Source organism: Coregonus clupeaformis, chromosome 31 (genome assembly GCF_020615455.1).
Source record: "Coregonus clupeaformis isolate EN_2021a chromosome 31, ASM2061545v1, whole genome shotgun sequence".
In the NCBI taxonomy this organism is placed as follows: Eukaryota; Metazoa; Chordata; class Actinopteri; order Salmoniformes; family Salmonidae; genus Coregonus; species Coregonus clupeaformis.
The window spans coordinates 3,948,537-4,092,715 of NC_059222.1; the positions used below are offsets into that span (position 1 = coordinate 3,948,537).

At 43.4% G+C, this 144,179-nt stretch overlaps 1 protein-coding gene across 2 annotated transcripts; it reads right to left on the bottom strand.

Moving 5' to 3' along the window:
• Positions 1–70,594: 70,594 nt before the first annotated feature.
• On the bottom strand, positions 70,595–103,994 carry LOC121547159 (zinc finger protein 518A). Of its 2 annotated transcripts, XM_041858283.2 has the most exons (3): positions 103,569–103,994; positions 82,448–82,526; positions 70,595–76,011 (listed from the first exon to the last, which is right to left on the bottom strand). In XM_041858283.2, the coding sequence occupies exon 3, from the start codon at positions 75,991–75,993 to the stop codon at positions 71,587–71,589; it is 4,407 nt and encodes a 1,468-aa protein (XP_041714217.1). In that variant the 5' UTR covers positions 75,994–76,011; positions 82,448–82,526; positions 103,569–103,994; the 3' UTR covers positions 70,595–71,586. The 2 variants fall into 2 exon arrangements, with proteins under 2 accessions (XP_041714217.1, XP_041714218.1); XM_041858284.2 differs by lacking the exon at positions 82,448–82,526.
• Positions 103,995–144,179: the final 40,185 nt, after the last annotated feature.

The window sequence follows — 144,179 nt, forward strand, 5'->3', positions numbered from 1 at the left end:
TTCTTTCCAACAGACACTGGGAGATGAATTCACCTTTCAGCAGGACAATATCCTAAAACACAAGGCTAAATATACACTGGAGTTGGTTACCAAGACGACATTGAAAGTTCCAGAGTGGCCTAGTTACAGTTTTGACTTATTTTTCCTCCACTTTGACCTTACAGTACCTAGTCCCCTTAATGGAATGGCATTCAGGCCGATATAATTTCAGTGCATTTCCATCTATACATTTTTTAATAAGTGTCACTCGTGGACGATTATAGTGTCACATATCCACAGTCCGCAAGAACGCAGAGACAGCGCAAGGGAAGAGAGTGAGAGTGTCACACCCTGACGTATGGGACTCTAGTATGTTGAGTCAGGGTGTGGAGTTCTATGTTGTATTTTCTATGTTCTCAGTTTAGGTGTTGTGTTTCTATGTTTGGCCGGGTGTGATTCCCAGTCAGAGACAGCTGTCGCTCGTTGTCTCTGATTGGGGATCATACTTAGGCAGCCTGTTTGCATTCATTAGTTGTGGGATCTTGTTCCGTGTGGAGGCTTGTATTGTGTTTAGCCTTAGGACGTCACGTGTCGTTTGGTTTGTTGTTTTGTTCTTGTGTTTATCGGTGAAATAAACATGTATGCCTTTCACGCTGCGCCTTGGTCTGACCCGTTCTTCAATGACCGTGACAGAGAGAGATAAATAAGTATGTAGTGTTGTGTAGGCCTAATTGGGAATTACTGGCTCAGCATTGCAGGGTTACTGACAACCAGGTTGTTATCTTGGAGTCCCTGAAGAGCTGGTTGTTAATGGAGAGCCTGTCCAACTCCAGGCACACTTTCTGGCCCTGTGGTGTTTAAGAATAGGGTACAGACAGTGGTTTAAAGTACTTAAGTAAAAATACTTTAAAGTACAATTTAAGTAGTTTATTGGGTATCTGTACTTTACTTTACTATTTATATTTTTGACAACTTTTACTTTTACACCACTATATTCCTAAAGAAAACAATGTTATTTTTACTCCATACATTTTCCCTGACACCCAAATGTACCCATTACATTTTGAATGCTTAGCAGGACAGGAAAATTGGGAAAATATCAACTTTGGAGGGGGAGCAAAGTCCCTCAAAATATTGCTCTATTAATTTCTGCAATGGCGGGTTTGTTACACAGATTCTATTTCGCCCTACACTAACAATCGTGGTCTGTCGGAATGTATGTCTACGTGATTCCCACAGGGTCCATACCGTTCTGAGCATTCACTGATCAATTTGGGACCTTCTATAATGTATAGCTAGCCTAACTTTATAGTCTGTAATTTCAACCTCAGGGTTTGTCCCTGCTATAATACACCTTGTGCACCTACACCTCACTATGGTCAACCATGGCATCACCCCATTTCTATTAAACTCTTACTGATCTATTAGGGCTATCTGTTGGCTGTGGACCTCAATTCTACAAAAATATTTTATTATTTCTAAAACGGGGTTTGGTTTAAAACAATCACAGGTGCACCTTACTATTTTATACCATATCATTGTAATGCATTCTCTACATTTCTATAGCACTCTTCTCGGTCCACACAGGGCTGTAGCCCACACAGGGCTTTTTGCTTTAAAGTCTTAACTAGTTCACAAAGATACTAGTTCACACACTTACAGATAATAATGAGGCTGGTCGAGAGCTCTGACATACAGAGATAAACAGACGTCTTATATAGTGGACCTAAACATGCTTAGTCATGGCTGGTTCCACTCCTCCACGTCAGCTCGGAAGAAAACAAGCTACCTTGTTTTCTTCTTGTGGCTGTGTGTATCAGTTCATAGTGCACAAACAAGTGATAACGCCAGTTCCATTACTCCTCTCTGTTCAAGCCATCCTCTGTTCACCTCATATCTCCACACAGCTGTGCCATTGAAAGATATGAGAAGAAACAGGATGGCCTGAGACACTGTGGTCACTTCTCAGAGGCTCTTTGTCTTATGACGTGTGACCAAGTTACTCAGAAGCAAAGATGATACAAAACAATAACAGGTTGTTCTGTCCCTCAAGTTTGATCTTTATCCCGAGGCGCAAGTTCTCTCTGAGTCGCCCCATGTCCTTGACGATACACACAGACCAGCTGCAGGGAGCAGAGAGTGGAACCATCCCTTCTCAGAAGCACAGTATTGCAAGTTATCAAAATCTCTTTACCAATGTTAAGCATTACATTGTTAACTATTAATTTAAAACAAAGCAGGTAATTTTTACTCTCACCCTTTTTATAGTTTATAGCCTGGCTGATGCACAGATCTGTGATACACATACAGTGGGGAAAAAAAGTATTTAGTCAGCCACCAATTGTGCAAGTTCTCCCACTTAAAAAGATGAGAGAGGCCTGTAATTTTCATCATAGGTACACGTCAACTATGAGAGACAAATTGAGGAAAAAAAATCCAGAAAATCACATTGTAGGATTTTTTATGAATTTATTTGCAAATTATGGTGGAAAATAAGTATTTGGTCACCTACAAACAAGCAAGATTTCTGGCTCTCACAGACCTGTAACTTCTTCTTTAAGAGGCTCCTCTGTCCTCCACTTGTTACCTGTATTAATGGCACCTGTTTGAACTTGTTATCAGTATAAAAGACACCTGTCCACAACCTCAAACAGTCACACTCCAAACTCCACTATGGCCAAGACCAAAGAGCTGTCAAAGGACACCAGAAACAAAATTGTAGACCTGCACCAGGCTGGGAAGACTGAATCTGCAATAGGTAAGCAGCTTGGTTTGAAGAAATCAACTGTGGGAGCAATTATTAGGAAATGGAAGACATACAAGACCACTGATAATCTCTCTCGATCTGGGGCTCCATGCAAGATCTCACACCGTGGGGTCAAAATGATCACAAGAACGGTGAGCAAAAATCCTAGAACCACACGGGGGGACCTAGTGAATGACCTGCAGAGAGCTGGGACCAAAGTAACAAAGCCTACCATCAGTAACACACTACGCCGCCAGGGACTCAAATCCTGCAGTGCGAGACCTGTCCCCCTGCTTAAGCCAGTACATGTCCAGGCCCGTCTGAAGTTTGCTAGAGTGCATTTGGATGATCCAGAAGAGGATTGGGGAGAATGTCATATGTCATATGGTCAGATGAAACCAAAATAGAACTTGTCGTGTTTGGAGGACAAAGAATGCTGAGTTGCATCCAAAGAACACCATACCTACTGTGAAGCATGGGGGTGGAAACATCATGCTTTGGGGCTGTTTTTCTGCAAAGGGACCAGGACGACTGATCCGTGTAAAGGAAAGAATGAATGGGGCCATGTATCATGTGATTTTGAGTGAAAACCTCCTGCCATCAGCAAGGGCATTGAAGATGAAACGTGGCTGGGTCTTTCAGCATGACAATGATCCCAAACACACCGCCCGGGCAACGAAGGAGTGGCTTCTTAAGAAGCATTTCAAGGTCCTGGAGTGGCCTAGCCAGTCTCCAGATCTCAACCCCATAGAAAATCTTTGGAGGGAGTTGAAAGTCCGTGTTGCCCAGCGACAGCCCCAAAACACCACTGCTCTAGAGGAGATCTGCATGGAGGAATGGGCCAAAATACCAGCAACAGTGTGTGAAAACCTTGTGAAGACTTACAGAAAATGTTTGACCTGTGTCATTGCCAACAAAGGGAATATAACAAAGTATTGGGAAACTTTTGTTATTGACCAAATACTTATTTTCCACCATAATTTGCAAATAAATTCATAAAAAATCCTACATTGTGATTTTCTGGATTTTTTTTCCTCATTTTGTCTGTCATAGTTGACGTGTACCTATGATGAAAATTACAGGCCTCTCTCATCTTTTTAAGTGGGAGAAGTTGCACAATTGGTGGCTGACTAAATACTTTTTTTCCCCACTGTAAACAGGTCTGATAACCATTCTTTCCTTCGCAATATTCAAAATACAAACAATCAAGATCGATTTTCCATGAACGGCCCTGCATGCTTATTACCTGTGTCGTAGGTTTAGTATGAATGGGTCTGACACGGGTTAAACCGACTTCAAATATACAGGGTAAAACCCTGGTTCTTGGTGTGAAAGGGGTATACGTATTTGCATGGGGCAAGGCTCCACCACGCTTTCTGATAAATTCATTGTTGCCGCACTTCTGAACTGAAACATGAACTGAAGCTTACTTACAAAAGGATCTACCTACAAGCTAGCACTTTGCAGTGTCAATATTACAGACACGTCACATAAACAATATCAAAGAGCCAACAGAGTCTGGTGCTTTGGTCGTGTCAGATATTTAACTTTCTCCCAAAAATTATGATGAATCAAGCAATACTTACCATCTATGGGAGGTATATCATCATCTATAGCAACCACAGTTGGTTCCTGTACCTCTTGCTTAGGGATCTCGACAACTACCACTTTGGTTATGGCATCATCCTCTACCAAAGTACTTTTGAAAAATGTGTCATGCACTCCAAAAGGAATCCATTGTAAACAACTTCAAATGAGCTGGCTAGAGCTATGGGATACAACTAGCTAGCAAGCTAAAGCAGCCAGCTTGTCTAGCTAACAGTAACTACCAGCAAATGGTTTGACTAAGCTAACCTTAGCTAGCACCACACTGACAGTAGACTAGCCTAGTAACATTAACCTTATTTTGCGTATTAACTGAAGTTGCTAGCTAGCTAGCTAACTAGGCTATTGTATAGGCTAGTGACTTTACCTTTGCTTGTGAAGGACATCTAAATTAGATCCAGACTATTTGAGTGAGCTTCTATTCGGCTACACATAGCCAAGCCATAGCCAGGCTACACATGACAAATGGCTATACATGGCCAAGCTATAGCCCGACTTCTAGCTAATGCTATTATAATGTAATTAGCTAGCTACCTACTGTAGTTAGCTAGCCATTAAAAAGTTAGCTGACAGTTGGATAACCAATGTAAGCTGGCTAAACTAACATCCACTGTGAGCAAACTGTTTTATCCTGCTATGGCAACGATTAACATGCCTTTTGCATCTGTAACATTGTTAGCTAGATAATAAACCAAGTGAAGATAATATAATTTGCAAAATATAACTAGCTAACTGCTGTTTGTGTAAACCAGGTAAATTCCAGATGTGTCACTTAGTCTTTAGCTAACCTTAGCTAGCTAGCTAGCTATGTTGATAATGGCAGGCTGGGACCGAGAACGAGATGGTCCCACAAAAGGCACCTCTGCGATGTCACACCGATTATCAGGACACATTCAAATCTAAATTTTAACTACTTACTACTTATTTACCTTGATCAAGATTGACTGTAACTGCGCTTTTGTCCTCATTTTTACATTTTAGTAGATGCTCTTATCCAGAGCAACTTACAGTTAGTGAGTGCATACATTTTTTCACGCTGGTCCCCCGTGGGAAACGAACCCACAACCCTGGCGTTGCAAGCGCCATGCTCTACCAACTGAGCTACACGGGGCCCCATCCTCGATGTCGTTTAACAACATGGAACAAGTGAACGTCTTTTTTTTGCTGAGTAACTTTACTACAATTTCCTGCACGTGGGTATTTCAGGACAATTTCCACAATTTCCAGCTAGATACAAATTTAAACTCTTAAAGTGTGCGCCCAAATCCATTGCTGTTTTTACCTGACCCAAGGATTTTGAATTGAACACGGCTCGTGTGTGATATATTGTCGGCAAAAAACATCAGAAAAACTAAAAAGAAGGTTATCAAATACATCCAGAAGAAAGGCCTGCTCAAGAAATCTGTGCGGTGTCCTATCAGTGGCCACAAACAGAAAATGATCCGGCATGGTATTGATTGGCCTAGAGAACTTTGGGAAAGTTTGAAATGAGGAATACTGTAAGAAATGTTTGAATATGTAAATGTTGTGGTAAACCGTGGGGTGTTGGGTTGAGCACACATTGATGGACACAGAGACAGGGAGGTTCTAGTCAGAAAAAAAGACTTTACTAGGGAACAAAAAATAAATGTAACAACAAAATAACTTAGGTTTGGCTTCTTATATTCAGCTCCGTGCCTCCGGGAACTTCGTTCCCCTCTGTCGGCTCACTCCTTGCCTCTCTCTTTTTCTCCCCCGCGGTGTGCCACGGTGCTCCATTTATGTGGCCTGCACGGCTGGTTGCCACTCTCCTCTAATTACCCCTAATTGGTGCCATCAGGGTCGGGGTGCCCAGCCTGGGTACTCCCAGCAGAGGGAGCCAATGTCGCGGCACATACCTCCCCTCTATCACCAATCCCCGGGGTAGACCTCCCAGGATACCACACCCCCCCCCTCGTAGCCCTGACCGGGAGGGAGGCGTGCTCAAGGCTAGGTTTGTATCCCTCCTGGAGAGGGCGTCCGCATTGCAGTGCCTGGCCCCCGACCAGTGGATGACAGAGAAAGAGAATCACTGTAAGGACAGGAACCAGTGGATGACGTGGTCATTTGTGTCCTTACCTCTTGCCATCCACACAAGGGGGGCATGGTCGGTGATCAGGGTGAACTTCCTCCCGAGGAGGTAATACTTGAGGGTGTCCAGCGCCCACTTCACCGCGAGGCACACCTTCTCGACAATCAAGTACTTCTTCTCCCTTTGGAGGAGTTTACTGCTGACACACATGATGGGGTGCTCCTCGCCTTCCTACTATTCGGACAAGACCAGGAGGTTTTTTGAGAAGTCCGGCCTGGAATGCCGCCTCTGTGTCCTCCATCCATCGGACCGTATGGGGTAGCCATCCCTTTGTCATGTATGTGAGGGGAGAAGCTATTGTGGTAAAGTTAGTTACAAATCGACTGTAGTAGCCTGCTAATCCCAGGAATAACTTCACCTGCCTCTTGGTTCGGGGGACCGACCAATCCCTAATGGCTGCAATTTATTTTATTTTTTTCAAGTTTCCCCGCCCGATTCGATAGCCCAAGTATTCCACCTCGGCATAGCCCCGCTTGCAGTTGTGGGGGTTTGCGGTCAACCCCACATCCCTTAGCGCATCAACCACCGCCTGTAGCCTACAGAGATGGGACTCCCAACTGTCACTGTGCACGATTATATAATCCAAATAAGCAGCAGCCCACGGTCCATGAGTCGCTGGAAGGTCGTTGGGGCCCCGTGGAGCCCGAAAGGAAGAACCCGGTAGTGGTATAGCCCCCCGGGATGAAGAAGCCCATTTTCTTCCCGGGAGGCCGCTGCCAGTGGCACCTGCCAGTACCCCTTCGTCAGGTCCGGGGTGCTGATGTACAGTGGGGGAAAAAAGCATTTAGTCAGCCACCAATTGTGCAAGTTCTCCCACTTAAAAAGATGAGAGAGGCCTGTTATTTTCATCATAGGTACACGTCAACTATGACAGACAAATTGAGAATTATTTTTTTTCTCCAGAAAATCACATTGTAGGATTTTTTATGAATTTATTTGCAAATTATGGTGGAAAATAAGTATTTGGTCACCTACAAACAAGCAAGATTTCTGGCTCTCACAGACCTGTAACTTCTTCTTTAAGAGGCTCCTCCGTCCTCCACTCATTACCTGTATTAATGGAACCTGTTTGAACTTGTTATCAGTATAAAAGACACCTGTCCACACCCTCAAACAGTCACACTCCAAACTCCACTATGGCCAAGACCAAAGAGCTGTCAAAGGACACCAGAAACAAAATTGTAGACCTGCACCAGGCTGGGAAGACTGAATCTGCAATAGGTAAGCAGCTTGGTTTGAAGAAATCAACTGTGGGAGCAATTATTAGGAAATGGAAGACATACAAGACCACTGATAATTTCCCTCGATCTGGGGCTCCACGCAAGATCTCACCCCGTGGGTCAAAATGATCACAAGAACGGTGAGCAAAAATCCCAGAACCACACGGGGGACCTAGTGAATGACCTGCAGAGAGCTGGGACCAAAGTAACAAAGCCTACCATCAGTAACACACTACGCCGCCAGGGACTCAAATCCTGCAGTGCCAGACGTGTCCCCCTGCTTAAGCCAGTACATGTCCAGGCCCGTCTGAAGTTTGCTAGAGTGCATTTGGATGATCCAGAAGAGGATTGGGAGAATGTCATATGGTCAGATGAAACCAAAATAGAACTTTTTGGTAAAAACTCAACTCGTCATGTTTGGAGGACAAAGAATGCTGAGTTGCATCCAAAGAACACCATACCTACTGTGAAGCATGGGGGTGGAAACATCATGCTTTGGGGCTGTTTTTCTGCAAAGGGACCAGGACGACTGATCCGTGTAAAGGAAAGAATGAATGGGGCCATGTATCGTGAGATCTTGAGTGAAAACCTCCTTCCATCAGCAAGGGCATTGAAGATGAAACATGGCTGGGTCTTTCAGCATGACAATGATCCCAAACACACCACCCGGGCAACGAAGGAGTGGCTTCGTAAGAAGCATTTCAAGGTCCTGGAGTGGCCTAGCCAGTCTCCAGATCTCAACCCCATAGAAAATCTTTGGAGGGAGTTGAAAGTCCATGTTGCCCAGCGACAGCCCCAAAACATCACTGCTCTAGAGGAGATCTGCATGGAGAAATGGGCCAAAATACCAGCAACAGTGTGTGAAAACTTTGTGAAGACTTACAGAAAACGTTTGACCTGTGTCATTGCCAACAAAGGGTATATAACAAAGTATTGAGAAACTTTTGTTATTGACCAAATACTTATTTTCCACCATAATTTGCAAATAAATTCATAAAAAATCCTACAATGTGATTTTCTGGAAAAAAAATCTCATTTTGTCTGTCATAGTTGACGTGTACCTATGATGAAAATTACAGGCCTCTTTCATCTTTTTATGTGGGAGAACTTGCACAATTGGTGGCTGACTAAATACTTTTTTCCCCCACTGTATCTCTCCTTCACCAAGCGGTCGATCAGTTCGTCCACCCGGGGCATCGTTGGATCCAAGATGGCGAAGTAGTGCAGTCTTGTTTCTGTCGTGTGTCTGTAAATAGCCTGTAAATACCCAGTTTTTTTGTATTTTTCGTACATATTTCCCTATCAGACTTTTCATCCTTCTACAAAATATACTTTCCTGCAACCTGCCTCACTCAATGTGGAACGGATTCTATTATTGACTTACCTTTTATCCAGAATCTAGAATCTCCAGTTGAAACTAGCTAGCCAGCTAACTAGCTACTTGCTATTAGCCACGGCTAGCGGTGTTTCACCCAGAACATAGGATTTTTTTCCGCAGGATTAATTTTAATCACTGGACATTGATCACCGGATATTCGGCCAGTCTGCACAGCGCGTTATCGACCCAGAACATATCAGTTCTTCCGCCGGATTCACTGATTCACTGGACCTCTAACTCCGGATTCATCGCCACCAGCTGGCTACAACAAAACGGACGCTGTGGTCTGGCTAATCAACCTGAGCTAGGCCCATCTCCCGGCTATCTACCTCTCTATCAACTGGACGGGACCACCTAGGATTGACGCGGAGCCCCGCCGATCCTACACGACTGGTCTGCCGACGAAATCGTCTGATGTGGTTACGACGTAACCACGAAGATTCCATCCATCTGCTAGCCCTGGCCCGTTAGCACACGCTTACTCACTAAACTGAACTAGCTACTGAACTAGCTACTTGCTATTGGCCACAGCTGGCGGTGTTTCACCCAGAACATTTGATTTTTATTTTATTTTTTCCGCGGGATTGGTTTTAATCACTGGACATTGATCGCCGGATATTCGGACAGTCAGCACTGCGCGTTGTCGACCCAGAACATATCAGTTTTTCCGTCGCTACCAGCTGGCTACAACAAAACGGACGTAGCACACGCTAGCCGTGGCCTCTTGCTCACTGGCGCTTCACCACCGGACCTTGTGATAACTCAGCTATACAGCTGATATCTGCTGGACTGTTCCTTTTTACGGTACTACATCCTGTTTATGTTTAGCCTCAGCCCAAACATGGTTAGTTTATTGTTGTTTCGGTTATTTCTAATTGTACTATATCACTGTAGACCCCCAGCCTAGCTGAACCTGCCTTGGTTAGCCCCTTTGTCCCTCCACCCATACACTCACAGACCGACTCAATTTATGCCTCTAGAGATACTATCTCTTTCAGTATTACCCAACGCTTAGGTTTGCCTCCACTTTACTCATGTCCTTCCATATCCTTGTCTGTTCATAATGCCCTGAATCTTTTCTATAACACCCGGAAATCTGCCCCCCTTTATTCTATGTACCCAACGCACTAGAAGACCAGTTCTTAAAGCCTTTAGCCGTATCCTTATTCTAGTCCTCCTCTGTTCCTCTGGTGATGTAGAGGCTAACCCAGGCCCTGTAGCCCCCAGTATCACTCCTACTCCCCAGGAGCTATCATTTGTTGACTTCTGTAATCGCAAAAGTCTTGGTTTCTTGCACATAAATATCAGAAGTCTACTTCCTAAGTTTGAGTTATTCACTGCGTTAGCACACTCTGCCAACCCTGATGTTCTAGCAGTGTCTGAATCCTGGCTCAGGAAGGCCACCAAAAATTCTGAAATTTCCATCCCCAACTATAACATTTTCCGTCTAGATAGAACTGCCAAAGGGGGTGGAGTTGCAATCTACTGTAGAGATAGCCTGCAGAGCTCTATCATACTATCCAGGTCTGTGCCCAAACAGTTTGAGCTTCTACTTCTAAAAATCCACCTTTCCAGAAATAAGTCTCTCACTGTTGCCGCTTGCTACAGACCCCCCTCAGCCCCCAGCTGTGCCCTGGACACCATATGTGAATTGATTGCCCCCATTTATCCTCTGAGTTTGTACTGCTTGGTGACCTAAATTGGGATATGCTTAATACCCCAGCCATCCTACAATCCAAGCTAGATGCCCTCAACCTCACGCAAATTATCAACGAACCTACCAGGTACAACCCTAAATCCTTAAACATGGGTACCCTCATAGATATCATCCTGACTAATATACCCTCTAAATACACCTCAGCTGTCTTCAACCAGGATCTCAGCGATCACTGCCTTATTGCCTGCGTCCGTAACGGGTCCGCGGTCAAACGACCACCCCTCATCACTGTCAAACGCTCCCTAAAACACTTTAGCGAGGAGGCCTTCCTAATTGACCTGGCCCAGGTATCCTGGATGGATATAGATCTCATTCCGTCAGTAGAGGATGCCTGGTTGTTCCTTAAAAGTAATTTCCTCTCAATCTTAAATAAACATGCCCCATTCAAAAAATACAGAACTAAGAACCGATATAGCCCCTGGTTCTCCTCAGACTTGACTGCCCTTGACCAGCACAAAAACATCCTGTGGCGTACAGCATTAGCATCAAATAGCCCCCGCGATATGCAACTTTTCAGGGAAGTTAGGAACCAATATACACAAGCAGTCAGGAAAGCAAAGGCTAACTTTTTCAAACAGAAATTTGCATCCTGTAGCACTAACTCCAAAAAGTTTTGGGACACTGTAAAGTCCATGGAGAATAAGAGCACTTCCTCCCAGCTGCCCACTGCACTGAGGCTAGGAAACACTATCACCACCGATAAATCTACAATAATCGAGAATTTCAACAAGCATTTTGCTACAGCTGGCCATGCTTTCCATCTGGCTACCACTAACCCGGCCACCAACTCTGCACCCTCTGCTGCAACTTGCCCATGCCCCCCGCTTCTCCTTCACACAAATTCAGACAGTTGATGTTTTGAAAGCGCTGCAAAATCTGGACCCCTACAAATCAGCTGGGCTAGACAATCTGGACCCTTTCTTCCTAAAACTAGCCGCCGAAATTGTCGCAACCCCTATTACTAGTCTGTTCAACCTCTCTTTCATAACGTCTGAGATCCCCAGAGATTGGAAAGCTGCCGCGGTCATCCCCCCTCTTCAAAGGGGGTGACACTCTAGATCCAAACTGCTACAGACCTATATCCATCCTGCCCTGCCTTTCGAAAGTATTCGAAAGCCAAGTTAACAAACAGATCATCGACCATTTCGAATACCACCGTACCTTCTCCGCTATGCAATCCGGTTTCCGAGCTGGTCACGGGTGCACTTCAGCCACGCTCAAGGTCCTAAACGATATTATAACCGCGATTGATAATAGACAGTACTGTGCAGCCGTCTTCATCGACCTGGCCAAGGCTTTCGACTCTGTCAACCACCGCATTCTTATTGGCAGACTAAATAGCCTTGGTTTCTCAAATGACTGCCTCGCCTGGTTCACCAACTACTTTTTAGATAGAGTTCAGTGTGTCAAATCGGAGGGCCTGTTGTCTGGACCTATGGCAGTCTCTATGGGGGTGCCACAGGGTTCAATTCTTGGGCCGACACTTTTCTCCGTGTATATCAATGATGTCGCTCTTGCTGCTGGTGACTCTCAGATCCACCTCTACGCAGACGACACCATTTTGTATACATCTGGCCCTTCATTGGACACTGTGTTAACAAACCTCCAAACGAGCTTCAATGCCATACAACAATCCTTCAGTAGCCTTCAACTGCTCTTAAACACTAGTAAAACTAAATGCATGCTTTTCAATCGAACGCTGCTAGCACCCGCCCACCCGACTAGAATCACCACTCTCGACGGGTCTGACCTAGAGTATGTGGACAACTACAAATATCTAGGTGTCTGGTTAGACTGTAAACTCAACTTCCAGACTCACATAAAGAATCTCCAATCCAAAGTTAAATCTAGAATCGGCTTCCTATTTCGCAACAAAGCCTCCTTCACTCATGCTGCCAAACATGCCCTCGTAAAACTGACTATCCTACCGATCCTTGACTTCGGCGATGTCATTTACAAAATAGCCTCCAACACTCTACTCAGCAAATTGGATGTTGTCTATCACAGTGCCATCCGTTTTGTCTCCAAAGCCCCATACACTACCCACCACTGTGACCTGTACGCTCTTGTTGGCTGGTCCTCACTACATGTTCGTCGTCAAACCCACTGGCTCCAGGCCATCTATAAATCACTGCTAGGCAAATCCCCGCCCTATCTTAGCTCATTGGTCACCATAGCAGCACCCACCCATAGTCTGCGCTCCAGCAGGTATATCTCACTGGTCATTCCCAAAGCCAACACCTCCTTTGGCCGCCATTCCTTCCAGTTCTCTGCTGCCAATGACTGGAACGAATTGCAAAAATCTCTGAAGCTGGAGACTCTTATCTCCCCCAATAACTTTAAGCATCAGTTGTCAGAGCACCTTACCGATCACTGCACCTGTACACAGCCCATCTGAAATTAGCCCACCCAACTACCTCATCCCTATATTGTTATTTAATTTGCTCTTTTGCACCCCAGTATCTCTATTTGCACATAATCTCTTGCACATCTAGCATTCCAGTGTTAATACTATTGTAATTATTCTGCACTATAGCCCATTTATTGCCTTACCTCCATAACTTGCTACATTTGCACACACTGTATATATATTTTCTGTTGTATTTTCTGACTTTATGTTTTTTTTCTTTACCCCATATGTAACTCTGTGTTGTTTTTATTGCACTACTTTGCTTTATCTTGGCCAGGTCGCAGTTGTAAATGAGAACCTGTTCTCAACTGGCTTACCTGGTTAAATAAAGGTGAAATAAAAAAATAAAAAAAATGGGGTAGGCATCGAATTTACTGACCTTGTTCATGCCCTGGAAGTCATTGCAGAAGCGAACGGTTCCGTCCGGTTTCGGTACAAGCACTATAGGGCTAGACCACTCAATGTGGGACTCCTCCAGTACACCCATCTCTAGCATTGTACAGTGAGGGAATGTTTGCCCACTGACAAAGAAATGATCAGTCTATAATTTTAATGGTAGGTTTATTTGAACAGTGAGAGACAGAATAACAACAAATAAATACATAAAAACGCATGTCAAAAATGTTAAAAATTGTTTTGCATTTTAATGAGGGAATACCTGCCCCCATTGTAAGAGCTTTCATTGTCTGCTAATGTGCCCCTGTTAATTTAGCCCACTGTTCGGACTCGGTGGACAGGGAGAACAGTGTAAGAACGGCCCATGTTCTGCATTATGTCGCTGTCCATTTCAAAAGTGCTGAACGAATAGGCGGCATATAGGCTACATCCGTCTCAGCTCGCTCAGGTCTTAATTGAAATTACGGCTTGCCTCTTAACCACTTATCATCATTTATGCCATAGTTTGTACATCTGCATTTATATATTGCTTACAGTGAGGGAAAAAAGTATTTGATCCCCTGCTGATTTTGTATGTTTATTTGAACAGTGAGAGACAGAATAACAACAACAAAAATCCAGAAAAACGCATGTCAAAAATGTTATAAATTGATTTGCATTTTAATGAGGGAAATAAGTATTTGACCCCTCTATCAAACATGACTTAGTACTTGGTGGCAAAACCCTTGTTGGCAATCACAGTGGTCAGACGTTTCTTGTAGTTGGCCACCAGGTTTGCACACATCTCAGGAGGGATTTTGTCCCACTCCTCTTTGCAGATCTTCTCCAAGTCATTAAGGTTTTCGAGGCTGACGTTTGGCAACTCGAACCTTCAGCTCCCTCCACAGATTTTCTATGGGATTAAGGTCTGGAGACTGGCTAGGCTACTCCAGGACCTTGATGTGCTTCTTCTTGAGCCACTCCTTTGTTGCCTTGGCCGTGTGTTTTGGGTCATTGTCATGCTGGAATACCCATCCACGACCCATTTTCAATGCCCTGGCTGAGGGAAGGAGGTCCTCACCCAAGATTTGACGGTACATGGCCCTGTCCATCATCCCTTTGATGTGGTGAAGTTGTCCTGTCCCCTTAGCAGAAAAAAAACCCTAAAGCATAATGTTTCCACCTCCATGTTTGACGGTGGGGATGGTGTTCTTGGGGTCATAGGCAGCATTCCTCCTCCTCCAAATACGACGAGTTGAGTTGATGCCAAAGAGCTCCATTTTGGTCTCATCTGACCACAACACTTTCACCCAGTTCACCTCTGAATCATTCAGATGTTCATTGGCAAACTTCAGACGGGCATGTATATGTGCTTTCTTGAGCAGGGGGACCTTGCGGGCGCTGCAGGATTTCAGTCCTTCACGGCGTAGTGTGTTACCAATTGTTTTCTTGGTGACTATGGTCCCAGCTGCCTTGAGATCATTGACAAGATCCTCCCGTGTAGTTCTAGGCTGATTCCTGATTCCTTGAGATCTTGCATGGAGCCCCAGGCCGAGGGAAATTGACTGTTATTTTGTGTTTCTTCCATTTGCGAATAATCACACCAACTTGTTGTCACCTTCTCACCAAGCTGCTTGGCGATGGTCTTGTAGCCCATTCCAGCCTTGTGTAGGTCTACAATCTTGTCCCTGACATCCTTGGAGAGCTCTTTGGTCTTGGCCATGGTGGAGAGTTTGGAATCTGATTGATTGATTGCTTCTGTGGACAGGTGTCTTTTATACAGGTAACAAACTGAGATTAGGAGCACTCCCTTTAAGAGTGTGCTCCTAATCTCAGCTCGTTACCTGTATAAAAGAGACCTGGGAGCCAGAAATCTTTCTGATTGAGAGGGGGTCAAATACTTATTTCCCTCATTAAAATGCAAATCAATTTATAACATTTTTGACATGCGTTTTTCTGGATTTTTTTGTTGTTATTCTGTCTCTCACTGTTCAAATAAACCTACCATTAAAATTATAGACTGATCATTTCTTTGTCAGTGGGCAAACGTACAAAATCAGCAGGGGATCAAATACTTTTTTCCCTCACTGTAATCACTTCCCGCTTAGGCCTCTACTTCCATATATATATATATATATATATATTTGCGAGAAAAAAACAACATATGGGGGATTGGAAGTGATGCAGACAATTACATTGATGTAAGTTACAATCTATCTGCAATATTAAAGCTGATCTACCCCCCCCCATTTTTTTCGTTGTTGAAATTAATAATAATGACATTTTGAGAAAGTGGTTCACAATCAGGGGCTAACACTTTTTTTGTTTTGTTTTTACACTGGGATGGCATGCTCCATTGATGATTAAATAGTTGGGCTAGTGGTAGACCTGCCAAGGTCAGAAAATACATAATTTGGACCACTTTGTTTGTTAATAGCGGTCACCCACAGAAAGTCCATGCTCTTTCAGCCCCCAATAAAATTATGCATAACAACCATACACAAGATACTGGTGAGTGTGGGTCTTTCTGCTAAGTAATTACATATTAGTTAGTGTTCCGTGGCATAGGTTAGTACAGAAGTGGAACAAGGTAGGGCGAGCAGGTCTCTCCAGGCTGAAGAGAATGTGGTTTAAGGGCAAGTTAAGGTTGTGTTACCAAAAGCTGGGTCTCAGTGGGTTGAGTCTGGGGCCTATTGTGGGTTTAATTTATGAAAAAAATATTTGGGTTTCTATTGTCATATACAATTGATCTGATTTGCTAATTTCTTTGTTGCAATATTGCAGATTTGCACAGGGGGTACACTTGAGGCAAGTTGATATTATAGAGGATGGCATTGCACGGAGCTCAAGGACCCTGACAAGAATGCCGAAAAGCCTGAGAAAGGTGAGAGGTGCATTGTGATTGTTACAGTTGTCGATCAACACAGAATTATGAGCAAATTTGACTTTGAAAAAGCCATCAACTTTCTTTACCTATATTCACTCTGAGGAAACTTTTAGCTCACAAAGTGTATGTAAAAGGGTGTTTTTAATAATCTGGCTTTTGGGATATTTCATGCATTATTTACTGGACAGCTAAAAGAGTCTCTCCAAGATTTTCAACATTTAGCCTGCTTTGCCACCCATCCTGACCAGTGTTTCCCACAGGTATTTAGGTTACTTGTCATGGTGGCAGGCCGGGAAGGGCAGCATGGCACGACTGGGGAAGCTTGCACCACTGCTGCTGCCCTAATTTATTATTCTTGTGAGCTATTCAGGCAATCAATCATCAATCAAATTGATGTCACAAAGTGCTATACAGAAACCCAGCCGAAAACCCCAAACAGCAAGCAATGCAGATGTAGAAGCACGGTGGCTAGGAAAAACTCCCTAGAAAAGCAGAAACCTAGGAAGAAACCTAGAGAGGAACCAAGCTCTGAGGGGTGGCCAGTCCCCTTATAGCTGTGCCGGGTGGAGATTATAACAGTACATGGCCATTAAGGCCAGATATTTCTCAAAGATGTTCAACCGTTCATAGATGACCAGCAGGGTCAAATAATAATCACAGTGGTTGTAGAGGTTGCAACCTGTCAGTACATTGGGAGTAAATGTAATTTGGCTTTTCATAGCCGGGAATTGATTAGTCTTTTTCAGTGAACTATGAGATAAACAAAGTTAATCACAAACATGACGAACACGGAGCCAGGGTTAAACATGGGTACATCTTTGTTGATAGGCAAGAATTGAATTGGTTCCTCTCACTGGTTTTGTGTGTGTGAAATGGGGATCAGACCTCGGGTCGAATTCCTCGCACTTACCTAATCCACGGCTGTCCTACCTTATCAGAGACTGAAACCAGACTGTTGCCTTTTGCCTCTGTCAGACAAAGTCCTGAAAATGGAGCCAGAGTTGAACAGAGTTCAGGCTGGACCCTTTGTCTTTCCTTGGGCATCTTCATGATTAATTACAGCATGACGGGAGGGGAGAGAGGGGTTGGGCTTGGGTATGTTTGAGAGATTGAGTGTGGACCTGCCATGTCCAACAATCGATCTCCAGGAAACTGAAGACAGTGGTGTGGGAATCCAAGAGGGAGGGGTTTTAAGCTAAAATGTATGCAAATATGACTATATCAACTGAGAGCTGAGAGGTAGAAGGGAGATGCTTTGCAAACCACCTCGGCTTTGCCTATTGTAATAAAGCATATCTTAATTCTATTAAAACTTAAAACTACTTTTGGTTCTTTGATCAGTATAAGGACAAATTTGCTACAACAGCATTTAGAGGTTGAAATAGCAGGTTAGGTAGAGAGAGAGAGAGTTGAAAACAGCAGGTCTGGGACAAGGAAGCACGTCCGGTGAATAGGTCAGGGTTCCATAGCCGCAGACAGAAGAGTTTAAACTGGAGCAGCAGCATGACCAGGTGGACTGGGGACAGCAAGGAGTCATCAGGCCAGGTAGTCCTGAGGCATAGTCCTAGGGCTCAGGTCCTCCGGGAGGGGAGGGAGAGAGGGAGAGAAAGAGAATTAGAGGGAGCATACTTAAATTCACACAGGACACCGGATATGACAGGAGAATAACACCAGATTTAACAGACTGACCCTAGCCCCCCTGCACATAGACTATTGCAGCAAAGATACTGGAGGCTGAGACAGGGGCGATCGGGAGACACTGTGGCCCCGTCCGACGATACCCCAGGGCCAACCAGGCAGGATATAACCCCACCCTTTGCCAAAGCACAGCCCCCACATCACCAGGAGGATATCAACAGACCACCAACCTACTACCCTGAGACAAGGCTGAGTATAGCCCATGAAGATCTCCTCCACTGCACGAGCCCAAGGGGGCGACAAACCGGACAGGAAGATCACGTCAGTGACTCAACCTACTCAAGTGACGCACCCCTCCTAGGGATGGCATGGAAAGTACCAGTAAGCCAGTGACTCAGCCCCCGTTATAGGGTCAGAGGCAGAGAATCCCAATGGAGAGACGGGAACCGGCCAGGCAGAGACAGCAAGGGCGGTTTGTCGCTCCAGTGCCTTTCCGTTCACCTTCGCAACCCTGGGCCAGACAACAATCAATCATAGGACCTACTGAAGAGATGAGTCTTCTGTAAAGACTTAAAGGTTGAGGCCGAGTCCGCGTCTCTCACATGGATAGGCATACCATTCCAAAAAAATGGAGCTCTATAGGAGAAAGCCCTGCCTCCAGCTGTTTGCTTAGAAATTCTAGGGGCAATAAGGAGGCCTGCGTCTTGTGACCGTAGCGTACGTGTAGGTATGTACGGCAGGACCAAATCGGAGAGATAGGTAGGAGCAAGCCCATGTAATGCTTTGTAGGTCAGCAGTAAAACCTTGAAATCAGCCCTAGCCTTAACATTTACATTTTAGTCATTTAGCAGAAGCTCTTATCCAGAGCGACTTACAGTTAGTGAGTGCATACGTTATTTTTAATTTTTTCATACTGGCCCCCCATGGGAAACGAACCCACAACCCTGGCGTTGCAAACGCCATGCTCCATCAACTGAGCTACATCCCTGCCGGCCGTTCCCTCATCTACCCTGGACGACGCTGGGCCAATTGTGCGCCGCCCCATGGGTCTCCCGGTCGCGGCCGGCTACGACAGAGCCTGGATGAACCCAGAGTAGAGAGGCTAGCACTGGAGTAATATTATATATATTTTTGGTTCTAGTCAAGATTCTAGCAGTTTATTTAGTGCTTTATCCGGGTAGCCGGAGAGTAGAGCATTGCAGTAGTCTAATCTAGAAGTGACAAAAGCATGGATTAGCTTTTCTGCATCATGTTTGTAAAAACAAAATCTGATTTTTGTAATGTTACGAAGATGGAAAACAGCTGTCCTTGAAATATTCTTGATATGCCCATCAAAAGAGAGATCTGGGTCCAGTTTTCAACCAGCGACTGTACAACCATCAACATTTATTGTCAGATCCAACAGAAGATCTCTTTGTTTCTTGGGACCTAGCATCTCTGTTTTTTCCGAGTTTAAAAGTAAACAATTTGCCATCATCCACTTCCTTATGTCTGAAACACAGGCTTCCAGGGTAGGCATTTTTGGGGCTTCACCATGTTTCTTCTAAATGTACAGCTGTGTGTCATCCGCATAGCAATGAAAGTTAACATTGTGTTTCCGAATGACATCACCATGAGGTAAAATATATAGTGAACACAATAATGGTCCTAAAACGGAACCTTGAGGAACACCGAAACGTACAATTGATTTATCAGAGGACAAACCATCCACAGAGACAAACTGATATCTTTCCAACAGATAAGACCTAAACCAGGCAAGAACTTGTCCGTGTAGACCAATTAAAGTTTCCAATCTCTCCAAAAGAATGTGGTGATTGATGGTGTCAAAAGCAGCACTAAGGTCTAGGAGCACGAGAACAGATGCAGAGGGCTCCCGAGTGGCGCAGCGGTCTAATGCACTGCATCTCAGTGCTTGAGGTGTCACTACAGACTCCCTGGTTCAAATCCAGGCTGTATCACAACCCGCTGTGATTGGAAGTCCCATAGGGCGGCGCACAATTGGCCCGGGTTTGGCTGGTGTAGGACGTCATTGTAAATAAGAATTTGTTACTAACTAACAGCCATGTTCTAATGTCATTTCCTACCTTTATGAGTGCAGTCTCAGTGCTATAATGGGGTCTAAATCCAGACTGAAGAGTTTTGTATAGATTATTTGTCCTCAGGAAGGCAGTGAATTGCTGCACAACAGCTTTTTCTAAAAAATCTGAGAGGAATGGGAGATTCGATATAGGCCAATAGTGTTTTACATTTTCTGGGTCAAGGTTTGGCTTTTTCAAGAGAGGCTTTATGACTGCCACTTTTAGTGAGTTTGGTACACATCCAGTGGATAGGGAGCCATTTATTATGTTCAACATAGGAGGGCCAAGCACAGGAAGTAGCTCTTTTAGTAGTTTAGTTGGAATAGGGTCCAGTATGGCCTCTAAGCTTGAAGGTTTAGAGGCCATGACTATTTTCATGAATGTGTCAAGAGATATAGGATTAAAAAACTTGAGTGTCTCCATTGATCCTGGTCCTGGCGGTTTTGTGCAGACTCAGGACAGCTGAGCTTTGGAGAAATACGCAGATTCAAAGAGGAGTCCGTAATTTGATTTCTAATGATCATGATCTTTTCGTCGAAGAAGCTCAAGAATTCATCACTGCTGAAGTGAAAGGCATCCTCTCTTGGGGAATGTTGCTTTTTAGTTAGCTTTGCGACAGTATCAAATATGTATTTTGGATTGTTCTTATTCTCCTCAATTAGGTTGGAAAAATAGGATAATCGAGCAGCAGTGAGGGCTCTTCGATATTGCACTGTACTTTCTTTCCAAGCTAGTAGGAAGACTTCCAGTTTGGTGGACTGCCATTTCTGTTCCAATTTTCTGGAAGCTTGCTTCAGGGCTCTGGTATTTTCTGTAAACCAGGGAGCTAGTTTCTTGTGACAAATGTTTTTTGTTTTTAGGGGTGCGACTGCATCTAGGGTATTATGCCAGGTTAAATGTAGATCCTCAGTTAGGTCGTTAACTGTTTTTTGTACTCCGACGTCCTTGAGTAGGTGGAGGGAGTCTGGAAGGGCCTCTAGGAATATTTGGGTTGTCCAAGAATTTATAGCACAGCTTTTGATGGGCCTTGGTTAGGGTCTGAGCAGATTATTTGTTGCGATTGGAAACGTAATAAGATGGTCGTCCGATAGTCTGGGGTTATGAGGAAAAACATTTAGATCCACAATATTTATTCCACGGGACAAAATTAGATCCAGGGTATGACTGTGGCAATGAGTAGGTCCGGAGGCATGTTGGACAAAACCCACTGAGTCGATGATGGCTCCGAAAGCCTTTTGGAGTGGGTCTGTGGACTTTTCCATGTGAATATTAAAGTCACCAAATATTAGAATATAATCTGCCATGACTACAAGGTCCGATAGGAATTCAGGGAACTCATTGAGGAACTCTGTATACGGCCCAGGAGGCCTGTAAACAGTAGCTATAAAAAGTGATTGAGTAGGCTGCATAGATTTCATGACTAGAAGCTCAAAAGACGAAAACGCAGTCATTTTTGTGGGGGGTAAATTGAAATTTGCTATCGTAAATGTTAGCAACACCTCAACCTTTTGCGGGATGTGCGGGGGATATGGCCACTAGTGTAACCAGTAGGAGAGGCCTCATTTAACACAGTAAATTCGTCAGGCTTAAGCCATGTTTCAGTCAGGCCAATCACATCAAGATTATGATCAGTGATTAGTTAATTGACCATAAATGCCTTTGGAAATTAGGGATCTAACATTAAGTAGCCCTATTTTGAGATGTGAGATATCACAATCTCTTTCAATAAAGACAGGAATGGAGGAGGTCTTTATTCCAGTGAGATTGTTAAGGTGAACACCGCCATGTTTAGTTTTGCTCAACCTAGATCGAGGCACAAACACGGTCTCAATTGGGATAGCTGAGCTGACTATACTGACTGTGCTAGTGGCAGACTCCACTAAGCTAGCAGGCTGGCTAACAGCCTGCTGTCTGGCCTGCACCCTATCTCATTGTGGAGCTAGAGGAGTTAGAGCCCTGTCTATGTTGGTAGATTAGATGAGAGCACCCCTCCAGCTAGGATGGAGTTCGTCACTCCTCAGCAGGCCAGGCTTGGTCCTGTTTGTGGGTGAGTCCCAGAAAGAGGGCCAATTATCTACACATTTTTGGTAGGGGCAGAAAACAGTTTTCAACCAGCGATTGAGTTGTGAGACTCTGCTGTAGAGCTCATCACTCGCCCTAACTGGGACGGGGCCAGGGACAATTACTCGATGCCGACACATCTTTCTAGCTAATTTACATGCTGAAGCTATGTTGCTCTTGGTGACCTCTGACTGTTTCATCCTACCATCGTTGGTGCCGACGTGGATAACAATATCCCTATACTCTCTACACTCACCATTTTTTGCCTTAGCCAGCACCATCATTCGGATTAGCCTTTACGTCGGTAGCCCTGCCCCCTGGTAAACAGTGTATGATCACTGGATGATTATTTTGATGTATAATATTGTGGGTAATGGAGTCGCCAATGACTAGGGTTTTCCATTTGTCAGAGCTAATGGTGGGAGGCTTCGGTGGATCAGACCCCGTAATGGGTGGAGGAGAGACCTGAGAAGGCTCGGCCTCTGACTCCGACTCGTTGCTTAATGGGGAGAACCGGTTGAAAAGGTATGTCGGCTGAATGAGCGACACCGGTTGAGCATGCCGACAGCATTTATTTCCAGAAGCCTTGAGAAAATTGTCCGGCTGCGGGGACTGTGCAAGGGGATTTATACTACTATCTGTACTTACTACCCACATGTACATATTTCTTCAATTACCTCGACTAACCGGTGCCCCCACAAATTGACTCTGTACCGGTACCCCCTGTATATAGCCTCCCTACTGTTATTTTATTTTACTGCTGCTCTTTAATTATTTTGCTATTTTTATTTTTTACTTTTCTATTCTTTACTTAGTGTAATGAATACTCGGACAGAGTGGTAAGATCCAATCGCAGAATTGCGATGCTTTATTCGAGTACAGACAAGGGAATAGCTTAATCGTGGTCTGGCGAGCTGTGGTCAAAACCGAGCAAGGCAGAGACAGGCAGAGGTACCAAGGGAGCGGGCGTAGTCGTAGTCGAGGGCACGGGCACAGGTTCAGAATACGGTAATCACTGAGATAGACAAGCAGAAGATTAAGCAATTCGGGGAGTCAAACAATGACGCACAGGTCTGGTACACTGGTAATCAAAAACAAACTCTCTCTCTCTCTCTCTCTCTCTCTCTGAACAAAACGCTTAGCAAGTCACAAAGGAACAATACCTCGCACCGACTGAACTTCTGAGCACACCTTAAATCCTACTCTAATTACTGACAGGTGTGCTCAGAACTCAGGTGAAACAGATCGAGTCTGATGACTCCCCCTCTCAGTAGATCGGGGAAGTGTCAGACTCTGTCTAGATCCAGCCAAACCCCGATCCCTTATAGTATCCCCTCCCCAGGGCCGGCTCCTGACGGCCTTCTACCTCTACCGGGTGGTCTTCCTCTGGGTCGGGGTCCTGGATGATCTGGGTGTTCAGCGTGGAAAGTGGCCTTGAGAGCGGGATCCAGTATGTCCTTCGCAGGGATCCAGGACCGTTCCTCAGGTCCATATCCCTCCCAGTCCACGAGATATTCGATGCCCCCTCATCTCCGTCTTGACTCCAGTATCTCGTGGACTGTATAGGTGGTGTCCTGTTCATCCTCCAGAGGTGGTGTAGTAGGTTGTTGAGCGATTGGGGGGTACATCGGGCTATAGTGGACAGATTCAACAGCGAGACGTGGAACGTAGGGGTTATCCTGTAGTGTCGAGGAAGTAACAGACGGTAGGTGACAGGGTTAATACGTCTCAGTATCTTGAAAGGCCCGATGTACCTGGGTTGGAGCTTCTTACAGCTCCGTCGGAACCGCAGGTCCCGGGTAGACAGCCACACTCGTTGCCCGGGTTGATAAGTGGGAGTAGGTCTCCGGCGTCGGTCGGCGTAGGTCTTTTGCTGTTGTGAGGCCTGACTGAGATGTTGATGGGCCGTCTCCCAGACCTGCGCACTCCGACGGAACCACTCGTCGACAGCCGGTACCATCCCTGGTGCAGTATCCCATGGGAACAGAGGTGGTTGATACCCTAGAACACACTGGAAGGGCGTTAGACGTAGGGAGGTGTGAATGAGAGAGTTCTGAGCATACTCTACCCAAGGAAGAAATCGGCTCCACTCCTGCGGCTGCCGCGAACATTGTTGCCGTAGATATTTCCCAATTTCTTGATTGAGCCGTTCTGTCTGCCCATTGGCCTGGGGATGATATCCGGAGGTTAGGCTCACCGAGATGCCCAAGCGTTCGCAGAAGGCCTTCCATACCCGGGAAACAAACTGGGGTCCCCGGTCGGACACAATATCCTCCGGAACACCAAACTGCCGGAACACCTGGTTAAACATAGTCTCAGCCATCTGAGTGGCGTTAGGCAAACGGGTCATGGGTACTAACCGGCACATCTTGGAGAATCGATCGATGACCACGAGAATTACAGTATGGCCCTCTGATTCTGGAAGATCTGTAACAAAGTCCATAGCAATATGCGACCAGGGTCGTTGAGGAGTTGGCAATGGCATCAGCTTACCCTCCGGTAGTGCACGAGGCGCCTTGGATTGCGCGCATACTGGGCAGGATAAGACATAGTCTCGGACGTCATCTGTAAGGGAATCCCACCAGTATTTTCGGCTGATGAGTCGTGTAGTACGAGTAATTCCGGGATGACCAGATCCCAGCGACGTGTGGCACCATTCCAACAGTTGCGGTCGAAGCGGAGCTGGTACAAACACCTTAGACACCGGGGTTTCTGGAGGGGCTGGTTCCGCTTGTAGGCTCTCCTGAATGGTGTCATCAATAGCCCACCTCACAGGACCAGCACGGCAACTCATGGGGAGGATAGGTTCTGGTTCCACGGGTCTTTCCGCGCGCTCGAACTGTCGGGAAAGCGCGTCCGCCTTTCCATTCTTGGACCCGGGGATATAAGAGACAGTGAATCGAAAACGGTTGAAGAATAAAGACCACCTAGCCTGTCGGGAGTTCAGTCATTTAGCACTGTGAAGATACTCCAGGTTGCGGTGGTCCGTGAGCACTTGGAACGGATGCTCTGCTCCCTCCAGCCAATGTCTCCACTCCTCCAGTGCTAACTTCACCGCCAGTAATTCACGATTACCCACGTCGTAGTTCTGCTCGGCCGAATTCAGTTTCCTTGAAAAGAAAGCACAGGGTCGTGATTTAGGCGGCTCACCTTGGCGCTGGGATAACACGGCTCCAACTCCAACCTCCGAGGCGTCCACCTCCACGATAAACGGCAAGGTAGGGTCCGGCTGACATAAAATAGGAGCGGTGGTAAAGCGTTGTTTCAACGTCTCAAAGGCCCGCATTGCCTCCTCTGTCCAGTTCAGACTGCGACCCTTGTAGCTGGTCATCGCCGAAAGGGGAGCTGCGGTTGTGCTGAAATTACGCACGAACCGTCTATAGTAATTGGCAAACCCTAAGAATCTCTGGAGCTCTTTCACCGTCTGGGGTTGAGGCCAGTCTCGTACCGCTTGCACCTTGGATTCATCCAGTTTAACCCCGTCGGGAGTGAGTATGGCCCCAAGGAAGGAAATCGTAGTGACATGGAATTCACTCTTTTCTGCCTTCACGAACAGGGAATGTTGTCGGAGTCGGTCCAGAACCTGTCGTACATGGGACACATGTTCACTCAGAGAGTTTGAATAGATTAGGATGTCATCAATGTACACTATAACAAAGCGATCAATCAAGTCCCTGAAAATGTCATTCATGAACGCCTGGAATACTGAGGGCGCGTTGGTAAGTCCATAGGGCATGACACAATATTCATAGTGTCCTCGATGTGTGATGAAGGCGGTCTTCCATTCATCCCCTTCTCTAATGCGCACCAGATTGTACGCACTCCTGAGGTCCAGTTTACTGTAGATTGAGGCCTGCCCCACCTGCTCGAGGGCTGCTGGAATCAAAGGCAGGGGGTAACGATTTTTGATGGTAATATCGTTCAAACCTCGATAGTCTATACAAGGGACGCAGTCCGCCATCCCTTTTCTTAACGAAGAAAAAACTGGATGCGGCGGGAGACATAGATGGGCGAATGGCCCCTTGCTGTAGCGCCTCATCAATATACTTGCTCATCGATTCTCGTTCCGGCTGTGACAAAGGGTAGATTCTTCCACGAGGAGGTGTAGCCCCGGATAGCAGATCAATCGCGCAGTCCCAGGCCCGATGAGGTGGTAACACGGTAGCCCTCTCCTTGGAGAACACCTGCGCGTAATCCTGGTATTCTGTTGGAACAACAGTAGACACCGCACCCTGCGCATCCTCCACAGTAGACGTTTTGCACGGTAAATTGAGGCACTCTGCCCTACATACCTCACTCCAAGCAGTGATATCGCCAGATTTCCAGGAGATGACCGGATCATGGGTGACGAGCCAGGGGTGGCCGAGAACTAGCGCCTCCCGTGGAGCGGAGATGACGAACAGAATGATGTTCTCATGGTGTATGGAGCCCACTTGTAACTTTATTACCTCTGTACGGTGCGTAATGAACCCAGTGCCCATGGGCTCACCGTCTAGCGCGTTGACTCGCAGGGGAGGTTGAATTGGGATAAGTTGAACTCCCAATTCCTCAGCGAGACCCATATCCATAAAACTGGCAGCCGCTCCGGAATCAATAAGACCTTCCAACCTGCGCACTTTCTCTCTGACAGATAAGGTAACTGGCACATACATTTGTTTAGATGTAATGTTGAAAACTTGAGTCTCACTCACTGGTTTGGCAGTTCCGAGGCGATATTCTGGGGTACGGTTTGGTCGTACCGGACATTGACGAATGAAATGACCCGACTGACCACAATACAGGCATAGTCCGTCTTGCCGACGTTGTTGTCTCACCGAACTTTGTAAGGGCGACCGTCCCAGTTGCATGGGTTCCTCCTCAGATTCTCTCCTCCGCTCTGTCGATTGCTTTGGACCTGTGACCGAGGGCTCCCGGACTGCGGATACCCTGTGTTGCACTATCAAATTATCAATAGAGATGGCTATGTTGATAAATTCATGTAGCGCAGTGATATCTCCCCGACAGGCCAACTCAGTCTGTACTTCTTTGCGCAGCCCTCTTCGGAAAACGTGAGCAGTCTCGCTCCAGCCGCTACCAGCTGCTATAGTCCGAAACTCTAAGGCGTAATCGGCTACTGTGCGACGGCCCTGCTGAAGTTCGCATAGTTGGTCTCCCACGCTACGCCCAGATATTGGGTGGTCGAACACCTCTCGGAACAGTCTCTTAAACTCAACTTCCACATTCAACTCGGGGACCTCAGCTGCCCATAGCGCAGTAGCCCAATCCAGTGCTCTTCCCGTTAGCAGAGAAATCATGAAATCCACCCTGCTACGGTCATCGGAAAACATAGTACGATTGTAGGACATATACAGGGACGTCTGAAGTAGAAACCCCTGATATTTGCCAGGTTCCCCATCGTACTTAGTCGGTAGAGAAATCGGAGGTGCATGACGAGGACTGACCGTGCTCGGGTTGGTGCCTTCAGCCGCACCAGCGTTGAGTAGTTGCAGGAGTTCATCCATCCGTTTCTCCTGTATCTCCCATCGCCTCTGTAATTCCGCTGGATCCATGGTTGAGGCGAGGTATTCTGTAATGAATACTCGGACAGAGAGGTAAGATCCAATCGCAGAATTGCGATGCTTTATTAGAGTACAGACAAGGGAATAGCTTAATCGTGGTCTGGCGAGCTGTGGTCAAAACCGGGCAAGGCAGAGACAGGCAGAGGTACCAAGGGAGCGGGCGTAGTCGTAGTCGAGGGCACGGGCACAGGTTCAGAATACGGTAATCACTGGGATAGACAAGCAGAAGATTAAGCAATTCGGGGAGTCAAACAACGAAGCACAGGTCTGGTACACTGGTAATCAAAAACAAACTCTCTCTCTCTCTCTCTCTGAACAAAACACTTAGCAAGTCACAAAGGAACAATACCTCGCACCGACTGAACTTCTGAGCACACCTTAAATCCTACTCTAATTACTGACAGGTGTGCTCAGAACTCAGGTGAAACAGATCGAGTCTGATGACTCCCCCTCTCAGTAGATCGGGGAAGTGTCAGACTCTGTCTAGATCCAGCCAAACCCCGATCCCTTATACTTAGCACTTTATTTGTTATTTTCTTAAAACTGTATTGTTGGTTAAGGGCTTGTAAGTAAGCATTTCACTGTAAGGTCTACACCTGTTGTATTCGGCGCATGTGGCAAATACAATTTGATTTGATTTGATTTGGTGGCACAGACGCTGTTTCGTCCTTTCCTACACTTAAATTGCCCTTGCCTAACAATAGCATCTGAAGCTGGGCTTGCAGCACGGCTATCCTCACCATAAGGCGACAGTTTTCCTGTATATTATGAGTACAGCGACTGCAATTAGATGGCATAGTGTTAATGTTACTACTTACCTTCTGCTGGTGGAGGTCCTGTAGGACCATGTCCATATAAAGCGTCCGGGGTGAAAAAGTTGAATGAAAAAAGTAGTGAGAAAAAAATACAATAAAAAAATAACTAAGACGTTGGTAAATTGTGTTAAATGAAGATTGATTAAACCGTTTTTAAAAAGTAAAAACCGTCAAGTTTGGCAGATAGCCAAGCAACAAACAGCACAGCACAGCAGCACAGAGACAAGTGACGCGCTCAAAACGGACGCAACGATGGTTTTATCAGTATTACATATGTCACCAGTAGGCCTTGTAAATGAAGTAAAAGCTGTTACAAATGTGTTTCAGTACTGTTTTTAGAGCTGCAACTAACAACTATTTTGATAATCAATCTGTCAGTCATTACTTTGATTACTCATTTTGTTTCAATTTTAAAAAGCCTGTTTTGCTGACTGAATATAGGTTGAAGGTTTTATCAAATATTAAAATGTTTATAGTGCATTACAGTGCAAATAGCAACAACAGACAAACTCAAACTCAGTTATTTTGTGACAAACAAAAGTACTTTAGGGACATATAAAATATTTTATATTATCCATTTTGCTTAATTTTTACATGGTAGAAATTACATTAGTGTATTTAGGAGCAGTGTCAGCTCAAGATGATCTGAGAACCTAAGTGAGTGTTATGTGGGCAGCTTGTCTCTCCCTTTTCTGTTTCCCTTCCTCCTTGTTTTGTCCCCTCTTTGTATGTTGTATCTGTATGTGTGTTGTCCCCATTATATGGGTGTGTCTGGAGTGGATCGGGGGGCGTGCTCAGGATCTGCCTCTCCTGTGCAGCTGCGGGTTGTTTCCAGTGATTCCTGCCTACGCAGCTGCATCCTATTCTCTCATCAACCTGCACTACTAATTCCTGGGCATGGCTCTCCACCGGCGCCAGATCGTTGTTCTTACCAGAGCGGTAACTTGGCTCACCAGTAGAGTTAAATTGTCTTTGTCTTCAGCCTGGCTCTTTACTCTCCTTAACCTGTCGTTTGTTTTGTCTTCAGTTCAGACATACCTCCCAACCTGCCTGCCTGCCTTCCTGCCTGCCTGCCTGCCTGCCTGCCTGCCTCAGCCTATCCTTCCTCCGGAGCCGACTAGCCCACTCTGTTCCTTTTCTTCAGTTGTATTTGGACTAAGACAAATTGAACTTTTATTAAAATAATTTTTGTTTCTTCCACTCCCTTAGTCGTGTTTGTTTCTCTGAGTGCTGGGTTGAACCATAGCCTAACAGAACGATCTGGCCATGGACCCAACAGAGAAACAGCACGGGGCAAACGAAGACAGCTTCCAACAAGCTATCCAGGCTCAAGGAACGTTGCTAGGACCGCATGACCAATTGATTCGGACTCTTATGGAAGATAATCATCAACTGCTGAACCAGGTGACTCAGTTAACTACACAAGTCTCTAAATTGTCTGTTATCAGTTCTCCATCTCTCTCTGACCCCCAGTTTGATGCACCCCAAGTTGTTTCCTCTGACATTATGCAGGCTTCGTTCCATCGGGAACCCCCTGTCACGTCGCCTGAACCGTTCAATGGAGAATTGGACAAGTGCCGGGGATTTTTGCTTCAGTGTGACTTGATTTTTCGGCAGAGACCACTGTCGTTTTCTACTGATTCCTCTAAGGTACATTATGTTCTGGGGCTGTTAAGAGGGAGAGCTCTGGTTTGGGCTGAGGCTGTGTGCTCAAATCAAACTTTGACTGGATTGACTTTTGCTGATTTTTCTGCTAAATTGAAGACTGTTTTTGACCATCCTGACCATGTGGGTAATTCCTCCAAGATACTTTTTAATTTGAGGCAGGGTTCTAACAGTGTGGCTGAGTACTCTATTGAGTTCTGGACTTTGGCAGCGGACTCCAAGTGGAACAATGTGGCACTTCAAGGAGCATTTCTAAACGGTTTGAATGAAGCCATTAAGGATGAACTGGCTGCTCGTGACGAGCCACATGATTTACATTCTCTCGTTTCCCTGTCCATTAAGCTAGACAACCGGTTGCGGGAGAGAGGCGGTCGGCCACATCTAGGAGGACGAGTTCCCCAGCCTTCAACCACTCGAGTCTCGCCTCCCCGGAGCCGGCAGCTTCTTGTTCCTGATCCCATCCCGAACACAGAGGAGGAACCAATGCAAGTGGGTCGAGCTCGACTACCTCCAGCAGAGCGGCAACGGCGCCTCCAGGCGGGTGAGTACCTGTACTGTGGAGACGCCACACACATTCTCGCTACATGCCCTAAGCGACCAAAAGACAAGGCTCGCTCGTAACGGTGGGTCTACTTGCGAGCCCAGAGTTAGATCCTGAACCCATCATTCCCCGATTACAAGTACCTGTAACCTTACGTTTCCAGAGTCATTCCCTGCCACTCTCAGCTCTCATAGACTCAGGTGCAGAAGACAACTTTATTAGCCACCAGTTCGTTACACAAGCTCGTATCCCCATGGAGCCACTACCTACCCCCATTCGGGTCACAGCCCTTGATGGGCGCCTCCTCGCGGAGATAACTCATCAAACCACCCCCGTTTCCCTAGTGATTTCTGGCAATCATTGTGAAAGCATTCAGTTAAGAGTTATGTCTGGCTCAGCTACCTCCCTAATCCTTGGCTTCCCCTGGTTGGCTCTTCACAACCCACAAATTGATTGGACACGTCACACCATTCTCAGTTGGAGCACTAACTGCCATTCAGAGTGCCTTAGGTCAGCGGTTCCCCCCACTAAGTGTGACCCAACTCATCCCTCAGCTCCTCTCGATCTGTCATCTGTCCCCAAAGAATACCATGACTTAGCGGAGGTTTTCAGTAAGGACAAGGCTCTGTCTCTACCACCACATAGGCATTATGATTGCCCTATTGAACTGCTTCCTGGTGCTCCCTTGCCCTCTAGTCGCTTATACAATCTGTCCCGACCGGAAAGAGAGGCAATGGAGCAGTATATTGGTGATTCTCTGGCCTTGGGCATAATCCGTCCCTCGTCGTCTCCTTTGGGTGCAGGTTTATTTTTCGTTGAAAAGAAAGACAAGTCGTTACGCCCCTGTATCGATTTCAGGGGTTTAAACAACATAACTGTTAAAAAGAAGTATCCCCTTCCACTCATCAACTCAGCTTTTGAACCTCTGCATGGCGCCACAGCTTTCTCCAAGCTCGACCTCAGGAACGCTTATCACCTTGTCAGAATCCGAAAGGGAGATGAGTGGAAAACCGCTTTCAACACTCCACTGGGGCATTTTGAGTATTTGGTCATGCCCTTTGGGCTCTCAAACGCCCCTGCTGTATTCCAAGCCATGGTGAACGATGTTCTTAGGGATTTTTTGAACCGTTTTGTCTTTGTATACCTGGATGATATTCTTGTTTTTTCCAAGTCACCCGAGGAGCATGAGTCACACGTCCGTCAAGTCCTTCAACGGCTCTTGGAGAATAAGCTGTACGTCAAAGCAGAAAAGTGTGAGTTCCACAAACAGTCTACATTGTTCCTTGGTTTCATCATTGAGAGCGGGCAGGTGAAGGCGGACCCCGAGAAGATCCGGGCAGTGACGGAATGGCCCACACCCACCACCCGTAAGCAACTTCAACGATTTTTGGGCTTTGCTAACTTCTACCGTAGATTCATTAAGGGTTTTAGTAAAGTGGTGGCACCCCTTACTAGCCTCACATCCCCAAAAGTCCCTTTTATGTGGTCCCCTGAGGCGGAGCAGGCGGTAGGGGTTTTGAAGGAACTGTTTTCCACCTCCCCCGTGTTGATACACCCCAATACCTCTCTGCAGTTTATTGTGGAGGTGGACGCGTCTGACTCAGGTGTGGGAGCAGTCCTCTCCCAGCGCTCCCCCACTGACCAAAAGCTTCACCCCTGTGCTTTTTTCTCCAAGAAATTGTCACCCACAGAACGGAATTACGACGTTGGAAACCGGGAACTGCTGGCGGTCAAGCTAGCACTGGAAGAATGGCGGCACTGGCTGGATGGAGCTGAACTGCCGTTTGTGGTCTGGACAGACCACAAAAACTTGGCTTACATCCAAGCCACTAAGAGACTCAACTCACGCCAAGCCAGATGGGCCCTGTTTTTTAGTAGGTTTAACTTTATTCTTACATACAGACAGGGGTCAAGAAATGTTAAACCAGATGCTTTGTCCCGCCAGTTTGCTGACCCTTCGGAGACCAGCGAACCTGAGGCAGTCCTACCTTCCTCATGCGTCGTGGCGGCAGTACAGTGGGAGATCGAGTCTCTTGTGAAGACTGCACTTGCCACGGACCCGGGACCGGGTGATGGACCTCCCAACCTACTCTTTCTTCCCGAGACGGTCCGGTCTCAGGTGTTGCAGTGGATTCACACCTCCCGTTTTGCTGGTCACCCTGGGATGAGACGCACGTTGACGCTGCTTAGGAGACATTTTTGGTGGCCTTCAATGGAAACTGACGTTCGGGCTTTTGTGGCAGCCTGTTCAACCTGTGCTCGGGGCAAAGCCTCCCATCAGTCCCCTTCGGGGCTGCTGCTACCCCTCCCAGGTCCCAGCCGTCCCTGGTCCCACATAGCCATGGATTTTGTCACCGGCCTACCCAAGTCTGAAGGTAATGATACTATACTTACCATTGTGGACAGATTCTCTAAATCTGTTCACTATATAGCATTACCAAAATTACCGTCTGCCAGTGAGACAGCGGACCTCCTAGTCCAATATGTATTCCGTCCCCATGGAATACCTGTGGACATCGTATCTGATAGAGGCCCACAGTTTACTTCCCGTGTTTGGAAGGTGTTCTGTTCTGCTTTGGGTGCTTCCGTTAGTCTGTCCTCAGGGTTTCATCCCCAGACCAACGGTCAAACAGAAAGAGGCAATCAAAACCTCGAAGCAACCCTTCGTTGTGTGGCTGCTCAACATCCATCATCCTGGGCCAAACATCTGCCTTGGATAGAGTACGCCCACAACTCCCTCACCACCTCTGCCACCGGCCTTTCACCTTTCGAAGTAACCATGGGTTATCAACCCCCTCTGTTTCCTGCTCAGGAGAAGGAATTGGCTGTTCCTTCGGTTCAGGAGAACCTCCGCCGCTGCCAGAGAGTGTGGAGCGACGCTCGGGAAGCGTTGCTTCGGACCACCGACAGGAACAAGACGACAGCGGATAGGAGCAGGACTCCCGCACCTGTGTTTCATCCTGGTCAAGAAGTTTGGCTGTCATCTAAGAACGTACCTCTTCGTACCAAATCACGCAAGCTGTCTCCTCGGTACCTGGGTCCGTTTGTGGTGGAGTCCATCGTTAACCCCGCTGCGGTTCGTTTGAAGTTGCCTTCAGCCATGAAGATACACCCTACTTTCCACGTCTCCCAACTGAAACCTGTGTCCTCCAGCCTTTTGTGTCCGCCGGCAGATCCACCTCCACCTGTTCGCCTCATTGACGACCATCCGGCCTACACCGTCAGTAGGCTCCTGGACTCTCGGAGGCGGGGTAGGGGTCTCCAATACCTAGTCGATTGGGAAGGTTATGGACCAGAGGAGAGGTCTTGGGTCCCTAAGCGTTTTGTGTTGGATCCTCAGCTGATCACGGACTTCCATCACGACAACCCTGACAGGCCTGGTGGGTCGCCAGGTGGCGACCATTGAGGGGGGGGTACTGTTATGTGGGCAGCTTGTCTCTCCCTTTTCTGTTTCCCTTCCTCCTTGTTTTGTCCCCTCTTTGTATGTTGTATCTGTATGTGTGTTGTCCCCATTATGTGGGTGTGTCTGGAGTGGATTGGGGGGCGTGCTCAGGATCTGCCTCTCCTGTGCAGCTGCGGGTTGTTTCCAGTGATTCCTGCCTACGCAGCTGCATCCTATTCTCTCATCAACCTGCACTACTAATTCCTGGGCATGGCTCTCCACCGGCGCCAGATCGTTGTTCTTACCAGAGCGGTAACTTGGCTCACCAGTAGAGTTAAATTGTCCTTGTCTTCAGCCTGGCTCTTTACTCTCCTTAACCTGTCGTTTGTTTTGTCTTCAGTTCAGACATACCTCCCAACCTGCCTGCCTGCCTTCCTGCCTGCCTGCCTGCCTCAGCCTCTCCTTCCTCCGGAGCCGACTAGCCCACTCTGTTCCTTTTCTTCAGTTGTATTTGGACTAAGACAAATTGAACTTTTATTAAAATAATTTTTGTTTCTTCCACTCCCTTAGTCGTGTTTGTTTCTCTGAGTGCTGGGTTGAACCATAGCCTAACAGTGAGATTTGATTTCGGTGCTCCTCCTATAGAAGTTGATGGTCATGCTTCCCTGGGACACTCAAGTCTTCTCATATCACTAACATTTGTCTTACCTCTCATTATTGAAGGTCAGCAACAAAGCCCTGATGATGTTCAAGAGGAGGAAGGCTATCTAAATTGGGTCTAGTTCTCTATGGAGATTGGTGGTGATAGATTAATCCAAGCTCTCGTACAAGAGAAAGGTATAGCATTATCCATTTTGATGTAGTAAAATTCAGAGGGTGGTGCGGTCTGCCGAACGCATTACCGGGGGCAAACTACCCGCCCTCCAGGACACCTACAGCACCCGATGTCACAGGAAGGCCGAAATGATCATCAAGGACATCAATCACCCGAGCCACTGCCTGTTCACCCCGCTATCATCCAGAAGGCGAGGTCAGTACAGGTGCATCAAAGCTGTGACCGAGAGAATGAAAAACAGCTTCTATCTCAAGGCCATCAGACAGTTAAATAGCAATCACTAGCACATTAGAGGCTGCTACTGCCTATTGAAATCACTGGCCACTTTAAGAAATGGAACACTAGTCACTTTAATAATATTTGCATATCTTGCATAACTCATCTCATATGTATATACTGTATTCTATAATATTCTACTGTATCTTAGTCAATGCCGCTTGTCCATATATGTATATATTCTTAAATTCCATTCCTTACTTAGATTTGTGTATATTGGGTATATGTTGTGAAATTGTTAGATATTACTTGTTAGATATTACTGCACTGTCGGAGCTAGAAACACAAGCATTTCACTACACATCTGCTAAACACGTGTATGTGACAAATACAATTTGATTTGATATATTTCACTTATAGTAATCAGTTGCCTTCTTAAAGTACTCCTCAGTAGATATACTGATATGGATAAAAAATAGAGGGCTTGCACATGTCTGTGCTCTTGAACACATTTACATTACATTTACGTCATTTAGCAGACGCTCTTATCCAGAGCGACTTACAGTTAGTGCAGACATTATTCTTTTTGTTTTTAATAATTTTGTTATTTAAAAAATATATATATTTATATATATATATTTTTTCATACTGGCCCCCCGTGGGAAGCGAACTCACAACCCTGGCGTTGCAAACGCCATGCTCTACCAACTAAGCTACCTCCCATTCCCTCCCCTACCCTGGACGACGCTGGGCCAATTGTGCGCCGCCCCATTGGTCTCCCGGTTGCGGCCGGCACAGCTAGCACTGCGATGCAGTGCCTTAGACCACTGCGCCACTCGGGAGGTTACATCATCAGGGATGTTTCCTAGGATCATGTTTCAGGTCTTTCAACATTATACAACTTCACCCATCAGACCTTAGCTTGTGTCATAAGTGACATTATGCTAGTTCCCATGGATTTACTTATCCCCGCCATTTCAAGGTGTGACTAACCACTGGCCAACTCCCTGTCACAAAATAACGATATGCACTTGTTCCTATCTTTTAGTACAATTGTGGAAGGATGGGGCCAACGTGGAGGAGACAGGGTTGGGTGTTTGGGATGATGGAGGTCAAACACAACAGACGGCGCCCAGTTCTTAAAATGGTGGAAACTGTTCACAGGATCCCTATCATCAGACAACATGTGCGAAGAGGTTCCGCCATTCTGAGTGACTGTTGGAGAGCGTATGTCAGGTCTCTGAATAGGCTGGGTTACAATTACCAGACAGACAACCACACAAACAACTTTGTGGATCCTCACATAGGATGTCACACACAACAGATTGAAAGAGCGTGGCAGACAATATAGGGGCAGGTCTGGAGGCTAAGGGGCAATCGGACCAAAAGAGGTTTAAAGAAGCATCTCCATTTTATTGAGTGGATGTACTGGTTGGGTAAAGAAAATAAGAAAGGAGTACTCTCTCAACTCTTCAAAGACATCCGATTAGTATATCAGCTGTACGATTTTTACTCTTAGCATGCACCCCCTAGAGGAAATGTTTTGTCAAGACCATTCCAAGCTGTAAGATAAGACATTCTTTGTCACATAAGTAGGGTCAATATTATCTTTCAAAAAAGAGCCTACTGTGATGAACTATCTGAGTTATAACTGAGATCTTTCCATTTCCTTTCAATGTGAATAGAATACTTACAGATGAGTTGTTTGTTGCACAGTGTCTCAAGAAGGACATTCAATTTGAAATATGTGGTGATTTTTTATATTTTTTATATTAACATCGCTAATTTCAAGTGTGGTTGCATTTGTGAAAATATGCCAAACACTTGCCAAAAGGAGCCGGGAGTACCCGGTGCCGGGTACTTTCCACATCAATTTAAATAGCGGTCAATACCGGCTCCTTTAAAATGCATGCAACCCCAGCAAGCTCTATTTTGCTGAAAACAACAGAATCTCAACGTTTTATTTATATCAACCAATACGATGTCTTTGGAACTACGATCCTACAGCAAATTAAAATTAATTCTTTTGACAGGGTTATAAGCATGTTTGGTCGCTATCATTGTTTTTTGGGTCACTACACATAAATTGTTTTGATATCACATGAAATAGGAGACTCTGGATTCCATTGCTTCCAAACATATCACTGTCCCGATCAACAGGCTACGCACCAATCCTCAAGAAAGTGTATTAACAAACATGACCTAGTAGTTATCTAAATCTTTCCTCAGTTAGCGCTAGGACTAATGTAGCCTACAATTTCCGGTTTGAATGATTGTGTATGCTGTCGCTACTTCTGTGAATGTCTGAACATTGCATCCAAAAATAAACTGGTCACATTCAGGACATAACTTTGTAAGGACTGTGTTAGTGCAAAATGTTTCTGTGAAAAAACAGTGTGGCTAGCTCAAACGCTGACTATTGCGTCAATCGAAACTGGACGTTCTAAATAAGTGTTCTAATCACACCGGTTTGAGCGTACGCTGCAGGGACATTTTACATTTACATTTTTACATTTACATTTATGTAAAGGCTGTGTCCGCCTCCAAGGAGAGGAGCGGCAGGGACCACTGTAGAATGATCACACCCATTTGTTGGTACGTGTGAAAAGGTTAAGTTGCTTGTTCCTGTGTATAAACATTGTAGTTACAATAATTTTCTTTATAATGATATTGCAATAACTGAAATTGTGATATACCCTGCCAAATGTTTAATACTATTGAAAGTACATAGTAATTATACTTAAATGTGCTGTAACAACATTGTTCCTAGATTGACATAGATTCACATTCAACACAACTACAAGTACTATATTGGGTGTCTGCCATCATTGTAACATAGTAACTACATAGTAATTGTATGAGTAATTCAAAGTACGTTTCACTTTATGTGCTGCCATCCTGTTAGAAGGTAACAGATTATTTTATTATAGTGGTTAAGAGTGACTTTCATTGTGTTCCATTGTGTTTATCGCCCCCTAGTGGAGCTTTCTGGTACTTAGAATAATGTGGAAAACCCGGAAGTAGAGTAGTCATTCTGCACGCAGACAAGCAGCTAGAAACAACGCTACTTTACAGTTCTTTCTGTGCAACTATTTCTTGTTACGCTTCAGCCTCGGAAAATATTTGTTTGTAAGTTCAATTCAAGCATATTGTTAATGATAGAATTGTTTACTTATCAATGTTAGTTGGTTACATTTGCTCACGCAAATTGCATTGACTTTCATGTATGTCGTCAGCTGTATTAGTTTGCTCGTGCGTCATGTAAAGAAGTGTAAAACCTACTATAGTTTGTTACTGTTTCTAGTGTAATATGCTTTGTTATTTTACAGAGGTGTTTGCACATTATTAGAGTAATGAAAAGAGTTGGCTAGTTGTTACTCATAGAGCAATTATCTATTTGGTTTGTCGTCATGTCAGATACATGGTAACTTGGCACTTGCTTTGTATTTATGCAAATTCAACTTAAAATGTATAATGAACAGCTACAGTATGTCAATGTGAATTGAATACTAAAGTATATTATTTTCTGTATTTGCAGTTTCACAACATAAACGTTTTCAATACATTCGTTCAAGAAAAGTTATGCCTTGGAAGTTTTGTTGAAGACTCAGTTGTTAGCTATCTGTCTAGTTTTGCATGGGAACGCAATTCCAGGGCAGAATACTTTACATTAAGTTGCTTGTTCCTGCGTGGAAACATTGTATTTACAATACTTTTCTTCATAACGACATTGTAATATCTGAAATTTGTATGTACCCTGCAAAATATTTTATAATATTGAAAGTACATAGTAATTACACTTTAAGGTGCTATACCAACGTTTTTCCTAGATTGAGATAGATTCCAATTGATCACAACTACAAGTATTGTATTGGTTCTCTGCCATCGTTGTAACATAGTAACTACATAGTAATTACATGAGGAATTCACAATGCGTTTCACTTTACATTAAAGTTGCTTGTTCCTGTGTAGAAACATTGTAGTTACGATAATTTTCTTTATATCAACATTGTAATAACTGACATTTGGATATATCCTGCGAAACATGTAATTGCATTGAAAGTACACTGTAATTACACTTACAGGTACTTTAACAACATTTATTCTACATTGAAGTGTATTTTCCCAATGATTGTAATAAAAAGGTTTACCCTTTCACTTTACTTTACTTGAAATTACATGTCCTTGTTCCACTTGTGTAATAACCTATACCGCTAAACCCTTGTTACAGTGTAATTACATAGTATTTACATAGTAAAAGACAACCATTTCTGCAGCACTCCACCAATCAGGTCTTTATGGTAGAGTGGCCAGAAGGAAGCCACTCCTCAGTAAAAGGCACATGACAGCCCACTTGGAGTTTGCCAAAAGGCACCTAAAGGACTCTCAGACCAAGAGAAACAATATTATCTGGTCTGATGAAACCAAGGTTGAACTCTTTGCCATGAATGCAAAGCGTCACGACTGGAGGAAACCTTGCAAATACCATCCCTACAGTGAACCATGGTGGTAGCAGCATCATATTGTGGGGATGTTTTTCAGCGGTAGGGACTGGGAGACTAGTCAGGATCGAGGGAAAGATGAACAGAGCAAAGAACAGAGAGATCCTTGATGAAAACCTGCTCCAGAGTGCTCAGGACCTCAGACTGGGGCGAAGATGGTTTGGGATGAGTCGGAAAGGAAGGAAAAGCATCCAACAAGTGCTCAACATATGTGGGAACTCCTTCAAGACTGTTGGAAAAGCATTCCAGGTGAAGCTGGTTGAGAGAATGCGAAGAGTGTGAAAAGCTGTCATCAAGGCGAAGCGTGGCTATTTGAAGAATTTCAAATATAAAATATATTTTGATTTGTTTAACACTTTTTGGGTTACTACATGATTCCATGTGTTATTTCATAGTTTTGATGTCTTCACTATTATTGTACAACGTTGAAAATAGTAAAAATAAAGAAAAACCTTGAATGAGTAGGTGTTCTAAAACATTTGACTGGTAGTGTATACAAATCGAATCAAATCAAATTGTATTTGTCACATACACGTTTTTAGCAGATGTTATGGCGGCTGTAGAGAAATGCTTGTACTTCTAGCTCAGTGCAGTAATATCTAACAATTTCACAACATATACCCAATACACACAAAACTATTAAGGAATGGGATTTAAGAATATATACATATATGGACAAGCAATGACAGAGCGGCATGGACTAAGATACAGAAGAATATTATAGAATAGAATGCAGTATATACATATGAGATGAGTAGTGCAAGATATGTAAACATTATTAAAGTGGCCAGTGATTTCAATAGGCAGCAGCAGCCGCTAATGTGCTAGTGATGGCTATTTAACAGTCTGATGGCCTTGAGATAGAAGCAGTTTTTCATTCTCTCGGTCCCAGCTTTGATGTACCTGTACTGACCTCGCCTTCTGGATGATAGCGGGGTGAACAGGCAGTGGCTCGGGTGATTGATGTCCTTGATGATCTTTTTGGCCTTCCTGTGACATCGGGTGCTGTAGGTGTCCTGGAGGGCGGGTAGTTTGCCCCCGGTAATGCGTTCGGCAGACCGCACCACCCTCTGAATTTTACTACATCAAAATGGATAATGCTATACCTTTCTCTTGTACGAGAACTTGGATTAATCTGTCACCATCAATCTCCATAGAGAACTAGACCCAATTTAGATAGCCTTCCTCCTCTTGAACTTCATCAGGGCTTTGTTGCTGACCTTCAATAATGAGAGGTAAGACAAATGTTAGTGATATGAGAAGACTTGCGGTTGCCAGACGTATCCGTAGCATTCGGAAAGTATACAGACCCGTTGACTTTTTCCACATTTTGTTACGTTACAGCCTTATTCTAAAATGAATTAAATTGTTTTTTCCCCTCATCAATCTACAAACAATACTCCATAATGACAAAGCAAAAGCAGGTTGTTTGAAATCTTTTCAAATGTATAATTTTTTAAAACTTAAATGACATTTACATAACTATTCAGATCCTTTACTCAGTACTTTGAAGCACCTTTGGCAGAGACATACCCAAGACTATTCTTGGGTATGACGCTACAAGCTTGGCATACCAGTATTTGGAGAGTTTCTCCCATTCTTCTCTGCAGATCTTCTCAAGCTCTGTCAGGTTGGATCAGGAGCGTCACTGCACAGCTATTTTCAGGTCTCTCCAGAGCTGTTCGATTGGGTTCAAGTCTGGGCTCTGGCTGGGCCACTCAAGGACATGCAGAGACTTGTCCCGAAGCCACTCCTGTGTTGTTGTCTTGGCTGTGTGCTTAGGCTCGTTGTCCTGTTGGAAGGTGAACCTTCGCCCCAGTCTGAGGTCCTGAGCACTCTGGAGCAGGTTTTCATCAAGGATCTCTCTGTACTTTGCTCCGTTCATCTTTCCCGCGATCCTGATTGGTCTCCCAGTCCCTGCAGCTGAAAAACATCCCCACAGTATGATGCTGCCACCACCATGCTTCGCTGTAGGGATGGTACCTGGTTTCCTCAAGACGTGACGCTTGGCATTCAGGCAAAAGAGTTCAATATTTCATCAGACCAGAGAATCTTGTTTCTAATTGTCTGAGAGTCCTTTAGGTGCCTTTTGGCAAACTCCAAGCTGGCTGTCATGTGCCTTTTACTGAGGAGTGGCTTCCGTCTGGCCGCTCTACCATAAAGGCCTGATTGTTTGAGTGCTGCAGAGATGGTTGTCCTTCTAGAAAGTTCTCCCATGTCCACAGTGGAGCTCTGGAGCTCTGTCAGGGCCCTTCTCCCCCGGTTGATCAGTTTGGCCGGGCGGCCAGCTCTAGGAAGAGTCTTGGTGGTTCCAAACGTCTTCCATTTCAGAATGATGGAGGCCTTGGGGACCTTCAATGCTGCAGGAATATTTTGGTACCTTTCCCCAAATCTGTGCTTTGACACAATCATGTCTCGGAGCTCTACGGACAATTCCTTCAACCTAATTGCTTATTTTTTTTTTTACATTTTACTCATTTAGCAGACGCTCTTTTCCAGAGCGACTTACAGGAGCAATTAGGGTTAAGTGCCTTGCTTAAGGGCACATCGCCAGATTTTTCACTCGGCGATTAGAACCAGTGACCTTTCGGTTACTGGCACAACGCTCTTACCCACTAAGCTAAGCAATGGCTTGGTGTTTGTTCTGACATGCACTGTCAACTGTGGGACCTTATATAGACAGGTGTATGCCTTTCATAATCATGTACAATCAATTGAATGTACCACATTCAGCAGGCTGTCATGTTGTAGAAACATCTCAAGGGTTGTAAAAACATCTCAAGGATGATCAATGGAAGCAGGATGAACCTGAGCTCAATTTCGAATCTCATAGCAAAGGGTCTTAATACTTATGTAAATAAGGTATTTCTGTTTTAGGTTTTTATGAATTTGCTAAAATTTCTAAAAACCTGTTTTCACTTTGTCATTATGGGGTATTGTGTGTAGATTGATGAGGATTTTATTTTATTTTATCCATTTTAGAATATGGCTGTAACGTATCAAAATGTGGAAAAAGGGAAGGGGTCTGAATTCTTTCCAAATGTACCAACTACTGAGCACACAACTACTGACCACAACTACTGACCACAACCACACAACCTCTGACCACAACCACACAACTACTGACCACAACCACACAACTGCTGACTACATCTACTGACCACAACCACATGACTTCTGACCACAACCTCACAACTACTGACCACAACCACACAACTGCTGACTATATCTAGTGACCACACAACTACTGACTACAACTGCACAACATCTGACACAACCACATAACTACTAACCACAATCACACAACTACTGACCACATTACAACTACTGACCACAACCACACAACTGCTGACTACATCTACTGACCACAACCACATGACTTCTGACCACAACCACACAACTACTGACCACAACCACACAACTGCTGACTATATCGAGTGACCACACAACTACTGACTACAACTGCACAACATCTGACCACAACCACAGAACTACTAACCACAATCACACAACTACTGACCACATTACAACTACTGACCACAACCACACAACTTCTGACCACAACCACAAAACTATTGATCACATTTGGGGACCACATCCAATCAACTACTGATCACAACCACAACTTCTGACCCCAACCACACAACATCTGACAACACGACTACTGACCACACATCTAAATCACCATAAATATTGACAACCATAGTTACTGACCACAAGCACCTCGTCACAACTACTGACCAGAACTACTGACCACAAAAACACTACTACAGAGCACAACTACTGACCACAAACACACAACTTCAGACAACCACAAAAATACTGACCACATCCACACAACCTTTGACCACATAACTACTGACCAAAATTACTGACCACAACCACACAACTTCTGACCACAACCACACAACTGCTGACTACATCTAGTGATCACAACCACAAAACTACAGTCTACAACCACACAACTTTTGACCACAACCACACAACACAACTACTGTCCACACAACTACTGACTACATCTACTTACCACAACTACACAACTGCTGACCAGATCTAGTGACCACAACCACACAACCACTGACCACAACTGCACAATATCTGACCACAACCACACAACTACTGACCACAACTTCTGACCAAAACTACTGACCACAACCACAACTTCTGACCACAACCACAAAACTACAGTAATGACAACAAGCATACAACTTTTGACCACAACTACTGACCACAACCACACAACTACTTACCACAACCACACAACTACTTACCACAACCATACAACTACTGATCACAACCACAACTTCTGACCACACAACTACTCACCACAACCACACAGATACTGACCACAACTACTGATCAAAACTACTGGCCACAGCCAAACAACTTCTGACCACAACAACAACACTGCTAACCACAAGCATACACCTTTTGACCACACAACTACTGACCACACAACTACTGACCACAACCACAACTTCTGACCACAACCACACATCTGCTGACCATATTTGGCGACCACAACCAAACAACTACTGACCACAACCACACAACTTCTGACCATACCCACTCAACTACTGACACAACCACACAACTGCTGATCACATCTAGTGACCACAACAACCCAACATCTGACCACACAACTACTGACATACATCTTAATCACCATAACTACTGACCAACACAATTACTGACCACAACCACCTGGTCACAACTACTAGTTTTTTTCTACCTGGAAATTGGGACCCAATGTACCATTCCTTCCCAAAACTGAAGGGCAGTATTGAGTGAGTTTTGCAACAGAAGTCCTGCCCCTGTGTGTCCGTTATCCTTCTGGTATGAACACCGAAGCAATGGACGTTCTGCTTCTTGCAAGCTTCCTTTTTTGTGCTTTTATTTTGAAATTTGGTACACACAATTATGTCTCTGTCCAGTTTTGAGGAGCATCTGTGTAACCTGGTGAGACAATACGAGAACCTTTACAACCCTTAGATGCGGTTGTATTTGGACAAGCACGCAAAAGACAGCTGGAGGGAGATATCACAAAATTTGAACACCGATACTGATATCAAAGAAACATGGAGAAAGATTTGTGACCGGTATGTTCTCAATCTGAAAAGCGTGAAGGAGACGAGTAGTGGGGCTGCCGCTGGTGTGTGTGTCCCACCGATTGTCTGACAAATGGATTTGCTTCGTGTTCATGTGAAACATCCTCAGACAGACACCAATATGCCAGATACGGTATGTACTCGTCATGCAGCCAAATTCTTTTGTACAGTGTATGTGTTTGTGATCTTATTTTTAGCAGACCTAGTTAGAACATGTCAAATCAGCTCTTTTCTGGATGGAAGAAATTGTAAGTGGGAAATGTTCAGTGCCTGTGTTCTCCTAATGATTAACAGGGCTAGTTCTAACATCTGAAAACAGACAGTGTCTTGTGTGTGTGCTAATTAGATTGAGATGTTTATGAAATCAGTTCTTATGGGTAAACATTTTAACTCAAAGGAGCCCATGGAGATGTTTTAAGATTGCTTGCATTGTATTCTAATGTATTTGCCATCTGCTTGTAGGTGTTGGATGAGGATGGTGTTTTGGACAGCCCAGAGACTGAGCTGAGCCCGAGGGCCCATCTACAGGTGGTTCATTGCCCCTTGATTTATCATCTCCCCGGCCTGGTTCAACACTTCCCCACCCCCTCTCCCCAACGCCCAGGCCCTTCTCACCAACACCCAACTAAACCGTCTAGGCGCACCCTTGCTTGATGCCCTGCAACTCCATCAACCTCCACCCCGTCTCCCTGACCCAGCGCCAGTGGTCGGAAGAGGAAGACAGCTGAGGATTATGCAGCGGGTGGATGACTTAAAGAAACGGCAGCAGGAGAGTCCAGCAAAGTAAAAACATATCTAAAAGGTCTGCAAATGTATTTGTCTGGTTATTTGTATTTGTGGCAGAAAATATTACTGTTTTGAATCAGTCACTCAGTAAACTTGTATGCTTTTTACATGAGCTACGTAGATGAGGTTAAAGTCTTGGGGGTCTGTCCTTATTATCTACAGCTGGACACTCACCTATGTACCATAGCAGGAAGGTCTCCATTGAAAGGCCACTACACATAACACAAGGTTAGGTAAATGTTTTGAAGGTCTAGCCTCCAAAAAATATATGAAAAACTAAATTAACACAAGGATGAAGTGACTGTCATTATGGTAGTCTTTATTGTGATTTGTAAAGTGAATAAGAAAAACAGCAACATCCAAACAGCAAAACCAAGTGTGTAGCTCACAGCACAGCAACTCTGGTTGCCCTGTCTGCCGACATGTTTCTTGGGTCCAAGAAGCTAGTGTTCCCTTGTACCACATGTCTCCACTCTCCTGGATGCAGGTCCCCATTGCGAGTGGAGTGGTCAACAAACGTGGAGTGGATGTACCATGTTGATAACTCTGTGTTGTCATTGTCGGTAATTGTAGAGGGCCACAATGGTCTCAGCTTTCTCTGGGGCAACCTCAAGGGCTTGTCCTAGGATCCTTCATCTTGCAGCAAGGATGCCAAGCAGTTGCCATACCAAGCCGTGATGCAGCCAGTCAAGATGCTCTCAATGGTGCACCTGTAGAACTTGTTGAGAATATGACGGCCCATGCCAAATCTTTTCAGCCTCCTGAGGGGGGAGAGGCATTGTGGTGACCTCTTCAAAAAAGGGTCAATGTAGGTAGTCAGGGTAGCCATTTGATATACAGGGAGTACCAGTACCGAGTTGATGTGCAGGGGTACAAGGTAATTGAGGTAGCTATGTACATATACAGTTGAAGTCGGAAGATTACATACACTTGGGTTGGAGTCATTAAAACTCGTTTTCAACCACTCCACAAATTTCTTGTTAACAAACTATAGTTTTGGCAAGTCGGTTAGTACATCTACTTTGTGCATGACACAAGTAATTTTTCCAACAATTGTTTAAAGACAGATTATTTCACATATAATTCACTGTATCACAATTCCAGTGGGTCAGAAGTTTACATACACTAAGTTGACTGTGCCTTTAAACAGCTTGGAAAACCTTTAAAAATGATGTCATGGCTTTAGAAGCTTCTGATAGGCTAATTGACATCATTTGAGTCAATTGGAGAAGTCTGATTCAACCTTGGGAGAAATTTCCAAATGCCTGATGGTACCACGCTCATCTATACAAACAATAGTACGCACGTATAAACACCATGGGACCACGCAGCCATCATACCGCTCAGGAAGGAGACGCGTTCTGTCTCCTAGAGATGAATATACTTTGATGCGAAAAGTAAAATTCAATCCCAGAACAACAGCAAAGGACCTTGTAAAGATGCTGGAGGAAACAGGTACAAAAGTATCTATATCCACAGTAAAATGAGTCCTATATCGACATAACCTGAAAGGCTCAGCAAGAAAGAAGCCACTGCTCCAAAACCACCATAAAAAAAAGCCAGACTACGGTTTGCAACTGCACATGGGGACAAAGATCGTACTTTTTGGTCTGATGAAACAAAAATAGAACTGTTTGGCCATAATGACCATCATTATGTTTGGAGGAAAAGGGGGGTAGCTTGCAAGCCAAAGAACACCATCCAAACTGTGAAGCACGGGGGTGTCAGCATCATGCTGTGGGGGTGCGTTGCTACAGGAGGGACTGGTGCACTTCACAAAATAGATTGTGTATCATGAGGAAGGAAAATTATTTTGATATATTGAAGCAACATCTCAAGACATCAATCAGGAAGTTAAAGCTTGGTCGCCAATGGGTCTTCCAAATGGACAATGACCCCAAGCATACTTCCAAAGTTGTGGCTAAATGGCTTAAGGACAACAAAGTCAAGGTATTGGAATGGCCATCACAAAGCCCTGACCTCAATCCTATAGAAAATGTGTGGGCAGAACTGAAAAAGCGTGTGCGAGCAAGGAGGCCTACAAACCTGACTCAGTTACACCAGCTCTGTCAGGAGGAATGGGCCAAAATTCACCCAACTTATTGTGGGAAGCTTGTGGAAGGCTACCCGAAACGTTTGACCCAAGTTAAACAATTTAAAGGCTATACCACGAAATACTAATTGAGTTTATGTAAACTTCTGACCCACTGGGAATGTGATGAAAGAAATAAAAGCTTAAATAAATCATTCTCTCTACTATTATTCGGACATTTCACATTCTTAAAATAAAGTGGTGATCCTAACTCACCTAAGGCAGGGAATTGTTACTCGGATTAAATGTCAGGAATTGTGAAAAACTGAGTTTAAATGTATTTGGCTAATGTGGATGTAAACTTCCGACTTCAACTGTAGATAGGGGTAAAGTGACTAGGCAACATGATAGGTCATAGACAGTAGGAGCAGTGCATGTGGTGAGTGGGAATGTGTGTGTGTGTTGTCAGGATGTAGATGGGTGTGTGTGTGCTATGTGTGTGTGGGTGTATGTAGTGTGTGTGTGTGCGCGCGTATGTGTTGGGATCTCAGTCGAAGTATGTGTGAGTGTGTGGGTAGAGTCCAGTGTGTGTGCGTAGAGTTAGTGCAAAAAAGGGTCAATGAAGGTAGTCTGGGTAGACATTTGATTAGCTATTTAGCAGTCTTGTTTAGTAGTCTTATTTGGTATTTGGTATTTTATTAGGATCCCCATTAGCTGTTGCAAAAGCAGCAGCTACACTTCGTGGGGTCCAAACAAAACATGAAACATGACATAATACAGAACATTAATGGACAAGACAGCTCAAGGACAGAACTACATCAAAAAATGTTTTAAAGGCACACGTAACCTACATATCAATATACACACAAACTATCAAGGTCAAATAGGGGAGAGGCGTTGTGCTGTGAGGTGTTGCATTATCAGTTTTTTGAAACCAGGTTTGCTGTTCATTTAACTAATATGAAATGAAACGGAGTTCCTTGCAATAATGGCTCTATATAATACTGTAAGCTTTCTTGAATTTGTTCTGGATTTGGGGACTGTGAAAACACCACAGGTGGCATGTCTGGTGGTGTAAGTGTGTGTGTCAGAGCTGTGTGTCAGTTTTTAAAAAAGTATTATTATTTTCTTTATATTTAATTCAAAAAAATTAAATAATCTAAGTGACCCCAAACTTTAGAACGGTAGTGTACATACATACATATACAGTACATATCCTTTAAAAAAAATGTATTTCTCTTTATTACTTTCCAACCCCACCACCCCTTCCCTAATTTGAGTAAACTAGTGAACAACAACGCTTAGGCCTCTACTTCCATCTTATAAATACTATATACATTTTATGGACACAGTCAATTATACAATAATCCTATTTTGTTTGTTTTTACTCCTGAACTTCCTCTACCCTCAACCTCTCCAATCATTTTCATGATGTCCATCCGGTTTGCATCTACATGCCATATCTTTCTAACTGTGCTCTTTCACAAAAGCTCTCAACCTATAACCTACAATGGGGGGAAAAGTATTTAGTCAGCCACCAATTGTGCAAGTTCTCCCACTTAAAAAGATGAGAGAGGCCTGTAATTTTCATCATAGGTACACGTCAACTATAACAGACAAAATGAGGGGAAAAAATCCAGAAAATCACATTGTAGGATTTTTAATGAATTTATTTGCAAATTATGGTGGAAAATAAGTATTTGGTCAATAACAAAAGTTTCTCAATACTTTGTTATATACCCTTTGTTGGCAATGACACAGGTCAAACTTTTTCTGTAAGTCTTCACAAGGTTTTCACACACTGTTGCTGGTATTTTGGCCCATTCCTCCATGCAGATCTCCTCTAGAGTTGTGATGTTTTGGGGCTGTCGCTGGGCAACACAGACTTTCAACTCCCTCCAAAGATTTTCTATGGGGTTGAGATCTGGAGACTGGCTAGGCCACTCCAGGACCTTGAAATGCTTCTTACGAAGCCACTCCTTCGTTGCCCGGGCGGTGTGTTTGGGATCATTGTCATGCTGAAAGACCCAGCCACGTTTCATCTTCAATGCCCTTGCTGATGGAAGGAGGTTTTCACTCAAAATCTCATGATACATGGCCCCATTCATTCTTTCCTTTACACGGATCAGTCGTCCTGGTCCCTTTGCAGAAAACAGCCCCAAAGCATGATGTTTCCACCCCCATGCTTCACAGTAGGTATGGTGTTCTTTGGAAGCAACTCAGCATTCTTTGTCCTCCAAACACGACGAGTTGAGTTTTTACCAAAAAGTTATATTTTGGTTTCATCTGACCATATGACATTCTCCCAATCCTCTTCTGGATCATCCAAATGCACTCTAGCAAACTTCAGACGGGCCTGGACATGTACTGGCTTAAGCAGGGGGACACATCTGGCACTGCAGGATTTGAGTCCCTGGCGGCGTAGTGTGTTACTGATGGTAGGCTTTGTTACTTTGGTCCCAGCTCTCTGCAGGTCATTCACTAGGTCCCCCCGTGTGGTTCTGGGATTTTTGCTCACCGTTCTTGTGATCATTTTGACCCCACGGGGTGAGATCTTGAGTGGAGCCCCAGATCGAGGGAGATTATCAGTGATCTTGTATGTCTTCATTTCCTAATAATTGCTCCCACAGTTGATTTCTTCAAACCAAGCTGCTTACCTATTGCAGATTCAGTCTTCCCAGCCTGGTGCAGGTCTACAATTTTGTTTCTGGTGTCCTTTGACAGCTCTTTGGTCTTGGCCATAGTGGAGTTTGGAGTGTGACTGTTTGAGGTTGTGGACAGGTGTCTTTTATACTGATAACAAGTTCAAACAGGTGCCATTAATACAGGTTACGAGTGGAGGACAGAGGTGCCTCTCAAAGAAGAAGTTACAGGTCTGTGAGAGCCAGAAATCTTGCTTGTTTGTAGGTGACCAAATACTTATTTTCCACCATAATTTGCAAATAAATTCATTAAAAATCCTACAATGTGATTTTCTGGATTTTTTTTCTCTATTTGTCTGTCATAGTTGACGTGTACCTATGATGAAAATTACAGGCCTCTCATCTTTTTAAGTGGGAGAACTTGCACAATTGGTCTCTCATCAGCATACATGGATACACATGCTTTGTTTAATGCCAGTGGCAGGTCATTGGTAAAAATAGTAAAAAGTAGAGGGCCTAAAGAGCTGCCCTGAGGTACACTACAGTTTACATTTTTGACGTTAGAGAAGCTTCCATTAAAGAAAACCCTTTGAGTTCTATTAGATAGATAGCTCTGAATCCACAATATGGCAGAAGTTGAAAAGCCATAACACAAGTTTTTTCAACAACAGGTTATGGTCAATAATATAAAATGCTGCACTGAAATCTAACAGTACAGCTCCCACAATCTTTTTATTATAAATTTCTTTCAACCAATCATCAGTCATTTGTGTCAGTGCAGTACATGTTGAGTGCCCTTCTCTACAAGCATGCTGAAAGTCTGTTGTTAATTTGTTTACAGAGAAATAGCATTGTATTTGGTCAAACATAATTGTTTCCAACAGTTTGCTAAGCGCTGGCAGCAAGCTTATACGTCTGCTGTTAGAACAATTAAAGGCCGCTTTACCACTCTTGGTTAGCGGAATTACTTTGGCTTCCCTTCAGGCCTGAGGACAAAATATTTCCTCTCCCACACTCACTTTACGAAATTCAAACTTGCAATGCTTTTCTTTCATTATTTGTTTTTTATGCATGAATACGATGGCTCACTGTTCGTTGTTGGCATTTCCTGCCTAAGTTTGCCCACTTTACCAATGAAGTAATCATTTAAATAATTGGCAACATCAAATGGTTTTGTGACGAATAAGCCATCTGATTTGATGAAAGATGGAGTTGAATATGTCTTTCTTTCCATCATTTCATTTAAAGTACTCCAAAAAAAAATGTAATCATTCTTTATATCATTGATCTTGGCTTCATAATACAGTTTCTTCTTATTTTTATTGAGTTTAGTCACATAATTTCTCAATTTGCAGAAAGTCAGCCAGTCAGATGTGCAACCAGACTTATTAGCCACTCCTTTTGCCCCATCTCTTTCAACCATACATTTTTTCAATTCCTCATCAATCCTTGGAGCCTTAACAGTTCCAACAGTCAGTTTCTTAACAGGTGCATGTTTATCAATAATTGGAAGAAATAATTTCATAAATTCATCAAGTGCAGCGTCTGGATGTTCTTTATTAATCAAATCAGACCAACAAATATTTTTAACATCATCCACATAAGAGTCACAGTAAAATCTTTGTATGATCTCTTATACACTATTTTAGGTCCATCTTTTGGAACTTTGGCTTTCCTGGACATAGCCACTACATTGTGATCACTGCATCCAATGGTTACGGATACAGCTTTAGAAAAAAGTTATACAGTATTAGTAAAAATGTGATCAATACATGTGGATGTTCTTGTTCCTGTAGTGTTTGTAAACACCCTGGTAGGTTGATTAATAACCTGAACCAGATTACAGGCACTGGTTACAGTGAGAAGCTTCCTCTTGAGCAGACAGCTTGATGAAAACCAGTCAATATTCAGGTCCCCAAGAAAGTAGAACTCTCTGTTTACATCACATACAATATCAAGCATTTCACACATATTATTTAGATACTGACTGTTAGCACTTGGCAGCCTATAGCAACAACCCAAAAGAAAAGGCATTCGATGTGCCAAGTGAACCTGCAACCACAACACTTCAATAACACTTGACATAAGATCTTCTTACAGGGATATGGCTCTGAATATCTACAGCAACACTTCACCTATAAGCATTTCTGTCTCTTATATAGATGGTATATCATTGTATTGCTACTGTTGTATCATCAAATGAATTATCTAAGTGAGTCTCAGAAATGGCTAATATATTAACGTTATCTGATGTTAGCAAGTTATTGATTTCTAAGGCTACATATATTAATATTGGCTATTTTCAGCCCTTCCCTGGGTAGCTTATCAGAGATAGACATAATATGGAAAAGAGCAAACAAAGCAAGAGAAAAAAATATACATTCAGCAGTCCTTTAATCAATTAGTGTGTGTGTGTGCTGCAGGGTTGAAGCTACGAACCCATAAGCTTGGCTCTCTCATCCCTTCCAGGCTTCTGGGAGGGAGGATGGACAATGAGCCTGTAATAGCGAATGTAAGCTTTCATGGCTGGGATAAGTTATTTCCTCTTCTGGCGCACAGCTTCAGGATAGTCCTCGTTGAGGAAGATATACAGTGAGGGAAAAAAGTATTTGATCCCCTGCCGATTTTGTACATTTGCCTACTGACAAAGAAATTATCAGTCTATAATTTTAATGGTAGGTTTATTTGAACAGTGAGAGACAGAATAACAACAACAAAAACCCAGAAAAACGCATGTCAAAAATGTTATAAATTGATTTGCATTTTAATGAGGGAAACAAGTATTTGACCCCTCTGCAAAACATGACTTAGTACTTGGTGGCAAAACCCTTGTTGGCAAGGTCAGACATTTCTTGTAGTTGGCCACCAGGTTTGCACACATCTCAGGAGGGATTTTGTCCCACTCCTCTTTGCAGATCTTCTCCAATTCATTAAGGTTTCGAGGCTGACGTTTGGCAACTCGAACCTTTAGCTCCCTCCACAGAATTTCTATGGGATTAAGGTCTGGAGACTGGCTAGGCCACTCCAGGACCTTAATGTGCTTCTTCTTGAGCCACTCCTTTGTTGCCTTGGCCGTGTGTTTTGGGTCATTGTCATGCTGGAATACCCATCCACGACACATTTTCAATGCCCTGGCTGAGGGAAGGAGGTTCTCACCCAAGATTTGACGGTACATCATCCCTTTGATGCGGTGAAGTTGTCCTGTCCCCTTAGCAGAAAAACACCCCCAAAGCATAATGTTTCCACCATGGTGGGGATTGTGTTCTTGGGGTCATAGGCATTCCTCCTCCTCCAATTGATGCCAAAGAGCTCCATTTTGGTCTCATTTGACCACAACACTTTCACCCACTTCTCCTCTGAATCATTCAGATGTTCAATGGCAAACTTCAGACGGGCATGTATATGTGCTTTCTTGAGCAGGGGGACCTTGCGGGCGCTGCAGGATTTCAGTCCTTCACGGCGTAGTGTGTTACCAATTGTTTTCTTGGTGATTATGGTCCCAGCTGCCTTGTGATCATTGACAAGATCCTCCCGTGTAGTTCTGGGCTGATTCCTCACCGTTCTCATGATCATTGCAACTCCACAAGGTGAGATCTTGCATGGAACCCCAGGCCGAGGGAGATTGACAGTTATTTTGTGTTTCTCCCATTTGCGAATAATCACACCAACTGTTGTCACCTTCTCACCAAGCTGCTTGGCGATGGTCTTGTAGCCCATTCCAGCCTTGTGTAGGTCTAAAATTGTGTCCCTGACATCCTTGGAGAGCTCTTTGGTCTTGGCCATGGTGGAGAGATTGGAATCTGATTGATTGATTGCTTCTGTGGACAGGTGTCTTTTATACAGGTAACAAACTGAGATTAGGAGCACTCCCTTTAAGAGTGTGCTCCTAATCTCAGCTCATTACCTGTATAAAAGACACCTGGGAGCCAGAAATCTTTCTGATTGAGAGGGGTCAAATACTTATTTCCCTCATTAAAATGCAAATCAATTTATAACATTTTTGACATGCGTTTTCTGGATTTTTTATTTGTTATTCTGTCTCTCACTGTTCAAATAAACCTACCATTAAAATGATAGACTGATCATTTCTTTGTCAGTGGGCAAACGTACAAAATCAGCAGAGGATGAAATACTTTTTTCCCTCACTGTACATTCCTCTCAAGTTCTTGGCTCTTTCCAGAACAGCTACCTTGTCCTTGAACCTCAGGAACGTGACCACTATCGGCCTGGGCCTGTCACCTGGGCGGTGGTGGGTTTTCCAGTCCTGTGGGCACTCTCCACCTCAATCTTCCTGTGGTCCATCTTCAATTTCTCAGAGATAATTTCCCTCACTTTGTCCTCAGACTCCATCCAGGTCTCATATGGAGAATCTGCAATTCCGTCCACAACCATGTTATTCAGCCTTGATTGTCCCTCGAGATAGTCTGACTTATCCGTCATTGTTATAATGGATTCACACACAGAACTGATATCCTCTCTCAATGACTTACAGATTGCTGTCATCTTGCTATTCTCCTGTTTCAACTCATCGAGCTGACCCTGGGAGCAATGCAAGCTGTTCTTCAGGTCCTGGACCTCTCTGTGTCACACCCTGGCTCTGGGGACTCTATATGTTGAGCCAGGGTGTGTAGTTTCTATGTGTTTATTTTCTGTGTGGTAGTTCTAGTGTTGTATTTCTATGTCGGCCAGAGTGGCTCCCAATCAGAGGCAACGAGTGTCAGCTGTTGCGGGTTGTCTCTGATTGGGAGCCATATTTAAACTGTCTGTTTTCCCTTTGTGTTTGTGGGATCTTGTTTCCGTTTTGGTTTGTTCCTTGTTGGTTATGTTAAACCGTAGGACTGCACGTTTCGTTTTGTTGTTTTGTTGTTCTTATTATCACTGAAGATAATAAAGATTAAATATGTTTGTTCATCACGCTGCGCCTTGGTCTACTCCATATAACGATCGTGACAGAAGATCCCACCACTCCAGGACCAAGCAGCGTGTCCAGGAGCAGGCTGCCTGGACATGGGAGGAAGCGCCAGGAAAGGAGCTGGAGAGGTTGGCGATGGCCCAGGTGGGCAAAGTGTGGTCCTGGGAGGACATGCTCGGGGGAAGAGGGCCATGGGCTAGGATTAAGGCCCTGGCGAGAGAGGAGCAGCAGCGTCAGCAGTGTCATCGTCGGACGGACGAGAGGCAACCCCAAAAAAAATTTAGGGGGGGGCACACGGCATGGGCGACTGGGCAGCAGGAGGCTGCCACAGGGCGATTTGGGAGATTTGGAGAGGAGGCCACCGGGTTTGGGGGGCCAGAAGGCAGGTTGGCGGAGCCTGGATGGAGAGCAGAGCCAACTCCCCGTACTCAGGCATGGCAGCATGGGACTGGGCAGGTTCCGCGGTATGCGGAGCTGCGTACTGTGCCACGAGTGGTCCGGCATAGTCCGGTACGTCCTGTGCGAGCACCCCGCACGTGTCGTGCGAAGGTGGGCATGCAGCCAGGACGGAGTGTGCCGGCTCAGCGCTCGTGGTCTCCAGTGCCTCTCCTCAGTCCCGGATATCCTGCGCCAGTGTCACGTGCTGTTATGCCAGTACGGGTACACAGCCCTGTACGTCCTGTGCGGATGCCTCACACAGAGTGTGTGAAGGTAGGCATTCAGCCAGGACGGGTTGTGGCCGCTCTTCACTCCAGGCCTCCTATCCGTGTCCACAGCCCGGCCCGGCCTGTTCCTGCCCCTCGCACCAAGCCTACGGTGCGTGTCGCCAGCCCGGCCCGGCCTGTTCCTGCTCCACGCACCAAGCCTACGGTGCGCGTCGCCAGCCCGGCCCGGCCTGTTCCTGCCACTCGCACCAAGCCTACGGTGCGCGTCGCCAGCCCGGCCCGGCCTGTTCCTGCCACTCGCACCAAGCCTACGGTGCGCGTCGCCAGCCCGGCCCGGCCTGTTCCTGCCACTCGCACCAAGCCTACGGTGCGCGTCGCCAGCCCGGCCCGGCCTGTTCCTGCCACTCGCACCAAGCCTACGGTGCGCGTCGCCAGCCCGGCCCGGCCTGTTCCTGCCACTCGCACCAAGCCTACGGTGCGCGTTGCCAGCCCGGCCCGGCCTGTTCCTGCCACTCGCACCAAGCCTACGGTGCGCGTCGCCAGCCCGGCCCGGCCTGTTCCTGCCACTCGCACCAAGCCTACGGTGCGCGTCGCCAGCCCGGCCCGGCCTGTTCCTGCTACTCGCACCAAGCCTACGGTGCGCGTCGCCAGCCCAGCCCGGCCTGTTCCTGCCACTCGCACCAAGCCAGGGGTGCGAGTCGTCAGCCTGGTAAGGCCCGTTCCTGCCACTCGCACCAAGCCAGGGGTGCGAGTCGTCAGCCTGGTAAGGCCCGTTCCTGCTCCACGCACCAAGCCAGGGGTGCGTATCGTCAGCCCGGTCCGGCCCGTTGCTGCTCCACGCACCAAGCCAGGGGTGCGCATCGTCAGCCCGGTCCGGTCCGTTCCTGCTCCACGCACCAAGCCAGGGGTGCGTATCGTCAGCCCGGTCCGGCCCGTTGCTGCTCCACGCACCAAGCCAGGGGTGCGCATCGTCAGCCCGGTCCGGTCCGTTCCTTCTCCACGCACCAAGCCAGGGGTGCGCGTCGTCAGTCCGGCACAACCCGTGCCTGGGTCACCGGTGCCTGATCAGGTACCGGTCAGCGGCTCCACAACGGAGCTTAAGCAATCCGCTCCATCGATGTCCAGTCCAGCTCCAGCCAGCGGGGCCAAACCGGACCAGGGGCGCTACGGGGGGTTTATTGAAGGGTGGTGGTCAAGCCCGGAGCCGGAACCGCCTCCGAGGAGGAATGCCCACCCAGCCCTCCCCTGTTTGGGTTTTGTTGAGGCGCGGTCGCAGTCCGCGCCTTTGGGGGGGGGGTACTGTCACACCCTGGCTCTGGGGACTCTATATGTTGAGCCAGGGTGTGTAGTTTCTATGTGTTTATTTTCTGTGTGGTAGTTCTAGTGTTGTATTTCTATGTCGGCCAGAGTGGCTCCCAATCAGAGGCAACGAGTGTCAGCTGTTGCGGGTTGTCTCTGATTGGGAGCCATATTTAAACTGTCTGTTTTCCCTTTGTGTTTGTGGGATCTTGTTTCCGTTTTGGTTTGTTCCTTGTTGGTTATGTTAAACCGTAGGACTGCACGTTTTGTTTTGTTGTTCTTATTATCACTGAAGATAATAAAGATTAAATATGTTTGTTCATCACGCTGCGCCTTGGTCTACTCCATATAACGATCGTGACAGAAGATCCCACCACTCCAGGACCAAGCAGCGTGTCCAGGAGCAGGCTGCCTGGACATGGGAGGAAGCGCCAGGAAAGGAGCTGGAGAGGTTGGCGATGGCCCAGGTGGGCAAAGTGTGGTCCTGGGAGGACATGCTCGGGGGAAGAGGGCCATGGGCTAGGATTAAGGCCCTGGCGAGAGAGGAGCAGCAGCGTCAGCAGTGTCATCGTCGGACGGACGAGAGGCAACCCCAAAAAATTTTTAGGGGGGGGCACACGGCATGGGCGACTGGGCAGCAGGAGGCTGCCACAGGGCGATTTGGGAGATTTGGAGAGGAGGCCACCGGGTTTGGGGGGCCAGAAGGCAGGTTGGCGGAGCCTGGATGGAGAGCAGAGCCAACTCCCCGTACTCAGGCATGGCAGCATGGGACTGGGCAGGTTCCGCGGTATGCGGAGCTGCGTACTGTGCCACGAGTGGTCCGGCATAGTCCGGTACGTCCTGTGCGAGCACCCCGCACGTGTCGTGCGAAGGTGGGCATGCAGCCAGGACGGAGTGTGCCGGCTCAGCGCTCGTGGTCTCCAGTGCCTCTCCTCAGTCCCGGATATCCTGCGCCAGTGTCACGTGCTGTTATGCCAGTACGGGTACACAGCCCTGTACGTCCTGTGCGGATGCCTCACACAGAGTGTGTGAAGGTAGGCATTCAGCCAGGACGGGTTGTGGCCGCTCTTCACTCCAGGCCTCCTATCCGTGTCCACAGCCCGGCCCGGCCTGTTCCTGCCCCTCGCACCAAGCCTACGGTGCGTGTCGCCAGCCCGGCCCGGCCTGTTCCTGCTCCACGCACCAAGCCTACGGTGCGCGTCGCCAGCCCGGCCCGGCCTGTTCCTGCCACTCGCACCAAGCCTACGGTGCGCGTCGCCAGCCCGGCCCGGCCTGTTCCTGCCACTCGCACCAAGCCTACGGTGCGCGTCGCCAGCCCGGCCCGGCCTGTTCCTGCCCCTCGCACCAAGCCTACGGTGCGCGTCGCCAGCCCGGCCCGGCCTGTTCCTGCCACTCGCACCAAGCCTACGGTGCGTGTCGCCAGCCCGGCCCGGCCTGTTCCTGCTCCACGCACCAAGCCTACGGTGCGCGTCGCCAGCCCGGCCCGGCCTGTTCCTGCCACTCGCACCAAGCCTACGGTGCGCGTCGCCAGCCCGGCCCGGCCTGTTCCTGCCACTCGCACCAAGCCTACGGTGCGCGTCGCCAGCCCGGCCCGGCCTGTTCCTGCCACTCGCACCAAGCCTACGGTGCGCGTCGCCAGCCCGGCCCGGCCTGTTCCTGCCACTCGCACCAAGCCTACGGTGCGCGTCGCCAGCCCGGCCCGGCCTGTTCCTGCCACTCGCACCAAGCCTACGGTGCGCGTCGCCAGCCCGGCCCGGCCTGTTCCTGCCACTCGCACCAAGCCTACGGTGCGCGTCGCCAGCCCGGCCCGGCCTGTTCCTGCTACTCGCACCAAGCCTACGGTGCGCGTCGCCAGTCCAGCCCGGCCTGTTCCTGCCACTCGCACCAAGCCAGGGGGTGCGAGTCGTCAGCCTGGTAAGGCCCGTTCCTGCCACTCGCACCAAGCCAGGGGTGCGAGTCGTCAGCCTGGTAAGGCCCGTTCCTGCTCACGCACCAAGCCAGGGGTGCGTATCGTCAGCCCGGTCCGGCCCGTTGCTGCTCCACGCACCAAGCCAGGGGTGCGCATCGTCAGCCCGGTCCGGTCCGTTCCTGCTCCACGCACCAAGCCAGGGGTGCGTATCGTCAGCCCGGTCCGCCCGTTGCTGCTCCACGCGCCAAGCCAGGGGTGCGCATCGTCAGCCCGGTCCGGTCCGTTCCTTCTCCACGCACCAAGCCAGGGGTGCGCGTCGTCAGTCCGGCACAACCCGTGCCTGGGTCACCGGTGCCTGATCAGGTACCGGTCAGCGGCTCCACAACGGAGCTTAAGCAATCCGCTCCATCGATGTCCAGTCCAGCTCCAGCCAGCGGGGCCAAACCGGACCAGGGGCGCTACGGGGGGTTTATTGAAGGGTGGTGGTCAAGCCCGGAGCCGGAACCGCCTCCGAGGAGGAATGCCCACCCAGCCCTCCCCTGTTTGGGTTTTGTTGAGGCGCGGTCGCAGTCCGCGCCTTTGGGGTACTGTCACACCCTGGCTCTGGGGACTCTATATGTTGAGCCAGGGTGTGTAGTTTCTATGTGTTTATTTTCTGTGTGGTAGTTCTAGTGTTGTATTTCTATGTCGGCCAGAGTGGCTCCCAATCAGAGGCAACGAGTGTCAGCTGTTGCGGGTTGTCTCTGATTGGGAGCCATATTTAAACTGTCTGTTTTCCCTTTGTGTTTGTGGGATCTTGTTTCCGTTTTGGTTTGTTCCTTGTTGGTTATGTTAAACCGTAGGACTGCACGTTTTGTTTTGTTGTTCTTATTATCACTGAAGATAATAAAGATTAAATATGTTCGTTCATCACGCTGCGCCTTGGTCTACTCCATATAACGATCGTGACACTCTGGTCAGGTCGTCCTTTCTTTTATTAATTGAATGCACCAGTATTTGGACAAAACACTTGAAGCTATTTTCTTGTTGTTGTAACAACTGCTTGTAGAACTCTTTGCGTTCCTTTAAAATATCCTTCACCTGTGCTTTAGAGACACCACTCCTCAACGGTACTCCCGCCAGCTTTCGTCTTTGTCATGGTAGTTAGCAACATAGGTTACGCTGTTACTCCTTGCAGTTCCAGACAGGGCAGGTCACAGGGAAGATTTAAAAGAACAAACAGCAGGGATCTAGACAGCCACAAACCCGGGACAATCCGCGGTCCCAGCCACAATGGCTAACCGCGTTGCAGGCTGCGTTCAAGCCCTCAAGAAACACAGCTAACTTGATAGGCAGCCAGCTAGCACCTAAGCTAGCTGCTATGCCAAATAGCTCCTCAGACCCGGCCTTGGTCGGCAGGATCATATGGTGGAAGATTAATTAATTAATCATGCTATCCCGTGTTTTACTACTTAGAGAATTGCCTCTGGTTATATGCTAGTGTTTTTTTCTAACCTGATACAAACTTGTCTTTGTGTGACTTAGTCACAAGACTGGGCGTATAGCTAAGATCTGTGTGGGTGCGACCGCAGCATGTGAGACATCCCGTGGTTTTACTATCTGCAGGAAGTCAGCTGAATGGAAACTTGCAGGAAGGTGCACATTATCGTGCTATCAACCTCGGGCTATCTTAATCTGCACAGACAAACCAATCGCCTTTTATACTATGTTCCGCCCGTTTCTACACATCTGCTAACTGCCTCGTTGACAAAAGAGGTTGTACACTTTCTATAAAATCCAACTCTGTTCGTTGGGCTTTCAACTCTGAACCATTTTGAGTGATTGTTGATTGTTGCATTTTTGCAAATCTTATAATAAAGTTGTTGTTGGAAAAATCTACAGTCTCTCTCTTCTTTAGAATTTCCACCACAATCACTGGACAGAGAGTAGCAGTCACAGCATCACATCCCAACTGCGTTGCGGGATCCAAACAAAAAAGTTAGCTAGCTACTAAGAAACTTTCCAATACACTTTTAAAACAACAAACTTTCCAGAACAACAAACTTAGCTCTCCCTCGTTCCACGTTCAACAGGAAGTGACAGGAAGTCACAAGAGTAAATTCTCAGAGGCGACCCGGAACATTTCCTTGTCCGCGTGATCAAAACATTCTTGAAGCATATATTCCAATTGGTCAGGCCAACGTTGAACAGTCCTTACCACAGGACCTTCCTGTTTAAGTTTCTGCCTATAGGTGGGGAGGAGCAGAATGGAGGCATTATCTGATTTGCCAAAGGGAGGGCGAGGAAGGGCCTTGTAGCCATCCCGGAAGGGAGAGTAGCAATGAATATACACGGCAGTGATGATGACCGAAGAAAATTATCTCGGGAGGTAATACGGTCAGCATTTGATGGTGAGATATCCAGATCGGGAGAACAAAAGGATTTGAGTTCCTGTGTGTTACCACAATAACACCATGAGTTGTTAATCATGAAACAAACCCCTCCACCTTCTTGTCTGTGCAATGGACGGAGAACCCCGCTGGCTGAATGGATTGAACAATATATCCAGAGAGAGCCATGATTCTGTAAAACAGAGTATGTTACAGTCCCTGATGTCTCTCTGGAAGGAAATCCTCACCCTGAGCTTTTTTACTTTATTGTCCAGGGACTGAACGTTAGCGTGTAATATACTCAGAAGCAGTGGATCGTATGCACGCCGCCTGAGTCTGACTAGGGCCCACTCCTTCTACCTCTTCTCTGCCATCTGCATTTTGGTGCAGCCCACGGGATGAATAGAGCTGCCTCAGAAAGTACAAACAAAGGATCCAGGTCAGGGAAGTCGAATTTCTGCAAACATTTCTGGTGAGTGACCGCTGATCTAATATCCAAAAGTTATTGTTATTGTGTGCTGTTTTTCTATTTATGTAGTTCTGTCCTTGAGCCATTCTTGTCTATGAACCTTTTCACATGTGAGTTCCAAATATCTCTAACGGTCGTTCCAGAGTTGTTTTAGGCACGTGACTGTTCCAAAATGTGATTGTTACGCAATAAGACAGTTAACACGCGCTGCCTGCTAATTATCTATAGGCTATGTTTCAACTTGTCAATTTCCAAATATTTTCTAATAAGTTGTATTTTGTAACAACAGTCTGAGTTGAGGTGTGTTCCGCCTCCTCATTAATTCACATAGAAGTAGCCCATTTCAGTGTTGCGGACAATTTATGTTTGAGGCTTTACGGAGCCGGACAAACTTCTCTCTTCGAGGAGAGCCCAAGCACGCACTTCACCAATGTTTCCGCATATCAAGTATGCAGACATTTGCGCAGTCCTGCACGAATTGGCACATTTTCTCGCTCGCATTGCCTTCCTTGTTGTTTTCCTTACAAATAATAACTTTGGACATGTGTGCGTTCCTATCAAATTAAGTGCCTTATTTTCTGTATATATGGTGTTGTCGTTTCTACTGTAGCATACAGTATGTATGTATGTATGTATGTATGCATGTATGTATGTATGCGTGTATGTATGGAGCATAATGTATTTACAGTTTTATTAGTACTGGTGACAAATAATGCATTCCGATTATTGCATAGATTGTAATGGACACCTTTGATGTGTGTAAAATACTATTTTGAAAGTTGTACTGATTATGATGAGCTAATGCTAAGCTATTTGTCAGCTATGTGTGGCGCCATGTCTGTTGACATTATACAATGCATTCTGGGTGTCACGTAAACGTCTGTCAGACCAAAGATGTTATAATGAGGTGAAGGGTAAACGTCCTGAGCAAATATTAAAATACATATAACATTTTAAAAACAGGGTGACCGTGTCAGTCGGAGCCATCTTGTTATCTATAAAGATATTTCATATCAATGAAAGTAAGGCACTTTCGGAGCGGTGCAGAGAAAATAAAAAGAAAGAAGATACATTTTTTATAAAATACCTAAGTTATCGCATTTCTTTAGTAAAAAGACAGGTGCCGCTGATAATACTGCGATCGTCATTGAGGCAGAGGACATGACGACGATGAGCCCAGAGACAGGTCCAGGCCTAGCTAGCCTTCAAAAAACACTAGCATTAGACTAGCTAGCACTTCAACCAGTAGCATTACTGCTTCTGCTCCTGTTGGTGGCTCATCATCATCAGTACCAACTAGCACTAGCAGCAGCAGCGCCGCGGTCGCTGATGTCGAACCAGAGCGAGAGCTTGGAAAGGATGATGCCCTCACACTGCCTTTAGCTACTCCACTGACCTGCTGCCTCTGCTCACTAACCTCATTCATCCCACCTCATCCTGTCTTTTAATTGTGGTTTCCCTCCTCCACTACTCCTCTACCCCTCTCTTCTCAATCCTTAGGACCAATACAACTCAAAACTTTAGAGTAAAGTAAACAAATTATGAGGGAAGATAATAAATCACTATGTCCGCCCCTGGGTGTAGTTATAGGGGATAGAGCGAGAGAGAGAAAGAGAGTGATATAGAGAGGGTGTCACGAACGTTGAGGGACGGGTCGGACCAAGGTGCAGCGTGAAAAGCGTACATGTTTATTAACGAAATAAACATACAACAAAACAAGAAACAACGTAACGTGACGTCCTCCGGCTATACACATAAAAGCCTAAACAGAACAAGATCCCACAACTAAGGTAGGCAACCAGGCTACTAAAGTATGATCCCCAATCAGAGACAACGAGCGACAGCTGCCTCTGATTGGGAATCACACCCGGCCAAACATAGAAAGATCAACCTAGATCTGCAACATAGAAATAGACTAACATAGATCTCAAATAGACATTCACACCCTGACTCAATAAACAAGAGTTCCATAGGTCAGGGCGTGACAGAGGGAGAGAGAGATACATACTGTATAGAGAGAGAGAGCAGGATGAATGGATGGAGGAACAGAACTGGATGGAAGGATCTAAGAGGAGGATGTATGGAATGGAAATGAGTCTGAACCCAACCCCAGGAGGAAAAAGAGGACCACACGAATGTACTTTTTTTCTGAAATTATAACATTAATAGTTTTGATTTACTGTAGCTTAGGTGATATGTTTACTGATCCTCCATGTAAAAATGGTGAATGTCAATGCCCTTAGTCATCTTTAGAAATGCCATTGTTAAGGATGCCATGACCTCAATGAGAGGCCAAGAGCCTGTTTAAGATGTTAATTAATAATGGACACACACACACAAGTACACATACAGTGCCTTGCAAAAGTATTCATCCCCCTTGGCATTTTTCCTATTTTGTTGCATTACAACCTGTAATTTAAATTGATTTTATTTGGATTTCATGTAATGGACATACACAAAATAGTCAAAATTGGTGAAGTGAAATGAAAACAATAACTTGTTTCAAAAAAATAAAAAAATAAATAACGGAAAAGTGAGGCATGCATATGTATTCCCCCCTTTGCTATGAAGCCCCTAAATAAGATCTGGTGCAACAAATTACCTTCAGAAGTCACATAATTAGTTAAATAACGTCCACCTCTGTGCAATCTAAGTGTCACATGATCTCAGTATATATACACCTGTTCTGAAAGGCCCCAGAGTCTGCAACACCACTAAGCAAGGGGCACCACCAAGCAAGCGGCACCATGAAGACCAAAGAGCTCTCCAAACAGGTCAGGGACAAAGTTGTGGAGAAGTACCGATTAGGGTTGGGTTATAAAAAAATATCCAAAACTTTGAACATCCCTCGGAGCACAATTAAATCCATTATTAAAAAATGGAAATAATATGGCACCACAACAAACCTGCCATAGAGGGCTGCACACCAAAACTCACGGACCAGGCAAGGAGGGCATTAATCAGAGAGGCAACAAAGAGACCAAAGGTAACCCTGAAGGAGCTGCAAAGCTCCACAGCGGAGATTGGAGTATCTGTCCATAGGACCACTTTAAGCCGTACACTCCACAGAGCAGGGCTTTATTGAAGAGTGGCCAGAAAAAAGCCATTGCTTAAAGAAGAAAATAAGCAAACATGTTTGGTGTTCGCCAAAAGGCATGTGGGAGACTCCCCAAACATATGGAAGAAGGTACTCTGGTCAGATTATATTAAAATTGAGCTTTTTGGCCATCAAGGAAAACGCTATGTCTGGCGCAAACCCAACACCTCTCATCACCCTGAGAACACCATCCCCACAGTGAAGCATGGTGGTGGCAGCATCATGCTGTGGGGATGTTTTTCATTGGCAGGGACTGGGAAACTGGTCAGAATTGAAGGAATGATGGATGGCGCTAAATACAGGGAAATTCTTGAGGGAAACCTGTTTCAGTCTCCCAGAGATTTGAGACTGGGGCGGAGGTTCACCTTCCAGCAGGACAATGACCCTAAGCATACAGCTAAAGCAACACTCGAGTGGTTTAAGGGGAAACATTTAAATGTCTTGGAATGGCCTAGTCAAAGCCCAGACCTCAATCCAATTGAGAATCTGTGGTATGACTTAAAGATTGCTGTACACCAGTGGAACCCATCCAACTTGTAGGAGCTGGAGCAGTTTTGCCTTGAAGAATGGGCAAAAATCCCAGTGGCTAGATGTGCCAAGCTTATAGAGACATACCCAAAGTGACTTGCAGCTGTAATTGCTGCAAAAGGGGGGGGTGGGGGTGTGAATAGTTATGCACGCTCAAGTTTTCTGTTTTATTGGTCTTATTTCTTGTTTGTTTCACCCCCAAAAATATTTTGCATCTTCAAAGTGGTAGGCATCTTGTGTAAATCAAAAAATCCATTTTAATTCCAGGTTATAAGGCAAGGAAATAGGAAAAATGCCAAGGGGGTGAATACTTTCGCAAGCCACTGTATAGCTGAACACACATGGATACACACGTGTACACACACAGCCATACTTGTGCACGCACACACACACACACACACACACACAGGTGTAATCTTACCTTGTTTCCACGTCATTTCAAGAACCAAAAATTCAATGTGATGACGTTGAATCAACATGGAACATTTTTGGATTTGCAAAAAGTCATTAACGTAAAGGAATTTCGGTAATGTTTGTCTTTTATTCACCCAACTTTTAATCTAAATCCAATGACATGGTTCAAATTTTTGCTGTTTAGAACTTAATCAAATCTAGATGTTGAACTGACGTCTGTGCCCAGTGGGAAGAATGTACACATGCACACACACTGCATACACTACATATCTACACTTAAGACCCAGAAAAAAACCTTACAGAGCAATGCTAAAAACAATCCATTGCTAATGCCTTAATAAATGGTATAATGAAGGCAATAATACCTAAAAGGGCAATCTGCAAATCAAACAAAAACAAAGCGGTCACCTGCGGTAACCAGAGGAGATGAGATTAAAAAATTGCAGTTTCTTGAGCATCACCAACAGCAATAGCCACCAGAAGAACTGTAAAGCTGTGCATAGCATTGCCTTGGGACCCAAGAATAAACAGCTCTGGGGTGAAGTTTCTCCTAAATACAGATCTAGGATACACTTCCCCTCCCGTAACTTTAACCATTTGTGAGGAAAATGCAAAACTGACCCAAGATCAACATCTAGGGACAATTTCACCCTACACCGAATAAACAACTTAGTGGTTGTTTGCATGTCTATGTGCAAACAAACCTGACATGTTGGTGTTTCTGTGGTCTATTTCCAATATATCAAGCGTCCACTGTCTAATGCTTATTCTGTGAAAGATAAATAAGCAAGTCTTACACATGCGAACAATCAATTTCCATCACTCTGATAGCTTGGCTGCAGCACTAAAACGTGTAGGCATGCAAATATCAGTGCCACCAATGTCTAACATGTTACATGAGAAAGAATCTGTGCACTCTCGGACAATAATACAATTTTACCTTGACATTTCACAAACCACATGATCACAAAATTATTAAAGTAAGGAGATTGAATATGGCGTTGAGTTGTGTCATCTGCATTCTAATATACAGTGTGTGCCTTAGCAAGGACAGTAGCTAACCACACAGGTAAACTAACTAGACAAGGCCTTAAGATCACAGAGCTAAGAAATCTAAACTCTGAATGCTAGTCTTCCAAATCTAGATTCAACATGCACTTTATTGTAATCATTATCACAATACATTTTTCTAAGAGAAAAATGCCATTTAAACCTTAGTGTTTTATTAAAAGTACATGGCTTCATCAGGTACTCTCGGCCCCTTCTCTTTGCCCTTCCGCTCCTTTTCTTGTCTTCGGATGTTAAAGCTTCATTTGCCATTGGTTAAGGGTACCTCCTCCCCATTCTCTACCGCACCCCCACCCCGGGCTACTTAACGGCCTGAACTACTTCTTGTTACCAGCCTCAGAAATTGCAGCCCAAATGAATGCTTCACAGAGTTCAAGTAACAGACACATCTCAACATCAACTGTTCAGAGGAGACTGTGTGAATCAGGCCTTCATGGTCGAATTGCTGCAAAGAAACCACTACTAAAGGACACCTATAAAAAGAAAATTATTGCTTGGGCCAAGAAACACGAGCAATGGACATTAGACTGGTAGACATTTGTCATTTGGTCTGGAGTCCAAATTGGAGATTTTTAGTTCCAACCGCCGTGGCTTTGTGAGACGCTGTGTGGGAGAACAGATGATCTCCGCATGTGTAGTTTCCCACCGTAAAGCATGGAGGAGGAGGTGTTATGGTGTGGGGGTGCTTTGCTGGTGACACTGTCTGTGATTTATTTAGAATTCAAGGCACACTTACTAGAATAGCTACCACAGCATTCTGCAGTGATACGCCATCCCATCTGGTTTGGGCTTAGTGGGACTATCATTTGTTTTTCAACAGGACAATGACCCGACACACCTCCAGGCTGTGTAAGGTCTATTTTACCAAGAAGGAGAGCGATGGAGCACTGCATCAGATGACCTGGCCTCCACAATCCCCCGACCTCAACCCAATTGAGATGGTTTGGGATGAGTCGGACCACAGAGTGAAGGAAAAGCAGCCAACAAGTGCTCAGTGTATGTGGAAACTGCTTCAAGACTGTTGGAAAAACATTCCAGGTGAAGCTGGTTGAGAGAATGCCAACAGTGTGCAAAGCTGTCATCAAGGCAAAGGGTGGCTATTTGAAGGATCTCAAATATAACATGTATTTTGATTTGTTTAACACTTTTTTGGTTACTACATGATTCCATGTGTTATTTCATTGTTTTGATGTCTTCACTATTATTCTACAATGTAGAAAAAAATAAAGAAAAACCCTGGAATGAGTAGGTGTGTCCAAACTTTTGACTGGTACAGTATATATTAATGGTATGTATGCATTGATTCTTGAAAAATAGAACTTATAAATGCCTCATGAGCTTACTTCACTGTCGAACCCCATCAGAACCCAAAATATAAAAAAGCTTGTTTTACTCCAATATTTGTAAACAAAGTAAATGTAAACAAACACTTTTTATATCATGGATGGTCAGTCCTTGCATCCATAGCTCTGTCTGTCTATATATTTGAGAGTTGTTACATTCCTCCAGCCCCATCCCTTTTAACTGAAACAGTGGCAGGGACATCCCTTGTAATTGTTTCAACCGCTGATTGCCCCTTTAAAGCAAGCTCTTAAAAATCTGATCATTTTCTGGATCTAATGTCCTACCCTGTAAAAGTCCATGACTAAAGATTGTTGTGCATGTATGATTTCTAACCTAATTGCCAGCTAAGAATGCTGTCATATTATGGGATCATTATCTGCTTGCAGAAAGAATGAAAACTGACATTGCAGTAATTTCTAATATAGAGTTGAAGTTTATAGAGAAGTTAACATTGAATTATCTGGCAACAGCTCTGGTGGACATTCCTACAGTCAGCATACCAATTTCGTACTCCCTCAAAACGAAACATCTGTGGCATTGTTTTGTGTGACAAAACTGCACATTGTAGAGTGGCCTTTTATTGTCCCCAGCAACAGGTGCACCTGTGTAATGATCGTGCTGTTTTATCAGCTTCTTGATACGCCATACCTGTCAGGTGGATGGATTATCTTGGCAAAGGAGAAATGTTCACTAACAGGAATGTAAACAAATTTGTGCACACAATGAGAGAAATAAGCTTTTTGTGAGTATGGTACATTTCTGGAATCTTTTATTTCAGCTCATGAAACATGGGACCAACACCTTACATGTTGCGGTTATATTTTTGTTCAGTATACATTGGAAGAAAACTGGTAAATCTCTAAATTCAATGATATACTGCCCTCATGTGGCCATTAATTAATCCTCACTTGCAGCACTTGTGAACGGACCCAATACAAAGATTGGCACACTTAATATATTTGAACATGTCATCTATGCCATTTACAGAATTGTTTGTTACAATCTTTGAATGGTCTAAAATGCAATAGTATGTACTGAATTATCAAGTCGTTTTAATTCTTAAAGCCACATTCTGTAAGATTAACAGTAATTTCAACTAATAAAATATACCCCTAGATATTGAATAAGAAAACATTAGAAAATGAGATTAGTACAACTACAAAAAAAAGTATGGTTTTTGCTTTTGTCATATGAGACTTTGTTAGTAATTATGTTTAGCTTAAAATCAATCATATATCAAGTCCATCCACACCAGCAAAATTTTCAACTTTTTTTTTAAATGACAGCTATTTGTAAAATGTTGTTCAAATCTTATTCTTCTAAATATGTTTATGAATCAAATAGAGTAATCTATTAATCTGTGTTCCTGTGCCCAAAGACTCAACAAAAACTAAATATTAGTAAAACACAAGACATTGGTTCTTTTCCAAAGTACTTACATTTATTTGAGAAGAGATAACCACAAGGAGGTGAATACAGTACAATAGTGTCAACCTGGTGCACAACATTTTAGGCACTTTATTCTCAGGTAAAAAGATCCCGGAAACCTGTCTGACAGGGATATTAAAACTGAAAAAATACCCAGATTCTCCTAAGAAAGGAGAATTCCTTAAAATGTAAGAGAATAACAATTATTTGGTTGTCGAGTTTAGAGGTATTGGAGAGAGAATCATGTTTTGTCAAGGGGGGGCTAGTCTGTAACAAGCGTAATTTGTCAAATGAAAGAGCAAAGAAATCATTAACAGAACTCACTCTACTATTACAAAACAAATGTATTAGACATTGGAAATCACAGGTTTTCAATTAGCATATGATCAGAAACACAAACGTGAATGAAATGTATAAGGAAAGTAGCTAATCTGCTGGTGTGGTTGCTGCTTAAACTGTGGTCTAGTCTTATTTTGTGCAGGCTGTTTCACCAGTCTCATGAAGCCATATGATATTATTTTGTAGGCCTATTAATTTCAACTACTAGTAGAATTTAAATAGTACCGCTTTGATCATGGGGAAACATTTTCTGCCCGCTAAACAGTACTAAATGTGCAAAAATGACATTACTCATTAGGACGTCCAACTTGTACTACTAAAAGACACAATGCAAATTCAATTCAGTCACCCCCCCTCCATTTAAAGTACTCCAAAAACTTTTTTCCATCATTCTTTATTTCATTGATCTTCGCTTCATAATACAGTTTCTTCTTCTTTTTGTTGAGTTTAGTCACATAATTTCTCAATTTGCAGTAAGTCAGTGAGTCAGATGTGCAGCCAGACTGATTAGCCACTCCTTTTGCCCCATCTCTTTCAACCAGTTATTTTTGCATACTGAACACAAATGTGGAAACAAACCAACAATGACAAACAGTTACGAGAGCTAAAACCAACATAACTATGTTATGACTAATGCTAAAATCAAGCACTAACTTAAGATAGACATAAATAGGGTTGTGTTGCCGTAAAAAAAAGCTAAAACATCTGTCACCCCAGAAATAAAAACAGGTAAAATAGTGAGCCAAACCGGGATGCATGTAGGAAATACTGTATGTAACTGCAAAAAAAAAAAAAAAACATTTCCACAAGAAGGACCCACTTGTATACCCGTAAAACAGTTTCTATAGAATTATTTCTGAACATTAAAAAAATGTATATATGGGAATAGAACATGAATAACCAAATGCTTGGATTTATGGTATACAAATGAAGTTTCCTGACCTCATGAATGGAAGAATTAAAGGGAATTAATAAAGGGAATCAAAATACAAATTACCTCACAATGTTCTCTCAAACCTATGAATAGATGATGAATGTCAAAGAATTACTTATGTTACAAAGCAGATTAGTTGAATCAGAGAATATGAAATCACCTGAGGAATTTGGTACATTTCTGAATAGAAAAAAAAAATCTATCAACAGTGCTCCCTCCAATATAATCCATTACAGTGTGCCAAGTTTTCACAGTTCAATTCCATCTGTACATACGGAGTTTAAGTCATACTTATATAATCGTATTAGAATATCTATACATACCAAAAGGTTTCAGCTTGTACCACACATTAACAGCCTCAAAAACTGTGATTCAATCATAGCTATTAGGGCATTTATGGGAATAGAAACTGCTGTAAGAATAAAGTATACTGATAAGTCATTTGAAAAATATACAACTTAACCTCTCCATTTGTGCCACTCTATAGGATGGTATTTTGGCCCATCCAGGGGCTATGTGACAGCTTTAAAACGGCTTATTCCAGTCTCTGGTCGCCTCCATGAGATGCCGCTGGCCGTGGCCTATCCACTCCTCTTGGTTGTTGAAGAGTCGACCACAAAACCAACAGGCGAACATCATTGATGACCTCTCTGCACTTCTAGATAAGGACTTCACTACCTCATACTTTTTCCTGCTAGTCTTTCTAAACTTCAGTTTTAACAGAAATCGCTCTCGGACTCTGCTTTCTGAAGGCCGAAGTCTTGACCCACTGCTTTGTGACGAGGGACATTTCACCTTGGAGCTTTTCCCCAGAAGTCCAGCAGGGCTGAGTTCAGAGAGAGCTTGAACCGTTTTTTGGGACAGTGCCACCTTGGAAACAGCACCTTTGTACTTGTTAGCGGACCTCATGATACTGGCCACTTCAGGAATGTCGGCATCGGGATGGTTGAGAACCACTACCGGCTGATTTCGTCGAGGGCATTTTATCTCCTGTAGTGAACTGAATGGGTACAGTCTCAGTGTCCTCTCTGCATCTTTGGGTACAGGCACCCAGAGCGAGGTAGCCCCTTTCTCAGTCACCGCCTTGTTCGAGAGCCTCTTCACTTTAGGCAAGTGCTCTGGGAGTTCATCAAACAATGCTTTCCTGCGCCTCTTCCTTTGACTTAGCTGGCGACTTGGCCTTGGGGCAAGGGGCGATTTATTCAGACCATCTATGCCGACTTGCTGCCTGACCCTACCTTGCATGTTGGATTGGGGGGACAGAATATTTGAGAGCTTGGAGGCTGTGACAGGTTTGTGGGAGGCATTTTGTATGGGTATCAGTTTTTGCCCTCCAGTAGAGACATTATTTGATGACATCAGAAAACAGGGCATCTGTGTGGAATTTGTGGCCAGATAAATGGGCTTGTTGGCTGAGGAGTGTGCACCACCAGCAAGAAACGTGCTACCATTGGCAGTTCTGACTATCTTATAAACAACTTTATTTCCTCTACTTTCATTAGGTTGACCTTTCTGGTTCACAGACTTCCCATCAGGACTACTCAGAAGCATCCCTGACTTAGCTGGAGCGATATACCTAACCAGGAAGGCTTGGCGCCCAGTGTGCAACGCAGTTAATTTGTTCACGGAGTTCGCAGACATTGCCAGAACTGGACGGGACGTGTGTGGATTCTGAGACACTGAGCTTGCTAATTTACTACCAGCATTGTGGGGGGGCTGGGCTACAGGGACTGGCCTCTGGACTAAGTAACAAGTCTGCAGTGACTTCATGGTCTTTTCTCCAGGAGAACTATGAGCTGCGTCTGACAACAGCAGATTACCTTTAAAAGCTGTGCTGTTGACTAGGTAGTGGCTTGCACTGGTACTGGCTCCAGGCTGAATGGCAGATAACAGCGTTGCACCTTTTTCACTAGCACCTACAGTCTGTCCTGGAATGCTGAACCTTCCACCATTGAGGGTGAGTGCCAGCCCTGTGGTGTGATTCTGTCTTTCAATTCCTGGCTTAACATAGGACACATTGATCTGAGGAGCAGAGGATTTGGTTATCAGCTTGAACCCTGGGTTGCCTTGGAGCTGCACAGGTACAGCAAACCGGTTCTCTGCAGTCTGTAAGAACATCTGTTGCTTTCCCTCTGCTGTTTTAAGGATCCTTAGCATTGTCTTAGGTGGCGTGACAGAATCTTGGCTAGCAGCTGAGCAGCCTATTCTATCTTTCTCAAGCTGGTGGCTAATGATAGCATCTGAATGCTCCTCCAGTATGCGACCCAAGACGGCCAAACTACTTATGCTCCCTGTTGCCCTTTCTGACACAGGAACACTCTCCTCCTCCATTTTTACTGTAGTTTGGACTTGGTGTGTAGACCCAGAGTGTCCATGATTATCTTCCTCAGTTGCCACTGGGGTGGCCAGATCCTCTACAGTAGCTATGCACTCATCGACCTCAATGTCACTGTCTGACACTCTTTCCATTGCAGTCTCAGTCTCTTTTGCAGTCTCCACTTCCCCATTTCCAGATCCCTCATCTGGAAGTTGTGGGGATGCAGCCAATGTCAAGCTCCATTCAGGTGACTCTTTCATCCAAACACTTTCATCCGCTGTCGAAAGCTCTGACGGATGTTCACAAGGTTGTGTTGAGTTGGAGGAAATGCTTGATGTTTCCTTTGAGTAATTATGAAAACTGAACACCTCCTGGTTGGGAGTATTCAGATTTTCAGCATTAGTATCAGTCTCTTTGGAGTTGTCAGATTCAGATGGGTGTGACTCCAGTTGGGGCGTCAGATCTGGGGATAAAGTTGCAGTTTTAGTCTTAGTAGCTACACAGGAATTAATCTTATCGGTAGTAGAAGCAGAAGGATCCATCTCCTTGATAATTGAAGGATTATTTTCAACAGTATAATCAGAAGGTAGGACGTCACCAGTCATGGGTTCTGAGGGAGTCTCCTTAGGTTTGTCATTGGAGGGTAGCGTCTCTCCATTGGACACAGGGGAATTTTCAGTGATGGGGTCACTGATCTTATCATCTGTAGCTGTACTCAGGTCACCAACTCCAAGCATGCTGATAGTTTCTTCAGAGACTGGTTTGGGAAGCATGGTCTCATAAACTGATTCAGAGGGCATGGTCTTATCTGTGAGCATTTTGTCTGGAACGACCTCCATAGCAGTCACATTAGGGCTTGAATAAGCAGACATTTTGTCTCCCAACTCAGAATCATTCAGCTGATTAGCAATTGATGATGTATTGTTATTTAGTTTACCGTTCTGAATCGTGGAGTGAACTGACTCTTTGGTCATTGGCGAAACTGCCAAGGAAATAATCTGTTCATCCTTAAACTTATGTTGTTCATCACTCCTCTGCTGCTCTGTGTGTTTTGCTTTCGGTGCTATTGTCTGTGCTAGTTTCTCTAGTATGGGAAACGTCTCCTCAATGCTAATGTCCTCTTCCTCTGGCTTCACTTGTACTGAAATTGCAGCATCTCGATCAGTCCCTGAGGGGCTTAGAACAGTCAAGTAAGGGAAGAATGTACTTGAATTTTCCCAATTTTCAGCCAAATCTGAGCATTTATTTCCATCGGAGGTAGCGTCTATCATTGGGCAGCCTATCTCTTGCGCTCTACATAACATTTTATTTTCTGCAGAAGACTCAGGCTTTGCTGTTGGTATAACTTTGAGAACTAAATGCTTTTTGCCGTCGACCATCTTGAACCCCATTACTTTTGTAGTACAGTTAGGTGGAATAGAGATTTTATTTTTTACCATGAGAACAGTTAATCCATTGGAGTTGTTGGGGTTTAGGGCGTCAGCCCCGTAACTGTCATCACTTTCCTGGGACTTAGGTGGTGGTATAGATGATACAGCCTGGGAGTCAAATTGTTGCTCATTCTTAAGAGTGCCTTTGACCCGCTTCTTACAGTCCTTTTTCACGCCCACAGCCCTTTCAAGGAACTGCTGGGTTTCCTCCAATGTTTTCTCAGGGTTCAACAACCTTCCATTTTGGTCAAGTAAACCTACTCCAGGAAGAGAATTCAGTTTGGACATCCACTGGGATTCCTTTGATTGACCACCTGCAGCAGGGCTTTTCTTCAGCAGGAGTTTTAATCCTGAAGAAGAGTTTGCCAGGGTATTGTTGCTGTCCTCCGTTGCTCTCCATATATTTTTCTTGTCAGCATCCTCACCATGGACAGTTACCATGTGCTTTGTGAGGTATTCTCTCCGTGCTGCCCCATATCCACAGACCTGACATGTGAAGGGGAAGGTACCCGAGTGGAGTTTTAGGTGCCTCTGGTGCTCACCTCGGCTAGAGCTCACATGTTGACATTTCACACATTTGAGCAGGCTCTCATTGTGATGATGGATGTGCTGCACAAATGTCCCTGCGTCAACTGTTGAGAACTCACATTTTTCACAGTGAAAGTGGCCATTTTGGCTGTGAGACATGATATAGTGTCTAGTGAGCAGGAGGAGAGAGTACTGTACATCATCATTACAGATCTCGCATGTGACTAAAGTGTTCCTGTGCCCAATCCGATGGCGCTGAAGTGCGGGGAACTCATTGGTGACAAAGCCACACAAGTCACATGGATACGTCGGCAGGGTCCCCTTGTGGGCCCCCTGAAAATGTTTGAGGAGGTCATTGGGGCTGTAGGTAGCATCACCCTTACACTCTGAACACCCAAAGCTAAGTATTTTTCCAGAGAAGACTGCACCTTGCTGTATTTTACATGGGGACTTAGATGCTTTTCTGGATGTCTTGCGACAACCTGACTCTTCAACAGATGTTTCATCAGGGTCACATTGGTCACTACATGGCAACCCCGGAGATTGATCTGACTTCTGGCCGGTGTGGTCCTTTGCCAATTCCTTTTCTTCCTCAGCCTCCATGATGTCGTCATGGCTTTCAGCAGGATCATCCAATGTCATCAGGTCCTCTTCCATGCTTCAATATACAGGGTCCTATGAACAAGAGAAGAGTGTCAAACATGCTATCTAGCTGCACAAGACCATTTTTTCTCACCACGGAACCCACTTTTGATTAAACAGTCAGTCAATCACAACTTGGGAATTCTGACTAACCTTGCAAATCAGGCATTGATGTCAATGGAGAAATTATGTGACGCATCAAATCAGAACTTTAGTCACCTGACACATTTGAACAAGAAATTGAATTCAGGTTTGTGGGCGAAAATAAAGGGGTACAGTGAGGGAAAAAAAGTATGATCCCCTGCTGATTTTGTACGTTTGCCCACTGACAAAGACATGATCAGTCTATAATTTTAATGGTAGGTTTATTTGAACAGTGAGAGACAGAATAACAAAAAAATCCAGAAAAACGCATGTCAAAAATGTTATAAATGTATTTGCATTTTAATGAGGGAAATAAGTATTTGACCCCTCTGTAAAACATTACTTAGTACTTGGTGGCGAAACCGTTGTTGGCAATCACAGAGGTCAGACGTTTCTTGTAGTTGGCCACCAGGTTTGCACACATCTCAGGAGGGATTTTTGTCCCACTGCTCTTTGCAGATCTTCTCCAAGTCATTAAGGTTTCGAGGCTGACGTTTGGCAACTCGAACCTTCAGCTCCCTCCACAGATGTTCTATGGGATTAAGGTCTGGAGACTCGCTAGGCCACTCCCGGACCTTAATGTGCTTCTTCTTGAGCCACTCCTTTGTTGCCTTGGCCGTGTGTTTTGGGTCATTGTCATGCTGGAATACCCATCCACGACCCATTTTCAATGCCCTGGCTGAGGGAGGAGGTTCTCACCCAAGATTTGACGGTACATGGCCCCGTCCATCGGCCCTTTGATGCGGTGAAGTTGTCCTGTCCCCTTAGCAGAAAAACACCCCCAAAGCATAATGTTTCCACCTCCATGTTTGACGGTGGGGATGGTGTTCTTGGGGTCATAGGCAGCATTCCTCCTCCTCCAAACACGTCAAGTTGAGTTGATGCCAAAGAGCTTGATTTTGGTCTCATCTGACCACAACACTTTCACCCAGTTCTCCTCTGAATCATTCAGATGTTCATTGGCAAACTTCAGACGGGCCTGTATATGTGCTTTCTTGAGCAGGGGGACCTTGCGGGCGCTGCAGGATTTCAGTCCTTCACGGCGTAGTGTGTTACCAATTGTTTTCTTGGTGACTATGGTCCCAGCTGCCTTGAGATCATTGACAAGATCCTCCCGTGTAGTTCTGGGCTGATTCCTCACCGTTCTCATGATCATTGCAACTCCACGAGGTGAGATCTTGCATGGAGCCCCAGGCCGAGGGAGATTGACAGTTATTTTGTGTTTCTTCCATTTGCGAATAATCGCACCAACTGTTATCACCTTCTTACCGAGCTGCTTGGCGATGGTCTTGTAGCCCATTCCAGCCTTTTGTAGGTCTACAATCTTGTCCCTGACATCCTTGGAGAGCTCTTTGGTCTTGGCCATGGTGGAGAGTTTGGAATCTGATTGATTGATTGCTTCTGTGGACAGGTGTCTTTTATACAAGTAACAAGCTGAGATTAGGAGCACTCCCTTTAAGAGTGTGCTCCTAATCTCAGCTCGTTACCTGTATAAAAGACACCTGGGAGCCAGAAATCTTTCTGATTGAGAGGGGGTCAAATACTTATTTCCCTCATTAAAATGCAAATCAATTTATAACATTTTTGACATGCGTTATTCTGGATTTTTTTGTTGTTATTCTGTCTCTCACTGTTCAAATAAACCTACCATTAAAATTATAGACTGATCATTTCTTTGTCAGTGGGCAAACGAACAAATTCAACAGGGGATCAAATACTTTTTTCCCCTCACTGTATTTATTCTTAAATCCCATGACCCACTATGGCAGGGATCATCAACCAGATTCAGCCGCGGGACAATTTTTCTTGTGTAGACTGAAAACAGATGTAATATTTGACTAAAACAATCATTTCAAACCTTGCTTGCATTTGTATACGATCACATACACTAGTATGTGGACACTCCTTCAAATTAGTGGACTCCGCTATTTCAGTCACACCCGTTGCTGACAGGTGTATAAAATCGAGCACACAGCCATGCAATCTCCATAGACAAATATTGGCAGTGCAGAACTCAGTGACTTTCAATGTGGCACCGTCATAGGATGCCACCTTTCCAACAGGTCAGTTCGTCAAATTTATGCCCTGCTAGAGCTGCCCCTGTCAACTGTAAGTGCTGTTATTGTGAATTGGAAACGTCTAGGAGCAACAACAGCTCAGCCGCGAAGTGGTAGGCCACACAAGCTCACAGAACGGGACAGCCAAGTGCTGAAGCACGTAGTGCGTAAATATTGTATGTCCTCGGTTGCAACACTCACTACCAAGTTCCAAACTGCCTCCTGAAGCAACGTCAGCACAATAATTGTTCGTCAAGAGCTTCATGAAATGGGTTTCTATGGCCGAGCAGCCGCACACAAGCCTAAGATCACCATGCGCAATGCCAAGCATTGGCTGGAGTGGTGTAAAGCGCACCGCCATTGGACTCTGGAGCAGTGGAAACGTGTTCTCTGGAGTGATGAATCACACTTCACCATCTGGAAGTCCGACGGACAAATCTGGGTTTGGTGGATGCCAGGAGAACGCTACCTGCACAAAGCAAGGTCCATACAGAAATGGTTTGTCGAGATCGGTGTGGAAGAACTTTACTGGCCTGCACAGAGCCCTGACCTACACCCCATCAAACACCTTTGGGATGAATTGGAACGCCGACTGCAAGCCAGGCCTAATCGCCCAACATCAGTGCCCGGCCTCACTAATGCTCTCGTGGCTGAATGGAAGCAAGTCCCCACAGCAATGTTCCAATATCTAGTGGAAAGCCTTCCCAGAAGAGTGGAGGCTATTATAGCAGCAAAGGGGGAACCAACTCCATATTAAATGGCCATGATTTTAGAATGAGATGTTGGCTCATGTTGAACAACATTTCTATAGGCTATGCAATGGCGGAAGAACAACTTAAGTTACATTAATAACTCTAAATGAAGCATATAGCAGTACCTATTTCTTTGTTAACCGCTCAACACAGAATAGCCGCATGTGCGCACTCCCTCAAACCGTTTGGAGAAAATATTTATATTTTATTCAGCTTTGTTCAATTGTATTCTTCATACTATAAAATAATGCCACGGAATTATAAGCAAATCTTGTCTGCTAATAGAACTAGTGTAGCCCACAGCCATTTGGCATAGCCACATCAGAACCTAACATAAGGACAACTCAGAGTATGCTATTATTTTCTTCTGAAATAGACTACATTTTCTTCATGTTATGCCTCTTTAGACCTGTCTAAAATAAATAATGGGTTCATTGTGAAGGTGTAGGCTATATTACATGGATTTATTAGACTTTTTAAAATGGCTTGTAGGCCATGTGTGTAAGCCAGGAGATGTTAAATGTGTTTATGTTAATTAACGGTCAATTACAGTGAGACCGACAGTTATTTGCTTGACAATCACCGGCTGACGAAATTTCATGACTGCCACAGCCCTAATTGGTCCGGTTCTGACTTACAATCTTCTTTGAATCACCCAATAGAATAATGTTCAGTGGAAGGGGGGTTTACAGGGTACCAACCTCCTAGTGTAGTGCCCCTGTAAGCCCCTCTTTTATGTTAAGAGGCTCATCATCCATCTGATACAATTGTCTACATGTACAATTTTGCTTCACAATAAAACATTTGAAACATGATAATGTTCAGTGGATTTGAGAGAACACATTACTGGAGGGAATATGGAAGGGATGTTTAATATTGACTTTGGCTGTAGCTGATTACCCCAGTTTTTAGTGAATGTTTTACTAATTTAGTATTTGGTCATTTACACAATTTTTCAAAAAGACCATAATAACATTACAACTCATATTACTTTGCTGGTAGGCCTATTACTTAACCCTTCACACTCGTACCCGTATACAGTGCATTCAGAAAGTATTCAGACCCTTTGACACTCTCCACATTTTGTAACGCTACAGCCTTATTCTAAAATGGATTAAAAAATAAATTGTAATTGATCTACACACAATACCCCATAATGACAAAGCACAAACAGTTATTTTTTTGAAAATGTTGTTTAAAAAAACTGAAATATCACATTTACATAAGTATTCAGACCCTTTATTCAGTACTTTGTTGAAGCACATTTCGCAGCAATTACAGCCTTGAGTCTTCTTGAGTATGACGCTACAAGCTTGGCACACCTGTATTTGGAGAGTTTCTCATAGCAAAGGGTCTGAATACTTAGGAAAATAAGGTATTTAAGTTTTTTATTTTTAATAAATTTGCACAAAAAAAAAGTGCTTTGTCATTATGGGGTATTGTGTGTAGATTGATGAGGAAACACATTATTGAATCAATTTTAGAATAAGGCTGTAATGTAACAAAATGTGGAAAAAGTCAAGGGGTCTGAATACTTTCCGAATGCACCGTACGGGTTGAAAATGGCGAAGTTGGGCACTAATAAGTGCCTAAATTGGAACGTAGTGGCTGTACAGTAACATGCTATACATGACGTCAGAGCTCTGGCTCTGCGCTTTACAGCGCTTTATGGGTTTTGACTGAACTTAAGCACCACGCGCGACAAGAAGTTCCCATCCCTCCCGGTAATTGGGTAACTTCAGCAAATGTTTTGTTGTCCAAGTGAGTGAAATGCTGTAAATTAAGATGACTATGTATTTTGAAAGATGAGACATTGAGGACAATAATAAATATCGCTTTGATGTCATACAAGCAAGCCAAACGCGAGTCCAAATGTGCACTGCACATTCCCAAATCATCAAACTCATGTCATATACAGTGTCGACATTTATGATCACTATGTTTGATGTACAGTTACAAGATGACATGCCGTCATACCCTGGTTTGTTCTGAACAGAATGAGCCTGTATTGTTTATTGTGAAGAAATTTCACCGGGGCACACACACACCTGAATGCACCCATGACTCCTTTCTAAATGCAACAAAATTACGATCTGTTTCTTTGAAATGCCTTGTGAATGCCTAACACTGTAAGATCGTATTGTATGGCTTAGCTAGTCATGTTGGCAATAGAACAAGCTTTCAAATCACGCCCAGAAATACAGCCAGTATGCATTATGCATCATACAGCTGTATTTTTGTATTTTGAAAGTTATACATCTTGAAAACTTGATTGCAGACATGCAAAACATTTTGGGACTATTTCAACAATGGACTAATTAAATAAATAAATAAATAAATAAATAACAAAAGTTATTTAAGTGTACCTCTTTGAATGTAAGTAAACTATAGACAGGGGCAACGCTGTGATGGAATGCACTTTACTGACTGTTGAACTCACTCACTCGAATATTGTCATTAGAAGTGACGTTGTCTACAGAGTGAACATTCATTCACTTCAATTTCAAATCATGAAATACATTCAGTAATTAAAAGTGTGCAATATAAATGCAAAACTATTGAATGAGTATATATATATATATATATATATATATATGCTAATTCACTCCATAACGCGCTAATCACCTTGTCCACGTCCGCACAGCCGCGTTCTTGAATATTGGACCGTTGGCTTTCATACGTTTTGAATTCTCAGCACGGCTCAAGCTATTTCTACAAATGTCACCACATTCAGATAAATAGGAGCCACGTGTTGGCTGGACATTTTGGGGAGGTGCGCGGTCGGTCTGTGTGTCCCCCACAGACCGTGGTCTCAGAGCCGCATAGCTATGTCACAATGAGCTGCCGGACTATCACGGCTCTGCGGCTATGGACCCTGAATTAGCCTCAACATTGTCTTATTTCAGGAATCAGACCGCAGCCAATAATTATACTTTTTATGAAACATTGTCCAATGCTAAACATCAGCAATTTCTGGATCTGAATAGCCACCCATCAAGAGATGGAAGTGGTCAAAATAAGCATAATGGGAACATTGCAACAAACATTGACAGCCTTATAAACATGAGGTGATCTCCTTGCATGCACATAATGATCTCCATTGCTGAGAACATAGATAACCTAGACAATGATGACTTCACACAGTTCTGATGTGAGTTCAGATGTTCTCCTGCTTTATTCTTGTGGCTTTTTCATTGTAATCAAGATTATGGTCACACTGAAATCTGGTTATATCCCATTGTTACCACTTTAAGAAATACAGCATTGCACATTTGTTGGTCCAATTGCCTCACATCAGAGATTAGAATTGTGGTAGTCCATACAGATTAAAAGGACACCATGACAAAGAAAATTGACTGAAAATGATTGAAACAGGTATAACTACTGTATGTCTGTTGTATGCACATAACCAAATTATCAAGACTGAACTCAATAGAACACTTGCTCAACAAAAATAAACCTCAGAAATTAGCTACCTCCTCTATTTTTAATATGACTACCGGTATGTGAATTTACCTTTACCCCTTCCAAGGAAGCCTTATCAATGTTGTGTCTTCTCCCTCAGGGTTGGTGATGTGGGGATGTGCTCCGCGAGCTGTCAGAAAAATAGCAAAATGATCAATACGGTGGCTACCATTTATTGTGTGGACTGATTACATGGTAAATGTTTTGATGTCCATTTATTGTAACCATTATTTTCTGTGTGTAAATTGGTAAAATATTAAATTACGGGTAAGTAAGGGTAAGGTAAAGATTATGGTTGAATGAAGGGTAAGATTAAGATTGCCTCCCGAGTGGCGCAGTGGTCTAAGGCACTGCGCTAGCTGTGCCACTAGAGATCCTGGTTCGAATCCAGGCTCTGTCGTAGCTGGCCGTGACTGGGAGACCCATGGGGCGGTGCACACGAGGGGTATGAAAAATAAAATAATGTATGCGTCTGCTAAATGACGAAAAATAAAATGTACGATTGTTAAACTGAGACTGAGCACTATGACGTTGCCACTAGCAGGATGAACCGATAATATTGCAGATGAGAGCATTGCAAGACGAACTCACAAAGTATCTGCACATGTGCACAGGTGTGCTTCACTGTGCTGCCACGTGATAGTATAGTTTTCAACGAGTAGGTGGGTAGTACAAAGGGCAGTCTAAATAGCTGGTTTTGTCATTTTACAGTTATTTGCACAGGACCCTTTGGAGGTTGGGTATTAGCACGTCTTTTGACCCAACCAAGAAAACTAAGGTATTTTTATTGCCTCAGATCTTTTCAACTCGTTCAGTCAAAAGAAACAAATCTTTTGACTAATTTCATTCATTTGATTCAGTAATGCCCAGAGCACGCAGGACCCACTACTTGATAGAATCATGATTCTACAAGCCTCTCGTTCACCATTAATGGAGCTGTCATTTGTCACATGCTAAGCATACAAATAAGATGTATTGATAGCTTTGAAATGAGGTCTAGTAGCGTCCTAACGTTTTGGCTCTTATGAACAAGATGCTGTTCTCCGTTTTGCTCGACAGCCGATTTGCCAACTTCTGTCTGTAGCATTCAAACAGTAATATGACCTCTCTGTGGAAAGGTGAGACTCTCACGAACACATACATGTTGGTTGTTTTGCTCTAGGATGCCGACAGGCCTCACAAGACTCATCTGAAGGTCCCCCGGTACCAGTTGAGAAAATGTATGGAAGTATATATGGAGACTGTTTAGTGCCAAAAATAAGGGGTAACTGTTGTTCAATGAGTTTGTATGGGCTAATAGCAGTAAGGCCAAATCAACATTGCAGCCTGCAGGTAGAAAATATCCTGATAAAAATAAATATCCTATGAATCACATTGGCTGTGCATGGCCTGTCTGCAACAAACTTGAAACATTGTATCAACTATAAACTTGGTCCGGCTTGAAGCTTGCACTAGCAAATGTGCAACATTGTATGAAATATTCTGGGCCCTCAGAGTTTCCATGCCAGTGAGCTCGGAACAGACACAGCTGTAGGCTATTTGCGCAAGGGATAAGAGCTCATCAGGTAGGTGTATTTTATGAGATTTCCATTGAATCAGAGCATGACCATGAGTGGTTATCGAAAGGGAGAGAGCTGCAATGATTTTTCAAATACATTGTGTTTGACTTGGTGTTTGAGGTGCAGAAAACATCACCTTGAGAAGCTCCACAGCTCATTAGTGGTGGTGCATTAAGCCAGTCCGAAATATAATCAGATCCCAAAATGGGCACATTTATATGCCTACATTTGCACACAGGCCAGGTAGCCTATAGGCCTACTTCTATGAGTAATCAGGTGCGCGTCCTTACTTAACATTGACAGGAGCGCTCCAAAACAAAAAGACAAAACTCATCAATGGAATGAAATAAACCAAAACTTGTTTCTCACAAGTGTAGCATAGGTTGTGCGCTCTGGAAACAACGTTATCACTCTGACAATAAATAATATATTGAATGCATTAACAAAAATTACCATAACCAACCAAACATTGTAGGTTAGAAATTATAGGAATTAACTGTAGAAATGTACTTCCGGTGATATACTGTATGTAATGGGGAACTGATAGACACTAACAATCAAAACGCAAACAATTCACACAATGAATTTATGAAACAATGAATGTGCACAAATTGGCAGGAGAGAGCGCATTCTGGAGAGAGACGTGCATTGTGCATTTTAGCCACACTCCCCTTCTTATTTGACTGTGCCATCCCTGTGGCCTCCACAATGCATTAGTTCCCTGAGATGGGCGCGAATCAGACAGGTGTCTCATCCATAAAATAAATAAATAAAATATATATATATATACATACATACACATACATACATACATACATACATACATACATACATACATACATACACACACACACACACATACACATACATATATATACACACATATATATATATATATACACACATACATATATACAGTGGGGGAAAAAAGTATTTAGTCAGCCACCAATTGTGCAAGTTCTCCCACTTAAAAAGATGAGAGAGGCCTGTAATTGTCATCATAGGTACACGTCAACTATGACAGACAAAATGAGGAAAAAAAATCCAGAAAATCACATTGTAGGATTTTTTATGAATTTATTTGCAAATTATGGTGGAAAATAAGTATTTGGTCAATAACAAAAGTTTCTCAATACTTTGTTATATACCCTTTGTTGGCAATGACACAGGTCAAACGTTTTCTGTAAGTCTTCACAAGGTTTTCACACACTGTTGCTGGTATTTTGGCCCATTCCTCCATGCATATCTCCCCTAGAGCAGTGATGTTTTGGGGCTGTCGCTGGGCAACACAGACTTTCAACTCCCTCCAAAGACTTTCTATGGGGTTGAGATCTGGAGACTGGCTAGGCCACTCCAGGACCTTGAAATGCTTCTTACGAAGCCACTCCTTCATTGCCCGGGCGGTGTGTTTGGGATCATTGTCATGCTGAAAGACCCAGCCACATTTCATCTTCAATGCCCTTGCTGATGGAAGGAGGTTTTCACTCAAAATCTCACGATACATGGCCCCATTCATTCTTTCCTTTACACGGATCAGTCGTCCTGGTCCCTTAGCAGAAAAACAGCCCCAAAGCATGATGTTTCCACCCCCATGCTTCACAGTAGGTATGGTGTTCTTTGGATGCAACTCAGCATTCTTTGTCCTCCAAACACGACGAGTTGAGTTTTTACCAAAAAGTTATATTTTGGTTTCATCTGACCATATGACATTCTCCCAATCCTCTTCTGGATCATCCAAATGCACTCTAGCAAACTTCAGACGGGCCTGGACATGTACTGGCTTAAGCAGGGGGACACGTCTGGCACTGCAGGATATGAGTCCCTGGCGGCGTAGTGTGTTACTGATGGTAGGCTTTGTTACTTTGGTCCCAGCTCTCTGCAGGTCATTCACTAGGTCCCCCCGTGTGGTTCTGGGATTTTTGCTCACCGTTCTTGTGATCATTTTGACCCCACGGGGTGAGATCTTGCGTGGAGCCCCAGATCGAGGGAGATTATCAGTGGTCTTGTATGTCTTCCATTTCCTAATAATTGCTCCCACTGTTGATTTCTTCAAACCAAGCTGCTTACCTATTGCAGATTCAGTCTTCCCAGCCTGGTGCAGGTCTACAATTCTGTTTCTGGTGTCCTTTGACAGCTCTTTGGTCTTGGCCATAGTGGAGTTTGGAGTGTGACTGTTTGAGGTTGTGGACAGGTGTCTTTTATACTGATAACAAGTTCAAACAGGTGCCATTAATACAGGTAACGAGTGGAGGACAGAGGAGCCTCTTAAAGAAGAAGTTACAGGTCTGTGAGAGCCAGAAATCTTGGTTGTTTGTAGGTGACCAAATATTTATTTTCCACCATAATTTGCAAATAAATTCATTAAAAATCCTACAATGTGATTTTCAGGAATTTTTTTTCTCAATTTGTCTGTCATAGGTTACGTGTACCTATGATGAAAATTACAGGCCTCTCATCTTTTTAAGTGGGAGAACTTGCACAATTGGTGGCTGACTAAATACTTTTTTTCCCCACTGTACATATATATATACACACACATATGCTGCAATGACTCCAACCAAATGCTTCCTGTAGTTGCTGATCAGTCTCTCACGTCGCTGTGGAGGAATTTTGGCCCACTCTTCCATGCAGAACTGCTTTAACTCAGTGACGTGTGGGTTTTCAAGCATGAACTGCTCATTTCAAGTCCTGCCACAACATCTCAATTGGGATTAGGTCTGGAGTTTGACTAGGCCATTCCAAAACTTCAAATTTGTTGCTTTTTAGCAATTTTCATGTAGACTTGATTGTGTGTTTTGGATCATAGTCTTGCTGCATGACCCAGCTGCGCTTCAGCTTCAGCTCACAGACGGATGGTCTGACATTCTCCTGTAGAATTCTCTGATACAGAGCAGAATTCATGGTTCCTTCTACTAAGGCAAGTCGTCCAGGTCCTGAGGCAGCAAAGCATCCCTATGAAATAACACATATGGAATCATGTAGTAACCAAAAACGTGTTACACAAATCAAAATATATACATTATATTTGAGATCCTTTAAATAGCCACCCCTTGCCTTGACGACAGCTTTGCACAATCTTGGCATTCTCTCAATCAGCTTCACCTGGAATGCTTTTCCAACAAACTTGAAGGAGTTCCCACATATGCCGAGCACTTGTTGGCTGCTTCCTTCACTCTGCAGTCCGACTCATCCAAAACCATCTCAATTGGGTTGAGGTCGGGGATTGTGGAGGCCAAGTCATCTGATGTAGCACTCCATCTTCTTGGTAAAATAGCCCTTACACAGCCTGGAGGTGTGTTGGGTCATTGTCCTGTTGAAAAACAAATGAGTCCCACTAAGCCCAAACCAGATGGGATGGCGAATCACTGCAGAATGCTGTGGTAGCCATGCTGGTTAAGTGTGCCTTGAATTCTAAATAAATCACAGACAGTGTCACCAGCAAAGCACCCCCACACCATAACACCACCATGCTTTACGGTGGGAAATACACATGCACCGAATAAAACAGGTGTAGACGTTACAGTGAAATGCTTACTTACAAGCCCTTAACCAACAATGCAGTTTTAAGAAAGAATACCTACCCTTACCACCTGGGGGCGGCCCTTCAGGAAGTCCAGGATCCAGTTACAGAGGAAGGTGTTTAGTCCCAGGGTCCTTAGCTTGGTGATGAGTTTTGAGGGCACAATGGTGTTGAACACTGAGCTGTAGTCAATGAATAGCATTCTCACATAGGTGTTCCTTTTGTCCAGGTGTGAAAGGGCAGTGTGGAGTGCAATAGAGATTGCATCATCTGTGGATCTGTTGGGGCAGTATGCAAATTGGAGTGGGTCTACGGTTTCTGGGTTAATGGTGTTGATGTGAGCATTGACCAGCCTTTCAAAGCACTTCATGGCTACAGACGTGAGTGCTACGGGTCGGTAGTCATTTAGGCAGGTTACCTTAGTGTTCTTGGGCACAGGGACTATGGTGGTCTGCTTGAAACATGTTGGTATTACAGACTCAGTCAGGGAGAGGTTGAAAATGTCAGGGAAGACACTTGCCAGTTTGCCAGCGGCTGCTCGGAGTACACGTCCTTGTAATCCGTCTGGCCCTGCGGCCTTGTGAATGTTGACCTGTTTAAAGGTCTTACTCACATCGGCTACGGAGAGCGTGTTCACACAGTCATCCGGAACAGCTGATGTGCTCATGCATGTTTCAGTTTTACTTGCTTCGAAGTGAGCATAGAAGTAATTTAGCTCGTCTAGTAGGCTCGTGTCACTGGGCAGCTTGCGGCTGTGCTTCCCTTTGTAGTCTGTAATAGTTTGCAAGCCCTGCCACATCCGACGAGCGTCGGAGCCGGTGTAGTACGATTCGATCTTAGTCCTGTATTGACGCTTTGCCTGTTTGATGGTTCGTTGGAGGGCCTAGCAGGATTTCTTATAAGCTTCCGGGTTAGAGTCCCGCTCCTTGAAAGCAGCAGCTCTACCCTTCAGCTCTGTGCGGATGTTGCCTGTAATCCATGGCTTCTAGTTGGGATATGTACGTACGGTCACTCTGGGGACGACGTCATCAATGCACTTACTGATGAAGCCAGTGACTGATGTGGGGTACTCCTCAATGCCATCGGAAGAATCCCGAAACATATTCCAGTCTGTGCTAGCAAAACAGTCCTGTAGCTTAGCATCTGCTTCATCTGACCACTTTTTTATTAACTGATTCACTTGTGCTTCCTTCTTTAGTTTTTGCTTGTTAGCAGGAATCAGGAGGATATAATTATGGTCAGATTTGCCAAATTGAGGGCGAGGGAGAGCTTTGTACGCGTGTAAAGGTGGTCTAGAGTTTTTTTCCCCTCTGGTTGCACATTTAACATGCTGGTAGAAATTAGGTAAAGCGGATTTAAGTTTCCCTGCATTAAAGTCCCTGGCCACTAGGAACGCCACCTCTGGATGAGCGTTTTCCTGTTTGCTTATGGCCGAATACAGTTAATTGAGAGCGGTCTTAGTGCCAGCATCGTTTTGTGGTGGTAAATAGACAGCTGCGAAGAATACAGATGAAAACTCTCGGTAGATAGTGTGGTCTACAGCTTATCATGAGATACTCTACCTCAGGCAAGCAAAACCTTGAGAATTCCTTAGATATCTTGCACCAGCTTTTGTTTACAAATATACATAGACCACCACCCCTTGTCTTACCAGAGGCTGTTCTATCCTGCCAATACAGTGTATAACCCACCAGCTGTATGTTATTCATGTCGTCGTTCAGCCACGACTCGGTGAAACATAATATATTACAGTTAATGTCCCGTTGGTAAGATATACGTGCTTTTAGTTCGTCCACTTTATTATCCAGCGATTGTACGTTGGCCAATACTTGTCCTGTTGAAAAACATATTATAGTCCCACTAAGCCCAAACCAGATGGGATGGCGTATCGCTGTAGAAGCCATGCTGGTTAAGTGTGCCTTGAATTCTAAATAAATCACAGACAGTGTCACCAGCAAACCACCCCCCACACCATAACACCACCTCCTCCATGCTTTATGGTGGGAAATACACATGCAGAGATCATCCGTTCACCCACACCGCGTCTCTAAGACACGGCGGTTGGAACCAAACATCTCCAATTTGGACTCCAGACCAAAGGACATATTTCCACCAGTCTGATGTCCATTGCTCGTGTTTCTTGACCCAAGCAGGTCTCTTCTTCTTATTAGTGTCCTTTAGTAGTGGTTTCTTTGCAGCAATTCGACCATGAAGGCCTGATTCACACAGTCCCCTCTGAACAGTTGATGTTGAGATGTGTCTGTTAATTGAACTCCGTGAAGCATTTATTTGGGCTGCAATTTCTGAGGCTGGTAACTCTAATGAACTTATCCTCTGCAGCAGAGGTAACTCTGGGTCTTCCATTCCTGTGGCGGTCCTCATGAGAGCCAGTTTCATCATTGCGCTTGATGGTTTTTGCGACTGTACTTGAAATGTTCTGGATTGACTGACCTTCATGTCTTAAAATAATGATGGACTGTCATTTCTCTTTGCTTATTTGAGCTGTTCTTGTCATAATATGGACTTGGTCTTTTACCAAATAGGGCCATCTTCTGTATACCCCCCCTTCCTTGTCACAACACAACTGATTGGCTCAAACGCATTAAGAAGGAAAGAAATTCCACAAATTAACTTTTAAGAAGGCACACCTGTTAATTGAAATGCATTTCAGGTGACTACCTCATGAAGCTGGTTGAGAGAATGCCAAGAGTGTGCAAAGCTGTCATCAAGGCAAAGGGTGGCTATTTGAAGAATTTCAAATATAAAATATTATATTACTTTTTTGGTTACTACATGATTCCATATGTGTTCTTTTATAGTTTTGATGTCTTCACTATTATTCAACAATGTAGAAAATAGTAAACATAAAGAAAAACCCTGGAATGAATAGGTGTCTCCAAACTTTTGACTGGTACTGTATGTTTGGTGTTGTCAATGTTTGATCCTGTGAAACTTGGGGAATAGCTCTCAGATTAGCAAGTCCTGTCATGATCACTTGGTTGGTACAGGCGAGCACAGCTGTAGAGCAGCAGCTCAAATTATTTATCTCTGTCTCATTGAAATAGTTCCAGTGTTTAGCTGTATATTGTCAGCTAACTAGTTGGTTGTTTTGTCTTGTTTCTACCAATGTAACTTATTCTGGAAACAGCCCAAACTGCTTACTATAGCTAGCTAGCTGGTCTGTCAGGCAAGAAAAGTTGTGTGTGGCGGTAAATATGGGCTGCGCTCGCGAAGCTTCAACTTCAACTGTCACTAGCTAGCCATACAGACAGCCAACTAACTAGCCACGGAAATGTAGATGAGAGTAATTTGTGTTTATTTGTTGGGTTTAGGTCATGGTCGGTCATGTTTTCTTGATACAGACATTCATAGGCTACAATAGGATTGGGCGGTATACCGGGGTATTTGGTAATAGCCACAGGATGGTTTTTCAATACCGTCGAAATTATTTTCTATAAAACATTTTCAATAGATTTTCATATTTGTAGCTACTTTTTAAATAAATACCTGCAGTCAAACTTGTGCAACACGTTAGGAGATAAAGCAGATCGCGTTCTTCATTTCACAGGTCACATTATGAAGCTTACCGTAGTTCTCCAGAACAGTTGAGCCAGTCACGCGTTTGTTTGTAAATAGCACAACGGAAGAAAGTGGGAGCAGCTGTGTATGGACAGGGGTCGCATTTTATATTGAGTCAATGTTTTTTGCTTCAATAGAGTGATCAGGGTTGTATAACTATAGTTTTCCTTCACAGAAAATGCATTAGATCAAAACATTCGGCAGAAAATAGCTTAATTGTCATCAGATGACAACAGAAGTGCAAGACTATTTGGCTGGCAGCCACACAAGTACAGCTTACAATGAAAAAGCAAGGTATTTTTTCCCCTCTTTTTTTTTGAATGCTTAAAGGTAATCTTGCATTTTACCGGAGACAAGTAGGCTGGCTACACTGAGAAAAGTTCCAGAGAAAAGTAGCTACACATCAGTCAGAGCGCTGTCTTTTGATAGAATGCCCGTTTGTGAATTCTCATCTCTGTGGAGAAGTGCAAATGAAGCACATTTGTTTGACGCCGAGCAGAAATTACAATAAGAATCATTTTAGATCTGCAATTACAAAACGCAGGAAGATATTTCTTATGAGTTTTATCTTTTTTCCTGCGTATTAAGCTAGCAGCTTCTATGGAAATTCGCTGTTACTTGTGCTGATTTTGTTAGCATTCTGGTAATAGACGCCCAATGGGCTTTTTAAACTTTTTTTGGCACCACCTTGTGTACTAAGCTGGTAATACAGTAAATCCCGGCGTGAGAGAATCTGGATACCACCCAACCCTAGGCTATACATTGACTCGTTTTCCTATTTGACAGCTTAGCTGTCGTGTTAGGGTAGATGCCCGCTCAGTGGAACGCATATGATATTGAGTTGCAGTGATATTTAAATAGCCAGCTAACAAGTTGCTTGTTTTGTCCTGTTTCTACCGATACAATTCATTTGGAAACTAGCCCAGCTTCGTAACTAATCAGCTAACATTGGTGAACTATGTAGTTAGTCTGTCAGGCAAGAAAACGAGAGTGGAGGCAACATTGTGCTTCGCTCGCGACGCTGCCACTTACTTGATCGTCACACTCCCTCCCAACTAAAATAACCAGCTAACTACGGCCATCGAAATACATGAAGAATTATTATAAACCTGTTTGGCTAAATTGCACAGTGTCATCTTTGTAATCTTTTACTTAAATAAACAATAGTGGATGATGTGTTGAATCTGTAAACCATTGTGCCAAATACTATGACTTCTTACCATCTATGAAAAGTAATCTGACCATGGGTCTTGTTGTGTGTGTACCCTATATAGCCTTTATGGTTATAATCTGACCCATCTATGAACGTCAAGACGTTTCATGGCATGTTGTATGCTAAATGCAAACACTGAAGTGACAGTGTGACATGAATTTGTCCTACAAATCTTATAGGGAAATGGTGTACTTAAAAAAAAAGTCTCTGAACAGTTGTTGTGTTGTGTATCTTCTCTCTTTAGATCTGTCTCTATCTAATACTTGTTGCATTCACTGAATTGTTGTCAAAGTGGCCTACCATTTCTACATTTTGTCAGGCCTGGTCTGTACTAAATCTTGAGAGGTTATCTACATTTTGAAATATTCTCTGAATAGTTGTTTGCATTTTTACAGAAGAATTGTTGTCAATCAAATAGCCTACTTTGTGTGGTGTGATATTAAAAGAAGAGGTTGTGCTCTTTACAACTAACTATTGGGAACTAACTACTAAACTTGAAGTATCCCTATTCATATTAGAACTGAGGGTATGGAAATCTACTGAGTATGAGAGGGGAGTGCAGAAAGTTTACATTTTGTCAGAACATGTTATTGGTAAATTTCAGGTATCCTATGGAGAGGAGAAGGGCCACAGTCTGGTTTCAGTTAACAGATAAGGTAGGACAGCCGTGAGTTAGGGAGGAGTGAGGAATGTGGGCTGAGGTCCGGTCATATGAAGAAGTGAAGAGGAACAGTCCTATGACATACACACATAGGAGGCAGGGCCATGTCTACACCAATGAGAGGAACCAGTTAAGTTACTGCCTAGCAACAGAGATGTATTGATGTCTAGATGTGCAAGGTTGACTCCGCCCATTAGAGGGTATAAATAATATGTACTTGTGTAAACATGTCTTTGTCTTTGCAGCTGTTTGACCCAGTGGGTGAATAAACTTGGTTTGAGCTTTTCCTAGTCGTCCATGTGTTTTACTCTGTATATTTAGAACCTAACATAACTTGTAATTGTCATTTGTTCCTTGTTGTTTATGCCTTGTCTGTTTGAAATGTGAGAAAATTTGCTTTATCTTGAAAATTCTCAGTAATCTACAGCAGCATTCTAGAATTCTATTGGGGTCTAAAGGGTTAACTAATGTTTTCATAGGAATGTTTGCGTGATGTGCACACGAACAGTCAAATAGAACTTACCCAGAACGTGGTTACCATGTTCTCAGAACATAAGATAATGTTCTAGACACGTTTCATGGGAACGTTGCAAGAACATTTGTGTGTCCAGTTCTGTGAGCTAGGATAATATTCCATCAACGTCCCACAAAACATACACAGAACATGGTTGCCATGTTCTCAGAACATAAAGGAATACTACAGGATTTTGGCAATGAAGCCCTTTATCTACTTCCCTAGAGACAGATGAACTCATGGATACCATTTTTATGTCTCTGCGTGTAGTTTGAAGGAAGTTGCTAACTAGCATTAGCACAATGACTGGAAGTCTATGGTAACTGTTAGCATGCCAGTAGATATAGACTTCCAGTCACTGCGAAACTACCTCTTACTTTATGCAGAGACATAAAAATGGTATCCATGAGTTCATCGGACTCTGGGGAAGTAGTCTAGATAAAAGGCTTCATTGCCAAATCCCAAAGTATGCCTTTCATGTTCTAGACACATTTCATTGGAACGTTGCAAGAACATTTGTGTCTGAAGAAAAATTCATTACACGTCATGCCTTGTTACTGTTGCCGAACCAATAAAACGCCCTGATTGGTGAACCCCTGATCCATTCATAGCGCTTTGTCTGTTGGCAAGGTTAGGGATACTCTCATACAGTGATTTTAACATAGTGTTTTCAATTTACACTACCGTTCAAAGGTTTGGGGTCACTTAGAGATGTCCTTGTTTTCGAAAGAAAAGCTTTTTTTTTCTCAATTAAAATAACATCAAATTGATCAGAAATACAGTGTAGACATTGTTAATGTTGTAAATGGCTATTGTAGCTGGAAACGGCTGATTTAATGGAATATCTACATAGGCGTACAGAGGCCCATTATCAGCAACCATCAGTCCTGTGTTCCAATGGCACGTTGTGTTTGCTAATCCAAGTTTATCATTTTAAAAGGCTAATTGATCATTAGAAAACCCTTTTGAAATTATGTTAGCACAGCTGAAAACTGTTGTGCTGATTAAAGAAGAAATAAAACTGGCTTTCTTGAGACTAGTTGAGTATCTGGAGCATCAGCAATTGTGGGTTCGATTACAGGCTCAAAATGGCCAGAAACAAATAACTTTCTTCTGAAACGTCAGTCTATTCTTGTTCTGAGAAATTAAGGCTATTCCATGCGAGAAATTGCCAAGAAACTGAAGATCTCGTACAACGCTGTGTACTACTCCCTTCGCAGAAGAGTGCAAATTGGGTCTAACCAGAATAGAAAGAGGAGTGGGAAGCCCCGGTGCACAACTAAGTAAGAGGACAAATACATTAGTGTCTAGTTTGAGAAACAGACGCCTCACAGGTCCTCAACTGGCAGCTTCATTAAATAGTACCTGCAAAACACCAGTCAACGTCAACAGTGAAGAGGCGACTCTGGGATGCTGACCTTCTAGGCAGAGTTGCAAAGAAAAAGCCATATCTCAGACTGGCCAATAAAAATAAAATATTAAGATGGGCAAAAGAACACAGACACTGGACAGAGGAAGATTGGAAAAAAGTGTTATGGACAGACGAATCGAAGTTTGAGGAGTTCGGATCACAAAGAAGAACATTTGTGAGACGCAGACCAAATGAAAAGATGCTGGAGGAGTGCTTGATGCCATCTGTCAAGCATGGTGGAGGCAATGTGATAGTCTGGGGGTTCTTTGGTGGTGGTAAAGTGGAGATTTGTACAGGGTAAAAGGGATCTTGAAGAAAGAAGGCTATCAATCCATTTTGCAACGCCATGCCGTACCCTGTGGACGGCGCTTGATTGGAGCCAATTTCCTCCTACAACAGGACAATGACCCAAAGCACAGCTCCAAACTATGCAATAACTATTTAGGGAAGAAGCAGTCAGCTGGTATTCTGTCTATAATGGAGTGGCCAGCACAGTCACCGGATCTCAACCCTATTGAGCTGTTATGGGAGCAGCTTGACCGTATGGTACGTATGAACTGCCCATCAAGCCAATCCAATTTGTGGGAGGTGCTTCAGGAAGCATGGGGTGAAATCTCTTCAGATTACCTCAGCAAATGGACAATTAGAATGCCAAAGGTCTGCAAGGCTGTAATTGCTGCAAATGGAAGATTCTTTGACGAAAGCAAAGTTTGAAGGACACCATTATTATTTCAATTAAAAATCATAATTTCTAACCGTGGCGGCAGGTAGCTTAGTGGTTAAGAGCGTTGTGCCAGTAACCGAAAGGTCGCTAGTTCTAATCCCCGAGGCGACTAGGTGAAAAATCTGTCGATGTGCCCTTGAGCAAGGCACTTAACCCTAATTGCTCCTGTAAGTCGCTCTGGATAAGAGCGTCTGCTAAATGACCAATTATTATTATTATTACTACATTTCCTATGCATTTTGCTATATTTCCTATTCAAACTAATTTCATGTATGTTTTCATGGAATTCAAGGACATTTCTAAGTGACCCCATACTTTTGAACGGTAATGTACATATTTGACATACATGAGTAGATAAAAAGGGCCTCATTACCAAAATCCCAAATTATCCCTTTAACATACAGTGCCTTTGGAAAGTATTCAGACTTTTTCCACATTTTGTTACGTTACAGCATTATTCTAAAATGGATTAAATAAATAAAAATCCTCAGCAATCTATACACAATACCCCATAATGACAAAGCAAAAACAGGTTTAGACATTTTGGCAAATGTATTAAAAATAAAAAAACAGAAATACCTTATTTACATAAGTATTCAGACCCTTTGCTATGAGACTCGAAATTGAGCTCCGGTGTATCCTGTTTCCATTGACCATCCTTGAGTCGTTTCTACAACTTCATTGCAGTCCACCTGTGGTAAATTCAATTGATTGGACATGATTTGGAAAGGCACACACCTGTCTATACAAGGGCCCACAGTTGAAAAAAAAACAAGCCATGAGGTCGAAGGAATTGTCCGTAGAGCTCAGACAGGATTGTGTTGAGGAACAGATCTGGGGAAGGGTACGAAAAAAATGTCTGCAGCGTTGAAGGTCCCCAAGAACACAGTGGCCACACTCATTCTTAAATGGAAGAAGTTTGGAACCACTAAGATTCTTCCTAGAGCTGGCCGCCTAGCCAAACTGAGCAATCGGGGGGAGGTGACCAAGAACCCAATGATCACTCTGACAGAGCTCCAGAGTTCCTCTGTGGAGATGGGCAAACCTTCCAGAAGGACTATTATCTCTGCAGCACTCCACCAATCAGATCTTTATGGTAGAGCGGCCAGACGGAAACCACTCCTCAGTAAAAAAGGCATGACAGCCCGCTTTGAGTTGGCCAAAAGGCACCTAAAGGACTCTCAGACCATGAGCAACAAGATTCTCTGGTCTGATGAATCCAAGATTTAACTCTTTGGCCTGAATGCCAAGCGTCAAGTCTGGAGGAAACCTGGCACCACCCCTACAGTGAAGCATGTTGGTGGTAGCATCATGCTGTGGGGATGTTTTTCAGCGGCAGGGACTGGAGACTAGTCAGGATCGAGGGAAAGATGAACGGAGCAAAGTACCGAGCGATTATTGATGAAAACATGCTCCAGAGCGCTCAGGACCTCAGTCTGGGGTGAAGGTTCACCTTCCAACAGGACAACGACCCTAAGCACACAGCCAAGACAACGCAGGAGTGGCTTCGGGACAAGTCTCAATGTCCTTGAGTGGCCCAGCCAAAGCCCGGACTTGAACCCGATCTAATATCTCTGGAGAGACCTGAAAATAGCTGTGCAGCGAAGCTCCCCATCCAACCTGACAGAGCTTGAGAGGATCTGCAGAGAAGAATGGGAGAAACTCCCCAAATGCAGGTGTGCCAAGCTTGTAGCGTCATACCCAAGAAGACTCTAGGCTGAAATCGCTTCTAAAGGCGCTACAACAAAGTAAAGTGAGTAAAGGGTCTGAATACTTATGTAAATGTGATATTTCTAAAAACCTTTTTTTGCTTTGTCATTATGGGTTATTGTGTGTCGATTTCATCCATTTTAGAATAAGGCTGTAACATAACAAATTGTGGAAAAAGTCAAGGTTCCTGAATACTTTCCGAATGCACTGTACATCTACAGAAATAAGGCATCCTGCTACTGTTACCTGTTTGAGTATTTGTTTAATAGCCTACTGATTCCATGAGCACCAAGCCTCACGCAACCACAACATGTCGGATAAAGAATTTCACAAATTCCGCTGTTTTTAATCTTTGCTATGCTGTAATAAAGACTTTACACTTTCGTTATAAACAGCCTCTCTGGTATTACTTAGAATTTATGTAGTGTTATTTACACTGTTCCAAATTGTCAGGAAAATGTTATGAATAATAATAACAACCCTCCTTTTTCGTGATCTCCTTGTTATTATTATTATTATTATTATTATTATTATTATTATTACTATTATTATGAGCTGTAGGCCTAAGAGCGCATCCTGTATAGTCTTAATACCGTAACTTACCTAGGCCTATATTTCAATACTTATATAGGCTACTGTATCAATCAATCATTCATTTGTTTATGTCATCACACAGCATATGAGTAATTTATGATTTGAAATGCAATCAAGCATTTTAGTTTTATACTGAACAAAAATCTAAACGCAACATGCAAAAGAAAAATCAGTCAATTGAAATAAATTATATGGATTTCTAATGACTGGGCAGGGGCACAGCACTGTGAGACCATAGAACCACCCACTGGGGAGCCAGGCCCCGACAAAAGGGCTTTATTACAGAGAGAAAAGAGAAATAGTCCTCAGTTTCATCAGCTGTCTGGGTGGCTGGTCTCAGATGATCCCGCAGGTAAAGAAGCCGAATGTGGAGGTCCTGGGCTGGCGTGGTTATACGAGGTCTGCGGTTGTGAGGCCTGTTGGACGTACTGCCAAATACTCTAAAACTACGTTGGAGGCGGTTTACGGTAGAGAAATTAACATCCAATTATCTGGCAACAGCTCTGGTGGACTTTCCTACAGTCAGCATGCCAATTGCACACTCCCTCTAAACTTGAGACATCTGTGGCATTGTTTTGTGTGACAAAACAGCACATTTTAGAGTGGCCTTTTATTGTCCCTGGTAAAAGGTGCACCTGTGTAAGGATTATGCTGTTTAATCAGCTTCTTGATATGCCACACCTGTCCGGTGGAAGTATTATCTTGGCAAAGGTGAAATGCTCACTAACAGGGATGTAAACAAATTTGTGCACACAATTTGAGAGAAATAAGCTTTTTGTGCGTACGGAACATTTCTGGGATCTTTTATTTCAGCTCATGAAACATGGAACCAACACTTCACATGTTGAGTTTATATTTTTGTTCAGTATAAATTCAAATAAAGCGACCCTTGAGTAATTCGATGTAAATAATACTTAAACCATTCCATTTCGGCAATTGCATTCACGAATGCATGAGACTGTTGTTAGTCTTTGCTGTACTAAAGGTGTTACAAAAAATGTAAACAGCAAGTCTGAGTCCAGCCAGCACAATCAATTCAATTGCAGTCGGACTCCCTCTAGTCATTTGTGTCTTAATTATTTCATCAAACAGTGCACTTAAAACATCAGACAAGCTAAGTGCATATAGTTGATTTGATTAAAACACATAGGATGTGTCTACAGTTGAAGTCGGAAGTTTACATACACCTTAGCCAAATACATTTAAACTCAGTTTTTGCAATTCCTGACATTTAATCCTAGTAAGAATTCCCTGTCTTAGGTCGGTTAGGATCACCACTTTATTTTAAGAATGTGAAATGTCAAAATAATAGAGAGAATGATTTATTTCAGCTTTTATTTCTTTCATCACATTCCCAGTGGGTCAGAAGTTTACATACACTCAATTAGTATTTGGTAGCACTGCCTTTAAAATTGTTTAACCTGGGTCAAACGTTTTGGGTAGCCTTCCACAAGCTTCCCACAATAAACTGGGTGAATTTTGGCCCATTCCTCCTGACAGAGCTGGTGTAACTGAGTCAGGTTGGTAGGCCTCCTTGCTCGCACACACTTTTTCAGTTCTGCCCACAAACTTTCTGTACGATTGAGGTCAGGGCTTTGTGATGGCCACTCCAATACCTTGACTTTGTTGTCCTTAAGCCATGTTGCCACAACTTTGGAAGTATGCTTGGGATCATTGTCCATTTGGAAGACCCATTTGCGACCAAGCTTTAACTTCCTGACTGATGTCTTAAGATGTTCCCTCAATATATCCACATAATTTTCCTTCCTCATTATGCCATCTATTTTGTGAAGTGCACCAGTCCCTCCGGCAGCAAAGCACCCCCACAGCATGATGCTGCCACCCCCGTGCTTCATGGTTGGGATGGTGTTCTTCGGCTTGCAAGCATCCCCCCTTTCCTCCAAACATAACGATGGTCATTATGGCCAAACAGTTCTATTTTTGTTTCATCAGACCAGAGGACATTTCTCAAAAAAGTAGGATCTTTGTCCCTATGTGCAGTTGCAAACCGTAGTCTGGCTTTTTTATGGCGGTTTTGGAGCAGTGGCTTCTTCCTTGCTGAGCGGCCTTTCAAGTTATGTCAATATAGTACTCGTTTTACTGTGGATATAGATACTTTTGTACCTGTTTCCTCCAGCATCTTCACAAGGTCCTTTGCTGTTGTTCTGGTATTGATTTGCACTTTTCATACCAAAGTACGTTCATCTCTAGGAGACAGAAAGCGTCTCCTTCCTGAGCGGTATGACGGCTGCATGGTCCTATGGTGTTTATACTTGCGTACTATTGTTTGTACAGATGAACGTGGTACCGTCAGGTGTTTGGAAATTGCTCCCAAGGATGAAGCAGACTTGTGGGGGTCTACAAAAATGTTTCTGAGGTCTTGGCTGATTTCTTTAGATTTTCCCATGATGTCAAGCAAAGAGGCACTGAGTTTGAAGGTAGGCCTTGAAATACATCCACAGGTACACCTCCAATTGACTCAAATTATGTCAATTAGCCTATCAGAAGCTTCAAAAGCCATTACATAATTTTCTGGAATTTTCCAAGCTGTTTAAAGGCACAGTCAACTTAGTGTATGTAAACTTCTGACAAACAATTTTTACTCTGGGACAGCCCTGAGCCTTAGTCTCACGTTGCCATACCTCCAAAATCATGTCGTTGTCACGCCACCCTTGGAGGTCTGGATAATTTTTTATTGCAAAAACGGTTTGAATGGTCTGCTGGCTCCCAGCGGCAAGATTTTGATTGGATGTTACATTTCAAAAATCCTCCCCCCACACGCCCGTGCCTGTGTTTTATGTGCTTGACTGTTTTCCGTCTGGGTAGTTGTGCCTATGCTAGTGTCAAGTGCTAGTTTTCAAGTTATCAAGTGTGGCTGACAGTCTGCAATTTATATTTATTGAAATTGAAAGTTGATTACATAAAGTTGAAGGCATAAAATTAACACCCGCTAAATGCGGGTAGATTTAGGTATTGGCGGGTAAGAATGTCTACTTCACCAGCCACGTTGGCATGTCAATTTGCAGGGCTCTACAGTGCGAACATTACATTAAAATTTGTGAATAAAAATAGAGTCAAAAGTCAAGTATGAACATGTGCTGTTTTCAAATTATTTCTGCTGTTTTGTTTCATAGCTGCTAATGGCACAAAGAAATTCGAATTCTACATCCCACCTCGCGCAGCAACAGCTTTGCGCACCGAGTGAAGCACTGAGATTCATTTTGAGGCGCTGGGCACAGGCATAAAAGTTGGTCTAATTTACTCAAGTCAGCAAAGTGAGACTTTGTCCTCATGTTTCTTGGCTATTTACATTGTTTTGTTCACAAGCTAGGTTATTTTTCAATGTTAGTTTGAATCTGTTGCTTTAACTGATAGCGAAGAGAAATCTCTCTCACCCACCCTTAAAGGGGCAGCTGAACCTTTTTGTCTTATCTGATACTTTGAAATTGAGCAATATACCACATCACTTCTTACTAATATATTTATTGTTTTGGAAACATTACGAAGATCATCCATTTTTTTAATGTAATTATGGTGTAAAAAAATTTTGGCTGGTAAAAAAAATCTTAATGTCTGGTAGATTTTTTTATCTACCTGCCACTGTGGCTGGTGAAACAAAAAGTTAATTTTAGGCCCTGCTGAAAAAGTGAAACGTCACAACACATTCTAAACCGCTCTGGTGACAAACATACTTTTTTCCTTGCCTGCATTCGTCCACATGGCTGCTGGCTGCGCTTTGCTACCACCAAAAATAGTGAAGATTGGCCATTATTTTGTTTTTGTAACTAGCTAACTGTACACACTGTTTAGCTAAGTGAATTAAATGTCATCAGGTAGACAACTTCCTATTAGCTAGCTATCTTGATGTACAGTAATCATTGTAAATTTGGCAGCTTATCATATGGCATGCATCACCAATGCAGCCATAGGCCTACAGTATGATAGCATAACTGGATTTATGGGCATCTGTCATCTGAAGCAGAGAATAGCTAAACTCACATTGTTTACATGATAAGCTATATGTTCTCAATTAAAAATGATACAAGTAGACAATGTATATTAGGCAAACCATGTACCAGATGTTGTACATGCCTTTTAAGTGCTGACATACAATTGTTTAGTGCAAATCCAACCCTTGTAATTTACAGTATGAAAATAACGAGAAGACAATTAGGCTACCGGAGATGAGCATTACAGGTAACATTTTATGAGGTTCATTTTCTTTCATTCATTTTAGCAATGTTTCTTGCAAAATTATTGCAGTTGGTCCCACATACAGTACATGGTTGCTCTACGTACCACTGACCCTGGATAAGATAGTGACTGGGCTAACACAGATAAACTTTTATGTTAATAATATGCTGTTTTTATTAACATTTTGTTGGCTTTATAATCATGACAGAAATGTAACTAACTTATTAGTTAGTTATACCTAGGTAGCTTACAAGGTTAGCTGACTTTTCTCAGAAACGCCAACATTTTAAATATTGATATGGCCAGCACTGTCGACTATTTCTCCTCTCTTTTTGCGGCTTTAGCTCATCTCGGAACAACAGAGAAATGCTGTGAAAACCTTGTTTGTTTTGTAGACATTTTTTGGTCCTCACGCACTGTTGCTCCTATGGCACTAATCTGGTGAGTACATTTGGAGCTCCGCCAAGCAAGGCATTTGATTGGTTTGACGTGTTGCGAGGAAACTGACTTACACCAGGTTCTGACCCCTCTTTAGCCGATTTCTGCCATGGAACTTCCCCAGGCATCCTGTTATAGGGAAGCCAGAAGTCGGAGAGTTCCGAATTCACAGTTGTTTTGAACTGGGCAAGTGTCCATGCTGACATCGTTCCCCAACCCATCCCCATTTTTGAACTGGTCGTTCAGTACAGCACCATTTCCATTCAATTGAATGTCCCAGAACCTAAAAACATCCCGAAAGTAGCCTATACAAAAACGATGTGCACGCTTCCATGGGGCAGAAATCAGCCTGTTGTTGTGAAGCCTGGATGGCCAGATTGCTAGCAAGATCGACAAGAAACTGCCATGTGGGGAATCATAAGTGGCTCCTTTCAACTTGTTATTGATACCATGTCTTGTTTTGAGTTGTTTTGACTGATTTCATGTCAATGCTAATAAGGCTAAAATTCACTAGCTAGTTAACCAACAACTGTAACGATGTATTTGAGAGACAACAATTAGTCATTGTGCAAATTTCATTATGTTTTCAATAAACATTGGAGACAAAATATAGCTTACATGTTGTCAACAATCTAAGCCGACCTCATCCGTTTTGCCCCATGGTTGCGCGCTTCTTGTTTTTTTGCTAAACAACTAACCCATCTATAGAGCCTTTCTCTAACTTTGAGAAACGCGCGGACGTATACAACACCAGTGTAAGGAAGCATTTAACAATGTTTGTCTTGCGAATTTACACTGTTCTAGCTAACGTTACTTAACTAATCAAGTTCATCCTTGATGACAAATAATTACTTTACGTTGCGACTGGTGTAAGAACAATAACCGGTTATTGAAATACAAAATAGAGCTTGCCCGCACCCACTCGAGAAATAGCACCTCATAATGTAAATGTATGGTTAGATTATTTATTTAGACATTCTTCACTGCGACGCAATGTAAGCACGTGACATTGCAAAAATTACAGTTGAAAAAACGTTTACTGTTGATTAATTTACCTTCCTTTTCTCTTCAGCCTTGCAGGTCAGCGACGGCGGCCATGACAGTTCCATCCGGGTACTTCGGTGCTGACTGACTGAGGTTGGTGAGGCATCTAAAGCGGATGAATATGGATTACCTGCTAGACTCGAGTCAAGAGCTGTTCGAGCTTTTAGAAAATTATTTTTCTATGCGAACGACTGATTCAGAAGAGGCAAATTCATATGAAGACAATGTTCACAGGCCCGTGTTCTACATTTCATCTGTTTCGCTAAATTATCATGGCAGCGCTTCCCATCCGAAACAGTTCATGCATATATTATGACGACATTTTGTGACGTTTTGGTCTTCGGCAATATTTTTTCCCCCGGCTTTTCGTGCCATAGAATTAGAATGAATAGAACAGTGCTCCCCATTGAATTTAATGACGCATAATAGGTGGACTGGCGGCCATTGCAAGCGTACCCATAGGAGCAAAGTAGGACGTAAAAGCAGGAAGTGTACCCATCAATCTGTGCTGTGATTTGTTTAAACAACTCAACTAACATTTAAAAAAAAGACATTCCATTGCTGGAGCCACATCAGTTAGCGTCATTTAAATGAGCATTCTACATTACCTTGGAAATTATTGCGTCACAATACCAGGCAGACATTGCAAGTGTACCCATGATATCCATGGCTGTTCTATTAATTAGATTTCTATGGTGTGTGCGCACTACATTTTCTTCCTGAGGCAAGCGGAAGTTCGTAGCTATTATCTACACCCCGTCCGTGAATTGTCAACAATATGGAGTCTTCAACCAAGTCTTTGAAGGAGAGACTCGTTTTCATGCAAATGTTTTCACTTGAGAAATACTGCGCCAAACATTTTGTTTAAATGTAAAATTGCGCGACTAAGACCTCCTAGGCAAAAACATACAATTAATTACAGTTTCTTTAGTTATTTTAGATGAATTCAGACTATTTTGAGGAAGTGTATACCGGCTACGTCAACTCAAGAGGGACAAACAGTACTATTGCCGACTTGCGCCTATATGTCGACTGCATGAACTTTACAAAAATGTGATCACATTTTTTATTCATTTATTGCATTACACGAACATTGTACAAAACAATATACAGATATCACACATAACAAAAAAAGACATTAAATAAATAAATCCAGAAAAAAAAGTATATTATGCTATAGACAAGTTACATTTTGACATACTGTAGACACTTTGGTAATTTGGTATTTATATATTGTAGGGATGTTATAATATTGTAAATAGATTAGGATTTTATTTTTATTTTTTTACCTATGAACGTCATTTTCTTAATGAAAAATGTTCTCAATAAAATGAACAAATTCACACTGTATTGGCAGTCACTGTGTGTGTATGTAAAATTAAAAGGAATATCACATTTGGTAATGCTGATAGGTTTACCCATCTTATCACTAAAATATATTTTCATATCTGTCCAATATTTCACTATGCAAACAATTACAAAATGCTCTATAGTCTCATTTTCAAATTCACAAAAGCTATATTGCAAAATGTGACATTTTAGCAGTTAAAGATGCAGTGAGTCCTAGATCATGTGATCAAAGTGTCATGATGTTTTGACTGCAGTGAGAGAGGCACTACTCGGCGGAAAATCTGTCTCCCTCCAGCAGGTTGTGTTTTTCATTGTTTCGCCCACCAAGCAAGGAGTTTTGGTATGGAGGTCAATGTGAGCGTGTCGAATTTGGTCAACATAAAATGAATTACTTATTTGCCAAGTGAGGTTTATTTGATCGAATACAAGTTTTGTAATGTTTTATGTTGTTACGAGTGTGCTGATATAAGTAGGACACGTGACATCCCGGCAAATTTGAGATAAAACACTTTATATCAGAGTTCTCTCGAGATGAGGCTAGTAGCATAGCATCTCTCTCCATTGAATACAGGTGATTGATGTCAACAACCCTCATCAAATATTCAGAAAAGGATTACAATAATGAGATGTATCCAAATCACATTTTATTTATCATATGCCCCGAATACAACAGGTGTAGACCTTACCGTGAAATGCTTACTTACAAGAAAGGATACGTGGGAGTTAGACAGCATGCCACTTTGTGGACAACGACTCCCACTTTTTCTTTATTTGTACTGTTTTTTACATTATAGAATAATAGTGAAGACATCAAAACTATGAAATAACACATATGGAATCATGTAGTAATCAAAAAAGTGTGATGACAGCTTTGCACACTCTTGGCATTCTCTCAACCAGCTTCACCTGGAATGCTTTTCCAACAGTCTTGAGGGAGTTCCCACATATGCTGGGCATTTTATGGCTGCTTTTCCTTCACTCTGACGTCCGACTCATCCCAAACCATCTCAATTGGGTTGAGGTCGGGGGATTGTGGAGGCCAGGTCATCTGATGCAGTGCTCCATCGCTCTCCTTCTTGGTAAAATAGCCCTTACACAGCCTGGAGGTGTGTTGGGTCATTGTCCTGTTGAAAAACAAATGATAGTCCCACTAAGCCCAAACCAGATGGGATGGCGTATCACTGCAGAATGCTGTGGTAGCTATTCTGGTTAAGTGTGCCTTGAATTCTAAATAAATCACAGACAGTCTCACCAGCAAAGCACCCCCACACCATAACACCTCCTCCTCCATGCTTTACGGTGGGAAATACACATGCGGAGATCATCTGTTCTCCCACACAGCGTCACACAAAGCCACGGCGGTTGGAACTAAAAATCTCAAATTTGGACTCCAGACCAAAGGACACATTTCCACCGGTCTAATGTCCATCACTCATATTTCTTGGCCCAGGCAGGTCTCTTCTTCTTATTGGTGTCCTTTAGTAGTGGTTTCTTTGCAGCAATTCGACCATGAAGGCCTGATTCACACAGTCCCCTCTGAACAGTTGATGTTGAGATGTGTCTGTCACTTGAACTCTGTGAAGCATTTATATGGGCTGCAATTTCTGAGGCTGGTAACTCTAATGAACTTATCCTCTGCAGCAGAGGTAACTCTGGGTCTTCCATTTCTGTGGCGGTCCTCGTGAGAGCCAGTTTCATCATAGCGCTTGATTTCAATGTTCTTGAAATGTTCAGTATTGACTGGCTTTCATGTCTTAAAGTAATGCTGTTCTTGCATAATATGGATTTGGTATTTTACCAAATAGGGCTATCTTCTGTATACCCCTCTTACCTTGTCACAACACAACTGATTGGCTCAAACGCATTAAGAAGGAAAGAAATTCCACAAATTAACTTTTAATAAGGCACACCTGTTAATTGAAATGCATTCCAGGTGACTACCTCATGAAGCTGGTTGAGAGAATGCCAAGAGTGTGCAAAGCTGTCATCAAGGCAAAGGGTGGCTATTTGAAGAATCTCAAATAGAAAACATATTTTGATTTGTTTAACAAGTTTTTGATTACTACATGATTCCATATGTGTTATTTCATAGTTTTGATGTCTTCACTATTATTCTACAATGTAAAAAAATGTAAAAATAAAGAAAACCCCTTTAATGAGTATGTGTCCAAACTTTTGACTGGTAGTGTATCTTGTCAGTATATCCATCATTATACATACTTTTTTCACCTGCTGCCCCTTCACCCTGCCCGATAATTTGTGAACGAATGACCCCACCATGTGGCCAGAGTTGTCCTGCCAGACATCTAACGTTATTCGTACCTCATTGAATCTCCAGGTAATTTATCATTAATCTTTATTCATTTTCAATAATCCATATATAAGGTATAGGAAACATATCTTCTTAGACTGCTTTTAAACAGCAATCAATAGACAGCTCTATTCAGCAATCTAGATAGCTAATGTTAGCTAACACCTGTGTAACACCTGTGTGTACCAACTAAGTCACTGATGATAGTTACCCAGAGGACTCGCTTGCCAGACCCAAGATTTGCTAATTTCAGCATTTCAAGTTAGCTGTTGATTCTTAAATAATATCACTTATAAATACTTAATGAGTTTAGGCTGTCTGACCAATCATATTCCAAGATCTGAGGCTGTAATAGATTTCTCAGGCATTCTTTAGCCCAATAATATACCATAATGAATTTGATGCATTGGAAATTATTTTCCCGCCATAGCTACTGGCTTTATATGGCTTTACATTACACAGTACTACTCAATTGCTTATTTTATGATTGGAGCCCCCAACATCAATTATGCTTGGTTTGGCCCGGTCCTTAAGAGGCCATGGTTTGTGAAGGAAAAAAATGGAGCAATAGATCCTTTCTTTCTCCCTCTCTCCTCTCTCTTCTTAACATTACCCTTAATTCTGTGAGCTAACTTTTAACAAATAAAGAAGTACAGACACATTTAACATGGTAAATTCATAAGCACAAATAAGAACTATATAGAAAATGATATTTTTCAAACAGAGAAGGTTTATATTGTGACGTGATGAGGTGTGCATCCCGTGTGTGAGCGCGAATAAAGAGTGACAATTGGTAACGGTTATATTGGGCTCAAATTTGTGAGTTCAAAGACAAAGTTGGTGATATTATAAACTTTGGAACAACTCTGACCACCAGCAGCAAACTATCCTCCTTATTTATGTTTAGAAAACAAATATGAAGGCCAATATTGTGGGAGGAAAGCACTCATGTTTATGCAACCTCATAATCGCCCTAAAAATACTTTCAGAACCACCTTTATGTTTTATTTAAATTGAGAAAATCTACAAATGAAATTGGCCCATCCTAGTCTTTATTGATAGAGTTGCATGTGACATTGCACGGTAGTAAGCTGGTTTATTTCTCCTTTATAATTTTGTTCTTCTTGATTTCAATATGGAAGGGAAACCAAGTACTGGTGTTCGTATGTACAGTTTCTTGATGAGTAAAAGGTTTTCTTATACCATATGTTTGTGTAACAGTAGCAGTTCATTCAATAGGGGGAGGAAAGGGGGCATGGTGGGGGCATAGGATGTTCCCCCATGATGAAAGGGGGCCATGAAGTTTGGGAAGCACTGATCTAGCTAATGATAAGCACAAATACAGATGGGCATGCTTCAGCCTATTTATTTATAGCCACTATGCTGCATCAGTTGGGCTACAGGTGATAATGCAGTTAACACTCCATCTGTAGATGCTCTACAGACTATCAGTAACATTTCAACTAACTATCTACTAACCCTAACTTTAACCCTTATCCTAACCCTAAACTTAACCCTAACCGGAAGCTTACCCTAACCCTTATTCTAAACCTAACCCTAAAGCATGAAACACACAGAGAATCTGACAGCTGATAGGTACTTATCACAGTAGGAGGCCGTTCCTTCTCTTGCTAGAACAGAAGATAAACGTGCTGCGTACCGACAAACCTGCCGTTTCTGCTTGTAGAATTGCAATGCTCGGCAGTGGCCGACAATTTGACTTTGAGACAATCAGAGAGCAGAAACCTCCACGTGGGGGAGCCAACAGGAGTGCCAAGAAAAAAGGAAAAATAGGGTAAATTTTTTTCTAATGCAGCCCCTTTTCATTAGAATTGTTCTAAGACATTTAAGACAAACAGTAAAGCTGCATAATGCACCTTTTTTTTCTAGAGGAAGTCTTTACATCTTTTACATCTAGCTAAGGTGCTTTGTGCTTGAATTACAGTGGGGGAAAAAAGTATTTAGTCAGCCACCAATTGTGCAAGTTCTCCCACTTAAAAAGATGAGAGAGGCCTGTAATTTTCATCATAGGTACACGTCAACTATGACAGACAAAATGAGAAAAAAAAATCCTGAAAATCACATTGTAGGATTTTTAATGAATTTATTTGCAAATGATGGTGGAAAATAAGTATTTGGTCACCTACAAACAAGCAAGATTTCTGGCTCTCACAGACCTGTAACTTCTTCTTTAAGAGGCTCCTCTGTCCTAAACTCGTTACCTGTATTAATGACACCTGTTTGAACTTGTTATCAGTATAAAAGACACCAGTCCACAACCTCAAACAGTCACACTCCAAACTCCACTATGGCCAAGACCAAAGAGCTGTCAAAGGACACCAGAAACAAAATTGTAGACCTGCACGAGGCTGGGAAGACTGAATCTGCAATAGGTAAGCAGCTTGGTTTGAAGAAATCAACTGTGGGAGCAATTATTAGGAAATGGAAGACATACAAGACCACTGATAATCTCCCTCGATCTGGGGCTCCACGCAAGATCTCACCCCGTGGGGTCAAAATGATCACAAGAACGGTGAGCAAAAATCCCAGAACCACACGGGGGGACCTAGTGAATGACCTGCAGAGAGCTGGGACCAAAGTAACAAAGCCTACCATCAGTAACACACTACGCCGCCAGGCCTCAAATCCTGCAGTGCCAGACGTGTCCCCCTGCTTAAGCCAGTACATGTCCAGGCCCGTCTGAAGTTTGCTAGAGTGCATTTGGATGATCCAGAAGAGGATTGCGAGAATGTCATATGGTCAGATGAAACCAAAATATTACTTTTTGGTAAAAACTCAACTCGTCGTGTTTAAAGGAAAAAGAATGCTGAGTTGCATCCAAAGAACACCATACCTACTGTGAAGCATGGGGTGGAAACATCATGCTTTGGGGCTGTTTTTCTGCAAAGGGACCAGGACGACTGATCCGTGTAAAGGAAAGAATGAATGGGGCCATGTATCGTGAGATTTTGAGTGAATACCTCCTTCCATCAGCAAGGGCATTGAAGATGAAACGTGGCTGGGTCTTTCAGCATGACAATGATCCCAAACACAACGCCCGGCAACGAAGGAGTGGCTTCGTAAGAAGCATTTCAAGGTCCTGGAGTGGCCTAGCCAGTCTCCAGATCTCAACCCCATAGAAAATCTTTGGAGGGGAGTTGAAAGTCTGTGTTGCCCAGCGACACCCCCCAAAACATCACTGCTCTAGAGGAGATCAGCATGGAGGAATGGGCCAAAATACCAGCAACAGTGTGTGAAAACCTTGTGAAGACTTACAGAAAACGTTTGACCCGTGTCATTGCCAACAAAGGGTATATAACAAAGTATTGAGAAACTTTTGTTATTGACCAAATACTTATTTTCCACCATAATTTGCAAATAAATTCATTAAAAATCCTACAATGTGATTTTCTGGATTTTTTTTCCTCATTTTGTCTGTCATAGTTGACGTGTACCTATGATGAAAATTACAGGCCTCTCTCATCTTTTTAAGTGGGAGAACTTGCACAATTGGTGGCTGACTAAATACTTTTTTTCCCCACTGTATTTTTTTGTTAGGTTTGATCATGAGCACTAGCTTATTAGTTAGCTTGCTAACTGAGAAAGGCAGTCACACACACTTCATATGAAACAAATGGGGTGGTAAGTGCAGCACAATGCACACGGCACTAAATGCAGGGCCGGCCCTCCCATTAGGCAAGATTAGGTGGTCAATTTATAATAATAATAATAAGCCATTTAGCAGACGCTTTTATCCAAAGCGACTTACAGTCATGCGTGCATATACATAATTTTTTTGTGTATGGGTGGTCCCAGGGATCGAACCCACTACCTTGGCATTACAAGCGCCGTGCTCTACCAGCTGAGCTACAGAGGACCACAATTTGGGGTGGCATTTTGGAAATTGGCCGCTGCCTTCCTGCGCCCCCTGATCGGCTAATACACCGCCGGCGGTGCCCCAGCCACCAGCTCATAGCCGTTGCTGCAGTTCCCGCTCCCACCTCATTCCCGCTTCTCCCGAAGTTCACTCCCACTATCCTTAGTAGCTATGGTGATATGTGTGTATTTTTACATGGGATTATCAAATTGTGAAATATTAATAAAAATGAATCTGCCAATTACACTATTGTATTGTTTATTATGTTTGTGTGTGATGAAGATGATTAGTGATTAAGGCAGTAGCCTAACCTAGCCTGTTAACCTTAGCTAGCTACTAGTGGAAATCCTTTCAGCTAAAAAGAGATTTGCAACCAGATTTGCTACCATGTCTAAGAGACAAAAACTATCAGGAAGCAAATATATATATTTTTTAAAACAAATGAGAAAAGAGGCACAATCTCTAACCCAAAGAGATTCGTTGTTGAAATGTATCAGCGTGCAGCAATGTCCATCAGCCAGTGTGGAGAACAACAAGCATCCGACAGGCCCTTCATTCACAGCGATGGACAAGCCCCCGTTCGCTGGTTCTAACAGCGAAGAGGGCGAACCGGTGGAGTCAGAGCCATCCACTTCCACCAATGATGACAGCTCTCTGGGTGTACAAGAACAGGTGGCCGCACCAGGCTAGCCACACCTCCAAACAATACCGGCGGAGACCCTACTATCTTGGACCCGGACTCAGAGCCGTCGCTCCACGTCCCCATAACAGTGGTGCTGCTGCTGCTATATCCGACTCCCAGACAAAAAAACATTAAAGATCCCGGTGGCCAAAAGATATTAATGGATCTTTACAGGATATGTTAGTGCAGGCTGGGCCACATCAGGATAAGAATTTCCCAAGATATGAGGGGCAACAAATATTTTCGTTGGCCCACTACAATAGGAGGATGGCGAACGGGTAGAGCGTGGCGAGACCATGGCTCATTTAATTCCAAGCAAAACAATGCAGCCTTCGGTTTTTGCTGCAAACCTTTTTCACATGAATGCAAATCTGCACTGGTCAGCGATGGAACCAGGGACTGGAATAATCTGTGCCACCTCCTCAGGTCGCATGAGAAGTCGCATGACCGCCTAGATAGTTTCCAGAGGTGGAAGGAGCTGGAGATCAGGCTGGTGACCAAGCAAACTATCGATTCCCAAGCCCAACGGGCTATTGATGGAGAGACTCTCCATTGGCAGCAGGTGCTGCAGAGGCTCATGGCCCTGATACGTGTAATGGCCACCCAGAACATTGCGCTATGTGGGACCACCGACAGGCTGAATGAGCCAAATAATAGGAACTTTCTGAAGTTTGTGGAAATGCTGGGTATCTTTGATTTGATTTCAGGACCATGGACAGCTACCGAGAGAAAACATCGCTGACTGCAATGCAGCACCACAGCAGAGGAAAGAGTCCACTCTAGGCGGGCCACGAAATGAAGAAATGCTGAAACTGATGTTGGACAGTCAAATTCTATATGTAAATAAACATTCGTTAAGGCTGGGTCATTGACAGAAAGCTTATTTTACACTGCTACAGCGAAACGAGGCCCGCCATGCATTTATGAAAGCACTTGTATCCAAAGCTCAAATGATCTCACTCTTTTTACAGTTCTACAGGAATATTAAATTATGTTACATTTGTTAAATAAAATAGTTATTTTTTGTTCTAATTGTAACAATTGTGGGGTCGTGCCATGTGTGATAACAGGTGTCATATTGTTAGTAAGACACTGTTTCCTACTATAGGCAGCTAGCTGCATAGTGATTGCAACATTGTAACTGTCCGATGCAGGGGTTAAAGTAAAATTCCTTTCTGCCCGGTAAGGGACCTCCTATATGTGCATGTGTGCACCAACAATTTTTATGGGCCTAGTCATAGATTACATATAGAATTGGAGCCTATTTCTTCCTATTCAAAAACATGGTAGGCCTACCTGTTTGACAAACACAATTATGCTATCCATAGATGTCGGTGTAGCCAAATCCTCGAATACTGTCGCATGCACTCCTTAAATAGTGTCTGGGAAGGGCTTGGTGTGTTTGGGCTCAAATTGAGTGAGGGTATCCCATACCCTTTGTTAAAGAAAATTGCAAAAAGGATACTTAGTGTTAGTTTTATATTTATATTTAGAAATAAATACATAAAAAGTATCCAGATTATATAAAGCGTTCTATAACAATGCGGCAGGTAGCTTAGTGGTTAAGAGCGTTGTGCCAGTAACCAAAAGGTTGCTGGTTCTAATCCCCGAGCCGACTAGGTGAAAAATGTGTCGATGTGCCCTTGAGCAAGGCACTTAACCCTAATAGCTCCTGTAAGTCACTCTGGATAAGAGCGTCTGCTAAATTGTGTTATGTTAATACTAATTAACACCGTGACGCATTATGGTAGAAACACGCTTTCAAATGCCTGTGAAAGACGTGACTCCGATGCATATGGGGATATATTGATTCCTCTCTATGACATTCTGAAGCTGAGCTGCAGCCTATAATATTCAAGGAGACAAACAAATTGACTTTGCTATTCTGTCCCTATTAATGGACCTTTTCACTTTCTGAAAAGAGAAGATGTTTGTTTAAACCCATGCAGCTTTTAGGGAAACACTTCTGTTTTTTGGGTAATGCAATGGATGAGTAGCCAGCAGTTGAAGCTTACATTTTTGTGCGTCGGTAGAGCATCTGTCTGGTTGGAAAGGTTAACTTTTGATAGTGCCATGCTTAGATTCATAAGGATGTCTAAGATTTAATTATTTGCAAACAGTGTTGCAAACAAGACACTGGTTTGACATTGGAGAAATATGGTAAGAATGCCTATTTCTCTGTCCATTTCCTTTCTTTTGAGACTTTTTCAGCCCAACATTTTCTTTTGATTGCAAGATGTTTTTCCCCAATCAACACACACAGAAAAAAAAAAAAAAAAACGAATTTAATAGAGACATTGGTGATTTTATCAATGTAATCATATTAGGCTATGTTATTGACATTGAACTGATTATATAGCCTACTAACCAGATGTGTTAAAAATTGTGTTTAATTTTTTGTGTAGGCCTATGGATTGGGCTGCTATTATGTTCTGTCCCTCCGACTTTCAGGTGAGAAAAAAATTGGCCCAAGGCCAAACCTATTGCTGACCCCTGCTGTACATAGTTTAGCGAAGATAGGAGGGGGGTGGCAGATTTTTGTCTCGGTGGCAGAACCCAGGGCCGGCCCTGACTAAATGCTTTACCAAGTTAGCTATCTGGCCACTGAAGCTAGTAACATTCTAATTAAATCACAATGGATTTGTTTCTATTAAGCAGCTGCCTGTAGCTGGCTGCCGAGAGTCAATGCAGTGTCATTACTTTACCTAGCTAGCACAACAGCTAGCTAGCTAGCGAATCATGCTAACCATTTAGCTAACGTTAGCCAGCTAGCTATAACTCTATATGGGCTATGTTATTATGGAGAGTGAATTAAATAGTTAATTTGTCATCTTGCTAGCTAGTTATATAGCTGTGGCCATCTGTCTATTATTAACAAGGACTTTCTACAACAATATCAACATTAGTGCAGCTAGCTAGCTAACATTGACTAAACCATAAAGCGACACAGACGGACATGCATTGACAAACAACGCTACTGCCACCTTCAGGTTTGGAGTATTTTAACAAGGCTAAGTGACTGACGACTTCAAGGTATTTTCTGTGTGAACACAAGATTGACTGCCGACACTCTGTTCAGAGGTGCTATGTACTGTCGGCAGGCAAACATTTGACAATCCTACCGGGATGTCTGAGCTCTAACCATAACTGTAGCAAGCAGTTGCATATCAACAAAATAGTTTGTTGAAAAAAAAACGTTACGCAACGTTCTATTAAATGTAAACGGTGCTGTTCTGAACGACCAGTTGAACAACGGGGAAGGGTTGGGTTGTGGTTTCCATATGCACCGCTGCCCTTCAACAACCCACACCAGTAGAAATCCATTTTTTCCAAGTTGAAAGACGATGGCCAGTAAGTCAATGAGTCATCGTTTTAGTCAAAGTATGATATATTTGGGCTTGAAGTGCTAAATCCGAATGTGTGACTTCAGATGTTTCCGTGAGTGTTGCATGTCTTTTCCTATGAGATGATGTGGAAATTATTTTCAGCCTAGGTTTCATTTCAGGGCTGAGTTTTATTTAAATGTTACCACCCACCAGCATGGCAATGTTTATTAATCAGAAACACCTGCTGCAAAGCCGTCTGAGAGCCAAACAGCTTTTCTCTGTAGCCTACATTTACATTTATTTACTAGATAATACAGCCACAAACTCAAAATTGGCAATATCGTACAAATTCAGGAAAACTAAAATGTGCTTTTTGGTCTTAATTTAAGGTTAGGGTTAGACTAAGGTTAGCAGTTTGGTTAATGTTAGGGTTTAGGGCGAGAGTTAGGTTTAAAATCCAATTTTAAGAAGAGAAAATGTAGAAATAGACAGGGTTTATGACTTTGTGGCTGTGTTAACTTGTCACGACGCTACAGTTGGCTGCCTTGCCATGGAGCTAATTAAAATAGGGGTGCAAACTAATGTTTTTGCACCTCCACTTTTTTTTACCAACAAATTATCATAATCCATTGGATAATTTATAAAGTTGCACTTATGTTTTTGCAAGTCTGCATTAAAAGAACAGCCTCAATTCGTCGGGGCATGGACTACAAGGTGTCGAAAGCGTTCCACAGGGGTGCTGGCCTATGTTGAGTTCAATACTTCCTACAGTTGTGTCAAGTTGTCTGGATGTCCTTTGGGGGGTGGACCATTCTTGATACACACAATAAACTGTGGAGGGTGAAAACCCCAGCAGCGTTGCAGTTCTTGACACAAACTGGTGCGCCCCGTTCAAAGGCATTTCATATTTTGTCTTGCCCATTCACCCTCTGAATGGCACACATACACAATCCATGTCTCAATTGTCTCAAGGCTTAAAAATGATGGCATTGTATGATTATGTTTGTCAAATGATATGGCTCCATTTGCACTGTACACTTTAAAAATGCTGGGTTAAAAACAACCCATTGCTGGGTAAATAGTGGACAGAACACACATTGGGTTATTTTGACCCAGCCAGTTGGGTCACTTAGTTGGGTTGTTTCCTTTGAAGAAGGGAGGCGTGGCTTAGTAGGGGTGTGGGTTTATATAGCTCTTTTTGGACACCTGTGAGAGTAACTGTCATTCCGGTTCATCTGTTCTGTTGTATTGTCATCACCTGTTAAGGTTGAGCACTGGCACTTGTGTAGCTTTAATGAGGCTTACACATGAGTATGAGTTCCTCAATGCCAATGTATAGAGCATTTGGAAAATACTCAGACCACTTTCCTTTTTCCACATTTTGTTATGTTACAGCCTTATTCTAAAATGGATAAAATGGTTTTTATCATAATCTACACACAATACCCCATAATGACAAAGTGAAAACAGGTTTTTAGAAATGTTTGTAAATGTATTCAAAATAAAAAACAGATACCTTATTTACATAAGTATTCAGACCCTTTGCTATGAGACTCAAAATTTAGCTCAGGTGCATCCTGTTTACATTGATCATCCTTGAGATGTTTCTACAACTTGATTGGAGTCCACTTGTGGTAAATGCAATTGATTGGACATGATTTGGAAAGGCACACACCTGTCTATATAAGGTCCCACAGTTGACACTGCATGTCAGCACAAAACCCAAGCCATGAGGTCGAAGGAATTGTCCGTAGAGCTCCGAGACAGGATTGTGTCGAGGCACAGATCTGGGGAAGGGTACCAAAAAATGTCTGCAGTATTGAAGGTCCCCAAGAACACAGTGGCCTCCATCAGTCTTAAATGGAAGAAGTTTGGAATCACCAAGACTCTTCCAAGAGCTGGCCGCCAAGCCAAACTGAGCAATCGGGGGAGAAGGGCCTTGGTCAGGGAGGTGACCATGAACCTGATGGTCACTCTGACAGAGCTCCAGAGTTCCTCTGTGGAGATGGGAGAACCTTTCAGAAGGACAACCATCTCTGCAGCACTCCACCAATCAGGCCTTTATGGTGGAGTGGCCAGATGGAAGCCACTCCTCAGTAAAAGGCACATGACAGCCCACTTGGAGTTTGCCAAAAGGCATCTTAAGGATTCTCAGACCATGAGAAACAAGATTCTCTGCTCTGATGAAACCAAGATTGAACTCTTGGCCTGAATGCCAAGCGTCACGTCTGGAGGAAACCTGGCACCATCCCTACAGTGAAGTATGGTGGTGGCAGCATCATGCTGTGAGGATGTTTTTCAGCGGCAGGTACTGGGAGACTAGGCAGGATCGAAGGAAAGATGAACGGAGCAAAGTACAGAGCGATCCTTGATGAAAACCTGCTCTAGAGCGCTCAGGACCTCAGACTGGGGCGAAGGTTCACCTTCCAACAAGACAACGACCCTAAGCACACAGTCTCTGAATGTCCTTGAGTGGCCCAGCCAGAGCCCGGACTTGATCCCGGTCGAACATTTCTGGAGAGACCTGAAAATAGCTGTGCAGCGACGCTCCCCATCCAACCTGACAGAGCTTGAGAAGATTTGCAGAGAAGAATGGGAGAAATTCCCCAAATACAGGTGTGCCGAGCTTGTAGCGTCATACTCAAATTTAATTTGCAAACATTTTAAAAAATCTGTTTTTGCTTTGTCACTATTGGGTATTGTGTGTAGATTGATGAGGGAAAGAAAACTATTTAATCCATTTTATAATAGGGCTGTAAAGTAACAACATGTGGAAAAGGTCAAGGGGTCTGAATACTTTCCGAATGCACTGTATATCCCAATGTTGGGATAGTTACCACTTTGTTATAATATTTAAATAACAGTGTTATTTGTATAAAATATGTAATCTGCAAAAATATTGAAGGCAAATTGAAATTTGCAGTGTAAAAATGTCTTTTTTGTTTTCGCTTTGGTAATATTTTCACAAGTACAGTGAGGGAAAAAAGTATTTGATCCCCTGCTGATTTTGTACATTTGCCCACTGACAAAGACATGATCAGTCTATAATTTTAATGCTAGGTTTATTTGAACAGTGAGAGACTGAATAACAACAACAAAATCCAGAAAAACGCATGTCAAAAATGTTATAAATTGATTTGCATTTTAATGAGGGAAATAAGTATTTGACCCCTCTGCAAAAAATGACTTAGTACTCGGTGGCAAAACCCTTGTTGTCAATCACAGAGGGCAGACGTTTCTTGTAGTTGGCCACCAGGTTTGCACACATCTCAGGAGGGATATTGTTCCACTCCTCTTTGCAGATCTTCTCCAAGTCATTAAGGTTTCGAGGCTGACGTTTGGCAACTCGAACCTTCAGCTCCCTCCACAGATTTTCAATGGGATTAAGGTCTGGGACTGGCTAGGCTACTCCAGGACCTTAATGTGCTTCTTCTTGAGCCACTCCTTTGTTGCCTTGGCCGTGTGTTTTGGGTCATTGTCATGCTGGAATACACATCCACGACCCATTTTCAATGCCCTAGCTGAGGGAAGGAGGTTCTCACCCAAGATTTTACGGTACACGGCCCCGTCCATCGTCCCTTTGATGCGGTGAAGTTGTCCTGTCCCCTTAGCAGAAAAACACCCCCAAAGCATATTGTTTCCACCTCCATGTTTGATGGTGGGGATGGTGTTCTTGGGGTCATAGGCAGCATTCCTCCTCCTCCAAACACGGCGAGTTGAGTTGATGCCAAAGAGCTCAATTTTGGTCTCATCTGACCACAACACTTTCACCCAGTTCTCCTCTGAATCATTCAGATGTTCATTGGCAAACTTCAGACGGCCCTGTATATGTGCTTTCTTGAGCAGGGGGACCTTGCGGGCGCTGCAGGATTTCAGTCCTTCACGGTGTAGTGTGTTACCAATTGTTTTCTTGGTGACTATGGTCCCAGCTGCCTTGAGATCATTGACAAGATCCTCCCGTGTAGTTCTGGGCTGATTCCTCACCATTCTCATGATCATTGCAACTCCACGAGGTGAGATCTTGCATGGAGCCCGAGGCCGAGGGAGATTGACAGTTCTTTTGTGTTTCTTCCATTTGCGAATAATCGCACCAACTGTTGTCACCTTCTCACCAAGCTGCTTGGCGATGGTCTTGTAGCCCATTCCAGCCTTGTGTAGGTCTACAATCTTGTCCCTGACATCCTTGGAGAGTTCTTTGGTCTTGGCCATGGTGGAGAGTTTGGAATCTGATTGATTGATTGCTTCTGTGGACAGGTGTCTTTTATACAGGTAACAAACTGAGATTAGGAGCACTCCCTTTAAGAGTGTGCTCCTAATCTCAGCTCGTTACCTGTATAAAAGACACCTGGGAGCCAGAAATCTTTCTGATTGAGAGGGGGTCAAATACTTATTTCCCTCATTAAAATGCAAATCAATTTATAACATTTTTGAAATGCGTTGTTCTGGATTTTTTTGTTTGTTATTCTGTCTCTCACTGTTCAAATAAACCTACCATTAAAATTATAGACTGATCATTTCTTTGTCAGTGGGCAAACGTACAAAATCAGCAGGAGATCAAATACTTTTTTCCCTCACTGTATGTGGTGAATTTTCAAATCTCTTAGTACAAAACTCAGAACTGGTAATACTCGTAATGCAGCCAGTCTTACATTCAAAACCTTTCATTGTGCATACATTTTGTTTGTAGACATCTTTCACCACACAACCATTGATCCAAAATATAAGTTTAATGTGAAATATTATGAGTACATTGGTTTAATCACCAAAATGCAACATAATGATATCTTCTCAATTTAGTTATTTTAACAACCAGTTAATCCAATAGCAAAAAGTGTAAAATACATGTTTCAGAATTGCCTTTTGAATGTAGTATGCTATAGTACTGTAAATTACAGTTCATTAAACTGTTTTCACATTAGGCGAAACACTTGCACTACCCATTAAAACTGACTGAACATCACATTTCCATAACTTATATCCCATGTGTGATCAAAGGTGTGATCATTGAATATACATTTTTTTAAGTAAGTAAAAAAATATAAAACAAAAACAAAAGTTACGCAATAAAATAACAAGATTCTCTGGTCTGATGAAACCAAGATTGATCTCTTTCCCCTACGGACTCGGGAGAGGTGAAGGTAATCAATTTTAGAATAAGGCTGTAACGTAACAAAATGTGGAAAAAGTCAAGGCATCTGAATACTTTAACTTTTTATGTTTCTACTTTACAGACATTTCATTATGTACACTGTAACAAATTGCTGTAGTTTTTACAGTAAAAACACACAGTAATTCCCTGTTTTATCCATTAACAATATAATGCTGTAGACTGCAATGCATCTTGGGTCGCTGAACGATTACAGTTTGTAACAGTGAATGTTACGCAAACATGATGATTTCCCGCTAATAACGGTTAGTCCTAGGCCCATTGGATTATAATATGCCATTTAGCAGACGCTTTTATCCAAAGCGACTTACAGTCATGTGTGTATACATTTTTACGTATGGGTGGTCCCGGGGATCGAACCCACTACCCTGGCGTTACAAGCGCCATGCTCTACCAATTGAGCTACAGAGGACCAATTATGGGATTGCTCTGTCTTTTCAGTTGAATTCTTGCACAAGACCTCTACACTGAAGCAGCCATCAGGTGGACATTTAAAAACACAATACTATGCTTTCTTGAATATATTCCCAGATGGATCTAAGGACCCTAAAACAGGGAGGAGCAGCTTTTAATGTTCCTGAGTTTAAGGTGGCAGTAACAAAAAGAGCAACTGATCATTTATCTGTTTACACAATGGAGTTGGTAGCCATACTATTGGCTGCAGAGTGAGTGGGGGAGGTGAGGCCAGACAGGGTAGTCATCTGCTCTGACTCCTTTGCAGCACTGATGAGCTTCAATTCATGTGTGTCTCAGAGCAGACAGGATGTATTGTATGAGGATTTGCTGTGTTTGTATAGGGTGAAACAGATGGGGGTATTTGTTATGTTCTTCTGGGTACCAACTCATGTGGGAGTAGATGGGAATGAGTAACTGGATATTATTGCCAAGCAGGCTCTTAAACATCCTAATGTTGAGATGGAATTGTCAATCAGTAAAGCAGAAGCCAAGGGGTTAATAAGAACAGTGGTTAAAAATGAGTGGCAAGAGTTGTGGAACAGGGAGAGAAAGGGAAGACACCTGTATAAGATCCAGGAAAAGGTGGGGGCAGGGAGGTCCTCAGGCCGAGAGAGAAGGGAGGAAAGTGTAGTCATAAGGCTGAGACTGGGACACACAAGGCTAAATAGTACATTGAAATTAGTGGGGAAACATCCGACTGGGAGGTGTGATCATTGTCAGGAGGAGATGGAGACAGTGGAACATGTTCTATTTCGGTGCCAGAAATATATGAGAGAAAGGGAGCGAGTATTATTAGATTTGAGGAGTAATGGGGTTGAAGAGCCAGGATTAAGTGAAATGCTGGGGAAATCATCAGGGGATATAGTATTTCATTATGTATTTCGTTTCCTTAGGGACACAAGATTATTGGGTAGGATTTAGACCTTCACTGTCTCTGGTCCACACTCCAGTCCAGTTGGTGGCGGTAATGCACCTTAAAGTTGGTTGCCAACCGCCATATAAAATCCACAGAAAAAGAAGCATCCATCAGCCTCTCAAAGTTCGGACTCTTTTTTTCCATTTTCGCCTAAAATGACATACCCAAATCTAACTGCCTGTAGCTCAGGACCTGAAGCAAGGATATGCAAATTCTTGATACCATTTGAAAGGAAACACTTTGAAGTTTTTGGAAATGTTTAATTAATGTAGGAGAATATAACACATTAGATCTGGTAAGGATCATGAGATCATAAAGATCATAAGGCTAGAGAAATATATCGACAAATATTAAAACAACACGCAACACCCAAACATGTCAGAAGATAAACGAGGAGAACCAATCCCCAAGAGAAAACGCAACTCGTCGACTGATACAGATGATATATGCTTTTCACCACTGGGTCTGGTAAGTGTGGAAAGCGACCTGTTGAAGTCGATAAATGACTAACTGGGCATACTAGAGTTGGTCATTAAGGATGTAAAGGAGTTGAAAGCTAGTCTTGAAACGAGTGACGAAAAAGCTGCGATAATGGAGAAAGAAACCAAAAAATTAAAAGTGACAGTCACTAACATGGAAACGGACATTAGGGAACTTAAAAAGGAGAACGATCTTCTGAGAGAAGCCTTACTAGACATCCAAACTAGATCGATGAGAGAAAATCTAGTATTCAGGAAAAGGAGGGAGAAATAACCGAGAATATTATGAAGGATTTCCTGCATACAGCGCTTCAAATCCCACTCGAGGCTGTCAATAAAATCCAACTCGAGCGTGTACACCATTTCGGACAAAGAGGACAGAGATATAAGCACCCAATCGTTGCCAAATTTGCATTTTTTAAGGATAAATCAATGGTTAAAAGCCTAGGTAAAAGACTTGCTGGCACGAAAATAGGCATGAATGATCAGTTCCCGAGGTAGATTGCAGAAAGGCGCAAAGTTCTGTATCCAATCTTTGACAACCAAATGTTCAGTGACACAAAGACTACTCCATTGCTATTCTAAAAGTTGTAATAGAGGAGTCGAATAATGGAACACCCAATACTAGCAATGATAGGGATTGTAATATTAAAGAACATGTATAGTATTTTATAAAATGATAAGACGATATAACAAGAAAAGATAACAGGCAGAATAATACATCTTCAAATACAACTAATTAGAACATGGCTTTTTTGGCGGGCAATTGTTGTTGGTCCTGTGTTCTTCCTGGCATCCTTTCCCCCTTGCGGCAGGTGTGGGATGCTGGTGCGTTTGTGCGCTCGGCCCATTTCCTCCGCAGTCAACCATGTGGTGTTCATTTTTGTGTTTGGAAAGGTGCAGCGTTAAGTGAGTGAGAGGGGAAATGGTTGCATATCCCAGAGCCGACGGGTGTCTATGAGCAGGGTAGTGAGAGAGAGCTTTCAATTTTGTGTAGATGAGGGATATACATTTTTAAATATAGTATACATCTAATCTAATTTTTTATTGTCCTATCATGATGGAAAGATCCCCAACCCTATATCCTGGACACCCACCTGAGTGACCCATACACCAAAGAGAAGTTCCCATCTGTTTTATGGACCTGCTGTGAGTATGCAGCCTAAACAGAGAAATAAATGCGGTCAGAGACCTACTTGAGCAGCACCGCCAACTCAAGATTCTGAGCCTGCCTGGCAGGGTTGGTCCTACAAAGCCAGAGCCCCCTGATGGGAGAGCATTATATACAAGGACATTCTCAAAGCTGCTAATGAGAACCTTGACGACCTTGTACCTAGCCGGTGGGGATTCCGGTGGGGTACCCCCACCCAGGTAGTGGCAGTGCTGGCAACACTGGCTGCAGTAACCCATGGGGAGGGGGTCACACTCTGACAATCAGAGAGGGGGTTTATCATTGTGGCACAGGTGTCACAAAATAATCAAAGGTCTGACAGCACGGAGATGCTTGGGGAAAATGGTTACAACGGGGGACCATAGTGTTTGTGTCTCAGGTGAAGAGGGTGAATCTGATCTCCATCACCTAGGACTTGACATAGATTAAATAGATTAATCAAATCTCACATTGTTGTCAATTTCTGCTCAATCTTGCATGCTTTCTCAATCAGCTGTAACTGTATGTTCATTTGCAAATCAGGTCCTTTCTCGAGTTGGGCTCTGGGATGTAACAACCGTTGAGCATCTGATTTTATGGTTGATTGTGGAGGAGGGGGGTTGAGTGTGTTGGAGTATGTGAGTATGTGCGTGTGTGTTTGTCCCGCATCTGTTGTGGGGGGGTGGGGATGTTGGGGGGAGTATGGCATGGACCGCGGTAATTGTTTACCAGGATAATAATTGCTTGTCAATAAATTAAATGTAATACAATGGCAATTTGGGTTATATGTTAAAATCCTACGCATAAACTGCCAACATTATTACGCATATTAATTGATAATGATAGAAAATAAGATGTGCAAGATATTTGAATAGATATATATTTTTAAATAATTATATATTCAGTGGGGAGAACAAGTATTTGATACACTGCCGATTTTGCAGGTTTTCCTACTCACAAAACATGTAGAGATCTGGAGAAGGTCTGTATGGAGGAGTGGGCCAAAATCACTGCTGCAGCGTGTGCAAACCTAGTCAAGACCTACAGGAAACGTATGATCTCTGTAATTGCAAACAAAGGTTTCTGTACCAAATATTAAGTTCTGATTTTCTGATGTATCAAATACTTATGTCATGCAATAAAATGCAAATGAATTACTTAAAAATCAAACAATGTGATTTTCTGGATTTTTGTTTTAGATTCCGTCTCTCACAGTTTAAATGTACCTATGATAAAAATTACAGACCTCTACATGCTTTGTAAGTAGGAAAACCTGCAAAATCGGCAGTGTAGAGGTCTGTAATTTTTATCATAGGTACACTTCAACTGTAAGAGACGGAATCTAAAACAAAAATACAGAAAATCACATTGTATGATTTTTAAGTAATTCATTTGCATTTTATTGCATGACATAAGTATTTGATACATCAGAAAAGCAGAACTTAATATTTGGTACAGAAACCTTTGTTTGAAATTACAGAGATCATACGTTTCCTGTAGGTCTTGACTAGGTTTGCACACACTGCAGCAGGGATTTTGGCCCACTCCTCCATACAGACCTTCTCCAGATCCTTCAGGTTTCGGGGCTTTCACTGGGCAATACGGACTTTCAGCTCCCTCCAAATATTTTCTATTGGGTTCAGGTCTGGAGACTGGCTAGGCCACTCCAGGACCTTGAGATGCTTCTTACGGAGCAACTCCTTAGTTGCCCTGGCTGTGTGTTTCGGGTCGTTGTCATGCTGGAAGACCCAGCCACGACCCATCTTCAATGCTCTTACTGAGGGAAGGAGGTTGTTGGCCAAGATCTCGCAATACATGGCCCCATCCATCCTCCCCTCAATATGGTGCAGTCATCCTGTCCCCTTTGCATCCCCAAAGAATGATGTTTCCACCTCCATGCTTCACGGTTGGGATGGTGTTCTTGGGGTTGTACTCATCCTTCTTCTTCCTCCAAACACGGCGAGTGGAGTTTAGACCAAAAAGCTCTATTTTTGTCTCATCAGACCATATGACCTTCTCCCATTCCTCCTCTGGATAATCCAGATGGTCATTGGCAAACTTCAGACGGGCCTGGACATGCGCTGGCTTGAGCAGGGGGACCTTGTGTGCGCTGCAGGATTTTAATCCATGACGGCGTAGTGTGTTACTAATGGTTTTCTTTGAGACTGTGGTCCCAGCTCTCTTCAGGTCATTGACCAGGTCCTGCCGTGAAGTTCTGGGCTGATCCCTCACCTTCCTCATGATCATTGATGCCCCACGAGTGAGATCTTGCATGGAGCCCCAGACCGAGGGTGATTGACCGTCATATTGAACTTCTTCCATTTTCAAATAATTGCGCAAACAGTTGTTGCCTTCTCACCAAGCCACTTGCCTATTGTCCGGTAGCCCATCCCAATTTTATCCCTGATGTCCTTACATAGCTCTCTGGTCTTGGCCATTGTGGAGAGGTTGGAGTCTGTTTGATTGAGTGTGTGGACAGGTGTCTTTTATACAGGTAACGAGTTCAAACAGGTGCAGTTAATACAGGTAATGAGTGGAGAACAGGAGGGCTTCTTAAAGAAAAACTAACAGGTCTGTGAGAGCCGGAACACTTACTGGTTGGTAGGTGATCAACATCCCGTGGCTATTTCAAAATACTCTGGTATACGGCAAATACAGCATACCACCCAAGCCTACTTGGTACTGTCTATTTTATTGTATATTTTACCTTTTATTGATGTGAATTGTGTGAATGCCTTGTCTATACTGTGTATGGTACATTATGTGCAGTGATCTGTATTGTGTTGTAAAAACTGTATAATCGTCTTTGCCGGTTCATCGATTGTCATGTCATTACATAGGTCTACACTATGTTTTGTTAGCTTTTACCAATTTACCTTCAGTATTAAAATGTTGCTGATACATTGATCTGACTGCTATATTTCATACATTACACTAAGATGTGGCATACTGTAATGCAATGGTCACCAACCGGTTGATTGCGATCGACTGGTCGATCTCCAAGACATTCCTAGTCAATCAAACATTTCTGTAGAAAAGCCAACTATAAAGGCTGTGATAAAGGCTTGTGATCCTTATTTTTTTATTTGTGTTGCGCTGTTGGTGGTAGATGCACTTGATTCAGAAGCCCTGCGCACTGGGTAAGCAAAGTGTTCCCATTTTTAACCATTTAATATGTCTGAAAAGGCAAACTCCGCCTACCCAGCGGACCAGGAGTTCTGTGGCTAAATCGAGTGTGCCTACTGCATTGGCCAATCAGATAGCTCAAATCACTGTGGCTACAAAGCTTCCACAACCCTGGCCACAGCAAAGTTTGATACTAGCCTACATAAGATTTCATTTTATTTTTGTATTTTCTGTATTTTACACCCTTTTTCTCCCCATTTTCAATCTTGTCTCATCGCTGCAACTCCCCAACGGGCTCGGGGGGCTAAAGTCGAGTCATGCGTCCTCCAAAACATGACCCGCCAAACCGCGCTTCTTAACACCCACCCGCTTAACCCGGAAGCCAGCAGCACCAATCTGTGAAGGAAACACTGTTCACCTGACAACCAAGGTCAGCCTGCAAGCGCCCGGCCCACCAAAAGGAGTCGCTAGAGCGCGATGAGCCAAGTAAAGCCCCTGGCCAAACCCTCCCCTAACTCGGACGACGCTGTGCCAATTGTGCGCCACCCTATGGGACTCCAGATCACGGCCAGTTGTGATACAAGCCTACATAAGATTTAATAACTTATGTAGGCTTGCTCAAACCTCATTCTTACAGAACTGTTTTTAGTAGGTTCATGTTAGATCTCGGCTTGCTTTTTGACTGCGAAAGTGATCTTAACTAGGAAAAGGTTGATGACCGCTGTAATTAATCACTTTTTAGATAGTAACAAAATATACTGAACAAAAATATGAACACAACATGTAAAGTGTTGGTCACGTGTTTCATGAGCTGAAATAATCTCAGAAGTTTTCCAAAGTTTATTTCTCTCAGATTTTGTGCACAAATTTGTTTACATCCCTGTTAGTGAGCATTTCTCCTTTCCCAAGATAATCCATCCACCTGACAGGTGTGGCATAACGAGATGCTGATTAAACAGCATGATCAATACACAGGTGCACCTTGTGTAACCACACCAGCCCAGGAACTCCACATCTGGCTTCTTCACCCACGGGATCGTCTGAGACCAGCCATCTAATTTCCTACAATCATCAGTCAAATTAACACATTTATTAAATATCGATTACTATTTATAGCTTTGTAATACTATAAATGACCAACCACCTAGCTTTGGAGTAGTGAGGTCTATTTCCCTGGTTTTGAAAGGAACTGACTAGTAGATGCCCATAGACTTCCAGCAATTGTGCTAAGCTAACAATATTTTACCTTCAACTTCCTTCAACTACCAAAATACCGAAGTATCCATTTAAAAGCAGTCAGATTAAGCAATAGTAAAATGTATTTTAACAAAAGAGCAGAGAATCACATCAGAAATAATGTGAGCATTGAATTGTGAAAGGCAATTACTTTATATGAACATATATTGCAATTTGAAACACGTATTTCTAGATGAAACACTGATTAGATTTGGTGAAAAAGTGACTGTATGATTACAGAGTTGGATAACTGCCTTTTTGATGATCCGTTTTGTGTTTTGTACTAAGAGTTGTGAAAATTGCACCAAAGCAATACAAAGAACTGTAACATGATGAACAGGGATGACATTTACTCTCACAGGTGACCAAAAATAACTATCTGAAAGCACTGCCCAAATAGGCCACGCCTTCTGAAAATACCCTATGGATTACATTAAATAAGACCCAGCTGCTGGGTCAACCCAACATGAACATGAATAAAAACCCAACTGATGCTTACATTAACCCATGTTTGGGTAATCAGGTTATTTTCAGGATGGTTGGCCTATTGGGGTCATGGCTTTCAGATAGTTATTTTTTGTCACCTGTGAGAGTAAATGTCCTTCCTGTTCATCATGTCAAGTGTGTACACTGCAAATGTAAATGTTTCCTAACATTGGGATATACAGTACATAGGAACTTCGAGAGCTTGGGATTATAAGGTTGGCTTTAAAGTTCCAAACCCTAATTGTTTTGAATGGTGTCAGCAATTTAAATCTGGTATTCTTTTGAAGTAACCAACATGGATTGCAGTATTTAGAGGTCTCAACTTTAAGAACTCAAACTATTGTGTACGCCTCATGAAAGCTACAAACATGTCAGCGCTCAACCTTAAAATAAAGATGACAATACAACAGAACAGATTAATCCGAATTACATTTACTCTCACGGGTGGCCAAAAATAACTATCTGAAAGCCACAACCCTACTTAGCCACGGCTCCAGTCTTCTGATCTGACCCGGTGGGTCATAGTTCAATAATCCAGCATCAATAACCCAACTAAGTGACCCAACTGGCTGGGTCGAAATAACCCAACGTGTGTTCTGTCTAATATTTACCCATATTAGGTTGTTTTTAACCCAGCATTAGTGCTAGTTGAATCTAGAATCCCCAACTAGCACTAAGACTATTATTGTCGTTGAAAAGCTTGAAATCCTGTTGTACTCCTACTCTTACCAGGGACTTAAGCCATCTGTTATTACAGATCATTGAGTCAGTATGATCAATCACTAATACAGAGTGGTAACCCTCTTAGAAAGGAGAGGGGCTGTGGGAGAGACGGTGTTGTTGCTGCCTTTGAGTCTTAGTCTGCCTTTGAGTCTTAGTCGAGACCACAATTCCGGTCAGGTGTGAATGCTAAACCGGCATTCCGATAAACTACTTATCCTCCTATTTTCCAGAAGCTTCTGGCCATTGTCCTCTGGTTTTCTTCAATCCTCAATCTAAAAACGGAAACAGTGGTTGGGATTTAGAGTGAAATTTAATGTTGTTGTCTTCCTTTTCCTTTTTTTCCTTCTTTTTTTTTACTCTGCTCGTTTACCAGATACGGCCAAGAAATTGGAGATTAAACAAGAAAATCACCCAACAGGCATTATGCAATGATTTTCTCATCTATAACCATGAGCGATCATTTCATTCCAATTTGTTGGTGGAAGGGGTAAAATAAAATAATGGAATCATCCCAGAGGCTTTCCTCTTGTACACAAAGTATTTTTTTGTTGTCTGAAAAAATAAATGAAAAGTATGGATGGTATTTCAATATGTTTGCACACCTCTCGGGGGGTAAATTGCTCTCTCTCTCCACTTGGAAGAGTTCTAATTATTTTCACTGTTCCGAGCGGTTCTGCAAACACAACTCTAGCAAAGCCTCATGAATGTGTGTGTGCACATCTGTGGCGTTTGGTGCCCTTTAAGATTTTATGAGCATTTCTATTACAGCATATTGGATGAATGTCATTCATATTCCATTGAGTACCACAGTATGAGTCATAATACCCATAAAACTTAGCGGTAAAACCCATAAATGGTTCCAATAATTTTTCCACTGTTCAATTTTTCTAAAGGAAATGTTAGAACTACTTCATATAAGGTCTGTGTTTCGTGTATGCTTACCCTGGCGTGACGTTTTGATAAATGCACAAATCTCTCTTGGACAAGGTAACTTTTATCAATTTATTCACCTGTCATACAGAACTACACATCCTGTTGCAAGTTTTTCCAGGGTGGGAAAAACTTCAAAATGTCTCCATGCAAACTATCATCGACAAGTATCAAGTAACCTAGCGAGTAGATATTATAGCCTTTTTAGTTTCTTGTGTAAATAATTGATATTGTGTATTTCTCGTGTGTACCTGGCAAGCTACCTTGGAATCTTTTAAAATCTATTGTTTACAGGAAACTCATTAAACAATTCTAGATTAAGTTGCGTGGAAAAAGGAATGGGGGGGTGAAATATACTTCTCCCATGGGAAAAGAAACTCAAAAGGGGTGATGATATTAATTAACAGTAATTTCGATCCGAATGTGCAAACTGTCCAAACAGATACGCAAGGTAGATGGATTATTTTAAATATGTTATTAGACCATAAACAGATGTTGGTCATTAACCTTTACGGACCAAATAATTCTCTATTCTCTATGTCACCAAAGCCCCATATACTACCCACCATTGTGACCTGTACGCTCTCGTTGGCTGGCCCTCACTACATACAGTGAGGGAAAAAAGTATTTGATCCCCTGCTGATTTTGTACATTTGCCCACTGACAAAGACATGAACAGTCTATAATTTTAATGGTAGATTTATTTGAACAGTGAGACAGAATAAAACAAAAAAATCCAGAAAAACGCATGTCAAAAATGTTATAAATTGATTTGCATTTTAATGAGGGAAACAAGTATTTGACCCCTCTGCAAAACATGACTTAGTACTTGGTGGCAAAACCCTTTTTGGCAATCACAGAGGTCAGACGTTTCTTGTAGTTGGCCACCAGGTTTGCACACATCTCAGGAGAGATTTTTGTTCCACTCCTCTTTGCAGATCTTCTCCAAGTCATTAAGGTTTCGAGGCTGACGTTTGGCAACTCGAACCTTCAGCTCCCTCCACAGATGTTCTATGGGATTAAGGTCTGGAGACTCGCTAGGCCACTCCCGGACCTTAATGTGCTTCTTCTTGAGCCACTCCTTTGTTGCCTTGGCCGTGTGTTTTGGGTCATTGTCATGCTGGAATACCCATCCATCACCCATTTTCAATGCCCTGGCTGAGGGAAGGAGGTTCTAACCCAAGATTTGACGGTACATGGCCCCGTCCATCGTCCCTTTGATGTGGTGAAGTTGTCCTGTCCCCTTAGCAGAAAAACACCCCCAAAGCATAGTGTTTCCACCTCCATGTTTGACAGTGGGGATGGTGTTCTTGGGGTCATAGGCAGCATTCCTCCTCCTCCAAACACGGCAAATTGAGTTGATGCCAAAGAGCTCAATTTTGGTCTCATCTGACCACAACACTTTCACCCAGTTCTCCTCTGAATCATTCAGATGTTCATTGGCAAACTTCAGGCGGCCCTGTATATGTGCTTTCTTGAGCAGGGGGACCTTGCGGGCGCTGCAGGATTTCAGTCCTTCAAGTCCTAGTGTGTTACCAATTGTTTTCTTGGTGACTATAGTCCCAGCTGCCTTGAGATCATTGACAAGATCCTCCCGTGTAGTTCTGGGCTGATTCCTCACCGTTCTCATGATCATTGCAACTCCACGAGGTGAGATCTTGCATGGAGCCCCAGGCCGAGGGAGATTGACAGGTCTTTTGTGTTTCTTCCATTTGTGAATAATCGCACCAACTGTTGTCACCTTCTCACCAAGCTGCTTGGCGATGGTCTTGTAGCCCATTCCAGCCTTGTGTAGGTCTACAATCTTGTCCCTGACATCCTTGGAGAGTTCTTTGGTCTTGGCCATGGTGGAGAGTTTGGAATCTGATTGATTGATTGCTTCTGTGGACAGGTGTCTTTTATACAGGTAACAAACTGAGATTAGGAGCACTCCCTTTAAGAGTGTGCTCCTAATCTCAGCTCGTTACCTGTATAAAAGACACCTGGGAGCCAGCAATCTTTCTGATTGAGAGAGGGTCAAATACTTATTTCCCTCATTAAAATGCAAATCAATTTATAACATTTTTGACATGCATTTTTCTGGATTTTTTTGTTGTTATTCTGTCTCTCACTGTTCAAATAAACCTACCATTAAAATTATAAACTGATCATTTCTTTGTCAGTGGGCAAACGTACAAAATCAGCAGGGGATCAAACACTTTTTTCCCTCCAGGTCATCTATAAATCACTTCTAAGCAAATCCCTGCCTTATCTTAGCTAATTGGTCACCATAGCAACACCCACCCGTAGTATGCGTTCCAGCAGGTATATCTCACTGGTCATCCCCAAAGCCAACACCTCCTTTGGTCGCCATTCCTTCCAGTTCTCTGCTGCAAATTACTGGAACAAACTGCAATTTTAAAGGAGGAAACAAAGTACTTTAAGCATATGTTTTCGGTTCAGTCGCCTCCATCTCCTCTAACTGAAGCTAATTGTAGAGATTTTGTTCTAATGATAATGTAAAATTAACAGCCATGCAGAAAGACTCATATGAAGGTGAAATTACAGAGGGGGAACTTCTGGATGCAATTAAAGACTTTAAGTCCGGGAAAACTCCAGGGTTGGATGGCATACCAGTCGAGGTATACCAAACCTTTTTTGATATTCTCAGAGGACCGATATTAGCATGTTTTAACCCCTCCTATGTAAATGGTAGATTATCAGACACTGAAGAAGAAGGTCAGATTTCATTATTACTGAAACAGGATACAAGTGGAAAATACAAAGATCCAGTCCATTAAAAAAGTTGGAGGCCCCTTACACTTCAGTGTTGTAATGCAAAAATGGATTGACAGCCGTCCAATATAGATTGCAAAATAGTTGGGAAGAGATTTTTGACGTTCCGATCCCATGGCATAGTGTTTATGAACTGATACGCAAAACGATGCCGGATTCAAAATTTTTCAATTTAAATTATTATATAAAATTCTTGCTACCAATTGAATGTTATTTATATGGGGGATACAATCTTCCCAGCTCTGCAGATTTTGCTGCGAAGAGACAGAATCATTAGATCATTTGTTTTGGTACTGTCCATTTGTAGCTTGTTTTTGGACATAGGTCCAGGAATGGATAAAGGATTGCAATATTTACCTGGAGCTAACCCTGCAGATAGCATTACTGGGTGATCTGAAAAGTCATAGTCAATCGATCAATAATATAATAATACTTTTAGCAAAAAAATGATTTTCAATGTACAATCTGTGGAAACAATGAGAATAGAAAGGTTCAGAACTTTTGTAAAACATCACAGTACAGTTGAAAAATATATGGAAAATAGAAATCCAATATGGATGGTGTTAAGAGATAGATGGGTGGTGTTGAATGGAGTTGAAGGATGGGACTAATAACTACTAACAACAACTAATAACAACAAGATAACTAATAATGTAAGCATACTGTGTCCATAATACGTATTTAGGTTATAGGTTGAGAGCTTTTGTGAAAGACCACAGTTAGAAAGATATGGCATATAGAAGCAAACCGGATGGACATCATGAAAATGATCGGAGAGGTTGAGGGTAGAGGAAGTTCAGAAGTAAAAACAAACAAAATATAATTATTGTGTCCATAAAATGTACAGTGGGGAGAACAAGTATTTGATACACTGCCGATTTTGCAGGTTTTCCTACTTACAAAGCATGTAGAGGTCTGTAATTTTTATCATAGGTACACTTAAACTGTGAGAGACGGAATCAAAAACAAAAATCCAGAAAATCACATTGTATGATTTTTAAGTAATTAATTTGCATTTTATTGCATGACATAAGTATTTGATACATCAGAAAAGCAGAACTTAATATTTGGTACAGAAACCTTTGTTTGCAATTACAGAGATCATACGTTTCCTGTAGGTCTTGACCAGGTTTGCACACACTGCAGCAGGGATTTTAGCCCACTCCTCCATACAGACCTTCTCCAGATCCTTCAGGTTTCGGGGCTGTCGCTGGGCAATACGGACTTTCAGCTCCCTCCAAAGATTTTCTATTGGGTTCAGGTCTGGAGACTGGCTAGGCCACTCCAGGACCTTGAGATGCTTCTTACTGAGCCACTCCTTAGTTGCCCTGGCTGTGTGTTTCGGGTCATTGTCATGCTGGAAGACCCAGCCACGACCCATCTTCAATGCTCTTACTGAGGGAAGGAGGTTGTTGGCCAAGATCTCGCGATACATGGCCCCATCCATCCTCCCCTCAATACGGTGCAGTCGTCCTGTCCCCTTTGCAGAAAAGCATCCCCAAAGAATGATGTTTCCACCTCCATGCTTCACGGTTGGGATGGTGTTCTTGGGGTTGTACTCATCCTTCTTCTTCCTCCAAACACGGCGAGTGGAGTTTAGACCAAAAAGCTCTATTTTTGTCTCATCAGACCACATGACCTTCTCCCATTCCTCCTCTGGATCATCCAGATGGTCATTGGCAAACTTCAGACGGGCCTGGACATGCGCTGGCTTGAGCAGGGGGACCTTGCGTGCGCTGCAGGATTTTAATCCATGACGGCGTAGTGTGTTACTAATGGTTTTCTTTGAGACTGTGGTCCCAGCTCTCTTCAGGTCATTGACCAGGTCCTGCCATGTAGTTCTGGGCTGATCCCTCACCTTCCTCATGATCATTGATGCCCCACGAGGTGAGATCTTGCATGGAGCCCCAGACCGAGGGTGATTGACCGTCATCTTGAACTTGAATTTTCTAATAATTGCGCCAACAGTTGTTGCCTTTTTCACCAAGCTGCTTGCCTATTGTCCTGTAGCCCATCCCAGCCTTGTGCAGGTCTACAATTTTATCCCTGATGTCCTTACACAGCTCTCTGTTCTTGGCCATTATGGAGAGGTTGGAGTCTGTTTGATTGAGTGTATGGACAGGTGTCTTTTATACAGGTAACGAGTTCAAACAGGTGCAGTTAATACAGGTAATGAGTGGAGAACAGGAGGGCTTCTTAAAGAAAAACTACAGGTCTGTGAGAGCCGGAATTCTTACTGGTTGGTAGGTGATCAAATACTTATGTCATGCAATAAAATGCAAATTAATTACTTAAAAATCATACAATGTGATTTTCTGGATTTTTGTTTTAGATTCCGTCTCTCACAGTTGAAGTGTCCCTATGATAAAAATTACAGACCTCTACATGCTTTGTAAGTAGGAAAACCTGCAAAATCGGCAGTGTATCAAATACTTGTTCTCCCCACTGTATATAGTATGTATAAGCTGGAAGTAGAGGCCTAAGCATTGTTGTTCACTAGTTTACGCCAATTAGGGAAGGGGTGGTGTGGTTGGAAAGTAATAAAGGGAAATATATTTAAAAAAAGAAAATGTATCTGTATGTGTATATATGTATGTATTTTATTATTTATTATTATTTTTATTTCACCTTTATTTAACCAGGTAAGCCAGTTGAGAACAAGTTCTCATTTACAACTGCGACCTGGCCAAGATAAAGCAAAGCAGTGCGATAAAAACAACAACACAGAGTTACATATGGGGTAAAACAAAACATAAAGTCAAAAATACAACAGAAAATATATATACAGTGTGTGCAAATGTAGCAAGTTATGGAGGCAAGGAAATAAATAGGCTATAGTGCAAAATAATTACAATTTAGTATTAACACTGGAATGATAGATGTGCAAGAGATGATGTTGCAAATAGAGATACTGGGGTGCAAATGAGCAAAATAAAGAACAATATGGGGATGAGGTAGTTGGGTGGGCTAATTTCAGATGGGCTTTGTACAGGTGCAGTGATCGGTAAGGTGCTCTGACAATTGATGCTTAAAGTTACTGAGGGAGATAAGAGTCTCCAGCTTCAGAGATTTTTGCAATTCGTTCCAGTCATTGGCAGCAGATAACTGGATGGAATGGCGGCCAAATGAGGTGTTGGCTTTGGGGATGACCAGTGAAATATACCTGCTGGAGCGCATACTACGGGTGGGTGTTGCTATGGTGACCAATGAGCTAAGATAAGGCGGGATTTGCCTAGAAGTGATTTATAGATGGCCTGGAGCCAGTGGGTTTGACGACAAATATGTAGTGAGGTACAGGTCACAGTGGTGGGTAGTATATGGGGCTTTGGTGACAAAATGGATGAAACTGTGATAGACTACATCCAATTTGCTGAGTAGAGTGTTGGAAGCTATTTTGTAAATTACATCGCCGAAGTCAAGGATCGGTAGGATAGTCCGTTTTACGAGGGCATGTTTGGCAGCATGAGTGAAGGAGGCTTTGTTGCGAAATAGGAAGCCGATTCTAGATTTAACTTTGGATTGGAGATTCTTAATGTGAGTCTGGATGGAGAGTTTACAGTCTAACCAGACACCTAGGTATTTGTAGTTGTCCACATACTCTAGGTCAGACCCGTCGAGAGTAGTGATTCTAGTCGGGTGGTCGGGTGCCAGCAGCGTTCGATTGAAGAGCATGCATTTAGTTTTACTAGTGTTTAAGAGCAGTTGGAGGCTACTGAAGGAGTGTTGTATGGCATTGAAGCTCGTTTGGAGGTTTGTTAACACAGTGTCCAATGAAGGGCCAGATGTATACAAAATCGTCGTCTGCGTAGAGGTGGATCTGAGAGTCACCAGCAGCAAGAGCGACATCATTGAGAGTCGGCCCAAGAATTGAACCCTGTGGCACCCCCATTGAGACTGCCATAGGTCCAGACAACAGGCCCTCCGATTTGACACATTGAACTCTATATATATGTATGTATGTATGTATGTGTATGTATGTATGTATGTATGTATGTATGTATGTAATGTTTTATGCTAATTAGCCGCTTTGTGGCTACCATACAGAACTACACATCCTGTCGCAATCTTTGACGTAATCACTCAAGGCCCAGGGTGGGAAAAACCTCAAAATAATTACCTAGCAAGCTACCTTGGAATTGTTTCATTTACCCTGGCCTTTGTAGCTAACCTTAGGTCTCTCCGTCGATCACAAGCAAGGACGGTTCTGTGCTATGTACAGGAATGTAACCACTACTCTGATAAGCACACATGCATTTTATCATTTTCCGACCTCTGTAAGCGAGAGGCGTCGCTGGAGCTGTGTGATGAGGTAAGCCCTGTTTGCTAGCTTCTATCAAGCTATTTTGGTTACGTCAAAGATCTGTGGTTAGCTAGATGCTTTTGAAAATTAGCTAGATAACCACCGAATGTAGTTATGTGTACAACGCACATTACCTTCCTTACAAGTAAAAATAAAACTAGCATAGGCGAGCATAATGACTGTTGTGACCTTATAACTTTGACCAGTCCTTTGTGAGCTAGACAGCTAGTTAACGTTAGCTCACGGTTTGTGTAGTCATACTTTTTCAAGTGGTGACCTGCTAACTAATGTTAGCCCACCAGGGCAGGGATATAGCTAGCTAAATATCGCCTGGTGGGCTAGCTAGTTAGGCATCTTGGTTGGCTAGTTGGCTACATTAGCTAACGTTGCACCATATTTCACCGTGGTGTTGTCAGACTTTCCCAACAGGTGGTGACATGCTAGTGAATGTCCTAACGTTAGTGATTAGCGCTAACTAGCAGACGTTAAATGTCTCTGTCCTGGTGGATTAGCTAGCATGTCACCACCCGTGGGATCTGGGGAAAAGTCTGACTACGCTAAACTAGCCTGACACAGCAGTGAAATGGCTAGTAGAAAATGTGCCAAACTAGCCTGATACAGCAGTGACATTTTGCCTTTACTAACATCGCATGCCACAGATTTAGGACCTGAATGTTACCTGGGCTAATAGAAATCGTGGTCTGCTTGCCAGTGCCCAAAATCCTTATGTTAAATCCTTGCATGTCAGTCCCTTTCAGATGATCCCCCTTATCACTGTTGGTCCTCCTCAGAGACCTCACGGCTGAGGGTTTTAACTTTCCTCTTGAGAATTAGAATCAGAAGTACAGTAGTATAGCTCATCGCAATACTTCACCTCATCAGGCAAGTAGTACCCTAGACTGTCCTGATCATCTAGTTGAGCATTACAGATAATTCCTCCATCACAGCAGAAATGTCCTACCCACATAGTAGGATTTTAGATGTGCAGATAGAGCAAAGCCCAGTCTATTTTACAGTTACTATAGTCAAGTCTGTGGGTTATGGTATTTTAATATAGATGTTAATATTTTAGTAATCAACTTAGCTAGCTAGTAAAAGTAACTATTTTTTTTGTCTTTCAGATGGGCGGACCGGAAACCCAGTGACAACACCCGGGTCTGCAGCTGCCATTTTCTGGTGGGGAAGAGAAATGGCACTGTATTTTCTAGAAAAGGTAGCTCATCCACCATGGCAGAAGAGTAGTATCCAGACTGTTGATTGGGAAACAAGAACAAACAATGAGGCATGAGGATTGGGTGTTGAGGGACCACTTGTCACATTGTCCAAGGTCCAAGGTGTGTAAAGATGGTGATACAGCATTGAAAAATACCTACCAGTGACCAAATGTCTCTTAGTTTTCCTGTTCAACAGGAGTGCTCCCCTTAGACCATCCGGTGCATGGACATCCTGTGCCAGTGTGATCCAAGCACGAGCGTCCAGTTGTGGAGACTACAGCACATCGAACCTGTGGACGGACAGGTCAGTAACTCATCAAATATGATACAATAGTGTAAAACAGAATTTGTAGATGCATCAAAATGTTCACTTTATGTCCCCTTTTCCCCATGTTTTAGACATGAGGCGGAACATTCGGAACATCAGGCTCACCACACAAGAAGCAGTGCATGATCAACACCACCCTCAGCAAGGAGATCTGCTGGAGTGATGTACTCTCGCTCTCGCTCTCGCTCTCACTCTGTCTCACTCTGGAGCTAAGACATAATTTAAACATCACAGATATACATTCACACTGTGTTCTACTTCTGAATGAAACTGTGAGGAGATGCACTCAGACCAGCCTTTGTGATTGAACTTACGTTAACTACATTACTTTAATTGGCTGCTTTGAGCATAACTTACATGGAATATGTGACTCGTTTCAGGAAACTAGGCGTGTGTCACACGTCACTACTTCACAGGAGAGGCTTTTGAACGTAAACATTTATTTTTTATCAAAATTCTTTTTTTGGCAGAAATGCCTTCTGGAACATGTGAACTTTCATGTGCCTTAATAACAAACTTGCATGCCATCTGTAAATACAAATAAAATTGTTAAATTACGAGCCTAGTTGGTTTAGCCACAGAAAAAGACAGGAACCTTCCAGTTGGCCATGATTTGCTGAGATAATATGTGGGCTGGACATGCCTAGAGATGAGTTCGGATTGGTCTGCCATGTAGCATGCTTCTGTCTTTAACATGAGCTGCTCAGTACATGTAGGTAATCCTTTCTAACGCTGCCTTTTTGAAAGATATCACGAAAAACTGAAAAAGTGTTGCTAATGCTCTCCACTTTCTGGAGGACGATCGTGCCATGCTGACTCTGAAAATGAATCAGACGATGAGGAAATCCCTGATTTAGGTAAAAACATTTTAATTGAACCAGACATTGTAGAGTCTTCTGAAATGGCGATCAACCGTGTAGTTTTGAAATCAGTGGAATGCCTGGGGGAAGCAGAGTATGATAGAGATGGAGAAAATTCTGCCGTTTGATTGCAAATATGCGGTGGGTATCGAAAAGAGAAAACACAGAAGGCTGTTGTATAAAACACCTGTCTCCGGATTACATATTCAAACTAAGGCAAAAGTGTTCATCCATGTATACTGGTAAGAGTCTAGCTCCCTACATTTTCAGATATTATATGTTTCAAATTTTGTCAGAAAGTCATTTTCATTGCAAGTTAAAGCGTACTGTTAGCTAGCTAATGTTAGCTGGCTGGCACGCTAGCTAACGTTACATGTATGATCTGTGTAGTAATATTATTAGTATCTCAAAAAGCCATTAGCATTGCTAGTTATAGCCTAATGTTAGCTAGCTAACATTGAACCGAATTGGTTAGCTTTAGCTGCCTGTAGATTCATGCATGGTACTAATGTTATGAGTTGGGATTATGGTTAATTGGTTAGCTAGCTAGCTACATGTCTAAACAAAAGACTCCACTATGCAAGTAACCATTTTACTGTGCCATTTACACCTACTGTATCCTGTGCATGTAACAAATACACTTTGATTTTATTTTATTTGGTGCGTGTTTACCAGAGACGGTAATGTGAAGAACAACATGACCTGCACCAAAGTCAAATCAAGATATAACGTTAGGACAATAAGACAGTGTCCAAATTCTAAGGTAGAATGCCCTGCTTTTATTTCGTCACACTCACAACCGTTAGATATTTTCTGTAATTGGCTCAACATTAACTAGTAAATAATTATCTTGTGAGTTTATATTCCTTTAATAATGAATACAAATTAGCTCAAGTTAAGACATTGTCAGCTATTTGAACTGGCTAGCCAGCTAACTTAACATTAACCAACTAGCTTGCTAACTAGCTAGAAACTAACCAAAACATAGTTTAGAATGTTGCTTTTAGTTGCATGGTTTGCTAGATATACATATACTAAATTCATTTTTAAACGGATGGGTTTATTGGTGTTTAAATATAACAGTTATGCTATTTTGGATCACCAGGCAAGTTTGATGTCGGACTACAACAGAATGTTCATGATGTCACTGTGACAACTGTCTACAGACATGTCAATAGACGTAGTATAAACCAGCCTTTAGTCTTGAAATCTTTGGTTGTTTAGTACACTACCATACTCACTCTGTTTAGCACATGGCCTCATATGTGAATCCTTAAAGAGATGATGGACCAGTGCAGATTTTAAATGTTGGTGGGGCAAACGCCCAAAATGTGTTTTAGATTTATGCCAGCAAAGCCACTACACAGCATAAGACTGAACAATACATTAATTGCACTATAACAGTGACAAACAGTGCCCACAAACTGTTAGGGTCTACATAACGCTGTCCCAACAACAGAGCTTTCTTTTCAGCACCATGGAGTGAATCCTTACCACTGCTACACCGGGCTATCAGCGGAGCCTTGTCTGGCAACGAAACAGTTCATTCAGCCTCATTTACTGCCTTTAAAAATAAAAAATAAAGTGGTTTCTACTGACAATTGAGATGTACAAACTATGGCATAAGGGGACGACGAGCAGATAAGAGGCAATTCGTAATTTTGATTAAGACATTAATGAGCGAGCTAGGACGGACGTAGTCAATATAACAATTTGTTCAGCACTTTTGAAATGTACATCGACAGAATTCAGAACATGGGCCGTTCTTACAGTACTCTCCCTGTACACCAAGTCAGAACCGTAGGATAAATAAAGGGGGCATATAAGCAGACAATGAATGCTCATACAATATTTGATGATTAAATTGATCTAAAACAGGCTATAGGCTACATGTGCACCACCAAGTGAGAACAGTAGGCTAAGTTTTAAGGGGGAAAGGGACCTAATTATTAGGGTGAGGAACATGGGCTACTAACAGTTTACTACACAACATACACTTAGTATTACTTTCTTAGCTACAGTATACATATCTCCCTGGCATATTACATCATTTATGCAGCAGCATACATTACATTTTTGGACTCACCTTGTTGTGCTGTGCTCACGTGAACAGGAAGGTGGCGCGGTGGTCCTTCTTGGGCAAATTTTGTCATCAAACATTGTTATCAAAGTCTGGCATTCTATGGATATATGGTGCTTTCAAGACAACTGGGAACTCTGAAAAAAACAAGGTTGAATCATGACGTCAGTGATCTTCAGGTCGGAGTTCTACAAAGAGGCCTGAGTTCCTGACTTGGAATTCCGAGTTAGATGACCGTTCAAAACGTATTTTCCAAGTCGGAGCTCGCTTTTTTTCCGGGTTCCCAGTTGTCTTGAACTCACTGAGGTCTGAGATTTCCCAGTTCCGAGTTTCCAGTTGTTTTGAATGTGGCAGAAGCCAAGCTGGATTGACAGCATGGCCAATGTATTCAACCTTTTCTGGCCCATGGTGTTGAATGTTTATCCTTTTAAGCTTGGAAAAGAGACCCTTAAACCCAGACTTGGACCACACACCCATTCCACTGAATAGCAGACTAGTGATTGATTTGCAACGCTTGCAGTTAGCCACTGATTCCTTCCAAACCACTCATTGTTGAATTTGCGATTTCCAACTTGTTGTGTAATGTTTATGTCCAATGGCCGAAGAGCACCGATACGTTTTATCTATAATTTCTCTTCATAATTTCTCTTCATATGACAATGATTGAAAATGATTTGCCAGTAGATTGTACACTTTAATTATGATGATGACTGCTAGCTTGCTAGCTAAGGTTTTGAAAGTATGCCCCACCTGCCCTGAATGACAGGTCACCACTGGGTGGGGCTAAGGCTGAAGAGGGTGTTAACAATGCTGAATGGGTGTAGAAAAAGAAGAGCTCTCCAGTAGGTGTACCAAAATATTCAAGGGCCGTTTTCTCAAAAGTGGGGTTACAAATGTATCAACTTTCAAAGCAGAATTACTTTCCCATCATTCCTCAACTGTAATATACTGTATGATATACAATTTTCTAGCTCTGAGTCTCTACTTTTATCCAATGTAAAAAAAACACCATTTCAAATGTTGGTACATAAGACCGAATCGAGCCGGTCGGTCACATATAACCTATTCTAGGAGCCTATTGTTTGTATGATCTTTTTTAATTGTTCACTTGTTTTTCAACAATGCCAGGTACAGGCAGGGATGACTGGGGCCTTCAGCAAGTAAGACAATAATTTGAACATCACAGATATAAATTCCCACTGTGTACATTACTTTAGTTGGCAAAACTTGTATGTAATATAACTTATTCTGGGAGCCTAGTGTGTGTGTATGAACTATGTGGAATATTTTTGGACCATTGGCTTCCCTGAAAACAGGTACTGACAGGAGGAGCAATATGAGTCAGTTAGAGGTCGTCATGCTGGATGGGGATGGTGATGGAGGCTTTGGTGGTCCACACAACGAAGAAGCAGGTGTCCCTTCCAGTGATGTGGAGCTGACCTTGGACCTGGTGCCAGTAAGGATGGTCTTCACGGAGGCGTTAAGACCCTCCCTCCTTGATATAGAAATCCTTCGACTTCACTGCCTCTTCAATGGTAAGGTCCCTTGCGCCATAGGGACACTAGACTGCCACCACTGCTGTGGTGCCCACCAGACTATCCAATGAGGCACCCAGGATCCCAGACCCCAATGCCCTGACTCCTGCACATCCATCCCTGTAGCCATTTTGAAGGCCTTGATGCCTTCCTCTTCGTTATCTGTGCCCCACTTTACAGACAACACCCCATCCAACGACTGTGATCTGAGAACTCTTTTTAGCAGCGATGGAGTAACGCGCTTGTCCCTAACCACTGCTCCATAATTGCTGGCCGTAAACCTTCCTCTCCTCATGGTGTGCCAGTTAGGGTTGGTGCTCTCCTGCTGCCCCACCGACAGCGCCACACCAGCCAGGATGCCTGCATGCCTCAGATGCCCTTGTTTTTTAACAATGTCCGGTACAGACAGGGATGACAGGGAGGGTAGCTGTTGTTCTGGCTCAGGTTCAAGGAGACATGCCATTCTACTGAACCTGCCCCGGAGACTGTTCCTTAGCCACTGAAGATCCTCCTCTGTGGGCACTCGGTACAGAGGGTTGTAGTCTTCGGCCGGGTACAGGTCCTCCACTGACTGCACCTGGTTGGGCACGGCTGGCTTCCTCCACTTCCATATCTGTAAGGCCAATATTGTTAACCGCCAAAATAGGCTTCATGGCTACACTTATGAGCTCCACGGAGGCATTCCGATGTGGTAGAGAGAATCCCCCGTTGCTCCCCTCTGGCGCTCTGTTTTGCCGGTCTACTGAGCCACTGGTCTGAGCACGCCACCTCGGCAACACCGGATTGGAAACCCAACGCACCCTAATTACCTTCAAACTACAGAACTCCACCATCAAGTGGATCACCAGGAGGATCACAGCCTGGTCCCCCTCATGCTGGAGGACCTGCCTGCCGGTGGTTTGTAGTTCCACGTCAGTGGAGAGTCCGGAGTCCGCCCTCCAGCCCAACATTCTATGTGAGTATGCAGATCTCTCCGTTGTCTTCTCTGCCGCCAAGGCTAAGTGTCTCCCTCCTCACAGGCCCTGGGATTGCGCCATTGACCTACTGGAGGGACAACACCCCCCGAAGAGTCCATTTACTCCCTCTCCATAGCGGAGACTGAGGCCATGGAGAAGTATGTGGCGGAGACCCTGAAACAGGGATTCATCAGATGCTCTACCTCTCCTGCCTCCGCCAGCTTCTTCTTCGTGGCCAAGAAAGATGGAGGACTGAGGCCGTGCATTGACTACCGGGGGCTGAACTCTGTCACCACCAAGTACCGGTACCCCCTCCCTCTGGTTCCGTCGGCCATCGAGCAGCTGCGAGGGGCCCGGTA

What these genes read in the sequence shown, in the direction of transcription:
- LOC121547159 (XM_041858284.2), bottom strand. Translation starts at nt 75,993, where the DNA reads ATGGAAGAGGACCTGATGACATTGGATGATCCTGCTGAAAGCCATGAC.